Source organism: Armigeres subalbatus, chromosome 2, assembly GCF_024139115.2.
Source record: "Armigeres subalbatus isolate Guangzhou_Male chromosome 2, GZ_Asu_2, whole genome shotgun sequence".
NCBI lineage: Eukaryota > Metazoa > Arthropoda > Insecta > Diptera > Culicidae > Armigeres > Armigeres subalbatus.
In genome coordinates, this window is record NC_085140.1 from 120,272,010 (window position 1) to 120,416,188 (window position 144,179).

At 40.9% G+C, this 144,179-nt stretch overlaps 3 protein-coding genes across 12 annotated transcripts; 2 read left to right on the forward strand and 1 right to left on the reverse strand.

The window, feature by feature from the left end:
- Positions 1-5,742: 5,742 nt before the first annotated feature.
- Positions 5,743-44,473, reverse strand: LOC134210737 (F-actin-capping protein subunit alpha). The gene is made up of 3 exons (XM_062686976.1): positions 44,169-44,473; positions 40,376-41,050; positions 5,743-9,004 (listed from the first exon to the last, which is right to left on the reverse strand). Exons 2-3 carry the CDS (start codon positions 40,620-40,622, stop codon positions 8,382-8,384), a joined length of 870 nt encoding a protein of 289 aa, XP_062542960.1. The 5' UTR covers positions 40,623-41,050; positions 44,169-44,473; the 3' UTR covers positions 5,743-8,381.
- Positions 44,474-55,577: 11,104 nt separating this feature from the next.
- On the forward strand, positions 55,578-56,324 carry LOC134215027 (uncharacterized). Its single transcript, XM_062694290.1, has 2 exons — positions 55,578-55,651; positions 55,715-56,324. Exon 2 carries the CDS (start codon positions 55,799-55,801, stop codon positions 56,276-56,278), a length of 480 nt encoding a protein of 159 aa, XP_062550274.1. The 5' UTR covers positions 55,578-55,651; positions 55,715-55,798; the 3' UTR covers positions 56,279-56,324.
- Positions 56,325-57,507: 1,183 nt separating this feature from the next.
- On the forward strand, positions 57,508-103,500 carry LOC134210738 (DE-cadherin). 10 transcript variants are annotated; one of them, XM_062686981.1, is made up of 5 exons: positions 57,508-58,037; positions 75,425-75,637; positions 75,718-76,349; positions 95,151-95,304; positions 95,548-103,500. In XM_062686981.1, exon 5 carries the CDS (start codon positions 95,870-95,872, stop codon positions 100,370-100,372), a length of 4,503 nt encoding a protein of 1,500 aa, XP_062542965.1. In that variant the 5' UTR covers positions 57,508-58,037; positions 75,425-75,637; positions 75,718-76,349; positions 95,151-95,304; positions 95,548-95,869; the 3' UTR covers positions 100,373-103,500. The 10 variants fall into 10 exon arrangements, with proteins under 10 accessions (XP_062542965.1, XP_062542969.1, XP_062542962.1 ...); XM_062686985.1 differs by having other exon boundaries at positions 76,018-76,349; XM_062686978.1 differs by having other exon boundaries at positions 57,508-57,849; positions 57,940-58,037; positions 75,425-76,349.
- Positions 103,501-144,179: the final 40,679 nt, after the last annotated feature.

Below are 144,179 nucleotides of genomic sequence, written 5' to 3' on the forward strand. Positions count from 1 at the left end.
TGTAAGAGTGTTGTCATTGAGGTTTCTCGTGAAAAACAAAATGTCGCCAGTAGCTACGTTCTACGTTTTCTAGCTATAAAAAGATTTTTGAGCTTTCTTTCAAGTGTCAGGTATTTCACAAAAAGTTCAGTCCTTCCGTGTTTACTGAAAGCTTTGAATGCATCAGATTTCTCGGAATACAACTTAGTACATTCATCATCCCATGCAGGAGTGGCTGGTCTTCTTATAACAGATGTAATTGGAACGCGTCGTTTCTGAGCTCCCTGTGCGCTTTTATGAATCAATTCGGTAAAGGAATCGATACTCATCCAGTGGCGGAAGCATATCAGTTGAGTTAATACCAATTTTTACCGCCGATGCAAATTTCCTCGTGAGATCGAAAGGAACATTAACTGACGGCTCTGATCGTTGATAGCCACTTTTGATTGTGGTGACTATCGACATGTGGTCACTACCTTGGGGATCTTGGATTACATTCCATGTAGAATCTAACGATAGTGAATTTGAGCATAAAGACAGATCTATTCGACTTTCATGACTTTGCGGTCCTATTCGAGTTGCTTCACCTGTGTTCAAAATATTCAAGTTGAAATCGTCGTACAAATCATAGTTTTCTAAAGGCGCTCTGTTATCGTCTCAATTTTCGCCCCATGCAATGCCATGTGCATTCATATCACCCAGTATTAAAACTGGGGATGATAAAAGAGAGACTGCGCTCCAAAGATGCCAATTGGTGGAGTATACAACACTGAAGCTATGTCAAGGTCTTAATTCTTTACATTTACTAGGCAAGCGACGATTTCTAAAATATTAACAGTCGGAATGCGAATTCTGTAGAAAGTGTGACATTTTTTGATTCCAAAAGAACGCCACTGCAGGGTTCTATTATTGTGCTATGACGTCATAGTGCATGACGGACACTATTGCAAGAAAACAGTGAGAGAGGGGAGTCCTGTGAGGAAGAACTTGGGAGACGGACAAACGGAGGAGAGAGAAATATGTACAAGAATCCGGATTATATAATATTATACGAAAACATTGATTGTGTGGGGAGAACACAGTAAAAGTATGCGCTGTCGTCTGCTTGGTCGTGGCTGGTGCTGCGGCTGCCGTGGTTTTGTTTTTTTGACTGCATGGTAGGATGAATGGTACGGTTAAATTAAATGTCAACCATTCTCCACCCTGCCAACAGAAGCTTGCATAATCTTTTCTTTTTTCTGGTTGATTTGATTAATTCGACAAATCGCAATAATTATTTGATTAAACAAATCTGGCAACGATGAAATGATGATTCTTTTCTTGTATATGCATAAAGTTGTTTGCGTGTCGACTAGCATATTCGATGTATTGTTTCGATATTTCTAAGTTGCTTTGACGAGATTTTGAGCGCACTATTTCACCTAATGCGGTAGTGAATTTGGGTGTTCCGAATTTTGCAACATTCACAATACGGCCGTCAAATTTGTCTCTCACTTCAAATTTTTTAAAGCAGTTTTCGTTGGTTTTTCGACATGAAGTGAAGAAATTGGTGTTCAACATCAAAGACAAAAGTGAAAGTTAGGTAGTGAATTATATTTGGTTGTGATAAAATAAAGAAAACGGCGAGAAAAGAACTAGTGAAAAACTGAGTGCATGTTCAAAATAAGTGTATGCGTGTGTTTCAATCGTTTGGAGTTGGTGTGTGTACAATTAGTATACGAAAATTTGTCTAGGAAAAAAGCAGATTTAAGCGCTTTTCAGTCAAATAATTAATAATTAATTAGCTAGGTGAGTGAAAAATTCATATGAAAATACCATGAATATACGTTGACAGAGGTAAGTTGGTGAATAGCAGTGAAATATTGAATTTTGTCTAAAATTGCATTAGTATTGGTGCGAATGAGAACAAAATCATCTTCATCATCAAATTGATTACGGTTTATAGATCCTTAATGAACCTGAACGAGTGAGCCTTCTGACTCGTGAACTGCAGAAGGTTGGAGTGAACGTGGCCGCTATTCAAGAGGTCCGATGATCTACATCCGGAGAACGTGAATTCCGAGCCGTGGACCCCACGACCAACACTGCATTCAAATATAACATCTATCACAGCGGCGGCGGAAAACCAAAGCACGGAGTTGGTTTCGTAGTGATGGGCAAGAAGATGAAGCGAATGATGCGGTGGAAACCCATTACCGAACGAATCTGTGTGTTGAGGATGCGGGGCAAATTCTTCAATTACATCCTAATCAACGTTTACGCACCGACAAACGATAAATCCGACGACGTGAAAGACACGTTTTATGAATGTCTAATAAATAAATAATTTAATGAAGCCTATGGAGAGTGCCCAAAGTATGACGTGAAAATTGTTATCGGAGACGCTAAGGCTCAGGTCGGTAGAGAGGACTTTTTGCGTCCCATAATTGGTAGGGAGAGCCTTCACTCCGCTACTAATGACAACGGCCTACGGCTAGTAAATTTCGCTGCTGCCAGAAGAATGGCCATCAGTAGCACCTACTTTGCACGAAAGAATATCCGAAAGCACACCTGGAGACACCCAAATGGTGAAACTTGCAACCAGATAGACCATGTTCTGGTGGATGGGCGCCATTTCTCGGATGTTATCAATGTGCGGACATTCAGAGGTTTTTGACTCTGATCACTACCTAGTTGTCAGTGAAATTCGATCACGGTTGTATCGAACGAAAGATCACAGCGAACGATGCGTTACAATATCCAGCGATTGTCGGCCGATTTTAGTATCTTTTGAGTAGCTCCACAAGCTCGACGAACGGATAAGTGCAATCAACGTTAGCGACAACATCAACGATCTATTGGGGTCGTTCCATGGAGCGGTGAGCACAACAGCACGAGAAGTGGTAGGCACTGCACAGAGAGGAACCAAGGCGGGTTGGTTCGATATGGAGTGTCGGAGAGTGACAGACAAGAAGAACGTTGCCAGAAGCAGGATGTTGGTGTCGGGTACCCGTTCGAATAGAGATCTGTACAAGGAAGCAAGAGCAGCCGAAAAACGAACCCACCGCAGGAAGAAGAAAGAATATGAAGAACTAGTGATTAGCGAGGCGCTGAAAAAATAGAGCAGAACGATATGCGGAGGCTCTATGAATTCGTCAATGGGGTGCGGAGAAGGGAATTTGCTGACAGATAAAACCGATGTGGCTGCCAGGTGGAAGCAACACTTCGAGACTTTGTTGAATAGTGGAAGTGATGATGCATCAGTGAACAGAATAATACATATTAGCGACGATGGAAAAGCTGTGGAGTCGCCTACACTAGATGAGGTTGAAAAAGCTGTTAAAGAGCTTAAAAATAATAAGACTGCGGGGAAGGACGAGCTCCCGGCTTCTCAAACATGGCAGTGAGCAGCTTTATGAAGTACTGCACCATATTATGTCGAACATTTGGGAAGACGAGGACTCTTTAAGAAAGGGCACAGATCGGAGTGCACCAATCACCGAGGAAAAACCCTCCTTAATTCGGCGTACAGAATTATGTCCCGTATTCTGTTCAACAGATTGATACCGCTTGAAGAGTCCTTCTTCGGCGAATACCAAGCAGGTTTTCGTGAGGGCCAATCAACGACGGATCAAATGTTTACCTTGAGACAAATCCTTGATAAATTCCGGGAGTACAAGTTGGAGACACATCATCTGTTTATTGATTTCAAGGCGCCGTGCGATACAGTGAAACGGAATGAATCATGGCAAATGCTTGAACATGGTTTTCCGGCGAAACTGATACGGCTGATTCGTATAACGTTGGACGGATCAAAATCAAGTGTAAGAGTTGCGGATGGAATATCGATGTTATTTGTTACCGTAGATGGATTAAAGCAGGGTGACGCACTCCCGAATCTACTGTTCAATATAGCACTCGAGGAAGCGATTAGGAGGGCTGGTGTGCAAAGAAGCGGTACCATTATCACAAGATCGCATATGCTCCTGGGATTTGCGGATGATATCGATATTATCGGGATTGCTCGCCGTGCCGTGGAAGAAACTGGTCTTTTTAAGAGCGAGACAGCGAGGATTGGACTCACGATTAATACCAGCAAAACGAAGTACATGGTCGCTGGCAATCAACGTGGGTTCATTAGTGGTGGTGGTAGCGAAATGAAGTGGTAGAAGAATTTGTGTATCTTGGAACATTAGTGACGTGCGATAATAATGTTACCCGCGAGGTGAAAAGGCGTAGCTTGAAATAGGGCTTATTACGGACTTCGTAACCATAACCAGCTTTAGTCCCGTAATCCGCAAACGAAAAAAAAAATTCGCGCTGTATACTACTCTGATTTTTCCGGTGGCTTTATACGGCCTGAAACATTGACGTTAAAGAAGGCTGATCGGAGAGCTTTCGGAGTGTTTGTTTAAGCGTGAGGTGCTGCGGATAATACTCGGCGGTAAACATGAGAATGGTATCTGGCGGCGTCGCATGAACCACGAGTTGCACGAGGTGTATAAAGGGCTGAATATTATTAACCCACGGCAGAATACGGTGGGCTGGACACGTTCTCGTATGAAGGCCGCGTACACGGTTGCTTTTTGCAGTTGAAGAGGACCTGAGGGCGCTCGACGTTCAGGGCGACTGGAAGCGATTGGCCCAGGATCGAGCCCAGTGGAGAAGGATACTCCGGCGTAGGTTCATCGAAAAGCTGTACTGCCGTGAATCGCATAATCATATGGGACTATTCATATGGGACAAATATGCGATTCATGGCAGTGTAGCCCATCAAGTATCAAGCAAGTAAAACAGTTGATTGGTGCGACATATGATCAAGAGCTATTGAGTATTGAGAGCAGTGTTGTCCTACACTCAGTGCGAAAAAATCTGCTCTTTGATTTTACTTCATCTAAACGATTTTATAGTCTTAACTAAGTAAGTGTAACTAATAGAAGGATATTTGAATTTTATAAATGTCATGTCAAACTGTCAAAAAAATGCATGCCAGAGTCACAGGAGCGCGCGCGCTGAAAATACACTCCAGTAAAAACACTCTAGTGTATTTCCAGCGAACGCGCTCCTGAGGCTCTGGAGTTCATTTTTTTTAATAGTTTGACATGACATTTATAAAATGTAAATATCCCTCTATTAGTTACACTTACTTAACTAAGATTATAAAATCGCTAAGATGGAGTAAAATCAAAGAGCAGAATTTTTCGCAATGAGTGTAGGACAACACTGATTGAGAGGTTGAGAAATGTTTGCTGATTTGGGATTTGGTGTATATTTGATTTGTGAATCATTTTAACAAACACATCAAAAGGGGTCGATTCAGGAATCTACTGATTTTTGGTTGATTTGTGAATTACTGGAGGTGGTAAATCAGTAAGGAAGAGTCGAATTGGGAATTGACTGACGCTCACTGATTTGAGGAATCAGCGCAGATGTGAATAGAGTGACCAAAAGTCGAATTGCTAATCAAATATTTGCTGATTTGGGAATCAGTAGAAGTAGTGAGTCGATTTGGGAATCGATTGATGTTTACTGATTTGGGAATAGAGTACCAAATAGAGTGACCAAATGTCGATTTGGAAATCGAATATTTGCTGAGAATCAGTGAAAGTAGAGATTGGGAATAGAGTGATTTTACTGACTTGGGAATCAATGGAAATGTGAATAGAGTGATCAATTTGGGAATCAGTGGAAAGGCTGAGTTAATTGAATAAGAATCGATTTGCAATCGCTAGAAATATAAGTTTAATCGATAGAATTTCGGATAAAACCAACTATTCCCACGGCTTCATGACTATTTTTATATGAATTTTTATTTAATTTTCATATATATGTAATAATAATTAAATATACATTATTTTTCATTATTTTATCAATTTTATAGTTTATTTTTGTTTTTCCTTGTCGTCAGTTTTCGCTTTCATCTATCCGCGCTTTGTTTTTGTTTCGTTTATGTCATAATTACTCAACGGCTTACTGCATGTTTTACTGTTTTTTTTAACCGTTTGAAATTGCTGTCGTTTGTGGCGACAGTAATGGGTAGCTCATTGCTTCTAAGCTACTAATCTTCCCAGTTCTGGTTCATTCCTGTCTGACTGTGACTTCCTGTTGCTGGGTTAACGCACTGATTTCATCTCCTTTATCGAGTGTGGGAGTGATCCGAATAATGAAAAAATGACACATTTGTCATCTCTGCATGTAACATGTCTGTACGTGTGTGAATGTGTGAGTGTAGATGTATATTGCATTAAATTTGTTCACGTTTTGCTTCAAAATGGTACCATTTTAAGTATAACGTTCTCGTTAAGCCAATGCGTTTTCAAATGTTCGGTTTTGAAAGTTTTTTTTAGGGTATATCGCTTAAGAGGCAGGAGCAACTACATTTGCATTGTTGTTTTACGTCTCATAGAAATACTATGTATTTTTCGGGGAGGTTCTACAAAGAAGCAGCATCAAATGATGCGGCCATGTGTCCTCTACTAGAACATGGTTTGCTTCCTGTGCTACTGAGGTGGTGAATCATATTTCTACTGACTTTTAGAATAATTTTGGAGTCCGTGCAAACGAATTACATCCGATTTGTTTTACTATTCGTCAGTGCAATTGTGTTATATTTTGGCAAGAAAAATGCTACAAACACAGTTTCAGGGTTCCATAAATGAAATACATGTTTGATGCTCATAACTCAGAGGAAACGAGAGTTGCTCAGAGCCCATCCGTAGTAAATTTAAAAATGAATTTTGTACAATGAATGGAGGTTAACACTGTGGGATGAGTTCTTACTGTGCTGATTCCTCGAAAAGATGAAAATCGTCGTATTAAAAATAGTTTCCACAACTAGCATTATTGATGCATTTGAATCGAAATTCGGAGTCAAACGACAAATTTCCAAACCAATGATTACAACCAAGCCCGCTTTCGTCGATCGAATAGAAACTACGATATCTTATCAGTTTTATCTGTCCGTTTAAAGCCGTTGCTGCCGTATAAATCCAGACATAGATATCCATTGAAATCGAGTAAAGAATAGTGACATTATTTTACATACAGCGAATGTGTCGAAATACAAATAACCAGTTTTTTATGTTTGTGTTCCTACGACGTATATGTGTGTGGAGGTCTTTATGTTTGTGTGTACGAAGTCGATCATTAGCTAATAGAAGAAAAAAAGTTGTTAATGTTTTACTAGGGTTTCCCTTTTTAGCAGGCCAAACGTTGGTGAATTCGAGTTTTTGATGTATTCTATAATTGATTTTATGTTATGTCTGTTTACTATAATGTTTACTTTGATATCACTATTCCTACAGCGCGCGGCAATGCATTTACAGCATAGATTTTCATTTACAGATAAAATAAAACGACGGTGAAGATGACGGATATCAGCTTCTTATTAATTTGTTCGTTTCTCTGATTGTTATATTTGATAGAAAGAAATTCGAATGTGCACGAATGAATGAGGATCGAAAGTCGTACTGCTTCAACATCCGTAATAGATTTACGCTACACTGTGGCGTACAGGAATAAAAGTAAAACTTGCGAATCAGAAAGAAAAAAACTATCACAAATGGTTCTCAAAATAGAACGTATGGTGTTTACCCTTGATAAGGATAAATGTTAACTGGGTGTTATGAGTTGGGGGCGAATGTGTTGAAAAGTCTATTCCTTGATGAGGATCATGCACTAATTACGTGAGGATTGAAAGGGCGAGTGGGGTGCAACCTTTTTGTTGCTAGTGTATGGCCCCGAACTTCTCTGGCCCGTTACGTTTAACTCTGGTTATGGGCCCGATAGTACTCTCAGTTACCATAGGTGAATTATAATGTCTCATCCATCCTTTCTACCATAAAGTTGTTAAACGGCTCGTTCTACATATAATAAAAAAATAATAGCAGACTTTACTTTACTTAGAGTATGATAAATAGCACTTTTCGACACTTCTGATTCGCAAGAATGTCCTCATGATTGTGTACAATCTATAGTTTAGCCAAAATGTGACGTCGATCCTTGTTAACGCACCAATCGTGCAGCATACAGCTATTTCTCATTTTATCAAATATTGGCTTGATTACGTGCGTGTTTCCGCCAATCGGAAGTAGGTAGGTTATTAGTTAAATTTATTAATAATTGTGTTTAACCTTGCTTCGTAGTTTCGATTTCTTGCACTTAGCCACACGTTCTAGCTACAACAAGCCTGCCTGTGCTTTCCTTTGCGGAAATACGATGACCTCGCCTACACTCAAGCGCCTTCGCCTGTCTCCGAAAGCACAAAATATCCTTTTGCTGCGCCGCAGCCCGTGCTTCATTTTTATGTAATGTGTATGTTTTGCTAGACTTTTTTATCGATCCCTTTACACATCACGACCCCCCGCGTTCTCGTAAAGAAAATAATATTAATAATAAAAATAATAATAAAGACCTTAAACAATCTACTGCGTTTTCAGTTCCTTACCGATACTATACGACACTATTTTACTCCAGTCGATTTTCGTTCTTGTCACGGGCAGCTGCCTCCGCAGAGCCTTGAACGTCGTGTCGGACATCGTCTGGTAGTTCTCCGATATTGCCGTCTGGTAGTCGTGTTCGCTCTCCTCAACCAGTCGCATGATCTCCTTGGCGGTGGCGGCTTCATTTGTGACGATCACCGATTCGCGGAACTCCTTCGACGACACCAGCTGCACGTTGCCGTCCTCGTAGTAGTGCACCTGCAGTTTGAGCATGCCCTTGAGTTCCGCCGTGCCGCCGCCAGACGCGGGAAAGCTTATCGACCACACCGAGCGCCACCGGCCGTTCCAGAAGTTTTTCGGCTGAAACTGGTGGTCCTCGATGCACACGTGCAGGCTGATCTGTCCGTTACTGGTGCGGCCGTACACCGAGCAGGATCCGTTGCGGTAGTGGTTGGCACAGTACGTGAGCGTTTCGATGTCCAGCATGGCGCGCCACGGTTCCGAGATGTGATCGCTCTCGTGGTTTTGCAGGTCGAGGGCCTCTTTGCGCAGGTGGTCGAATTTGAAGCTCTGTTTTGTTCGGGGATCCAAGTATCGACCACCACCTGGAAGAATCGGTAAGAGAATGCAAATATTAGAATTTCTGTTCATATGTATAATAACAAAGGAATTTGGAAATTAAGTACTATTACTAATATGGAATTCCGCTAATACACGACGGCGCGCAATAGAAGTATGTATATAAGAAGTACAGGGGTTAGACAAAAAGGTTAAGATAAGCAAAATTTTGTCGAAGTTCAAATCAGCATAACTTTACGTAGAATGATCCGATTTCGATGAAACCGGGACCTTCGGACGCGGAAGCACTTCTAGTATATTGTCCCCATGCAAAACAGATTGGCCCTTAGCTACCGGAGATGTTCCGGGTTGTCCGAGGATATGTTAAAAATGCATTTTTTCTTCTGCTTGTCGTTTTATCCGATTTTCTGAAAATTCGTTTGTTATACGCAAAGATATGGCCATTTTCGTAAAATCGGTATGGGATTGGCCATACACCCTGAACAAATGTCACTTTCGCAGAGCACCCGGAACCTGTGATATATTGGCCAGAGAGTCTTACAGTCACCATATGTATCTTTAATAAAGATCCTATATTCATCATCTTGGGAAAACATGAATTTTGACACCAATATATGCATACTTCCAGTCGATGCCAAAACCGGCCCCTCCTGGAAGGCCCTTGGAACCTGCTATAAGGGTGGCAGTAAACACTATCATTCTGGATATGTTTCTGTAATCATCGTCTCGCAAAGCCATGACCATAGATACCCATATTTGCATTATTCTGATCTGTTATCATTTCATCATGTTCCCGAAACCGTGTTTACGGAAATGGCCATATCTCTGCGTAGTTTTGATGGATTCTCGATCTACAGCCACCATTGGCCGGCATATTAGTTCTAGTTTTTGGAGAAAGCATAAAACATGATTAAAGTATACGTCACATAAAATGACAAGCAGTGGAAAAATGCATTTTGAACATACCTTCGAAAAACCCGGAACATCTACGGTGGCCAAGGACCAATCTTAGGTTTTGCAGGGAGGCAGTATACTAGAAAAGCGTCCGGTTCTGATGGTCCTGATTTTATCAAAATCGGATTATTGTACGCAAAGTTATGATGATGTGAATTTCGACATAATTTTACCTATTTCAACCTTTTTGTCTAACCCCTGCATGTATGTATAGGACCGTTTATAAGAAATAGGTTACTCCCGTATTTAAAACAAGTTCAAGTGACAACTGGTAGTTATTAGTGGGAATGGGTGACCTCCATTTCTAACGAAAACCACCAAAGTAGATCCCTGCCCTCTACTAAAGCTGATCCTGCAACAGGACGAATGCGAACTATCAGTGCAATAACTTGCTAATGAGAGCAACCACTGGCGCAGTGTCAACATGTCGTTTTGCGACTGAACTCCGCCAGACGTACACGCTTCTGGATTGAAAAAGAACGGGTGTGGACTTGAGACATTGATCAGTGATCGGCGCCTGATTGTTCGACCTTCATAAGTTTTCCCATTGAATGTCATTCACATTTTTGCCTTTCTCGTACAACAAAGTTGTACCGAAAGGCTATCATTTCACTCCAAAACCGAACTTTTTATATAAGTCTCGGAGACCCATAGTGTTATATACCATTCGACTCAGCTCGACGAGCTGAACAAATGTCTGTCTGTCCGTGTGTATGTATGTGTGTATGTGTGTGTGTGTATGTGTGTGCACAAAAGCTAAGAAAAACATTAGACAACTTTTCATATAGTAATCCTTAACCGATTTCCTCGCAACAAGTTTCATTCGACAGGGGGCAAAGGCTAGTTGATCACTATTGAATTTTAAAACGATCGACCGTTGCGTTTAAAAGTTATAAAGAAAATGGTACATCGAACCATATTCACCATATAAGGTTGGTGTCTTGGCTAAATGCGAGAAAGGCAATATCACTACTCGGTGAATTAAGTTGGGTTTTTATTCCGGCATTCGCACAAAGTAATCAGCCCAGTGAAGTCTGTTCTATTTTGGTCGATTACATTTCAAGCATAATTTTTCATAAGGACGTATGTAACAAAAGTAAACAAAACGAGGTTTTGAATACAACATGATAATCACACGCGACTTTATATAATACACATCGATTTTAGATCTTAAAATTATTTTGTTCAATCTTTTTACGAATCGACGTATGTTGAAAATTTTTAATATCTATTTTTGAAGTCTCACTGTTACATACATCGCTTTAACATATGGAAACCTATGTAACATAAAAGCAAAACAAAACAAAAATGCAGTTGCGTCAATCGTGCACTATGGAAAACCGACCAATGTACAGCGACGTATGTACAGCATTCCAGCGTATGTATAATTTTATCGTTTTTCGCAGGGAATTTGAATGAATTTAGCTAATTCTCGCGTAACATTTGAAAAGGGCCTACAGCCAAAACGTAAATACTGAGAAAATGCCGTTCGAAAAAAATGCATCACAATTTCTATTCCTATTTCCCAGGTTTATGATATTTTAAGCAGCATAAACTCCTAAAAGCACATAATCAGCACTATTGCACATGCATGCAAACATGCAAAAATGTGTCGAAATCGTTGAAATAAAAGTTTAAGTCTATTTTAATTTTTTTCTCCGGGATAGGCCCTCTTGATAAGTCATTCTGCATTTGCTTGTCATTCATAGACCCTTTGTTTATGGCATTTTTCGAAAGTAAACACGGGATAAGGCTTTTCGGGAGGGGAAATTTTCTCTCTCCGAGGTCGGGCCGATGACGGTTCGGAAAAAAATCTCGTTATCGGCCCGAAGTTTGGAGGAGGCTTATCCCAGACAGAAAAAAACGAGTGGCTTGGCCGTTTTTTAGGGTGGACCTTCAAATATTTTGAAAATAACACATTGTAGGCCCAATTAAAAATTATTTTTTTCTAAGTAATTTAATTGAAGATGCGGAACATTTTTATACTATTAGTAGCTATTAGAGGATGCTATCGAAGGGTGTTAAAATTGAATTTGTTTACTTTTCATTGTAGGCCCTAATCAATTGTTAAGCGAGAATTATGATATGAAGCACGCTTATTACGTGCCATGTATTGATGCACGCCAGCCAAAAAAATATTGAAAAAAGATTTAGGTTTAAAACAGTTTTTGAAAAAGTTTTGCCAACTTTCTGCAAGGAATCCTCATAATTGTTACATACGTCGTAATGAAAAATTATGCTTGATTTAATATCTTCTTCTTATTTTTCTTCAATGGCTCTACATTTCAACTGGAATTTGGCCTGCTTTGCAACTTAGTATTCTATTACAATTTCCTCAGCTATTAATTGAAAGCTTTTCTATGTCCGCCATTGCATGAGTATGTTTCTTGTGTGGCAAGTACAATGGATACACTATGCCCAGGGTGTCGAGAATGTTTTCCACCCAAAAACACCCTAGACCGGACTAAGAATCGAACTCGCCATCTCTGGATTGGCAATCCTACACCTTTGCTCGCAAGACTACTGGAGACCCCTACATTTAATATGCAGCACGTGATTAATGCTTCTGCGTTATATTTGTGCGCATGTGTGGTGATAATAACAAATCCTTGATAACTTCCGGGAGTACAATTTGCAGACACATCATCTGTTTATTAATTTCTAAGCAGCATACGAATCAGTGAAATGAAACAAATATGGCAAATTGTGCTAGAACATGATTTTCTGACAAAACTGATAGGGCAGAATCGTGTAACATCAAACGAATCGAAACCAAGTGAAGTGACATCATTTGCAACCTTAGAAGGATTGAAGCAGGGCGATGCACTCTCGAACTAAATGTGCAATAAAGCGCTCCAGGTAGCATTTAGGAGAGCTGGTGTGCGAAGCGGTCGCTCCCAGGCTTTGCGGACGATATCGATATTATCGGGTCGGGATTGATCATCGTGCCGTATATTACACAATCCTTCTCAAGAGGATTTGGTGCCTTTCAAGAGGGGGCAGCGAGGATTGGACTCACGATCAATACCAGCAAAACGAAGAACATGATCGCTGGCAATCAACGTGGGTTCATTAGTGGTGGTGCTGGATGGTGAAAAATTTGAAGTTGTAGAAAAATGTGTGTACCTTGAAACTCTAGGGACGTACGATGATGTTACGCGTGAAGTGAAATGGCGTATTGCAGCTGCGTATAGTTAAGCCCTTCATAACCAACAAAGGTTCATAACCAGCTCAAGTACGGAGAACGTCTACGAACGAAGACGAAATTTGTGCTGCATAGTACTCTGATTCTTCAGATGGCGTTAGACGTCCACGGGAGGCTGATCGAAGAGCTTTCGGAGTTATGGAGCGTAAGATGCTGCGGACAATACTCGGCGTTAAATAGGATAACAGGGCTACGAAATGGTGAGTTGACATGTGGGAAGGGGCGACAAACATAGCCCTTGTCCTTACAAGTTGCAATTATCACGCTTCCACGGGTCTGCCGATGACAATCGACCGCCAGTTAAGGGTTGCATACTCGGCAGGTAGGGTAGCCTGTGCGCCTGCCATGGATGTGGTGGGGTTTGATAGTGGGCTCTGTTGAAGTTCTATAAAAAGCTGCACGTATCCGCAAAAGCAGGCCCTATTAAAGCGACCGTGTGCCGCTAAAAGCGCACTAGCCTAGTCCTTGAGTGGAGGCGGTCCAAAACAGCGTCTGACCCGTAGCATGCGGCTGAACAAGAAATGCGGTGTCACGTCAGCTATTCTTGCGATGGCCCATCATTTGGCACTTGGTATCGCAGCCCTGATAAAGCGGCATACCGAAAAACTAACAATCAATTCTCTACCGCTTCTACCTTCTAATCAGGAGGTCGTGGGTTCAATTCCAGGCTCGTCCCTTTCCTACTTTCACGCAGAAAAAACTACGTTAAAACAAACATATTCTAGGTAAATCCAAACAATAATTCAGTTTGTTCTGGCATCAAAAATAAATATGTTTGGATCAAACATATTGTTGCATTTAAAGCGAACGAAAACTTTTTATTAATCAAATGTGCGTTTCAAGTTGTTTCAACCAGCTAAATGTTTGAAGCAAACATGGATATTATTGTTTTGGTTCGGCCATTCATAATATTTTCTTATCAATTCTACCAATTTTCATATTCTGGTAGCATTTGACTACCAGATTTCACAATTCTAATCGTTCATATTTGATTTACTTACCTTTCTGTACCTGAAAAACATCCTTATCATCAATTTGGAAGCAAGAAAACATATTATTCCACGCTTGCTCCTGCTTCTCTGTTGACCTCCGATCGGATCCGATCCGAACTCGAGTTTTTGTTTACTTTTGCAAGAGCGAGCGAGGGGTTGCCCACTAGTGTTCGTATAAAACAAACAGGGATTTAATTTGGTTTTAAAAATAAATATGTTTGATTCAAACATTTTACCATTTTGGAAGTAAACATGTATATTTTTGAAGCAAAGGGGCTGTCCACAAACCACGTAGACCGAAATTTCACTTTTTCAAACCCCCTCCCCCTCAGTAGACTTTCATAGACTTTTCCGAAACCCCTCCCCCCACCTTGAAGTCTACGTAGACTTTTCCAAATTTTACAAAACATCATATGAGATTGGAAAAATATGAAAAACAACGAGGTTTTAAACAATTCAGCTATTCAATTTCCATGTAAACATTACAACAAAATTAGAATTGCAAACATAACAAAAATCAAACTGAACAAAATCCAACAAAACAAAAATCAAATTGAATCCTCTGTCCATAACTCCTGAAATCAAATCTCAAAGCCAATTAATTTAATTACTGTTGAATTCAATTCCTCCTAGAGGTGTGCACTGATAAAATCCTTCACGCATCCGACCTATAATTCTCACCGCCGCACAGTGGCTAAAATCGGGTTTCTAGCGCGTTTATCTAATAGTTCCTTCATTATGCAATTGGCATAATGGTGTCTTTTTATCAGTAAGTTTCTTTGCTTCGCTTCTTTGGACATATTCAGCTTACTGATCAATCCCCTCAAAAGTGAGATTTTTTTTTCTTTTTCACAAGATATAAGGTTTGACTCTTCATAAAAGTTGTATATAACTAAAAAGCAAAAGTTCTCCTGGAAAACTTTGTCGAAGACACCAAGTTCGTAGTTCCTTTATTTTTGGAGATTTTTTACGTTTTATGCTGACAACCTCTTAAAATGGGGGTTTAATCATATCTTTTTCATTTTCATTTTACATTTTCCGCATGTTCTAAAAAGTTTTAGATAATTTTGAAATACGCCGTTGGGTGGCTATTGTGACTTAAAAACTTGAAAAATAAAAGTTATACTTAACAGTTTTATTGGATTTTTTAGTCATATTTGATTTAACTGCTACTTGACACCGGGCAAATCGTGGCAGTCAATCTCATATGCATAACAAAGTACAAGTAATGAACTTAAAGTTAATACCTTAACTGTAGAGTTGTCAGCGAATGTAAGGAATGTTTCATCAAAAACCATTTCCTACTATGTGAGGTAGAAATCAATCACTCCTCACAAGGAGTTGATGAACCAATGCACCATGCGCCTCCATGCTTATACATCGAACATGTTCAAAACTTGTTGGCATAAAAAGCAATAAATCTCCGAAAGTAATGAAATAACGAACTTGGTGTCTTCGACAAAGTTTTTCAGGAGAACTTTTGCTACAACTCTCGCGAAGACATATACTTTCCATGTTGTAAAGTGGAAAAAAAATCAGAAAAAATATTTTAAGCTCTTTTTGGTCGAGTCAAGTACGAGACACTGAAGACGACCACACAGTTGTGGTCGAAATACGTATCTGCAAAGATATCGAAATAATTGGTGGAATTAAATGGAGTGACTTAACTCGTCTTAGACGGAAAAACAAATTTTTTCATCACACTTTTAAAGGGATTGATCATAAGGCTGAATACCTCCAAAGAGGCGCATCGACTTACTGATAAAATGTCTCAAGGACGCCATTACGCTAAATCACATAATAAAGGTACTATTAAATAAACGCGCTAAACACGATTTTAGTCACTGTACGCCTGTTAAAAATTGTGAAAACCAAAGAATTTTCAGAATTTAGAAAAATTTGGAGTTGCACATGATAAAAAAAACGAAAAATCTTTTTAAAAAATCAAACTAGTGACCTCCGCAGAAAGCTGCTGTATAAATCGTTAAAAAAAAATGAAAATAGAAAAGTCTACGTAGACTTTTGGTATACCCCCACGTCCCCCCTCGTAGACTATCTCAGACTTTTTCGAAACCCCTCCCCCCCTCTCAAGAGTCTACGTGGTTTATGGACAGCCCCAAATGGATGAAATTTGTATCCGTGTTGTATTTCTATCTTAGTCCTTTCTGTGTTTCACGTTATACCAAAACGATTCCTACTGTTATAACCATCCACACAATCCCAAAACCTCCCGTGGCACTTATGAGAGGTCGTAGAGTTCCCTGCATCTTTCCTAAGTAGGTGTCCAACAAACCATCCTTTCCCTTCCTCAGCATTTGCAAGGACGTGGCCAGATCTCGACTATTGGAGAGTACATTTCTTCCATCTAAGAGTTAGTGATTAGTCTGAAATCAATATCTGTGGTAACGGATGAAAGTAATGCTACTCTCGTACATTGGTCTTGGCTTGTACCACCTACGAATTTGTGCGAACTGCTAAATGCTAATGCTAATACCGAAAAACTAACAATGAATTCTGAACAATGTAATCAAAAATATAGGATTGAACAATCGGCAAAGGACACGGCAATGATTAACGGAAACTGATTGGAAACTCAGTACTTGGGACGTTAGGATTCTGTTGGAACCTGCATATGTTGTCCTCCAGGTTGCAGCACTTCACTGCCGTAATCTGAAAAAGTGACGTATACGCCATTTTCCAAAAATGGTGTTAGCGAGTAGTTAACTCATCGAGCTCTTTAACAGAAAAATGGAGAACATGCATGTTGTAATTGGCGCTTACTTCACTTTCTCATATTACGGCAGTTCAGGAGATCCGATGATGGGGAACAGTAGAACGGGAATTCCACGCAGTTGTCCAACGTCACCGATTCTAGGCGTGAGAAAACCATGCGGCTGAACATACAGTGACTGCTATTATAGTAATTGCTATAAATTTCATGACCAGTTGTGTGTTCGTCGCTCGCGGCTTAATTTCGTCGGTTTTACCCTGTTAAGTTCACATAGTCTTATTATACGGCATCAATTTAAAAAAAGACCCAATAAAAAGCTTCCCTTATATTTTTGGCGGTTTAACGTTTAACAAATGTGTCGTGTTGATATCTGAATTCTTTCAGTTAGAGTTATGTCTGGTGTTACAAGTTTTAGTTGTCCAGGAAGGAAACCCTTACAAATCCTCAGTCCTAAATGATCAGTCTATTCGTCATTACAGTCTGCTGTTAAGGACTGATTCAAACAGTTTTTATAAAAAGTCTCTTTCAATGTTGTATACAGTGTGGTAGTGTTTCAAAGTAGTTTTCCCATCAGTAGCGTTTAAGTCATGTTCCCATCAAACAAAAGAAGCTCTAAAAGTTTGTTCAAAATCTTAATTTTCAATCGCGAGTCAGTCTCAATCATGTTGAATGATACAGGAATTGCGATACATCTTAATAAATTTGAAATGCTGACTATATTTCAAGTAACCACCCGTAATGAAAACGTATTTTGAAACTAAGATATCGTTTTACATTTTGATGAATCAATAATCGCCCAAAGTTTGAAAATTATTTAGTGAAGTCGAAACTGAATCGAAAGGCCAAAATGGGCCACAGTTCAGAACCGCTCACCAAACAATAAAAAAACTGCAATTTCAACATTTGACAAAACAAATACTCGACGCGTTTCTGCTAAATTGAAATGTTAGCTGGTTTAAATTACTTTCTTCACTACTACCTAATAGTGTAATTGTACTCGGACGCAATCAAACTAATCTAGTTATTATCTAACGTTAATGTGTTCTGTACTAGGGGAAGTGCACCGGTTTTGGCCAACTTAGTGCCTAATTTGGCCAACCATGGAAAATACATATTTTTCCAAAATAATCGATCAGTTGAAAGCAGCATTGAACCGTGAGGAGAGGAATGTATCTTTTGTTGGAACTAATAAAACCCTCGCGAATGGCTTTATTTTTGGAGTTATTTGCAAAATTGGCCAAATTAGGAACATGGCCAAAACCGGTACAGTTCCCCTAATAATACTAGCAATGTGTACACAGGATTTTATTTTTACACGATTTTTTTTCGCTCGTGTTTTTTATCGTGTGACTTCAATTTACCACCAAACTCTTCGCAACATGTTTCAAAAAATCCAGGATAAATCAAAGAAAAATCACATGATAATTGATATGCGTTAAACATTTAGGATGAGTGGAAAATTGAGAAAATATAAATCGTGTAAAAACAGAATCCAGTGTACTATAAAAGAACAAATTATTTCACAATTTTAACAATATGCAGAAACTTGATTGATCAATGTTGACCCCATCATCCGTGGACAGGGGCCTTGTTGCGAGTTGACTTTGTCCCAATATTTACAAAGAGAGGACAAAGTTGTTGTCATTGGCAATGTTGTGGTTATACATTGACTGTTCAGCCATAAGGATGACGATTCTCAAAAAGGTCATGAAGGTCTTATAGGCTATTTAGATTACGCCGTTTATGATAATATATATGATAAAGAGTAACTTGATGCCAATCCCCAAACATTCAATTTTCTTTCTGATATTTGACACGATAATTATCTTAATGGCGTCATCTGAATAGGATATTTCACTAATTACATGAGGACTTAGAGCTTAGATGTTTATATTGTCTCAGGCTTCATACAAAACAAGGAAGGGAAGAAGGGATTAAAAAAACCGACAAGTTCCTTACGTAATTGGAATTATAACTCAACCAATAGCGCTTCAGTTTTTAAACTATAGGAAACCATTATTTTAGAATTCTTCTAGCCACATTGGTTTGTGAATGATAAATTATAAGCAATCGATATACTTACTTTACCACTTTCAGAGTGTCCATTAAAAATCTATTTTCAGATTCCCGGTTTTTTCCCGGTCGGAGGAACTGATACTAAAATATCATATTAGCGAATCTAAACAAAAAATAAGCTAATACTTTTGTTTGTTTTATTAGAGGAAGAACTAGGAAGCTCTTAGGCCCGTTTGTCACATGCGGAATCAAATGAATTGAAATCCACAATAATTTCTTGTGAATTCTAATTCTAGAACAGAGAATTTCCAAAGATGAGCCAGTCTAGGGCTGCAACAGAAAAAAAGGAGAAGAACAAATTCTTCGTGGAGGAACTTTGTCTTAGACTTTGCTCTCAATTCCTCAAGATAGGATCAATCTCAAATAATCTTCTAAAAATAATTCTAGGATCCCTTGCAACTGCTTCAGAATTTTATTGATGATGTTCTTTAACTCTCTAAGACCCAAATTTTTATTTTCACTGCTCAAAAACACTTTCTTAAATCGATCGTATCTTTTAAATATGTATTGTTTTCAAGATTATTTATTCATGCCGATTTCCCACCACATTCAAAGTTTTAAAATTTTCATCCTACATTGCAATATTCAGAATTTTCAAAGTTATGATAGAGGAAGTGTACCGATTTTGGGCAACTTAGTCCCTCCTTAGCCGTGCGGTAAAACGCGCGGTTACAAAGCAAGACCATGCTGAGGGTGGCTGGGTTCAATTCCCGGTGCCGGTCTAGGCAATTTTCGGATTGGAAATTGTCTCGACTTCCCTGGGCATTAGGTATCATCGTGTTAGCCTCATGATATACGAATGCAAAAATGGTAACTTGGCTAAGAAACCTCGCAGTTAATAACTGTGGAAGTGCTTAATGAACACTAAGCTGCGAGGCGGCTCTGTCCCAGTGTGGGGATGTAATGCCAATAAGAAGTCCCTAATTTGGCAAACCCTGAAAAATACATAATTACCAAAAAAAAAAATATCGATCAGTTTCAACAGCTGAGAAAGATAAATGATATAATAGAGCTAATAAAACCCTCGAAAATTGATTTACTTTTGGTGGTATGTGAGAAACTGGCAAAATTAGGAACATGGCCAAAACTGGTACAGTTACCCCACTTATTCTTTATTTTGTATGTAAAAATTTAGATAAATATGTTGCATTAATAAAAACTCTCATTGTTGCATTAATAAAAACTCGCTTCCTGATCAAAAACTATGAAAAAAGAGCCGTCGAATGACTGGTTTTGTGCTAAAACTAAAATGTCCCCTTCCACCAGTTCCCTAGGACCAATCTGTAGGTCGTGGAAGCGGTCAGAGCCGTCAATGGTTCATTTCATATTCATTCTTCGCTTCCTGATTGAAACCCATGAAACGTCGAATGACTGGTTTTGGTGCTAAAACTTAAATGTCCCCATTCACAGGTTCCCCAGGGGCATCCCAGCGACTCCTTGATTCGTTATTCAATTGGTTTTTCATTCTTGACACATTAGAAGCCTTCTGAAATAAAATCATAGTGGACGATCTATCAAAAAGCGAGATTCAAATAAATTTGTGGCCTGACCCCTTTGATAAGTATCGATCGGAACCGATTATAAAGAAATGGCCATATCTTACTAGATTCTGGTCCGATTTCAAATCCCAATATATGGTTCTAATCGGCAAGAGCCCTACTTAATTTGCGATTACTAATATTATTTAATCTTTGACCACAACTTATACTAATATCCACCTCAAACTTACTGCCTACCTCTGAAAAGGAATATCTCCGGAATCCGGTGGCCATAGTCGGTTCCATGGACATACCGGGAAACTGCATTAATTTTCTAGTTCAGGCGTGCCTGAATTGTCAAAATCGGATGATAACTAACATAGTTTCAACACATCTAATTTTACCCAAAATTTGCCTATCCTACTTATTTTGTCCATTCCCTGTAGTTCACCTTAAAAAAAACTGTTTCAACTCGCCCCGGTGTACCTTAGGTAGGTAAACAGGAGAATAGCATCTGTCGGCATCGCGTGAAACACGAGTTATACCAGGTGTTTAAGGGATGGATATTGTAAAGCTAATACAACACGACAGACTGGGGTGGGCTAGACATGTTGTTCGTATTCCGGAAGAGCATCAAGCAAAGATAATATTTAATAGAGAATCCGGAAGAGGCCGTAGAGCGACTAAAAGCAATTGAAACAGGATCGAGTTTCGTGGAGCAGTGTACTCCATTCGGTGTCAGCTCATCGAGGAGGAGCTGTAACCCATCTTAAGAATCAAGTAAGTATGTGGTTACCGACATTATAAAGCGTATTTACCCTGACGCCAATTATTATATTATAATTGGCGGAGTCTGAATAGGCTACTACGTACGCTTAATACTATAACAAACAGAAAGAATGAGATAGAAGAATCAATGTCTAGCTTATCGACCAATGCGTAGAGTCCTTAACACGTACATATTCATTATCGTTCTGGATTTCTGATGACCGACAAAAATAAAATGAGATCACTATCGGCTATTCGGATGTAATACAGTGTTGCAACAACAGGCGATACATTGCTCGCCATCCAATCATTCCAATTCTATTCGGTTCTGTTCTCGCCATCCAATCATTCCAATTATAAAAATAATAAATATGCTACCTTTCAGCAGCCGCAACTTCTCGTCTGGGAAGTAGGCAAGGAAGTAAGATGATGACTCATCCTGGACCTTGATTATAGGCAGGAAACTCATATTATTTGATGCATAATGCTTGCATTATTACCCAAGCTAATGGCTCACAAGTGGTTGATGCATATTAGGTATGGTAAACTAAGGGGGAAAGTGGATACACACGATCCCATTCTGATTTTTCCAAATTAGGATTATTTTTATTTGAGTTAATAATACGTAAGTTCAGTGATAAATGTATCGGATGTAGATAATCTATTCTCACAACACATGTTTGCCTTTTTCGTACACCAAGTAGACATGGCTATATGTTCGCTCCGAAAACGAACTTTTATGCAGAGCAGATTCATGATGTTATATACCAATCGACGAACTGTGATGATGTCTGTCTGTGTATGTATGTTTGTGCGACAAAAACCCACTTGTGCTTAATATAAGTAGAGTTCAAGTGAGTGAGCTTACAAACAAATATGGTAACTGTTCCGGATGTTCATGTTACAGCTCCCATGTTTGGCCTAAAATAAAAAAGCAGTTTGATTTGTTGCTTATTTTAGTGATTTTCCCAACAGTAAGAACACGTTGGCAAAAAGAACCGATGAAATATGAGATGGAAGGAACAGTTCCCTTACTCTTCATACAAATTCTTAGTACAAATCACAAGATTTAAATCCCAGTTAAATGGAAATATTTTTAAGGTACCTCTTGCGGTTATTTGTACCACACCCACTCGCAAGCTACACACAGCTGAAGTCAACAATAAACAATTTACTTTGAGGAATGACTCATAAAGAGGTGTTAATGAAAAATATACAATTTCCAACCACTTATCACGTGACAATCAACCGGCGTAGCCAGCCAGTAAGTGTCGTTACCTCCCGTTAGTCATGTTGCTGTAGTATCAGAGCGAAGACAGCAAACGGACACACACCAAACGGGTGGTGAGACAAGCTTTCACTTTCAAATGTGTGCGCTGGGTCTCTTACGTCACCGGTTCGCGAATAGCAATTCCGAGAAATTATTTAGTTCGAAACCACACGCATGCAGCGCAGAGCAGAGGCGCGAACTCAATCCGGCAACCACCGACCGACGATCGCGCGCCGCGATGACGCCGGCCATCGGCAGCTCGTTTGTTATCCACATATTTCAATGATAGATGTGTGTTTCCGTTGGATTAAACTTGAGAAAATTCATGTGGAATTAAGGCACACAGGCAGCAAGCTTATCTTATCTATTCCGTAGATTTCGGAGCAAATGTTCGTCCTTCTAAACATAAACCCCATAGAAGCGTGTTACCCTTGCAGGATTTTAAACAACAGAATTCTTTTTGGAACATTATAATTCAACTTACTCGCAGTCCCAAAATCATTCAAGGTTACTAGGTTACTAGGTAGGTTAAAAGTGCACACATGTATTTTTAATTCATTTGATAAAATTTTAACTTGAAGAAAGGAACATAATGCGCTGAACCCTACGCATTGCTTATTATCTCTGAAAACTGTTATCGCCGTTGTTTCGTTATTCAGGCGATTACTAATATCTCAGCATCGACTCATAGGGAAACGTGGCAAATTACCCGAACCAAATTGCTACACGCGCTGCGGACTTTACCTTCAGATAGCTCTCCGCAGTCCGCACTAGTTCCGAACAGCCCAGCATCTTTACGCAGTGCTGGTTTCGTCCTCATACCTCAAACGCAAAGCTGCCAAAACAATATCACTGACAAGTGGTAAGCCACACACTTCGGTTGCCTGCCAAAAATGTTTCCGATTCACGCGGGCTCTCTGCTGGAAACAACTCCATAAAAGGCAATAACATACCAACAAGCAACATGCTGTGTAGCGAAGGTAGGCAGCACTAACCTAACGCACATGCATACCATACCATCATCATCGACCGAAACCGGCCACTTATCTACTCGTTCGAAGTGAGAGACCGAGCCATTCTGTTCAATTCAAATCAATGGGCATTGCTTCATTTGTAACTTTGCTGGTCTTTGCTGTAGGGAAATCCACGGCAATTGTAGTCAACTTCGGCGGTAGATAACGGAATAAAACGTACCGGATGATGCGGAGGGAAAAGGGTCTCTCTTATCGCAGCAATGTCTTGAACTTTGTTTCGTTTGGTTGCAGTTGGTTCTGTTGCTTATCAAATTTCCTCGAATGCGCTGATATCGGAGCAAATGTAAACTGGATTGTGGCCATGTGTGTTTACTATGAACGCAAAATATTTGTTTAGGTAGATGAATTCACAAATATTGTATCGATTGCTTCTACTGCGCCGTAACATTGAAAAGGTCCGATGGAGTCATACGAGTACTTGTCTTTAAACCAACGTTTTTGATATTTACGGCCATATATGGATTCATTTACTGATTTTGCATGTAAATCTAGGCCGATGCTGGCTGTAGAAAGTGTCGTTGTTTGCGATGTAACCATCTGTAGCCAACAATAATTGTTGAATATTGCTAGCATGGGGTTCAAATCACAGATTATTTTATTATCAGTAAAAAGGGCGCGTGATGAATCATGAAAAATATTTTATTTGTGAATGGAAAGGAAGGTATGTCGTTATTCATCAATATATGCTCTAGTCAATTGACAGTAATTCCATCCATCGCGAATTCCAATGCAGGAATCACTCATTCACTTCCTCAGCTGACAATCGTAAATGAAAGCTTCCAATCAACCACAGCGAGACAACAACGCAGGAGTAAATAACTCGAAAATAGGCCAACCCCATAAAACGCTAAACAAAGCAGCATTCCTATGTATGTCGCCGTGCCGTGGCTTTTCTCACTTTATCCGAAGACCACTTGATAATGTGGTCTTCGCTTTATCGTAACACGTCTATGTCGCCTTCAGCACACACGGCACACGTCTACAGATAGTGTTGTTGTCTGCTTGCTGGGTGCCGATGATCCTCGTACACTTTCCGTCATCTAATCCGTTCGTGTTTGGTAATTTGATTGCGGTTATGCAGAAACCGTATATGCATATGGACAGATACGTCAATGCACACAAACAAGCATCTGAGCCCGATGACGGGACCCGTTCGTTGCCGTTTGTTCGATTCTGTTTCGGTCGAGTGGTTGGTTCTAACAGCACTCTGCTAAGATATGGATCCGCTGAGACTTGTGAGATGCTCAGTTGATACTTTAGACAAGTGTCACCGTAAAAATAAAAATACACTCCTCCAACACAGATATAGAGACTATTTTGTTCTTTTTGTTCTGCGAAAGTAGTTCCCAACTGTGGATGTGATTTATTTTTAGTACTAATATATTTAAAAATGTCCTACACACCCAGGTTTTTTACACGGTTTGGTTTTAGTCGTTTAAGACCTTCAGCGTTAATAAAACAATGAGTTAACCCCACGAAAAAAATCACAAAAAATCAAGGAAAATTCAGGTGGTATTTAAAAAGCTGTGAAAGTTCGAGAAATTAATGAATTCCAACCGTGTAAAAAAACATGGGTGTATTATGGAAGTTTAGAAAGTAAAAATCTACGCGAAGACAATGATCATAGCAATACGGTTTTCAATCTACCAACATTGCCAACGGACACGAATAGGACATGGAACGTTTTAACCCTAGCCCAGCAGGGTATATTGCTCCGCATGAAGCTCGAGATCCTATAGGACTGGGATGCCTATTCATATGTGTAAACAAAATTCCCTTATTTTTCCAGGTGCTTTATATTGATTTCCAGGTAAAAACAAACGTGACATAAATAGACTTTTACAGCGAAATAACACTGGTCGACAGTAAATTTGTATTCGCGATGCTCATGTGTTGCATTTGTAATTCTCGACCTCTAAAATCGACTGGTTACTGGCGTTTTTCGTTTGTTTGGAAAAATTCCGCTATTATTTAATCACAAAGTAGGAAGGGGATCGTCGCTTTAACGGCGTGAGAAGGTGACCTTGTATCCTAATTGATATGAATTCCAGAACAATTCGAAAATCCTAGAACGTCTGGATTAAACTAATTTGGACTGCACATAACACGCAAGAACTCTAGGAACTTGTTTGAACATACTTGGTTGATTTTGGTTTGAAACTAGGCGTAGTTGATCTTGTAGACTAATTGATCTAAATTCCAGAACAGTTTGGAGAGCCTAGAACATCTATACAAACTAATATGGACTGCATAAAAAACACAACGGCTTTAGGGTTTTGCTGGGGCAAGCTGGGTTGTATTTCGTTGTGACGTTCGTCTTAATCGGTAAAATTTACTCATATTGAATTCGGTAAATCGATATTTTCTCTTCCCTCTTCGAATCATAACAAGCCATGAAAACAAAATTATCGCAAACTGACTCGGATGGGCGGTCCCCACCAAGGGGGTTTGATAATACACGTTTTTCTCGCTCATTTTATGTTGGGAACCACATTTTTTTGCACAGCTGTGTAAAACAAGTGTAAATGCATCATCAGAACCGGTGCCCCCCGCAATTAGGGCTTATTAAAATCAATTTATCATGAGTTGAAGCTCCCCGAATCAGTTCATTATCGTAACAGCTACCGAAAAACCTCTCTCACGGTATGCTACCTATCGATAGTGTACACAGACATGATAAGTGAGAGATTTTCTCATTCTCCTTTGGATTTAAACCCTGAACTAGCAAACTACAGGAAACTAGATGAAGTGGATAAGGCAACGGTGTAAAAAATGTGAAAATTGCTTAGAAGACGCCCGGGCACGCCCCGGGAACCTGCTGTTTGAACTCGTTTATCGACATGTTAAACAAGAACATGTAGGTCCCACCTTGAAATTAGGATCAAGTTTCCCATAATACAAGTTCCATACAAATGTTTGCACACTTGTTCAGTTATTTAATAAAATGGATGAGATGAAATTTACGTAAAAAGTTTAGTTACAAGATGAGTCATCGCACAAATGAACCATGCGTCTCCATATGCTTTTATGCTTATATGCCGTTGAACAATCCCCACCTATCGTTTCCCCTAAGAGGCCCATTTTTGCCTGAAAAAGACTCATTTAGATATCGCAATAACTTAGATTACCGTAATAACTTAGTATTTTAACTTATCTGAACATGCAATCAAGCAAATATGCAAATGACTTAACGTCGTTAAAGCGATGATATCCTTCCTACTTTGTGACCGAATAATATCGGAATGTTTCCAAACAAACGAAAAACGCCAGTCGCGAGGTCGCGAACTAAAATTCAACACAGGAGCATCGCGAATACAAACTTTTTTTTCTGATTTTGTCGTCCAGTGTAATTAATTCAAACAAGTAAATATTGTGAAAAAAGTGTTTCAACTGGTGGCCTCACAACATTTTGTCTCGTGAATTACTTTTAGAAATTCTTTAAGACATGCTTCCAGGAATTCAATCGAGAAATTACTTCAGCTGCTCAATCAAAAATTTCTTTAGGAATTCCAGGTATTCCTTCGAAAAATTTCTACGAAAAATCTTCCGAAAATGAATTCAGAAATTCCTTCAAGTCTTTTGTTACTAACCTTCCTTTTGAAAACGAAAATAAAAATGTTTTTAGCTGTAACTTTTTTGTCTTTCAACATTTTTTCCTAACATTAGCGAAATTTATTCAAGTTCCAGGAGTTCATAGATTTCTAGGATTGACCACTTGGTTCAGGAGTTATTCCGAATTTAAAATGGGTGTTTGCTTTTTGGCCATTTCTCAGAACGCATACTTCTCTTTTTTTTTTTTTTTTTATGAAGGTTTGCTGGCGGGACTCTGAATAGAGTAGAAACCTCTGCACCAGGCCTTTGATGATACCGTTGCATAATTCCTTTCGAAGCAGTTTGCCAGCCGTACACGGAACATGTCGTCCAAGAAGACGCTGTTGCAACTGAATCAGAGGGAATTACGTTCATAAATAGTCAGACAGGTCTCATGCTAACTAACATCGTAATAGTTTTGAGTCATTTTAGTCATTTTCTTGTCAGAGTCAAATTATTTTGTCAGTTTTATGCTATTTAGACGTCTATTGTCATTGTATGCGCTCAAAATCGACTGAAGCAGTTTATTTCGACTCACATGGAACATGTTGCACAATGCTTCATCGTAGAAACTGAGTCGGATTTTTTTTATCAAATATAAGAAAGTGTTCAATCCGCGATTTATAAAAATGGCATGGTTATAACTATTGAAGCAGTTTTCCAGCCGTACAAGGATCATGTCGTCCATTAAGACACTGTTGAACTGGCTCAAAAGACATTACATTTACAACTCTAATAGATACTCTCTCCCATTATCTCATTCCTAATCACATACATTTTTTTTAATCTTTCGTTTATTTTGGAGGCTCAATTGACGAATCATATATATTGATCTGTACGATGTCATTCTTGTCTTTATGGTCAGAAGGTATGAAGTATGCGTTTCTTGAATTACTTTGTTTGCCTAAGTTATTGGTTCATCCTGTGTCAATACTATCAAACGCAATGTAAGTTATGTCTTGTAAAAAAATGGAAACTGTTCGTGCATTTAGTCTTTTTTATTGTTATTCCTTTGTCAATGTATTACTATTATTATGTTCTAATAAGTAGCTTTATAGTTTCCAAACTAACTGTCATTATCTATCATGTACTAATGATCAGTTATGAGTCAGCTATAGGATTCACTTTTCGGTGGCAAAGTAAAGCTTCATCACGCCTATTCCCTACTATTAGTAAAAGTTATCGTGAATGAAGCCGTCATAAGATTGTTCATATACCATCATTATAATGTGTGGTATTTCTACTATTGCTGTTCAAAGTGAGGCATAACAAAATGAAACTGGCGCCACGTTCCTAGTTTTGAAAAAAACTTCTACTCAGTGAATCCAGCAGTCAATTCCCTACGAATGTCTTGAATACTTTGTTTTTTTAATAAATACCTAGCTAGCTAAATGTAAGCGTGGCTACGACTCATCGTCACAGGGAACGCATCAGAAAAGTATTGCCGAAAAGAAGAGAACTCACATCATTGTCACTGATGAAAAAGGCCTCTGCATGACTGCACTACCATTCAAGGCTCCAAGACACGATGTCCGTTGGATTACATGCATATGCCGTAAATTAGTGCGTCAATGCCCGATATGTAACGCGGCACCAAACAAAAATAGTCAACATGTGATACCACCACGACAGGATATGTCTTTGGTTGCCATATCAGTGCTAATGGCGTAAGCCGACCCACCGCGGCAAGGTAACATATCCGAGGGGAAGGTTAAAATGGGTGTTTGCTTTTTGGCCATTTCTCAGAACGCATACTTCTCAAATGTTTATTTTAGATACATGTACATGTTTTAGATACATGTATTTTGATTGGAAACGACGCATAAACTAAGCCAAATTTGATCAGGAATTAGATCGGTTCGAAATATGGCCGAAATATGGTTCGGATTCTGCACGTTCCGCCGGAACCTGTTACGGAAATAGGCGGATACCTTCATACAGCATATCAAACTTCATGATTTCAAAAGTTATGAAATACTGTGGTAGTTTTGTTCTTCTTGAACCGCATTTGAGTTTATTGAAACAGGAAAACCGATTTACCGATTAGAGTAAAGCGGGGTAAGTTTGCGCACGGGGTAAGAGTGCGCACTAGAGTTCTCTGACAACATGACATAGTGTTGGCATCTTTAGACCACCATTGACGTTATTTTACAATGTTATGAAAACTCATATGTGAATATGTACGTTACGTGAAAGATATTGATTTGGAAAATGTATTGGAGGTAACCACTTTCCCTTCGATGGGCTTCGAACCCATGACCCTACAGTACGCTAGACTGGTGCTTTAACCAACTAAGCTACGAAGGACCTCCGTCGGCCTTCGCAACCTAGCAACTACTGAACGAGCTCGAGATTCCCAAATTGGACGCATAGTCAAATCACTCGCAATCCATTTCTCAAGCCATCACTTCCACATGAGTATTTAGACTGCCGCGTGAGTATTTAGAATGTCTGGCGGCTATACTGCCTTTATACGCATAACTGTCCCATGTATAGGGGAACAGGTGGTAAAATGAACACGTTAAGGAAACGCGTTGAATTCAATTATAAAACAAGGATAATTCGCCAGTTTTACCACTTGGCCCAACAATTTAACTCATATTCTTATTGCACTGAACAATGTTTTCGCTAATAAACATTGTTTTATAAAGTTTTTCTTCGAAATAAAAAAAACACCGAAATTTCGCATGTTAAAAAATAGTGCGGGTAAAATGAACACTACCTGGTGGTAAAATGAACATCGCTTCTAAAACCCTTTTGAAACATTTAATTATCTTTTTTTAACTCTAGCACTGTATATACAACTAATTGAGATTACGAGAACCTTTTGAAAAATCTGGTATATCTTTTGAAAAGCTCTTAATTATCAATATAATAAAAAGAAGGAAAAAAGTTTTAAAATATCAGTTATTTTAAAATTAAATCACCATATTCAAAGTTTTATCTTGGTTATTTGATATGGTTTGTTTCTTCAACTTCCGCTTCACAAATGCATAACTTTTATCATACATTTGTGAAAGTTTGATACAAGTGTTCATTTCACCCCCATACATGCAATGTGATGAAAAACTCTTCGTATAACGATGCAAACCTATAATTTGACTATTTACCCCTGCAACATCTTTGTAAAGGTTGTCCTATTTGCCGCTGTAGTTTGCACAGGTTTGGACCAATGTTATGATGAACTTATTAAGAATTAAAGCTTGCGGAAAAATAGTTGAAAATTACATCAGACCCAATGTTTACGGCATCGTTTGATATTTTGGATAGTAATAGGTATTCGTTCGGTCTCAAAACCAAAATATTAGCTTAGGTGCCTTATTTTATTTCAAAGAAAACGTGTGCATGGTTAACATACGCCTAAATAGTGTTTTAATATAAATATAGCCAACTGTTCATTTTACCACCGCTTCCCCTATAGGAAATCCCAGCAAACATGGGACAAATATGCGTATGACGGCAGTATACACATTCTTCATCAGCAACTGTACTGATCAAGTGAGGTTGTGTAAGCTATTTACCAGTCAGTCGTCAAGCTCAGACCCGACCGCATTGCGTAGGCAAGAGCACGCAACTCAGGTTCAGTTCAATCAAAGTTAATTGCCTATTTCCGGGGATTAAACCACCCGACTTGGACGTTAATTTACAATTTACAATTATGAAAACTCATATGTGGCCAGACACGGGGCAAGTGTGCGCATTTGATTTTCTGCATAAAACTCTCTTCCTCTCAAATTCAAATAGAATGTATTAAAAATGTAATAAGAAGTTTCGAAGACAATAACATAGGGTACATACAATGTCAGACAAAACTATAAGACCAGAGGCCGTTTTTTATACAAAATGACCAACTTTGGAGGGCTGTATCTCGGCTTGTAGTTGGCCAAAAAGTAGGACAAAAAATAGGACCAAAGTGGTGATGGTGGTAATTTTTCAGGGTCATGACGTGAGAATTGATTCATGACCACCGGCCCAATGATAATTGATTGATAATTGACATAGTAAATGAGTTTATTGTCTTGTTTCTTAGTTTTGAAGATCCTGGAGGTAATCCTATTTTTTGTCCTTTCAGTCTGTAAGTCCGTGGTCCGAAAAATGTGTATCATCGGCTGAGGCAAATTCCCCCGGGCAACCAAAATTTCAGCTCGATTGGCGAACTACAAACCGAGATACAGTACTCCAACGTTGGTCATTTTGTATAAAAAACGGCCTCTGGTCTTATAGTTTTGTCCGACACTGTATGCAATGCAAACAGTGACGTCACTATTTTCGTTGCATAAGAACAGCAGGGGAATGAATGAGATAACTAGTGGCACGCAGCGCTGATCTACGCCATCTTAGTAAAGTCTTACTCTCTGGTACAAAACTACCATAGAATGCCATAACTTTTGAAATCATGGAGTTTGATGTTTCGTAGATGGGGGAAGGGGTAATACGAAGAGCAGGGATTGACACGAGTGGTACAATTTTCAATAAGCAACTTTGAGAAGATGGAGGAAGCCTACATCAAATTGAAGAGGGAAGCCAAGCGGATCGGACTAGTCATCAACACGTCGAAGACGAAATACATTATAGGAAGAGGTTCAAGAGAAGACAATGTGAGCCACCCACCGCGAGTTTGCATCGGTGGTAACGAAATCGAGGTGGTAGAAGAATTTGTGTACTTGGGTTCACTGGTGACTGCCGAAAATGATACTAGCAGAGAAATTCGGAGACGCATAGTGGCTGAAAACCGTACGTACTTTGGACTCCGCAAGACGCTCCGATCGAATAGAGTTCGCCGCCGTACCAAACTGACAATCTATAAAACGCTCATTAGACCGGTAGTCCTCTACGGACACGAGACCTGGACGATGCTCGTGGAGGACCAACGCGCACTTGGAGTTTTCGAAAGGAAAGTGCTGCGTACCATCTATTGTGGGGTGCAGATGGCGGACGGTACGTGTAGGAGGCGAATGAACCACGAGTTGCATCAGCTGTTGGGAGAACCATCCAGCGTTCACACCGCGAAAATCGGACGACTGCGGTGAGTCGGGCACGTAGCCAGAATGTCGGACAGTAACCCGGTGAAAATGGTTCTCGACAACGATCCGACGGGCACGAGAAGGCGAGGTGCGCAGCGGGCAAGGTGGATCGATCAGGTGGAAGATGACTTGCGGACCCTCCGTAGACTGCGTGGTTGGCGACGTGTAGCCATGGACCGAGCCGAATGGAGAAGACTCTTATATACCGCACAGGCCACTTCGGCCTTAGTCTGAATAAATAAATAATGTTTTGCATTTGTAGTCCTCGACCTCAAAAATCAACTGATTACCGGCGTTTTTCATTTGATTGGGAAAATTCTGAGATTATTTGGTCACAAAGTAGGAAGCGGTCGTCCCTTTAACCCTTTCAGGCCCGCGAGGTCATACAGGGGTTAGACAAAAAGGTTGAGATAGGTAAAAATAAGTCGAAATTCAAATCAGCATAACTTTGTGTATAATAATCCGATTTTGATAAAAACCAAGACCATCAGAAGCGGACACTCTTCTAGTATACTGTCCTTCTGCAAAACCTGAGATTGGTCTTTTGCCACCGGAAATGTTCCGGGTTTTCCGAGGGTATGTTCAAGATTCATTTTTTCCACTGCTTCTGATTTTATGTGACGTTAACTTTCATCATGTTTTATACTTTCTCCGAACACTAGAATCAATATGCCGGCCAATGGTGGCTGTAGATCGAGAATCCATCTAAACTACACAGAGATATGGTCATTTCCGTAAAAACGGTACCGGGAACATGATGAAATGATAACAGATCGGAATAATGCAAATATGAGTATCTGACCTCATGGCTTTGCGAGACGATGATTACAGAAACATTTCCAGAATGATAGTGTCCACTGCCACCCTTATAGCAGGCTTCAATGGTCTTCCAGGAGGGGCCGATTTTGGCACCATCTGGGTGTCAAAACTCATGTTTTCCCAAGACGATGAATATAGGATCTTTCTTAGAGATATATTTTGAATACTGTAAGACTCTTTGGCCAATTTGTAACAGGTTCCGGAAGTTCTGCGAAAGTGATATTTGTTCAGGGAGTATGGCCAATCCTGTACCGTTTTCACGAAATTGGCCATATCTCTGCGTATATTTAACGGATTTTTGATCTGCAGCCAGCATTGGTCAGCATATTAGTTCTAGTTTCTGGAAAAAGCATAAAACATGATGGCAGTAAACGTCATATAAAATGACAAGCAGCAGAAAAAATGCATTTTTAACATACCCTCGAAAAACCCGGAACAGCACCGGTGGCCAAAGGTCAATCAGAGGTCAGGTCAGCGCCAGTATACTAGAAGAGTTTCCGCGTCCGATGGTCCCAGTTTAATCAAAATCGGATCATTCTACGCAAAGTTATGCTGATTTAAACTTCGACAAATGTTTGCCTATCTCAACCTTTTTATCTAACCCCTGTATATGACCCCAACTGAAAAATGGATGTATAAAATCGCACGATGGATAAAAGTGAAACTATCTTCATCAAAATTGCTTGAAATTAACTCCCCTATCAGGGAAAATAATCAGACATGGGCGGTCAAGGCCCTACGACAACCTAGAACGTCTTGAACACGGTGAAGTTTGGAAAGAGAAAATATTAGGTATATGTATTTACAGCGCATTGTACTGTTTCAAAATAAGATTTTTATTGAAACGTATCCGTAGAGTTACTGTGATGTATAAAAATCTATTTTTCATCTTCCTTAGACGTCCTAGGCCATCCAAACTATTGTTGATTTCGGGACTTGAGATCTACAGCTGCTAAGAAGCTTTTTTCAGTACGCAAAGCTTCGATATGAATTCAGTTATACCCAATACATCACCCGGGAAGGTAATAGATATCGTTGGATCGTTTTGGGATATTCTGCGTCATCCAAACTGTTATTGAGATCGAAACTTGAGATCTACACTGCCGCTAACCACAAGTCGAGCACATCTGTATATGGACGCCCATATACAGATGCGCTCGACTTGCGGTTAGCGGCAGTACAGCTGCAAAGAAAATCATTTTTCAGTACTCAAAGCTTCAGTATGTATTCAATTATATCCATTACATCTCCAGGGAGGTCAACGGATATCATGCGTTCTTCTTCTTCTTATTGGCATTACGTCCCCACACTGGGACAGAGCCGCCTCGCAGCTTAGTGTTCATTAAGCACTTCCACAGTTATTAACTGCGAGGTTTCTAAGCCAGGTTACCATTTTTGCATTCGTATATCATGAGGCTAACACGATGATACTTTTATGCCCAGGGAAGTCGAGACAATTTCCAATCCGAAAATTGCCTAGACCGGCACCGGGAATCGAACCCAGCCACCCTCAGCATGGTCTTGCTTTGTAGCCGCGCGTCTTACCACACGGCTAAGGAGGGCCCCGTTAGTTTTGAGATATTCTAGGTAATCCAAACTGTCCTTGAGTTCGGGATTTGAGATTGAGATTGACAGCTGCTTAGAAGCTCTTTTCGGTACTCAAAGCTTTAATATGCATTCAATTATATCCATTACACTTTCTGGGAGGTTTACGAATATCGTAAGATATTTTTGAAATATTCTAAGTCATCCAAACTGTCCTTGATTTTGATACTTGAAACCTACAGCTGCGAAAGTAGCTCTTTCGTCACACAAAGTTTCTTAATGTATGTAACCATGAGCAGTACAGCTCCTGGATGGTCAATATGCATCGTAAGATAATATTTATCTATTCTGCATCATCTAAACTTTTCAGGACCAGCGACGTGAGAAGCTCTTGTTTAGAATACAGGGTGGCCACTGAAATTCGATTTTCAAATTCCCGGTTTTTTCCCGCTTTTCCCGGTAATTTTTGTCAAATTTTCCCGGTTTCAATTTAACTTGAAAAAAATCATGTTAAGAGTTTTTATACTTTAACTAGATATTTTCTGACCAAACTGGAGGTTAGTTTTATATCGAAGCAACTGATAATTGGTAACGAACCTTTAAGGTTTAAATTACCGTCATCCAGTCATTGACGAGAAAGACAGCCACGTGCTCGTACCACCGCCCAGTAATAAATCCCCCACCGAGGAGAAAAAGCAGTCTCCAGCTGGATGGGGGAGGTATTTTTGTTTCAAAACTACATCATCCAATAGCGACGACATAATTATAACCGGTGGATGCTTCATTTGGTTGTATTTCGCATTAGTTTTAATATTCAATATTCACTATGATTGAATAAGGAATATTAAAGTGAAAATCTTTCCCGTTTATATCAACTGCATTAAAAACTTAGAAGAATTTTAAATGTAAGTTGTCAAGAATTAATTTTTTCCCGGTTAATGTTCGGAATTCCCTGTTTTCCCGCTTTTTTTCCCGGTGACTTCAATTTTCCGTCTTTTTCCCGCTTTTCCCGTTTTTCCCGGTTTGGTGGCCACCCTGAGAATAGGAATTTCACCCTTTTGAAATGTTGATGCCGATATATTGGAGCTTTGAGTGAGTGAGCATCTAACCATGTCTCCTTGTCTTCTGGAATATGTTATGGACATGCTTGAATACATATTTAAGCTTCTAGTGTCGAGAAAAGCTAGTGTCGTGGCTGTAGATCACAAGTTCTGAGCTCAAGGACGGTTTCGATGACCATCTGACCATGTCTCCTGATCTTCATGAATTTGTTATGGATATGGTTGAATACATATCCAAGCTTGGAGCGAAGAAAATAGCTGGAGTGGTGGTTGTAGATCGCAAGTTCTGAACTCAAGGATGGTTTGGATGACCCGGGATATCCCAAAACCATCTTACCATCCACCAAGTCGAGTCAAGTACGAGACACTGAAGACGACCACACAGTTGTGGTCGAAATACGTATTTGCAAAGATAACGAAAATTAACTGGTGGAATTAAATGGACAGTACTTAATTCGTCTTAGACGGTCATCTTACCATATTTCCTGGGTTTCGGGAGTATGTTTTGGACATGGTTTAATACATATCCAAGCTTATAGTGGCGAAACAATTAGTACCGTGGCTGTAGATCGCAAGTACTGGACTCAAGGACAGTTTGGATGATCTAGTACACCCCAAAAAATATTTTTCAACTTGTTTAGTCATTTCTCCATTATTAATCACGAAAACAAATGAAATATATCAAATTTACTGGATAACATCGCTTAGAAAAATTCGGGCCTTAAATCGTAGCAATGCAATTGGTGCAATGCGGAATCACAAGCGCGCGTCGGAGGTAGACGAGGCAACAATCGCGTGGCTGGTGTTGGCATCAGTAGCAGCCGAATGAAGTTTTCTCTAAAGAGGCTGTCCATATACCACGTGGACAGTTTAGGGGGGAGGGGATGTATGGCGAATGTCCACGATTCATACAAATTTTTGAGAATTGATATGAGCAGTTGTCCACGCTGGGGGAGGGGGGTATATTAAGCTGACCAAAACCTGTCCACGTGGTATATGGACAGCCCCCAAGATTCTAATTTTGGTTTTGTAGCTCTTGGTGTTTGGAAATGCGCATTATTGAAGGTAATTATTTTTTTTTTCACAAGCACAAAGGGATATTGAACCGAAACGAATTTTCTTTGAAGTTTTTTTACCACAATCGCTTGACAATAGCAGACAGTTCAATGGTAAAGATTCGATCGCCGATCAGAAACAAATTTTCTTTAAAGTGCAAAACATAATCGCTGAAACAATTATCAAATCAAGCCACAGAAACTGTCGCCAAATTATTCGATGCTTTCGAAAAACCGATACAAGAGAGACGATCAGAATACGCCGATCAACAACGCGACAAACGAGCGCAGCCGAAAAAACGATGGCCTTATTGTAAAACCAAAAATTACGAACAACATAAGAGATAATACGACACGATATAATCGGCCAAGACCGAGGCAACAAATGAAGGATCACGATTGGAAGCTTGGAACATGGAACTGTAAGTCCCAAGGTTTTGCAGATTTCAACAGGATAATCTACGAACGATGAATTACATTCCCTCAACTTTGACGTCGTAGAGCTGCAGGAAACCTACTGGACAGGACAGAAAGTGTGGAAAAGCGGCCATCGAATGGCTACCTTCTACCAATGCTGTGGCACCACCAATGGTCTGGGTACCGGCTTCATAGTGCATAGTAAGATGCGCCAACGCATTGGGTGGCAGCCAATCAATGCAATCATGTGCAAGCTGAGGATCAAAGACCGTTTCTTCAACTATAGCATCATCAACGCGTACTGCCAAAAAAGAACAACGACGAGGAAGAAGCGTTCTATGCATAGCTGGAGCAAGCATTCGATAGATGCTTAAAGCGGAATGTCAAAATCGTCATCGGCGACATAAATGCACATGTAGGAAGGGGGGGGATCGTACCAGATAGTCTGCATTCTACATGCCGCATCGAATAACAACGAACGATGCATAAACTTTGCAGCCTTCTGCAAAATGGTATTTACCACAGTGCGAATAATGAATTCGACCACTACCTCATTGCAGGAATGGCCGGAGGCGGAGGAAGTCCTATACGAGCAACTCGAAGTTTGCTTCAAGTGCCTGGAAAAGGAGCACAAGCAATGGGACTGCAAAGGCCCTGACAGAAGCAAGCTCTGCCGACGCTGCGGACATAAGGCACAATGCTGCACGAACCCTCCCAATTGTTTGATTTGTTCCAGCAAAGCTGTGAACGGCAAGCACCCCATGGGGGGTTCGAAGTGCCCGGCGTTTAAGCGTGCTGCAAAATCACAGTGCAGGTAACGCAGATAAACCTGAACCACTGTGATGCAGCCCAGCAACTGCTGTGTCAGACAGTTGCTGAATGGGGGACGGATATCGCCAACATAGCGGATCCTTACCGGGTACCCCCCAGGAACGGTAATTAGGTCACCGAGTCGCCTAAAATGGCGGCGATATGGACAACGGGGAAATACCCAGTCCAAGAGTTGGTGTCTCCGACACACGAGGGCTTCGTCATTGCCAAAGTCAACGGGTTCTTCTTCTGCAGCTGCTATGCGCCTCCTCGATCGAGCAGTTCGGTCGTATGCTGGATTGTTTGACGGCTAACTTGATGGGGCGTAGGTTGATGGTGATAGGACTTCAAAGCTTGGTCCGTGGAATGGAGAAGCCGTTCCACGAATCAACGGGGGCAGATCTTGCTGGAATCACTGGCCATGTTTGCCTACAGCTGGAACCTGACCAGCATTCAGCGGACGGAAGAAGGGACGAGGCCTAGCCCTCGTATGTGGAAGACATCGTATTTCGACGACGAGGTGTTTAAGGAAGCGCTCAACCGCGAGCACAATACGCTCGGTCTGAGCGGCGAGCAGCTGGTAAGAGTACTCTCGCGTGCATGCGATGCCACCATGCCTAGGGAAGTCCACCCTAGAAATGGGAGGCCACCGGCTTACTGGTGGACTCAAGCAATTGCGAACCTGCGCCGCCTGCCTGCACAGAAGAGGAGCGTGTTGAACGACGGGTGGCGTTCGTAGCTGCTAGAGCCGCTCTGAAGACTGAGATTAGATCAAGCAAAAAAAAACATGCTTCGACGACCTGTGTCAAAGTGCCAACGCGAATCCAAGGGGTGACGCCTATAGGGTCGTAATGGTAGCCACGTCAATTACACCTGCAAGCGTGCCTCCACAGCTAAAGTTGCATTGTCCCGGATGATGTCCAATAGCTCTGCGGTTTATGCCAACAAGCGCAAGCTTCTGGCTAGTGTCGCTCTGTCCATACTAAGGTATAGGGGGGGGGGGGGGTCTCAGCTTGGGGCGCGACCCTGCGTATTAACTGCTACAGAACGAAGTTAGAAAGTAAGTATAGGCTCATGTGCCTAAGAGTTGCGAGCGCGTACCGTACTGTGTCGTACGATGCACTTTGCGTCATCACCGGTATGATACCTATTGACATCGTTATCGGTGAAGACATAGAGTGTTTCGAAATGCGCGGCACGAGAGGCATCCGTAGGACTGTCAAGTTGACCTCAATGGTCAAATGGCAGCGTGCGTGGACAGTTCCACTAAGGGTAGATGGACACATAGGTTGATACCGGAGATAGGTACGTGGGTCAGGAGGCGCTATGGGGAAATCACTTTCTACCTGACCCAGGTTGTTACAGGCCATGGTTGCTTCAGACAGTATCTACACCGGTGGGCGCAGGTTTAGAGGAAACGGCGGAACACGTGTTGTTCGTGTGCCCACGTTTTCGCACAATGCGTGTCCACATGCTTGCCACATGTGGTCTGGAAACTACCGTGGACAACCTAGTCTGGAGGATGTGTAAAGATAAAGTTGGCTGGAACGCCGTTTTAAAGGCTATCGTCCATATCGTCTCGGAGCTACACATAAGATGCCGCGTGGAGTCGAGGAATGGCTAGTTCTGGCGCAAATAAGAGGTGGTGCACGAAAGTTCTATGAGATTAATCGTTTAGGTGAGGGACACGTGCCACAGCTTCACATGTACAAGGACATAAAAGGGAACCGTCTTACGAAGGAGCGGTGAGGTGATCCAGAGGTGGCGACAGCACTACGAAAAGCACCTGAATGGCGATGTGGCAGACCAGGGCGGTATGGTGACGAACCTGTGAGCTCTAGCTAAGCTAAGTAAAAGTTCATTTAATTATCGTACAATGTTCGGTGAAATTGTTTTGTAACATACCAACTGCCCTTTTTGCAATTCTGAGCTCAATCTAGCAATCAGAACCAATTTCCAGATCGAATGTTCTAAACTAGTATTATGATAGGTGGAGACCCTCCACCAAAAAAAATAAATATATTTTTCCATGATTCTTATACAACAATGTTAGTTTTGAATAACCGGACGGCTTAAGTTTGATCGAGGTAATAGCAATCAAATGCTTCCAATCATTTGAAGATATACGAACACGTTGGATGTTCTATTAGATTTAACCACACATTTTATAGGAGCTTCGTATTCTACGTCTGCAATTTGTACAGCCAATCATATGGCTGTCCCTTGTAATTGTTCTATTTATAAATACGTGTAGAAGTAACATAAATGGATTTAGTTTTTTTTTACCATATTGTGTAGCGTTTCAAAAACTAGTTCTACTTAATCTTGATTAGGACAACGGTTGGACCACAATTATTGATAATTCTGATCGTGACTCACCAATTCTTCGCAACTCATAGATTGAGAAACACTATGCGGAGTAACCCGCGATAGATAGCAGAATATTCTAAAAATAACATCCTGTCGCACTGAAATGGTGTTTTATGACCTTTCCGAAGAAACACCCCGAGACTATTATACAATGTTGTCGATCGGAAAACCGATGCATCATCTCACTTCGCACTTACCGAGATCGTTGAACTCCGTAACAAGCACGGCCAGCCCGGAGCCCTCGAGGATGACCGGCGTTAGCTGATCCTTGTTATACTGGGCACAGGCCGCACTGGCACCCTCCTTGAGCAATCGGTCATCGTTCAGCAGCTCTCGGACGTCGTTGAACACCTCGTTAAATTCGCCCGGAGGGGCGTGTAGGATAAAATCGTTAACGATCCGAATCTTCTCCTGGTCACTTATCACATCATCCACATCTGCCATTTTCTTGGGATGTTTTTTCTTTGCTACTTAGCTGTTGTTGCTACTGCGCTCGCTATTTTTTTTTATTTACGAAGTTCACTTGGACGGCTTCAACTGCAAACGGAATTCTTTGAATTCACACTTCACTACACCAAATGATTACTAATCTCTAGATCTGTAGTAATTTCTATTTTTTTTTTCTTGATATCGGAGCAGTTGCCACACAAGACACGTTATTTTTATCAAATCGAACACCACACACTGATGGTTCTCCTGACTGCAGCAGCACAGGTCTGAACTTCACTTTGTGCTGTTCTTCCTGTTTTGACACTTTGTGGTGCAAGTCTGCTTTGTGCTAGTACTGCAACTGCCTGGTCACTCAGGCTATCGCTCGTACCTGAAACCGTGAGAGATGCTCACTCACGATCCGATGACAGTGCTGCTTGTTTCTGAAACGTGAAGAAAATTAAATTTGAACTATTTATATATTTGAAATGAAAATCATCTTTCTGAATCGAAATAACATACAGTATCCCCCGCCTATCCGGACCTCGCTAATCCGACGACTAGTTAGTCCGGATCTCGCTAATTCGGAATTTTCCGGATTAAAAAGTATTAACACCCATTTAAACACATTATGCTGTCAGTTTTCAAATTTGTGCTGTAATTTTGTTTTGGTTCATTTCTCGAGCAACATATGATTAGGGCCGAAAAACCAACACAGCTGAACCGAGAAAAATGAGGTTCGAATTTTCTATGACTATTTTTATTAATTTATTAAAGTAGAAACTCATTTCATTGCTAAAACCATGTCAATACTATACGTTAATGGTTATATTATAACAGCAGATCAAGATTAATTGAAAAACCATTCGAAATCTACAAAATTTCAGCTAAAACAAAAATCGCGCCGTTTACTCGCATCACCGGCAACACGTCTGGTTTTTAAGCCGTTTGCTCAAAGCTACAAACACCATCGGATTTGTTTAGATTTGTTAACCAGAGCAGTTCTGCTATGCGATATATAGAAAACCTAATAAGAATATACATTTTAAAATAACTTGAAGCTAGTTTTTCTAAATAAACAATATAAAGTGAACGGCCTAAAAACCAAAGCAAACATTCCGCATGGTAGTTAAGGGCGCCAACAAAGGACTTAAAAACCACTATGGTGTAAATGGTTCATGAGACGTTCACTCAAAATAGCAATTAATGTGTTTCTTAAGAGATATCAAGTACGGAGTTTTAACTAGCATGAAGAATAATTTACAAAGCAATCGTTCATGCCAGAAAATCAAAAATCATGATTTTGGTTTATAAGCCGTCATCATATGTTACGCGAGATTTGTATGGATTTGACAGTCGGATTAACGAGAGAAACCCCGATAGTCCGGCCATACATTTGTCGGATCAGCGGGGGTATCCAGCTTTTTAAGCAGGCCATGCTATAAAATTTGAATCACCCCTTTTGACATTTGTGTTGTACATTTGTGTCACACTATATTTTTTTATAATTGGATCAAAGTAAGCTGAAGTATAAATAGGAAAAATACTTTTTGCATGGCAACGCATTGTAAACGACAACAAGTATTTTGTTTGAGAAGTTTTTATCATCGCTTATTAAAATTCTTTATCTTCCATTTTATTTAACTTATCTACACATTTTTCAACTTGTTTTAGGTGTTTTAAAAGCTGCTGCCTAATTCTCTGGAGGGAATAATGCAGGCTCCCAGGTCCTTGTCCCAAAAGTTGAAGTCATCAGAAGAATGAGACGTATGATAAAATTCTTCCTGTGCTCTGTCCATTTTCAAAATAAACTTGGTTTTTGCAGCTCAAAAATTATGCATAGGATTCAAATTCCGAGGGATTCAATCAATGTATCATAATAGATAATCCACCCCAAACGCGATTTACTTTTGAGGGGCTGCACAAATACCAGATTGCATGTAAATGCCGCACAGTGTATGTCCCAGTAGTATGTATCTATTCCTACTGTGTTGGGAAACGATAGGTTATTGGGTGCTTCCATGGGACTTCCAAATCTGTTGAAGTTGACTTGACTTAATTCAGATAGAAGTTCAATCGCACGGTATAGAAAATTGGTTGACTGGATCCGTAGATCTGTACTATGACATTTTTTTTTGATTCTCTGACAGTTATCGTAGTTCATATTTCCTAATGGATACTTGTATAACATTTCACGAGACGCTTGGATAAATGCTTCAACGGATTACACATAATTCTGAGGCATAGGATACGTGAAGACATGGCACAGGTTACCAGCAGCTTTTTTTTGACTTTTTATTTATTTCATTTACGAACATTTATTAAAACACTGCATATACCTACACCAAAAATTGTAGCTATAATAACGCTGTGGTGGTAGTCCTTTTATTTCCGTTTGGGAGGATTCCGGAATGGGGGGATTCTTCACGTCATCGATTATCTAACCTGAACGAAATCATTATATTCATAGTTTATGGGGTAAATAACCATGAGAAACAGACATATATACACTAACCAGTTACTCCAGCGGCTCTAAAAAAGAATCGTTTTTTGTATATTATTGAAATAAATTACCGAGATACTAAATCGTATTAAGCATGTATGTCTGACAGATGGCAAAACAAACTTCAGAAGGTGGGGCTACTGGGCTACTATGATTCTGGCATAAAATTGTACACAGCATCTGTCATAGTCGAATCACCCCTCACCAGATTTATGGCTAGCGTAAAAGCTGGATACTGTAGTTATCTTATCAAAACAGCCGAACAGGGTACTAAAGAGCTTATTTGCAATTCCTGATCATAATACCTGGTTTACAGTTGGCGTTTGACTAATGACTCCGTTTCATACCAATGAAATGGATGCTTTAATAAATATTATGTAACTCAAATGGGTTGCATAAAATCCATTACAGCACTCATGACATCAAATTATCAAAGGCAAGTTTATCTATCGCTTCATAGTCTGACGAGCATACAATGTGGCACGACAACATGGATTATGTTTGTTCTCTACAGCAGCATGATATTTTGGCAAGATTGACCATGTGAATTCAGTAAATAAAATTGTACCATTTTGGTACAAATTTATTATATTAAAGCCCACTCTTCGTCATTGCAAAAATAGCTTGTGCAACGCGTTGCAAAACTCGATTTGTTCAGCACTCATAGTATTTATCCAACTCAGCAAGCCTCGTTGGAAAAATGTACAACTTGTGCTGAAAAAGTTAAATATCTTTTATTTTCTCTGCGTGTCTCTTTTATAACGTCTCTGTTGTGTTCGCGATGCCCTAGCCCTCAGATAAATAGCACTCACTCTCTTCTAAAAAGTACACTGAAACTGATCCATGGATTGACAACAACGTCTAGTACTGCAGTAAATGTAAATTTTAGCTTTATTTGCTGCAGCAGCGATGAGTAATTTTGGCCTCCTTCTTCTTCTTCCCAAAATTTCAGCTTCTTCAAGATTCCAACAAGAAAAACGCCTCGACTTTGGCTGACGTCCCGTTATAAAGATAAAATTTTAAATCAACATCAGTTCCTCGTGAAACTAGCTACTTACCTGGTGATTCCGTGCTGGAACCGGAAAAGAAAGGCTGCTGACGTCTATCACTGCTCGAAACACACCCGAGAAGTTTATCCTGCTTAATCTACAGCAGACCACCTTAGAAACTTACACCAAGCTTGAACTATTCGTTTCGTGTACAACTGATCACGTGTAAATTAATTAAGGATTTCCTCCTGAACTAAAAACGCGATTCAATACGCAATTTTCAAGACTTCTCAACTAGACTGACGACTTTATTTCCACCAATGAAAACTCTACGACTTCATCACCAAACCACGTCTGCCTTCTTCACGGACTAATCTGGTACGATAAAAACTAGAAAATGATCACGGTTCTCGCGGTGCTCACACGAAGAGCAAATCAGAGTGAATCATCCTGGATGAACTTTTTGCTCAAATTGACATTAATGTCAAATTTTGTTCAAAATAAAAATTTTAATGGCACACAATCCCAGCCAGCGATGCCAGATTTGAAGACATGGCTTCAATTTGAAGATATTTGAATCTCTGTGAGGGAATTTTGAAGACTTTTCAAAATATTTGAAGTCTTAGGCTGTGAACCATTCCACTGATTCGTTTAACTTTTAGTTAAAGTTTGACAATTCGGTGGTTATTTTCCCATCGTGGTTAAAATTTTACTCCAAAGCCGACCCATTTGAGTTTTGACAGATTGATATATTTGGAGCGAAATCGTTTGGCGCTAATTTTCTCACAAAGTTTAACTATCGAACTGTCAAATCTAACCATGTTCCGGAGCAGGGTTATTTTTAATCACGGCGAAACAACCATCGAACTGTCAAATTTTAACTCAAACTTAAACGAATCGGTGGAATGGTTCACAGCCTTAAATATCTACTTTTAGTTCAATACCAAATTTTAAAAAAGAGGATCAAAAGGTAATTTTCTCAAAATACCGTGGACCCCCGGTAATATGACCGTTTTTAATTTGAACAAGAGTAAAATCAGTAGTGATTCAGTTTCATTCAAAATTTTCGACCACTATTCTAATTTGCATCTGGAGCAAAATAGAACCAACATGTTGGTTTCTCCAGCAGTGTTCCATTTATCGAAGACCACATTATCAAGAAGACTGGCAACACAGCCTGAAATCGGGCGACACTGTTAGCAGCGCTGTCGGTGAGCCGAGGTGGTACTATGTTTGTTTGTGTGAGTGAATTGACACTGTATCCTCAGTTACACGATCAATCAAAATATATCAAAACCACATTTAAATTATGCTAAAAAAACTCTCGAGAAGTACACTGAGATTAAACGTATTTCAATTTCATGAGATCAACATAACTTTAAGCCGAATAATATTTCCGTACGGACCTGCTAATTTCCTTCACATTTCGACTGAAGACTGTTTTCATGATTTGATTTGAAACAATTTACTCTCTAGAAAACCCAAAAGTTCGAAAAGGTTATGCTATCCTAGACATAGTAGAAAATGAACTCTTCACTCAGAGACTGAGTGAAATTGTATTGCCGTATCTTTTTATCTCACGAAAATCTTACTAATTTTTCGTAAAAAGTGGAACTACTCAAATTTTGATTAGTTCCACTTTTTACGAAAAAATGAGAAAGATTTCCGTCTTAGTCTTTGAGTAATTTGAAACGGGCGTGTACAGAAATAGTACCAAATAGTTTTTCTTGAAAATCCCTAACTTTGAGAAAACCCGCGTTAGATGTTTTTCGCCATACAAATTTCCGGCGGTTAACTCATGCTGGCTGTTTGCACATATACATTAGCGCCTGAGTAGGAAACCAGTCTTTGCTAATAATTCATTGAGAAAATTCAGATGATAGATAACAAAAATAGATGGTAATATATAGAAAAAACGGCAAATATTGAGAATGTTAATTCACTAGCCGTGATTATGCTACCTTGGAGCAAGCCAGAATTTTGACAGATTAATAATTTTCCGATGCAAATAAAACTCATTTTATCGCTTTTCAGTTTTTGATGTTTCAACCGTTCCAATAGGTTCAAATTCGTTTTTAAAACAACAACAACGCTTTAAAAACAACACTTTATTTTGTAGACAAACGGATAAGAACACAAAAAAGACCCCAAAGAAATAAGTTTAAAGCATACAAAACTAAGTAAACAGCCTCAACTTTAAACTTACACTCTGACTCTCTCTCTCTTGATTGGTGTTAAGTACTAAGGAACTGCCCATGCGAGATTTTCATACAAATAATAATTCCGAATTAGTCCCTTGTATTTTTTTCTGAATTGCCACGAAAAACTCTTTTTGTTTTATGCGAGGTGAACCGGCCCAGGGCCGAAAACTTCATTAAATAATAATAATAATAATAATCTTTTTGTTTCAAACTCATTGTCACGAGGAATTCTCGCTTAACTTTTCAAAAAGACCTAAGTAACATTTTTTTCATGAATTAATTTGAATAGCGCAATCAACAGAACAACATGAAAGCTTTTGATTGCAGTAGTCAAATTAATTATTGAAAAACCCAGATTAATCCACCTAGCGTTGGTGGTGCCTTTCTCGCATTTAGTTAAGACACAAACCTTGTATGGTGCTTATATGGTCCGATGTACCATTTTCTTCATAACTTTTAAACGCAATGACCGATCGTTATAAAATTCAATAGTGATCAACAAGGCCTTGTCCCCTGTCGAATGAAACTTGTTGCGAGAAAATCGGTTGAAGATTACTATACGAAAAGTTGTCTAATGTTTTTTATAGTATTTGTGCACACACATACACACACACATACACACACACATACACACGGACAGACAGACATGTGCTCAGCTCGTCGAGCTGAGTCGATTGGTATATAATACTATGGGTCTCAGAGGCTTCTATAAAAAGTTCGTTTTCGGAGTGAAATGATAGCCTTTCGGTACAACTTAGTTGTACGAGAAAGGCAAAAAATGTTACTTAGGTCCTTTTGAAAAGTTAAGCGAAAATTTTTCTGCCTGTACAAAACTGAGCTGATTTGTGATTCCGTGTGGTTTGTTTTGTGAATTGACAGCTATATTCCATTGCAAATAATAAAGGTGCGGGGTTCATCGACGTTTGCTTGTGTTGGTAGATCTTCAGCAAAATAAACATAAAAGATAAATTTTGTAACCCGGCGAATCAAGCGGCGAGGCTTCGTGGTGCCGGTTGACTAATAGCCAGAAGCTAGGCAATTAACTGAAGGGCATAATCGTGGATGGCCAATGTTAATTGATTGGTACTGGCGATTTGCGAAAATAGTTAGTTAGTATACACGCTTCATGACAATTTTTTTTGGCATATTGCGATCGCAAGTATTGTATCTGTATTCGCGATGTCGACACAATTTAGAGTAGAATTCTACTTTTACCTACTGTGGAAAATATTCCTTCTAAAAGTTATTTGTTGACAGTTAACTAACACGAACAGACATCGACTTTCTCCGCACCTTTATTAGATCCCATTTACTTTTGTCAGCTAAGATCACTACCACACAGATAACAAGCTACCACTTCAACTCAGAAGAGGCTCTGTCGGCAATGAAGTTGACCGCTTGTATGGAAAAATGCCGGAGCTGCCAGTCTTCTTGATAAAGTGGTCTTCGCATTTATGTTTTTCAAATTTTTAATTAAATGAAATCATTATGTTGCTGCCAGGAAAGGCGCCGTAATTGCAAAGTGGATTGATCCCTTGATTGATCCGTAGATAAAATGATGCATTCATACACCAAAACAATTGAAAAATATTTGAATCTCGTGATTCAATCGTGGTTCAAATCTGTAGAAAATAGAACTGAGCGTTATACCAGTTTTATTTTTTTTTACATTTGACTGGTATACAAAATGAATCTAGAAGAGCTGCTGGCAGAATAAGGGTAAAATCAGCAGTGATTCAAATCGTTCGGGGCTGTCAGTTTGAATATGAATCTGAAACATTCATTTTCCCAGCAGCTGTTCTAGATTCATTTTTTATACCAGTCAAATGTCAAAAAAATAAAACTAGTATAACGCTCCGTTCTATTTTCTGCAGATTTGAACCACGATTGAATCACGAGATTAAAATATTTTCCAATTGTTTTGGTGCATGAATGCGTCATTTTATCTACAGATCAATCCACTTTGCAATTACGGCGCCTTTCTTGGCGTCAACATGATTATTTCATTTAGTTGAAAATTTGAAAAACATGAATAGAACACTGCTGGGCAAACCAGCGAGTTTGTTCTATTTAACTCCAGATTCAAACTAGAATAGTGGTCGAAAATTTGGAATGAAACTGAATCACTCCTGATTTCACTCTAAGGGCATCTTTAGTAATGTTACAAAAGTCGAGTCAAGTACGAGACACTGAAGACGACCACACAGTTGTGGTCGAAATACGTATCTGCAAAGATAACGAAAATTAACTGGTGGAATTAAATGGAGAGTACTAATTCGTCTTAGACGGTTGAATACATTCCACTAAAAGAGCTAATATATTTTTCTTACAATTATAGTTATATTTATTTCTCGAGTTTTACATATTATAACTGTCAAAGATATAGAACAAGAAATGCATCTTCAGTGGCAGTTATAAGCTGCACATGTTTTATACTGGAAAACGAAAAAAATAAATCATCCGAGGCCAATTCAAATGTCAAACTGTTATGATGTCGATGAAATAGTATTTTTTGTAGTTGATGACGTCATCTTCTACTGTTTTGAACGAAATAAAACTCGAATAAATTCTGTTGCAAATTCGTACAAAAATACAACTGAGCAGTATTCCAGTTATAAATTTCCCGACGAAACTGTTCGAATTTTTAAAACTATAACGTCTGTTGAAGATGGCATTTTTACAGTTTCAATTTCATTTCCTAACTCCCATACGATTTATAACTCTACTAAAGATGCCCTAAATGTTCCAGATTCATATTCAAACTGACAGTCCCGAACGATTTGAATCACTGCTGATTTTACACTAATATGGGGCACACACTTGTGGATGGTACAAGGCGACCAGAAAGTAATTTCAAGGCTATCTTTAATATGGGGGACACCAGGGGGAACACTTGTGGTATTCATACCATGGTACAAAAGTCTTGAAGTGAGTGTCATACCAATTATTGTCTTCATTAAAGATAGCCTTGAAATTATTTTCTTGTCGCCTTGTACCATGGTACGAATACCACAAGTGTGTGCCCCATATAATGAAGACTATAATTGGTATGGCTCTCAATTCAGGATTTTTGTACCATGATATGAATTCAATTTTAATTCAGGAAGTATGAATGCACTTCAGATACTCTGTGGGTACAATCATGCGCCGGCTATAGCTTCGGAACGCATACTTTCTTGAAACGGGCTATAGGTTACAATAGAGCTATTAACTTCTACCTCCCGGATCTTAGATTCTTGCAATTATATGAATAATATGGTTGCACGAATATGTTATCCATAATGCCACTGCCATGACTCATATTTTGAACACTGGCGTTTTAGCGCCCTAAAACTAAAACTGTCATTGGTTTTCCGCACTGAGGATCAAGATAACAAGCGAATTCAAGCTCCTGTGAAAAAAATACACGAATAAAGTTAAAATGGGCATTTTAAGGCTAGTGTTCGAAATATGAGTCATGTTCGGAATTTGAGTCAAAACGGTACATGACTAATATTTGTTGATTTCTAGTTGTCGCAACCGGGTTTAATCGACTCGCGCTTCTTTGTCGGACTCGACAATATGACTATCCCTTCTCCGCCAGCGACGCTTCGTCACTCCAACTAACAGAAGGCGGAGATTCTGCCAAAGGTCCAGGCTCGTATTCCTCCACCAGTGATGGCTGGATGCTCTGACTACCATTGGACAGAGGCACCTGCTTGTCCGTAGCCAGAGCAGAAATTCTTTGCAAGGTCCAGGGCCGATGCGCATCGTCTCGCATCTGTCGTAAAATCGCTAAATCGTGGTACACGCACTCACCAGTATAACCCCCAGCAACAAACATATTGCACATCTATCACAGTTACTTATATATGGCCGGATTCTGTCACAATACGGTTACTGCAACATGATTGGCTCAACTTGTGCTGCTTCGGATATCATAACCATGTAACGCTAGTGATGCATAGATGATTCATCGTTCGAAACGACATCATATGCATAATTTTTTCTTGATCATCTGACATTTCGTCATTAGACTTTCTATGTCACACATCAATGGACTATTGGAAAATTCAAGCTCTATCTGGAATAAGGGCGAATGTCGCAAGAGAGAATTCTCTTCGCCAACAAATTAAAGTGACAAGCAGATGATTTCGTTGCGGTTTTTCCCCTCCGAATGAAAGAAAACAACGAAAACTTCGCGATGAAATCCTCTGCTTGTCACTTTTATTTAAAAGAGGGGAAGTCGACGAAGAGAATCCTCTCTTGCGACATTCGCCCTTTACCAGATAGAGCTTGAATTATTCGAATTTCTTTTAACAACATCAACTATAGAGTTATTTTTATTTCAAAATAGTATTTCTGCATATTTAATAATCATACTCCACTATTTCCACCTATATATTACTACACTCAGGGTGTCGACTACCTGGAAAAACCTGGAAAGTCAGGGAAAGTCAGGGAATTTCAATTTGGACCTGGAATGTCAGGGAAAGTCAGGGAATTTCGATTGAGGTCAGGGAAAAAATCACAAAATCCAATATTGAAAATTTATGGTGATTTTTTTTATTTCAAGCAATATGCTAAACACTTATGACAATGAAACGCTGAACCATTCAATTATTAAAGTACCGAAACTTCGGATCAGAATTATTATAGCGTTTTAGCTGGTAATCAGACTGCATAGCCAATAAACAAAACAATACTCCGAGCCAGTTACAGTCGACAACCATTTCCATCAAGCTATAGGGGCAGTAGGGGCAATATGAACATACGGGGCAATATGAGCCACCCTCATTTTGAGCTTATTGACAAGTTTTATTATGTTTTATGATCTTTAAAAGAATGATCCACATATGCCTCAACGTAAAAACCGCATTAAAATTCAATTCGAACATGAAAATACACTTGAAAATGTAAATTTCCTCTGCATAGGCAAAATTATTATAAGATTTGAAGTTTATAAATAAGGTTCTTACACAAAACTGATTAAAATACAGGTCAAAAATGCATCACAATCAAAAGATCTATTATAATTGAATATTGTGCACACATGTTTGTACTGATACAAATCTGAATTTATCACAAAACTTTTTTTTCCAAAACCATGTCTCTATGGGGCAATATGGGCATACCTGCACGGAGCAAGATATCAGGCCTTAATATGCAAACAAGTTCAAATTTCATTTGCCAAATACAAGAATATTATCATCTATGTTAGATACATGACGGAAAAGTGAGAACACCGCATTACTGCGATCGGAACAGAAAAAATGACCATCGATCAATTGAAATGTGACTGTTCAAACGGCGAAGAGTGGCAAACCGGTTCAGTCTGCTGTTGTGCGGTTTAATAATTTTATTTGGAATGGAATTCTTTAAACTGTTGTAGGAATATCATATTCCTCCATATTACCCCACTTTTATTTTCCAAAAAATGTTTTGGATGGGTGACCCATACTGCCCCAAATGGTGGCTCATATTGCCCCATATAGTCGGGAACACACATCAAAATCAATACATTTTTAAAAGTGCATTCCAACAATTACCTAACGCATTTTTCATCATTCATCGACATAATATGAAAGGTAACACTCCCTAGTATAAGTCAACTACATTTGAATGATGATTTTTCGAGCTTTTTAGCGCTTTTCGAAACGATTTCCTTAGGTGGCCCATATTGCCCCGATCACCCCTAAAGTTTTTTTTTGTGTGACCGTTGGCAGTCTCTAGTCTAAAAGTTTGCTCCGGGCCCATTCCCTGTACCCCATAGTAATCGAGTTTGTTTCTATTGACTCATTTTTTGAGATTTGTGCTAACGTAAGAACTGTATCACACACACAAAACGCGACGCGAGACTGGACACAACACTTATGGTTCTTACAAACGAAAAAGGATTTTTAAATTAACAACCATAAGTGTTGTGTCCAGTCTCGCATCGCATTTTGTGTGTGTTTCTATTGATATCTATGCAATAACACAGGTTCCAAAGCCATGTTGTTCAAATGGTCACTGTTGAGGTCTGATACAAATATTTTTAAAAGTCCCCTTTAATATTCTAGATTATTTAGTTTGAGTGATTTTGTGCAGTTTCCTCATCAGTAGCGTTAGAGTCATGTTCCCTTTAAACAAAAGAAGTTTTGAAAGTTCGTTCAAATACTTGATCATCAAAATTTAAATTTATCAAGATAGATCGCATTTCTTCCAATATCCCAATATCAGACTCTATATTGGGATATTGGAAGAAATGCGATCTATCTTGATAAATTTAAATTGCTGATTAGTAACCCGGGTAGAAGAAAACAGCAAAATAATATTAAATTTTACTATTAATATATGAATAACTAAATACCAAAATATGATATTAGTTTCTTTGATATAATTGCTAAAATATATAAAATAGTAACCCGGGTAGAGGTGAATAACAAACAAATAACATAATAATAACAAATTTTGCTATGATATCAGATTTAGTTATTCCTATGTTATTTATAAATAACATAAAATAGCATCCCAACAACAAATTTTGTTATAATAGTAAAATTAGTTATTTATATGTCATTTTAAAAAGGAGCAGAACAACAAATAAAGGACAAATTTTGCAATCATAGGAAAGTTTCATATTCATTTATCATTTGCATTTTCAACATATCAATAATAACTGATTTTGATATTTTCTTTTCTTCAAACATTTTGCTATTGGTTTGTTATTATAATAGCAAAATGAGTTATTTATGAGTTATTTGCCCAAGCAATGTCTGTTATTATTTTTGCTATTTTAGCAACTATATCAAACAAACAAATATCATATTTTGCTATTCAGTTATTCATATATTAATAGTAAAATATGATATTATTTCGCTGTTTTCTTCTACCCGGGAAAAATAATAAAAAAGAGACTAACTATAACTTAGAGACTAGTTATGCCACTTTTTTACAAACATGACCATTTTTTTAAATATTTTTCCATGGGGCCATTGGCAAAGGCCACAATCGACAAATATTAAACGACCTGAGTGTATTCAGACCAAAATATTTAAAGTATTGCATGGTTAGAATGTTTTTCTGGGCTGTAAGTGCTGCATGGATTTATGTGAGCTTGTAGGGTTTGAATTGTTGATTATCTGGAAGATTGCAGCGTCCGTGACTAATTTTAGAAGTCCTTTAACTCCACAGAGAGTGAATAAGAATTCTTAAGAGCCAATGGAGGTTTCTCGATGTCCACAAAAATACCTAACCCGTAAATTTTTTTAACGGAATTAGAAGGATTTCTAGAAGCTCCCACGATTGTTCAAAAAGTTGTTCAAAAGTCGTGTCAGTAGTCTTGGAGGTCTATTGCGACTCTCTCTAGAGTCGTGTGACTTCCCAATGGTGGATGATTGCACCAGAAAGTTTATAACATTGGAGCAAATTTTGGAAAGATGCGAATTATGAAAACCTTTCAGGAGTTCTGCGCATTTACTTGATTCTTTGTGAACGACCAGAATTACCTATTAAATTCTACATATCTTAAATGTTCTGCTTCAGAAGTGATTAGGCTTCCAGTAACTCAGGAACTCATGCTTCTAGGAATTGAAAAAAAAAACACATTTTTCATACCTGGAATTTTTCGAGAAGTGGTCTGGAAAGTCAGGGAAAGTCAGGGAATTTCATTCTCCAATTTGAGTCGACACCCTGTACACTAGTGATGTACAAAAAATCAAGATATATAGTTAGAACGCTTTCGATAAATAAACGTTGCGGATGGGAAAAGAGGATGCTACTCTAAGGCTTCATCTTTGAAAATGTTTAGAAAATGTAAGCAATTTATTAACCTTTAGCTGCATTAACCACACTAAGAACAAAATCAGCAATCATTCAAATTGTTCGGGCTGTCGTTATGAATATGATTCTGAAACATTCCTTTTCCCAGCAGCTGTTCTAGATTAATTTTTTATACCAGTCAACTGTAAAAAACTCAAAACCGGTATAACGCTCAGTTCTATTTCCTGCATGTTTAAAACACGAATGAATCACGAGATATATTTGCCAATTGGGTCCTAAAGCCCTACCTCGTTTATGGTTGCAAACGATAGTGCATCGGTCAAGAATACTTGTACCGTTGTTATAAAAATTCTGGTAAAATTCTAAATCAGTAAAAATAATATTTTTGTGTTTAAGACATTTTAAGGCAAATTTTGCGCTGTGCAACATTTCAGAACGAATGAACCATCAGCCCAAAACGTCAGCCCCATATATTAACTGTCAAAGGTTAAGACAAGTGCCCTGTGGTGTTATGCTAGTGCGTTTGAATCCGTACGTCAAACAAGACCGAAAATGTCGAGGAAGCATTTTTCATCTATTTTTCAATTTCAAATTAAACAATGTTCTTTTCGATTTTTGAGTCTAAAGAAAAACTGACACGTTTAGAATGATTACCTTCATTGTTCTCTGAAAGTAAATTGAATATCGATTCTTCATTTTAGGACCCAATTATGTTGGTGTATGAATGATTATTTTAACTACGGATCGATCCTCTTTGAAATTACGGCGCCTTTCCTGGCAGCAACATAATTATTTTATTTATTTCTTAATTTTAAAACATGAATGGAACAATGTTGGGGAAACAAGCGAGTTTGTTCTATTTTGCTCCAGATTCAATCTAGAATAGTGGTCGAAAATTTAGAATGAAACTGAATCCCTACTGATTTTACTCTAAGTCGAATGCAACAGTTGGAATCGCAAAAAGCATTGTTACCACTTGCACGGTTAGATGACTTTACCCATTAATGGGTACTATGTTATTGTTGATATTATTCCCACCGTGAAAAATTCACCTGTTTTCTTTAAAAAGTGCCACTACCCATTAAAATGGGTAGTGGCACTTTTTCAAGAAAATGGGTGAATTTTTCACGGTGGGAATAATATCAACAATAACATAGTACCTATTAATGGGTAAAGTCATCTAACCGTGTGGGGTTTTATATGTAGTTAAAATTTTAAGTTATCGTACCGTCGTCGGGCAGACAACGGGTCAAATTGGTGTGAGAATGTGTCACTGTTTCAACCAAGGTTTCAACTACATAGAATGCTTGTAGAATAGATGATTTAATGTACACTCAGAAATAAAATAAATCCATAAAGGGTTTTATATTAATCTTTGTATTCATTTTTGACAGTTATACATTACATAGTATAAAAAGTATACTATCTGAATTTAAAATTTATACTTAAACGGAATAACGCGAAAATATAATTGATTGCATACTGTCTCCCGAAAAAAATTATATTGAATTGAATATTTCAGTTAAGTTGCCGCGTTTTTCAAGCGTACCGAGAACGACCGAGAAAACCTGTAAAATAAAATGAAAAAACATCCACATCGATATAAACGTGAGCAACTTGAAAGAATAATGTGTAACTCCGATTATTAAATCCATTTTATTCTTTTCTTAGAGCCATTCAGCGAGAAGCAGGTTAACCGAAGCAAATCTTGTCCTTGCGGGTTTGATTCCACCAAAGCACCGCGCCATTTCAATTATGACACCGCCAGTGCTGGAACAAGCAGGAGCGACCGCATCCCAGGTAGACAAATCGGACAACAGCATGGCCTATCTGCTCATTGACACGGCCCACATGCTATCACAAATGACACGTGAAACTTTGGCCAGCAGTGAAAATTTCTACCACCGGAACTTATTGGCAATTATCATCGATGTTCCGATAACGGGTCATTCCATTGCATCGATCACTACCCTGGAGAGCGAGCGATTGAATCAGGTTCTTCAGTACCGGCGGTGCACGCGCGGAACGTTGACACGCACAAGGAAATGCACCGGTGTCCCGAAGAATCTGGATTGTTCGATCATGCCTGAAAAGCAACAAGTACTGGACAACCACCGCGGTAAAAACGACATCGGCGGAAGACAGTCTTGCTCCGGATCAAGAAGAAGAAAAGCCGTATGCATCCACTTTCAGCTCAGCCAGTCAATTAGCCATTGGCTTCGTATCTCCTGGTGATTCCCGCCTGTTTCCAGGGTTAACCAACAGAATAAACACCGCTACAGAAAACGAAGGATTGCCGAAAATGTACCACTTCTATATTTTCGTTGGGACTCACGAAGGAACAAAATTATGTACTTCTAAAATTTTCGTCTCCATTAATCTACGGCTTAGTCAATTTATTAAATCTTTAGTGGTCATACAGCATTTTAATAAAGTTTAATAAAAATAAACATTCTTATTTTATTTTTAAGAAGAAAAAAACAATAACAAACTAACATAACCTAGAAAACATACACAAATCCAAAATAAGCTAAACAAAGTATAAAGCCTACCTATACTATCGAACGATTTTGTCAAAGTTATACTAACCCAGTATTTTTGGAACAAATACGAATTTGGGGTCAACCAGGCGAATAGCCATTTAGAATGACTTTTAATCTATTTAGTATACATTATTTTCAGAGTGTATCTGAGAACACCAGTGATATAAGAGCAAGATTACCGGTGGTGAGTTTGAGCCGTTTGGCAGCGCAGTATCATTACTTGACACTTTACCGGTCGCTACTAAACGCGCTGCTATAACAGTAGCGCGATCGACAGGTGACCAAATTTGGTAGCGCGATAAGAGCGCTGCTATTTGATGAACTGTCAACTGTCAAACGTCACCGGTACGGAATACAGCAACCAAATTGAGAGCCGAAAATAGTGACCGATACGGAAACGAGTGACGAAACTAAAATGAAAGCGCTGCGCGGGTGATTAAAATGCTCGCGACCGATAATGATGCTCTAAGTAATCGAAAAAATTATCTTAAAATCTGACTACATTCCTCAATGCACCAAACTGTTTTACGTAGTTTACGTTGGGCGGTCGTGTCTTGTACATAACCCTTCAGATTTTTTGTCTTTGCTCTGCCCGTACTCGCGAACAAAGCAAGTGCCAGAAAAATGCAGGCAGTAGGTTCGCGTGTGTGTGGCATTTTTGGTAGCCCAATTACACTCTTTTCTTATATGCTCGTGAAGCGAGTATTTCCACCACTGGCCATATTACTGCTCGCGGAAAACCCGGAAAACTATAGATAGAAAAGACAGACGTAGTTCTACGTCAAAAAACCTACCTGACTGATGAGGAAAATCTTTTGTTACAGTGCACCACAGTGAAACAAAATCACCCGATCCAGTGAGATTTTATTCACAACTTTGAGCTCCACTCCATCCCATCTCCATCGAGTGAGAACGTTGAATCACCGTCAGAAAACCGTTCTCTTTTCGACGTGTTGGATGTTAGGCGGCCGCTTGGCTCAAGTTTTGCCTAGTTTACCAGTGAAAAGTGCTTCGAAACCGACGGAAAAGTGTTGTAAAATGGAATTCAAGGTGCAGTCTACAAGAATGTAACATTTTACGGCGCACTTGACCGCGAAAAAGGTGGAAAATTTGAAAAACAAGGTGTGGAATTCGTTTTCTTCTACTTTTTGTTATTGTTTCTCTTCGACGTCGTCGCGAGTCGCGGAACAGAACGGATGCGCTCTTTGGATTCATCGTAATGTGGAAATGAGACGATGCACGGGTGTCATCATGAGTAAAAGAGTAGGATTTACATCGTTCATCGATATGTGCATAGTGTGGGTGTGAGTGAGACGCAAATTGTGGGAGAGTTTCAGTGATTTTTATTCTCAGGTGCATTGCAAAATTTTCTGAACTTGAACAAGAAGGTGTGAGTGAGAAGGTGATATGTTTGGATTTCAACTTGGAGAGTAGCGGATGGAGATATTCACGTGAGTATTTTCGGGCTCTTTTGTTTTCAAACAGTTTGACTGTGTTGCTAGTTTATCAGTTTGTTGCTAGTTTGCAGTTTAAACTTACGTTTTGAAATTTGTAATCTAATCCAAGACTGTCATCCACGAACAAATCAAACCATCTTAACATGTAGAGGCCTTTTAAGTGATGAACTTTGTAAAAAACTTAAAAATCACTCTAATAAAGTATTAAAATAAAATGTAAAGGCCTTTTCACGAGACGTTTAAAATCAGCTGATTTTATCGTCAAATTGGGTCCTAAAATGAAGAATCGATATTCGATTTTCTTTCAGGGAACGATGAAGGTAATCATTGTAAACGTGTCAGTTTTTCTTAAGACTCAAAAATCGAAAAGAACATTGTTTAATTTGAAATTGAAAAATAAATGAAAAATGCTTCCTCGACATTTTCGGTCTTGTTTGACGTACGGATTCAAACGCACTAGCAAAACACCGCAGGGCACTTGACTCAACCTTTGACAGTTAATATATGGGGCTGACGTTTTGGGCTGATTGAGATTCTCACGTCCGAATGTGTGAGTGGCGATAAAAGGAAAACAAACACTCCTAGATGGTGCAACTCAGCAAAGATTGGGTAAAAATGAGTATATTTCCATATATTTTTTGACTCTTTTGAAATCATTGTGATGACCCGATCATTTTTGAGGTTATGAGCAGAAGGAAAACAAACATGTTTTTACACATGACGAATTGCACATTAGTGTGCGAGCGCTAAACGTCACTCATCTCTACACGGAAGAAATAAACTACCCAATAGTGAGTTTAATTCACCCAACCTCGAACATCCGTACGGGAAGCCAAAATTGAGTAAGTAGGGTCGAAGTAGTTTGCCTTTACTCCCATGTAAAAAAGTACCCAACGGAAAATTTATTGACCCAAATTTAAGTTTAATTCACTCAATTTCGACCTCAGGTAATAAAACTCAAAATTGGCTTCCCGTATTGAACTGGCGTCGTTGGATTGTTTGGCTCTTTTGTTTTTGACAACAAAAGAAAGAGTGGATGAAAGCGAAGAGAAAAAATAACTCAAAAGTAAGTTTAAAAGTACTCAATTTTGGGTACCTTTTTTCTTCCGTGTATGGTTCATTCGTTATGAAATGTTGCACAGCCCAAAATTTGCCTTAAAATGTCTTAAACACAAAAATATCATTTTTACTGATTTAGAATTTTACCAGAATTTTTATAACAACGGTAAAAGTATTCTTGACCGATGCACTATCGTTTGCAACCATAAACGAGGTAGGGCTTTAGGACCCAATTGACAGTAAGTTCTTCTAGGGGTAATGACGGCATTGGCAGGTTTTGTTCTATTATTGGCAGGGGTTTTTTTAGGAATGATTATGCTCAAATTTGGCCCAAAACATTCTTTGCATATCAAAGAATATTGTGGCCAAATTTCATAAAATTCGGTCGACAAAAACCCCCTTGCCAATAATAGAACAAAACCTGCCGAAGCCGTCTGTTCCCCTATATTGTCGAATTCGTTTTTAAACCTGGGTCAGTGCCAACCCGAACCCTGAATAAAAAAAACATGTTCAGGTCCATCTGTCATTGGATATGTTGGTGTGCGTAGCATCGTGATTGTTGTGATTTGAAACATATGATCCAGGACATCCAGTGCACTAGCAGTGCGCCTTGCAGTGGCCTTGACTAATCAGATAATGATAAATAAAAATGTTCAAGTGTGTGAACAGTTTTTGCGGATAATGGAATTTACTTTTGGGCGGCGGATATATGTATTTAATTATTCATATTCTATAATGCCGTGCACATTTTTATACAAAGAATTCCGTATAGAATTCATGTAAAGGAGGTTTTCTATTTTTACAAAAAATTATCTAATAAATCATATTGAAATTCCAATCACTATTTCTGCAAAAGTTTTTTTTTTTTAAGACACTCAGAAACATGTAATAAAAATTCTCCAGGATACGCTAATTTTTTCCTCGCCTCCTCCTTTTCCTTTCCTCCTGATAAAAGTAGCCTCACACCTGGGGAATATTTTCCGCCGGATTTTCAATGGGGCCGGGATTTTGATTTTCCGTGCCCAAATCCTGAAAACATATGTAAAAATACAGGGGGAAAAATCCGTGGACCAAATTCCCGAGTTGTGAAGCTACCTTAATGCTAGGATTTCCTTCCGAAAATCCTCATCTCTTAATAGTCCAACATAGAAAACATAACAACGTTTTGCTCCGGAAGTTCCTTCAGGAATTCCCCCGCAGGTTTCATCTCTACATGTTCCTTGAGGAAATCTTACGAAAGTTCCTTGTGGATTTTTTCCGGAAGTTCCATGAAGGATTCCTCAGAAAGTTCCTTCAGGATTGTCTCCAGAAGTTCCTTCAGGATTTCCTCCGGAAGTTCCTCCAGGAATTCCTCATAAGTACTTCCGGAAGCTCCACCAGGAACTCCTCCGGAAGTTCCTTTAGGAATTCATCCGAAAGTTCATTAGGAGTTCCTCCACTAATTCATCCAGGAATTTCTTCGTAAAACTTCCTGCTTCCTGGAGGAGTTTCCGTAAGAATTTCTGTTTTAGCTTCCGGTGAAACTCGTGAAGGACTTCCGGGGGAATTCCTGGAGGATTTTTCGGAAGATTTCTTGGAAGAACTTCCGGCAGAACTCCTCCAAGAACTTCCAGAAGAGCTCCTTCCCTTCCAGAGGAATTCCTCAAGGATCTTCCGGAAGAATTCCTTAAGGAACTTCCGGAGGAATTCCTCAAGGAACTTCCGGAGAAATTCTTCAAGGAACTTCCGGAGAAATTCCATAAAGACCTTCCAGAGGAATTCCTCAATAAACTTCCAGAGGAATTCCTCAATAAACTCCCAGAGGAGTTCTTAAAGGATCTTCCGGAGGAATCCCTCAAGGAACTACCGGGGGAATTCCTTAAAGACTTTCCGGAAGAATTCCTCAATAAACTTCCAGAGGAGTTCCTAAAGGATCTTCCAGAGGAATCCCTCAAGGAACTTCCGGAGGAATTCCTCAAAGAACTTTCAGAGGAATTCCTCCAAATTAATTCCTGGAGCAACTTTCAAAAAAAATCCTGGAACAGTATTCAAAGATATTCCTAGAAGATTTTCAAAGGAATTCATCTGGAAGGGATTTCTTGGAAAAAAATATGGAGGAATGCCTGAAAGATATCGCCAATGAATGCATACAAGAATTCAAGAAATAATTACTGGAATTAAATTCTGAAACGCACGAAAGAGTTTTTGAAATAATTTCAAAAGAAATTCTGCATATTATTTTAAGAAAGAATTCTATTCGGTATTCCTCAGATATATTTGTCTGACAATTCTTAGCGGATTTTGTGAACGGGTTTCAAGGGGAATTTCCAAACTAATTCCATCCACCGACCTAATTTAGGACACAATCTGTGAGGAAAACTCTGAATGAACGTATGAATATCTTCCCTAACAATTATTTTTGAAACTGAATCTAGACAACGGTGAAAGTGACAGTTTCGGGTTTGCTGGCCTGTTCAGCGGTTGTAAACAAGTGCAGTCTCGGCAGTGTCACATGAAAAGGCCCATCATCCGGGCCTCGCCGCACAGTGGTTAAAATCCCGAAAAACGTGATCGTCAGCTTTTTCGGTATGAAATCGTGTTTTAAATGGCATAGTATGTTCAGCAAGTATGTGGCATTAGAGTGGGGCGCAGTATGGAAAAACGCAAACTTCGTCCGATCAAGTGAGATCAAGGTTTTTCTGAATCGTTTTGGAACCCAACTGTGCAAAATATGGGCTCGATTGGTTGCAACCACGCATGCCGCATCGATTTTTAAATTTGCATGGAGATTAGTATGGAAAAAGTACTTTTTTACATTTTTGCTTTTAGCGGATTCAATTTATCATCAATCACGTAACTCAATACGTTAGCATATAGTCTGGAAGATGCCGAAAGACTTTGCCGAAGAAGGTACGTAGCTGGAAGGTCTACAAAAAATGTTATTACGTTTCGAAAATTGATTGTTCAAACCATATGCAAGAAATCAATGTTTCTGCCAGCACTACCGGACAACCTATGTTTATCGAAGGGCAAAACTCATCTTCCTTCTTGTCGGATTTTTTTCTTTGTGATATAATTCCGGATAGCTCCCATTAGCTCTAAAGCCCTATAAGATCAATTATTTTGGAATAACACTCAGTTAAATTAATGCTCTACGTAGTACGGCAGTGCTGGCAGAATAAACGATTTTTTGCTTATGGTTTGAACAATTAATCTTCGAAGCTTTTAAACTTTTTTCGTGAACGTTCCAGCAACGTACCTTCTTCAGCAAAGTTTTTCGGCATCCTTCAGGTTATATTTTAACCCAATGTGTCACTTGGTTTACGATGAACTGAAACCTATAGAAGTAAAAATGCTAAAATATACGTTTTCCCATACTAATTTTCATACAAATTTCAAACGCGATGCGGAAAGCGAGGAAGCAACCAATCGGGCCCAAATTCTGCACAGTTGTTTAGGACCCAGAATGTTTTCGAAAAACCGTTGATTTGAAAAAATGACCATGACGCCCCACTCTAATGTTGCATACATCAAGGGGTATCATTTGAGAATTTCCTTCTAAGAATTAAAAATATTGTTATGATTTAGTGGTTGAATACTGTATTTTTGTGTGCTGAACAAGTTTCTAGAATACGAGGTGAACCGGCCCAGGGCCGAAAACCTCACTAATAAAGATAAATATAATAAGTTTCTAGAATATTGCTTACCTCAAAAATTCGACCACGCAAAGTTATTCATTGTATACCAGTTTTTATAGGGTTGAATGGCCTGTTATCTAAAAATAAGTCATTCACAGCACCTACTTCCAACACAGCCTTCCGTATCGGTACACCTGGAGATCACCACTGCAGACAGAATCACAAATCGACCACGTTCTGATTGATGGACGGCACTTCTCCGACATTATCGACGTCAGGACATATCATGGCGCTAACATCGGCTCTGACTACTATCTGGTGATGGTTAAACTGCGCCCAAAACTATCCGTCATCAACAATGTTCGGTACCGACGACCGCCGCGGTACGACCTAGAGCGACTGAAGCAACCTGATGTCGCCACTGCATACGCGCAGCATCTCGAGGCAGCGTTGCCGGAAGAGGGTGAGCTCGATGGGGCCCCTCTTGAGGACTGCTGGAATACAGTTAAAGCCGCCATTAACGACGCAGCGGAGAACAGCGTCGGGTATATGGGACGAAGTCGACGGAACGATTGGTTCGATGAAGAGTGCAGACAGATTCTGGAGGAGAAGGACGCAGCGCGGGCGGTCGCGCTGCAGCAAGGTACCCGGCAGAACGTGGAACGTTATAGACGGAAGCGGAGACAGCAGACCCGCCTTTTTCAGGAGAAGAAACGCCGCCTGGAAGAAGCGGAGTGCGAGGAGATGGAACAGCTGTGCCGTTCTCAAGAAACACGCAAGTTCTACCAGAAGCTCAACGCATCCCGCAAAGGCCGCGAGCCGAAATGTGCCGGGATAAGGATGGGAGCATCTTGACGGACGAACGTGTGGTGATCGAAAGGTGGAAGCAGCACTACGAGGAACATTTGAACGGCGCTGCCGCTAACCGCAAGTTGAGCACATCTGTATATGGGCCTCCATATACAGATGTGCTCGACATACGATTAGCGGCAGTGAAAGTCATGGCAGCGGTGCAGAGTACTACGTCAGTTCAGCGGACGATGGAAGCCAACCAGCCTCCACCTTGAGGGAAGTTAAGGATGCCATCCAACAGCTAAAGACCAATAAAGCAGCTGGTAAGGATGGTATCGGAGCTGAGCTCATCAAGATGGGCCCGGAAAAGCTAGCCACTTGTCTGCACAGATTGATAGTCAGAATCTGGGAAACCGAACAGCTACCGGAGGAGTGGAAGGAAGGGGTTATATGCCCCATCTACAAGAAAGGCGACAAGCTGGAGTGTGAGAACTTTCGAGCGATCACCATCCTTAATGCCGCCTACAAAGTGATATCCCAGATCTTCTTCCGTCGTCTGTCACCATTAGTGAATGTCGTCGTGGGAAGTTATCAAGCCGGCTTCGTTGACGGCCGCTCGACAACGGGCCAGATTTTTACTGTACGCCAAATCCTTCGAAAATGCCGTGAATACCAGGTCGCAACGCATCATCTGTTTGTTGATTCCAAGGCGGCATACGACAGTATAGACCGCGTAGAGCTATGGAAAATTATGGACGAGAACAGCTTCCCTGAGAAGCTTACCAGACTGATCAAAGCAACGGTGGATGGTGTGCAAAACTGTGTGAAGATTTCGGGCGAATCGTTCGAATCGCGCCGGGGACTAAGACAAGGTGATGGACTTTCGTGCCTGTTGTTCAACATTGCGCTAGAAGGTGTCATGCGGAGAGCCGGGTGTAACAGCCGGGGTACGATTTTCAACAGATCCAGTCAATTTATTTGTTTCGCGGATGACATGGACATTGTCGGCCGAATATTTGCAAAGGTGGCAGAACTGTACACCCGCCTGAAACGTGAAGCAACAAAAGTTGGACTGGTGGTGAATGCCTCAAAGACAAAGTACATGCTTGTGGGCGGAACCGAGCGCGACAGAGGCCGCCTGGGAAGCAGTGTTACGATAGACGGGGATACCTTCGAGGTGGTCGAGGAATTCGTCTACCTCGGATCCTTGCTAACGGCTGATAACAATGTCAGTCGTGAAATACGAAGGCGCATCATCTGTGCAAGTCGGGCCTACTACGGGCTCCAGAAGAAACTGCGGTCAAAGAAGATTCGCCACCGCACCAAATGTGTCATGTACAAGACGTTAATAAGACCGGTTGTCCTCTACGGACATGAAACATGGACAATGCTCGAGGAGGACTTGCAAGCACTCGGAGTATTCGAGAGACGGGTGCTTAGGACCATCTTTGGCGGTGTGCAAGAAGACGGTGTGTGGCGGCGAAGAATGAACCATGAGCTCGCCCAGCTCTACGGCGAACCCAGTATCCAGAAGGTGGCTAAAGCCGGAAGGGTACGATAGGCAGGGCATGTTGCAAGAATGCCGGACAGCAACCCTGCAAAGATGGTGTTCGCTTCCGATACGGCAGTACGAGACGACGTGGAGCGCAGCGAGCGAGATGGGCAGACCAGGTGCTGAACGACTTGGCGAGCGTGGGGCGTATTCGAGGATGGAGAGATGCGGCCTCGAACCGTGTATTGTGGCGTCAAATTGTTGATTCAGTGTTATCTGTTTAGATGTAGACTAAATAAATGAATGGTACTTCGCGTACCTGAAGGAATAAAATAGACCCCATCTCGCGGTCCTTTTTTTTTTTTTTTTTACAAGGGAGAATGCATTTTCACACTAACCCAGTACACGTGCATTGTAGTTGCCAAACTACCACACGGAAGTGTACTGGAGTGTCGGACTCGATCATACCGGTAATACCGACTAAACTCCCTTGGGCTCCACCATCGTTTCCCCCAGGAACTACCTCCCAGTACTACTTCTGGGGGATGGCAGTACTAAACGTACACGATCATTATCGCTCACACAGGCACCCGTCCCATGCGAGACTGACATTCACACCATTTGAGTCTTACTTGGATGCTCTCTTAGGCGCTCCGCTGCCATGCCTCGAGGTGTCAATAGCGGTAACTGCCTGGGCCTACAGATATTACGCTACGACACTCCTGCCTCAGCACGAGCAGATCAATCACACCACTGCCGAAGCAGACCACACGCTACCCTGCCGAAGGGACACTCCCCATGCACCACATGTGCACAACTGTAGGTGTGTGGGTACAACCCACTGCTACCCTGCCGCTGAAGCAGCTTCTCCAAAGACCATTCGCTCCATGTGACCCTTTTTCGGGTGCTCACTCTAACGCTCCACTGCCATGCCTCGAGGTGTCGATAGCTACCTCGACTCCTATCTCAGCATGTGCAGTCCATACTCAGACTTCTGCTGCGCTTCGAGGTGACAATAGCGGCGACGCGCTATGACACTCCTGCCTCAGCACAAACAGATCACTCACTCTCTGCCGAAGCAGCTCACGCGCTACCCTACCGAAGTAGGGACACTCCCCATGCCAATTGGCACTCCCTGGGCTTGTGCTTTTGAAGCGGCACACAGTCGCTTTGATAGAGTCTGATTACGGGCACTTGTGGTTTTTTGGGAGGGATTTTAGCAGAGCCCACTGCTAAATCCCACCACGCGCTAGGCAGTTCTCCCTGACTCACAGACAGCTGGGGAGGGGTCGTCAAGCCCTTGGACATGGTCCATGCTGCCCCCTCGCGGTCCTTAGGCTCTTACCCAGCAACTCCTGTCCCTACCTCCCCGTGGTGCTGGCCGGGATACGAGCAACCTTAGGGAAGATCGGGTAACCAACCCTGGTGGTTCAAAGGCCAGTTCTTCAACCTTAGCATAATCCACGTCTATAGCCCACACTCCGGAAGCACGGATGATGATAAGGATGTATTCTACGCGCAGCTGAAACGTTAGTACGACAGCTGTCCGAGCCACGAAGTCAAAATTATCATAGGAACGCTCAGGTTGACCAAGACGAGGAGTTCAGATTGACTATTGGGAACTGGGAAGTTCACCGCTCACCGGCTGACGAATGAAAACGGCCTACGACTTATTGATTTCGCCGCCTCCAAGAATATGGCCATTCGCAGCACCTACTTCCAACACAGCCTTCCGTATCGGTAAACCTGGAGATCACCACTGCAGACAGAATCGCAAATCGACCACGTTCTGATTGATGGATGGCACTTTTCCGACATTATCGACGTCAGAACATATCGACTCTGACCACTATCTGGTGATGGTTAAACTGCGCCCAAAACTATTCGTCATCAGCAATGTTCGGTACCGTATGTGTATACTAATGGATTGTGATCAACTTGTGATTCATTTGTTTGACTAATAAAAATCGTGTTGCGCTAATGAAATGTATGTGCAGCTGCTGATGATATATATTACACTAATTGGTTTTAAGTGCGTCCTGGGATAGTGGATAGTTATGTACGCACATATAAATCTTAAAATTAAAATTTATGGATTTTCGCCAATAAATATGTGCGGTAGGGTGGCTCAAATTAGTATGGGAAAAACTTTTTTCAATTTTTTTTATGGGCCGCCCTCTTATTCGGTTCTATTTGATGCCCTGATGCTCTGGACAAAATTTCAGCCAAATCGGTCAACATTTGGGCAGTGCTAAACTCGTTGGAAGTTTATATGCAAAAATGTATGCAGAAACATCCCAAAACAGTGAATTGCAGTTGGACGGCACAACTTACGATGAAGAACTATGATACTCACTCAGATCTTGAAGAATTTAATACAGAATGCTATGCAGAAAACCGCGAGAAGATTAGAGTTTGCCCGGCTAAGTTATTAGCATTTCTATTAAGTGGGGTTTGAGCAAATTTCGTTTCTTTTACCTTTGAAAAGAAATAAATTCACCCCTACAACACTCCAGTAAAATGCTAATATCTTTGCCTAAAAAACTCTAATCTTCTCGCGGTTTTTAGCATAACATTCTGTATTTAATTCTACAAGAACTGAATGAGTATCACGGTTCTTCATCGTAAATTGTACCGTCTAACTGCAAATTACTGTTTTTGGATATTTCTGCATACATTTTTCCATATAAACTTCCAACGAGTTTAGCACCGCCCAAACGTTGACCGATAAGGCTGAAATTTTGTCCAGAGCATCAGGGCATCAAATAGAATCGAATAAGAGGGCGGCCCATCAAAAAATTTGAAAAAGTGTTTTTTGAGCCACCCTAATGACGATTTATAGAAGTTTCTGAGGATTCTTACAAAAAGTGTAAGATAAGGGGGAGAGGTGATGAAATGATCAAATTTTCCGTTACGTAATTAGTGATCTGTCTTTAAAGAAAATTCCTTTAAATTCTTACCCCACCCGATGCGCACTCTTACCCCACCGGTCGGTGGGGTAAGAGTGCGTTTTTCACATGTCTTGCAATAAGGGTTCTACAAAAACGAATTAAAATAATTTCAATATTTTTTCCACTGGGTAACATATAGGAAGAGTATACGAATCATCGACATTGATATGATATGCAGAAGCTTGCTTCATAAGGGCTACATGATCGATTGAAAACTAAATGCGTACTCTTGCCCCACTCTACTCTACATTATTTTATTTCTTAAAATGTTGTACATAAACATAAAGTATGAAAAAGTATAATAACAAATTATTGATATTCGAAACTCGTTAGCTTTAGACACTGCTTTTATAATAAAAGTTTTAAAATTTTAGGCTTTCAATAGTTTTTAATGGTTTTTTTAGAGTTTGGGATTTTAATGTGTTAGGATTTTTAGTCAGATCACTATACTTTTGGATACTAATAGACCTGTACGCTGATTTAATTATTATCGGTGAAAGCATGATAGATTAATTTTATTCGGTGCGGCGGCGTCATGTGATTTGCATTTATATTCATAGAACTTTTTCAGACAGCGGCGAGGCGGCGTGGGTCGACGTGGGCTGATTTTACTCATAAAAAATCAGCCGAAATCTTCGGAAACTTTCAAAGGAGTTCCCCCGTAAGCTCAGTCAGGAATTCCCCCGTAAGTTCCTCCAGGAATTCCTCCAGAAGTTCCTCCAGGAATTCCTCCAGAAATTCCTCCAAGAATTCCTCCAAGTTCCTCTAGGAATTCCATCGGAAGTTTCTCTAGGAATTCTTCCGAAAGTTCCTCCAAGAATTCCTTTTTGCCTTTCTCGTATATTAAGTATACGTAAAGGCTATATGTTCGCTCCAAAAATTTACTTTTTCTAGGAGGCCCGGAGACCCATAGTATTTTATACCAATCGACTCAGTTCGACGAATTGAGGTGATGTCTGTGTGTGTCTGTGAGCACCCACGTATCAAAATGAAGCAAAGATGTCACCCATTTTTCGGGCATTTATCCTCGACCGATTTGCTCGCAAGAAGTTGCATTCGGCGCAGACTTCTATCCCATTGTTTTCTATTGAAAATTGGCCAGCTCGTATTATGGGATCGGAAGTTATGGCCGAAATATTTTTTGCCTTTCTCGTACACTAAGTGTACCGAAAGGCTATATGTTCGCTCCAAAAACAATCTTTTTAAGAAGGCCCGTAGACCCATAGTGTTGTACAGCAATCGAATCAGCTCGACGAACCAAGGTGATGTCTGTCTGTGTGTGTATGTGTGTTTTTTGCCTTTCTCGTACACAAAGTATACGTAAAGGCTAAATGTTCGTTCCAAAAACGAACTTTTTATATGAGGCCCGGAGACCCATAGTGTTATGTACCGATCGACTCAGCTCGACGAATTGAGGTGATGTCTGTGTGTGTATGTATGTGTATGTGTGTGCGCAAAATATATCACTCATTTTTCAGGCACTTATCCTTTATTGATTTGCTCGCAACAAGTTGCATTCGACGCAGAATTCTATCCCATTGTTTCGTATTGAAAATTTCCCATATCGGACTATGGGCCCAGAAGTTTTTGTCAAAATACAATTTTTTTATACCAAAAACGGTGGCGTGAAAATTTCTCACTCATTTTTTAGGCACTTATCCTTAACTGATTTGCTCGCAACAAAATGAATTTGACGTGGAATCCTGTCCCAATACTTCCTATTGAAAATTGGCCATATCGGACTATGGCCTCAAAAGTCATGGCCAAAATACTATTTCTATAACTCACCCGAAAGGCTCCATCACCGCTAGGTGGATTAATCTGGGTTTTTTAAGCTTTATTTATGTGTTTTTTCAGGAATTCCTCCGAAAGTTCCTCCAGGAATTCCTCCGGAAATTCCTCTAGGAATTCCTCCGGAAGTTGCTCTAGAAATTTCTCCAGAAGTTCCTCCAGGAACTCCTTCGGAAATTCCTCTAGGAATCCCTCCAAAAGTTCCTCTAGGATTTCCTTTGGAAGTTTCTCTAGGAATTCCTCCGAAAATTACATCAGGAATTCCTCCAGAAGTTTCTCCAGGAATTCCTCCGAAAGTTGATCAAGGAATTTCTCCAAAAGTTCCTTCAGGAACTCCTCCGGAAGTTCCTCCAGGAATTCCTCCAAAAGTTCCTCTAGGATTTCCTTGGGAAGTTCCTCTAGGAATTCCTCCGCAAGTTCTTCTAGGAATTCCTTTGAAAGTTTCTCTGGAAATTCCTCCGGAAGTTCCTCTAGAAATTCCTTCGGGATTTTCTTCTAGACATTTCTCCGGAAGTTGCTCCAGTAGTTCCTCCTGGAATTCCTCCAGAAGTTCCTCCAGCAATTCCTCCAAAAATTCCACCAGGAATTCCTCCGGAAGTTCCTCCAGGAATCCCTCCGGAAGTTTCTCTAGGAATTCCTCCGAAAATTCCACCAGTAATTCCTCCGAAAGTTCCTCCAGGAATCCCTCCGGAAGCTCCACTAAGAATTCTTCCGGGAGTTCCTCTAGGAATTTCTCCAGAAGTTCCTCCAGGAACTCCTTCGTTAGTTCCTCCAGAAGCACATCCAGCCATTCCTCCAGGAAACCCTCCAGAAGTTCCTCCAAGTATTCCACCTGAAGTTCCTCCAGAAGTTCCTCTAGCAATTTCTCCAGAAGTTCCTCCAGGAACTCCTTCGTTAGTTCCTCCAGAAGCACATCCAGCCATTCCTCCAGGAATTCCTACGGAAGTTCCTCCACGAATTCCTCTGGAAGTTTCTCTAGGAATTGATGCGAAAATTCCACCAAGAGCTCCTCCGAAAGTGATTAACTCAAATAAGACAGCATTCGATGCAGAATCCTATCCCATTGTTTCTTATTGAAAATTGGCCATATCGGACTATGGGCTCAGAAGTTATGGTCAAAATACAATTTTTTTATTCCAAAAACGAGGGCGTGAAAATTTCTCACTCATTTTTTAGGCACTTATCCTTAACTGATTTGCTCGCAACAAAATGCATTCGACGTGGAATCCTGTCCCAATACTTCCTATTGAAAATTGGCCATGTCGGACTATGGCCTCAAAAGTCATGGCCAAAATACTATTTTTATAACTCACGAGAAAGGCTCCATCACCGCTAGGTGGATTAATCTGGGCTTTTTAAGCTTTATTTATATGTTTTTTTTTCAGGAATTCCTCCGAAAGTTCCTCCAGGAATTCCTCCGGAAATTTCTCTAGGAATTCCTCCGGAAGTTGCTCTAGAAATTTCTCCAGAAGTTCCTCCAGGAACTCCTTCGGAAATTCCTCCAGGAATCCCTCCAAAAGTTCCTCTAGGATTTCCTTTGGAAGTTCCTCCAGGAATTCCTCCAGAAGTTTCTCCAGGAATTCCTCCGAAAGTTCCTCCAGGAATTCCTCCGAAAGTTGCTCAAGGAATTTCTCCAAAAGTTCCTTCATGAACTCCTCCGGAAGTTCCTCCAGGAATTCCTCCAAAAGTTCCTCTAGGATTTCCTTGGGAAGTTCCTCTAGGAATTACTGCGCAAGTTCTTCTAGGAATTTCTTTGAAAGTTTCTCTGGAAATTCCTCCGGAAGTTCCTCTAGAAATTCCTTCGGGATTTTCTTCTAGACATTTCTCCGGAAGTTGCTCCAGTAATTCCTCCAGCAGTTCCTCCTGGAATTCCTCCACAAGTTCCTCCTTGAATTCCTCCGGAAGTTCCTCCAGGAATTCCTCCGGAAGTTCCTCCAGGAATTCCTCCGGAAGCTCCACTAAGAATTTTTCCGGGAGTTCTAGGAATTTCTCCAGAAGTTCCTCCAGGAACTCCTCTGGAAGTTCCTCCAGGAAACCCTCCAGAAGTTCCTCCAAGTATTCCACCTGAAGTTCCTCCAGAAGTTACTCCATCAATTCCTCCAGGAATTCCTTCGGAAGTTCCTCCAGCAATTCCTCCGAAAGTTCCTCCAGAAATTCCTCCGGAAGTTCCTCTGGCAATTTCTCCAGAAGTTCCTCCAGGAACTCCTTCGTTAGTTTCCCCAGAAGCACATCCAGCCATCCATCTTCAGGAATTCCTACGGAAGTTCCTTCACGAATTCCTCCGGAAGCTTCTCTAGGAATTGCTGCGAAAATTCCACCAAGAGCTCCTCCGAAAGTGATTAACTCGAATAAGACTGTATTCATACAAAATGTTAATAAAGGCTGTGGTTGATCAATGAAAATAGATACTAGGGTAACGGTACCAATAGTGGAGGTATTAGTAGATCCACAAAAGAGAATATTTTTTAAAATTTGATAATTATGGGAAATTTACAGCTTTAATATCTTAGTCAATAGATAAACTAATAAATTTGCTAACAAAAATGAGATAGAAGTCATTTAACATCAACAATAACCAATATTGCTTGCACCATTATGGGTACACTGTTCCTTTGATGGTGGTAAAAATTATTTTTGGTTCCTATAGTGGTGCTATCCATTGGTTTCTTATGAGACTCGCCACTATTGGTACAGTTGCACCACTATAGGTGCAAGGGAGTCAATTTTGTTAAGGAAAATCATTGTTTTCAATAGTTTTTCAAGCAAAATCTTAAGATAAGTTGCATTTAGCATGATATTTAAAGCACGACACACCAACTGAAACCATTGTAAAGTGTATAAATATGATAAATCTCATTAAAACATCACTACCTCCACTATTGGTGCTACCTCCACTAAGGGTACGGTTACCCTAATCTATTCTATTCTCATTGGTGGTTGATGCAAAGCTTTAGAAGTGATAGCACACATCAGACCAGAAGGCGAGAATATTGAATCAAAATTTGCTAAATAAAATTGCGCCTGAATACATGAGTAGCTCGATCTTAATTCCTATCAGAGTCTGTAGTTTTCGAAAATGATTATTTATAGTTATTTGTTGTAGATAAAGTTAAAGGCATAAAGCAGGTATTTTTCAACCAATTAAACTAGTTACCAATATCGGAGACGAGCCAGCCTCGGGCTGAAAGTCTCCCTGATAAAGACAATAAAAAAATTAAAAAAATAGTTACCAATATGACCAGATCGTTTTCGAATTCGGCATCACTGTCTACCAATACCATCTTTGTTGTTTTTCCTCCCTTTCGGAACCATCGGAGCAGATTACTTTGGTGAACCAGAGAGAATGGAAACTTCTCATTCATCATGCCTCACACAATCAGAAACAGCGTCCTGTCCACCAGCAGTGTACAGTTCCACTCGGAACAAACGGTTCAATCTGTTGCTTCACCGCATCGTATATGTGACATGAAACGGTGAAGCGTTGTAGGGCAGGCACCAACTCTCTCGCCTCGCATCGGTTCTTTCCGTCTTCAGTTGAGTCGGTGTTGCGCGAGCGAACGGTGGTGTGTTGAACGTAAGCGAACGAAACCACGGAACATAAACGGTTTGAAGTACATACCCTCCTGCTTTATGCAAAAGAACGGTGTCTGTCGACGCGGAGGGCAACCAGAGGAGATCCGCCCCCTCCACTCATCATCGTTAGATTGCGTGAATATAAATTGGTGGTCACTTTAGGCTGGCTTTCTTCTATTTAGGTCCTAGAATCTAGGGCACAAGCTTGGTTGTCCAGTGTTTGGTACACGACTGGTGGAATGTGCGTTGGGAATAGTATTCAATTGAAATCAGTCGATGATTGAACGTGATTCAGAACGTCGTTGATTGACCGGTGGTCAGTGGATTGAATGAGCGAATGAAGACGTGGATGGGCCTAAACGTATAAAAGGTAGTTCAATCTACGAGCGAAAGCAACGTTCAAATCAAGGTGTTTTGAAATATGGCATGGATGAAGTGGCCGTGCCAGTAACGTAGAAGTGCTAGTGGAATGGAAAATGGGAACGAAGAATGATAATAAAAATCCATTGTGTCAATACGTTTGAGCCGAAGCAAGCAAGAAGAAGACGAAGAAATGCCTCTGGAAGGTGAGATAAAAAGCGAATGCATAAGAATTTGTGGAAAGGAAGTTTTCTTTGTGTGATTCGATCGTTGACCGGAGTGCGCTGGAGGAAGATAGTCTGTTGTTGAAGTAAACGGTCTACGACTACAGTTCTACAGCATTGGAGCCTCAGTCTCAGTGGTGGTGCCTGCGGGAGGCTAGTGTCGGTATTAGTGGCAGCGGTGGTTGTTGTTGCTGCTGCTGCTGCTGCTGCTGCTGCAGAAGGTGTGTGTAGACGAAGAGAAAAGACCAGAAAAGCAAAGCCGTCTACGTGGATCGGTGATTTTAACGACTACATTCCGGGCGGCTGCTGAAAGCTGGGTCGCTACTTCAGGACAGACCTGGCTCAGGTCTCTGCTTTGTTGCTGCTGTTGTTGTCATTGGTTGACTATATGAAAAAATAACGCTCACGCGGAGTGGAAGGTTGCAGTTTCAGCGGTTTGTTGGCGGTGACTCAGAGGTACGCTTGGAGAATGAAGCTTTATGTTTGGCTGCAGAGTCATCCACCCATGGCTCCTCGCTGAATCAAATAGAGGGAACTCGTATGTGATGTTTGAGCTGACTTTGTGCCATTTACTAGGAATTTGCGATGAATGTTTCTTTCTGTTGTAGCGCAGTTGCGATCGCTCAGAAGTATTTTTTTAAGCTGGATTTATAGAATAATAATAATAATATTATTATTCTATGAATCCAGTTGTTGGGGACCGGCCACGGTTGCGGGCATTCTTATTTAGTCCAGTGGCACGCGCCCATTTTCCGATGACTCAGCCGTCCATCGGTCATCATTTCTTCGTTTCTGGGGGCGAACCTTGAGAGCAGACGAATGCAGTTAATTGAGAACGCATATTTGAAGTCGATTGGATCGTTATGAATAATTCATTGCGTTATTGCGTAACGATTCTGTAGCAAATTATGTCATTGATTATGAATGCAATGAATGTAGGTACGATCACAAACTCATCTCTACTAGAATGAAGAGTATTGAACAAATTTTCTTATATTTATTTTCTTTACATATAATTCTCTATCTCATCTATTCTACGAGATCCTCTTTACAATCATAAACAACTCGTATGGTTCTAATTTGATCAGATAAGCAAATTACTCAAACTATATTTTTACGCGTTTGAGGGTTTTTTCATATCAAACGTGAAAGATTCTCCAGTTTCATAATTTATTTTTAATACCAGTTCTGTATCGCCAACTTATGTTAACTGCAGTTAGTATTGTAAAGAATTGATAGAAAATTTAAGCAATACTAAAATAATAGCTCGTTATGTTATGGCAGATTGCTGTAAGACAGCAAAATGTCACGTCATGCAGTCACCCTTAGCTTTACAGTAATTAAACTCCATCATGTCAACTACGCCACCCGTTCCAACGTGTTTGTTCGCCTAGACCTAAGCAGATCCTAATCTTTAATGCCCAACCTTTATGCGGCACACAATTTTCACTCTATCACATTATAACGGATCGACTCCCAAAACAACAATGCACTGATGAATGTTTAATTTGTTTAATTTCAGGTCTCGTGCGACACCCACTTTTTGCTGTCGGTCAAAGTCCCACATTCAACAATCGGAACATCAAACCGGAATCACCATCATCATAATCATCATTTGCAGTAGCGTTATGGTTTCTTAGCCATCTCAGTTTCACGGTGGCAACACATTCAAGGTGTGAACCCATTTTCAGAGGCAACAGACCGCGATCGTTACCCGACTCCAGCTGTATCGTTCGTAAGTTACAGTTAAAGTGCCTTCGACACAAATTGGTGCCACCAAGCGATTCAGAGTGCGTCTTTTTTTTTTTACTCGAGAAAACAAAACAGTGCCCGGGAGAAGAAAGCAAACGCGAATTAAGCCATTTTCTAGTGCGTGTGACTACAAAAGTGGCGGTTCGATGCCCGCCGGCGATTATTTTGAAAAAGCAAAAAAAAGTGCATTAATCTCAGGAAGAGCGAATAGTTATAAAACCAAGTTGAAGATTTCTTCGTCGCTTAATGTACACAGGCAGCTAATCAAAACCTCTAGGTGAAGCAACGATGTGATAACGACCCGCAAAAGGGGAATTTGTCATAAAAATATAAAGTGATTTAAGTGCCTTTTCCCTTTAAAAGCAAACAACAGATTACTAAGCAGGTAGCAGACCGGGTAGTAAGTGGGTGTGTGGCGAATTGCGAAAAAGAAGCAGCAAACATAGTTCCTGAAGCTAATCCGTTCCGGAAGTGATTTGAGACAAGCGGAGAGAGCCGTTTTTCGTTGTTTTACATGAACCATCGATCATCTTAGTCGGCAGCTAAAGGTGGAAATAAGGCGGAGACGATTTAGTGGCAATATTTACGATTTTGTCTAGACACAGGGGATATCCGCTTCGTGCCGTCATCAAGCTAATTTGGATATTGCTTCTGAAAGCTGTGCTTTTGGTGTGGAACAGAAACGTTGAATAAAGGTGAGTACTAATCATTGGCGTAAATAAGGGAGGGGCTAGGGGGGCTTAGCTCTTCCTAGAAAAAAATTAGCCCCCCTAGGATTTGAAAAGTGGAGTCAGCAGTGATAACAATTTTCAAGTTTGATGACAAAAGTGTTATTTCCCATATTCACCCTATCATAATGAAAAGAGTGGAAGACAAATGAGCTTGTTTCTCATTTCCGAGGAAGATTCTTGTGTGGCAATGAACTTGCACTTGATTTAATTATGAAAAGGCAATTTCTAATTGATTTGAAAGCATCGAAGTAAGCTTCATGCGAACAACAACGGAGAGCCACCAAAATATCAATCAAAGCAATCGTGGTACTTCGCCAGCAGACATGCGTTCATCCATAACGGACTGGAGTTTTCCAGCTGACTTCCGCTTGACTCGGAGCATGATAATCTCCTCAACTTCCATCAGCATCCGAGAAGGATTTTCATCAGAATAAGAGAGGAATTCCTATCAGAATCCGAGAAGAATTTTCATTGGAATCACTGAAGAATTTCTTTCATAATCATCAAAGTCTTCCAACCGGAATCCAGAAGAATTCACACCGGGTTCCTTTTGGTATCGTTGAGGGATACCCTTGGAAATCTGTGGGGGATACGCTTCATAATCCATGGAGGGTTTGCTTCATTCTCTCGTTGATTTGCTTCGGAATCGTTCGAATATTTGTTTCGGAATCGTTCGGAGAATCGCTTTAGAATTCATTGATAATTTGTTTCAGAATACTTCGACGATTTTCTTCGGAATCCCTCGACGATCGGCATCCCTCTGACGATTTGCTACGGAATCCCTCGACGAATTGCTTTGGAATTCCTCGAAGATTTGCTTCAAAATCACTGGAAGGTTCTCTGCGGAATCGCGGAAGGATTCTTTTTGGGATCCCTGTAGAATTAATTCGAAGTCCCGCGTCGATTTGCTTCGGGATTCCTCGGCAGATTACTTTGGAGTCCTTCTGCGATTTGCTTCTACATCCCTGGAACATTGCCTACAAAATACCTGGAACATGCACGTTAGAGTTCCTGGAGGATATCCGACAGAATCTCTGGAACATTCCCTTTGGAATTCCTGGCACATTCCCATCGGAATTGCTGCAGAATTCTCTAGAACATTCTCGTCCGAATCCCTGGAACATTTCCGTCGGAATCTCTGCAATATTCCCCTTGGGTCTTCTGAAATATCCCGTCGGAATCCCTGGAGGATTTCAGTTGACATCTTGGGAGGATTTGTAATGGAGGTTCCCTGGAGGTTCCCTTGCTTAGGTATGCTTGGAGGATGCCTGTCGAAATCTCTAGCAATTCTCGTTGGAATCCTTGAAACATTCCCGTCGGAACCATTAAAGATTCTCATCCGTCGGAATCCATGAAGGAATGTAGCCATCAGAGGCGTCGCGTCCGCATGTGCAACCTGTGCACTGCACAGGTAGCAATTTTGTCCCTAACGTTTAACGATTAGGTATAAATACATAATCGTAAAATATGCACGGATTTTTTTACAGGCGACATGTGATATGAGGCAACTGAAATGCTGCGATGGGGACGCGTTATATTTTACTCCACGATACCCGAAACGACGCACCGCCACATGTTGTCCATCACGTGCACTTTCAGCAGAGAACGGTTTGCAATGCATCATACACGCATTATTTTGTATGTGTAGGTCACCCGCTTTAACCGCAATCGGCGCTGTATAGGTAGCCAAGGCGTTCATCGTTAGCAGTGCACGGTTTGGTGCCGATGGTGCCGATGGAGAAAAGCACATCGGTTTGGTGCCTACCGAGTAGGTACCTATGCCGCTTCAAACAGCGCATGCGCGTTTGGTTGAAGAGCGCGCAATCGGAACAAAATAGAAAAAGAAAAGAGGTGGGGATTAAATGATAATAAATTTCTGCTCTCCAAAGCGTTCCATGGTGAAAGTCCGGCTTTGAATAAGCTCATCGGATCAAAAGCGTTTTGATTGGGATTTTGGTATACGATGAATAATTCATTATTTTTTTTTTAATAATTATTTTTCGTGAAATCCAATATCCAAAATATTTAGGACCCTTTCGTATACCATGTGGACAACTTAGGGGGTATAGGAGTAGGAAGAATGTCCATGGTTCACACAAATTAATGAAAAATTGCATGATCAGATCAACGCTGATGGAGGGAAGAACACATCTAAATCTTTTCAACATCTGTCCACGTGGTATGAAAACAGCCCTTCGAAAAAAAAAAGATTTATCAAAGGAATAAACTAAAATAGAATAATTAATAGTTGAGGGACGTTTAGATTATAAACCTCAGACCCCATTTTTCTGATATGTATGACAAGCTAATTACAAATGTGTATTAGCCGTCTAATCATTTTTAGCATAATTCAATTTTCTGAACACATAACTATTAAGACTTGTCTCATTCTACGAAATAACTTGAATTAAAATTGAAAGATATTGTTTCATTGAATAGATGTCTTATATGTCATATTGAAAAGCATTATGATTCCCCGGATTAGTTTGTTTTTTAATTTAACGCACTGTCACTTCAAGTTTAGTTTGAATTTAATTCGATAAATAAGAAGAAATAAGAAGCAGATAGACGAAACATATGGGATCGTTTATATTGGATGTGTCATTTCAGGTCCCTTTTTCAGGTCAGGTTTTTCTCAAAATATTTAACTTTGATGCGAGAAGCACGAACAATCATCAACTCGTCATAATTTTCGTCATTGAATTCTTAACTTTTTTCTACAAACAAATATAATTTTGAAAAAGTAGCTTACTCGTAATTTTAATGCTGATACATTGACAGCTACATCAAACAACTGAAACCGAAATACGCCGCTCGGTGCACAGGTTGAAGAATTGACCACGCGACGCCTCTGGTAGCCATATTTTTTTTTTCAAATTTATGAAATATGCAAAAATATCCACTGCCGACCGGTGGGAACTTAACGTCAGATCCGTCACATATTGTCCTTTGAGTGTGCGGAGCAAAGCCGAGCGCTACAACACTTGGACGCAATAGCCATACGCTATCAATTTGAGTCGTTGTAGCAATCATCGGCTGGTAAACAAACACACTTCGATACTGTGGGCTACAACAAATAGCATGTGCTTGAGAAAAGAGAATATGGATAAGTGTGATTGATCCACAATTGCCTTAGGTGGTTGAACCGTATTTATCGGATTACCTCTAATGATAACTTACTGAGGTAAAATGTACGAGAATTTAAAAAGAAGCTTAAAACAGAGAACATAGATAAAGGGCCTATAGGCCTCCCCTCTGCATCGGGCCTAGTTACGCCATTGGTTCTAACTATAAACTATTATACAATATTGGAACACGCCCAGATGCTACCATGAAAGGTATTTAATCCGATGACTCCATACACTACTGCCTTTCATGTGTATAACTTCGTGATAGATAATTCGATGATTCATTCGACAATGTGAAGTGTCTTCAACTCCACAACTCAGCGTAGTTTTTGGTTTCGTGGGCCGACAATTGATTATAAATGCCAAATTATGACTATCAAATTGAATTTAACTTAGTAAAAAGCTACAACAAAAACAAATGACCAACATTTGAAAAGGGCGTAACAGCCAAAATTTCATCTTTACAGTTCTTTGTCTATGTACATATGTAGCTACAGTGGTGTTCGGAATAATAGCAGAAAATGCCGATTTTCATACAAAATAGCCAACTTTGGCATGTTGTAACTTTGTTCCTCGATGACCGATTGAGCCATTGAGCTGAAATTTTAGCAGTGAAATACATTGCCCCCACTCGCATATCAGTCCCATCCCGACCCGAGCAGGACAAATTGGCTCAATAATACCGTGTTCTGTTATTGATACCATACTCTGTTATGAACTAGCCTGCATAAGAGGTAAAATACCAAAGGAATAATATCAAAAATTAATATGCACAATACTTGAGCCATAACATACTCTGTCATTAAATTTTATTTCAATACCAAATGCATAACCAATTATTATTCGTTTGGTATTGAAATACCTAAGCATGTTATGCCTCAAGTATTCTGCATATAAGTTTCTGGTATTATTTTTTGGTATTTTACCTCTTATGCAAGGCTAGTTCATACCAATTTCTGTTATCCAGGTCATCGCTCCTGCCCATCTAAATAACATAAAAATTGACCACAAGATTTCACTCTGACAACAAAATGACAAACCCCACTTCAGAGAAATGCTAATAACTTCGCCGGGCTGAAACTAATCTTTTTTTATGGAGAGATAAAGGCAAATGTGCAAACAGACACTTGAAATTATCACTCAGGGAGTGGGGTTCACAGAAGGCAGACCCACTAAACCCACCCAAGTAGCGGAAGGTTACTTAAGTTACCCTCTCTGCTAATACTCTGGTTCCCCCAGGAACTGTCTCCCAGCATTACTTCTGGGGGTAGGCAGTACTTAATGTACTCGCTCATTCACGCTCACACAGGCTATCATCCCGTCGTATGAGGCTTACTTGGGTGCTCTCTCTAACATACCCTAACTAATCAATCATAAGTTAGTCATGATTGTCGACTGCTGCTCGGCGCGCCACATTCTCTGCAAGCTGCAAGCAATCCGAGTGGTTTCAGTCGAAACTGCGTTGGTGAGAGTCAGCTTGTCGTCTATTACGATCCAAAGGAGCTTCAAACTCCGCTTTGATGCGATCGCGACATCACCCACGTGAATCACTGCATGTTGAACCGACTTGCGGTTGTTGACGAGAATCACCTTCGTCTTATGTTAAGCGAGCTCCAGGCCTCTAGATCGCGTGTGCTGCCGGCAGTTCTACCTCGGGAATTGACTGTCCGTAGACTTGCAAGATTACGTCATCGGTGAAGCCGACGATCTTAACACCAGGAGGGAACTTTAGCTTCAGAACCCTGTCATACATAAGGTTCCATAATACCGGGCCCAGTATTGAACCTTGCAGAACTCCTGCGGTAATATTTCCTTGGCATGGTGGCGTCGCACGCGCGTAGTAGGACAGCTGCCAACGCATCCCCGCTTAGACCTTCAGTGTTGACTTCCAGTCACAGGGTCGCAGTGAAAACTTCGATGTCGAAGTGATTGGTCCTCCACCCACGGACCTGACAGGGATCCCCGGACCTCAGATGTTGCACGCCATAGTTGATCCTAAAGCGAATTGCTAGATGATCACTACGGGTGTAACCCTCGTCCACCCTCCAGTCCAAGTCTGGTGCCAAACCAGGACTGACAAACGTTACGTCAATCCATGACTCGACCCCGTTCCTTCTGAACGTGCTAGCGGAACCATCACCTCGCCTCTAGTAACGCTTGACCCCTTCGATTGGTGCAGCGGCTGCCCCACTCCACTGTCCAAGCGTTAAATCTCCTGCTATGACGACCGGCTTACTACCCACTAGGTCAGACGATAGCCTATCGATCATCTGGTTGAACTGTTCTAATAGCCACCTTGGTGGGGCATAGCAGCTACAATATTGATCTTGGCTATCGCGACACCCTCAGCAGAGGAGTGTATCACCTCTTGGATCGGGTACCGTTCCGTCGTGCAAATAGCCACCATCCTAGACCCGTCCGCCACCTAATTGCCGTTATCGACAGGGACGTTGTACGGGTCGCACAGGAAAGGCGATATCGGTCATCGACTCAGAGACCAATTGCCACAGCAGCTGCTGGGCAGTTGGACAGTGGTTAAGATTCAGCTGTGTTACTTGCACGTCTTCTTCTTGCTTGTCTCTCCGATGGGATACGAAGATACACACATAACATGGTTACAGGCTTGCTTTTTGCTGGCGCAGATGAGGCACTTTGGTGCCTTATCGTATTCCTGCGCCTTGTGCCCTTTCTCACCACAACGACGACACAGGTTGTTTCGTTCTGGGCCCTTAAGCCCCAAACGCAATACAACGGAACGGCGCCGGAAACAACAAATTTGACAGAAAATATATGGGCTAACTGTCAAATTTTCCGTTTCCGTCGCCGTTCCGTCGTATTGCGTTTGGGGCTTTACAGTTGTAGGATTTCTGCCTCAACTTTAAGCATCTTGTCCACTGAAGGTGGTTGAAGTTTGCTCACTGGGCATACTGACCAGCCGATCTTCAACTTCCCTCGCTCCATTACCTTTTTGGCTTTCGCAACCGGTAACCTAAGATAGGCAACCTGTGTGCAAAAGGGACCCCCTCTTAGGCGTACAGATGTCTTCTCGAATTCTGTAACGCACTGGTTTCTGATGGCAGAGACGACGTCGTCCGCGTTCGTGACCTTGTCCAGTTGCTTGCGTCGCCGCCCAAGGCCTCTTGGACCAGCTCCCTGTAGTCAGCCCCACTAGCCTGCGCTCCGCGTTTCAGAACCAAGATCAAGCTGACCCAGCGCCGAAAGCTTCGATTTAAAGACTTCAGCGTACTTTTCATTATCAGTTTTCACCAGCAAGGCCTCGCCTCTGTCCTTAGCTTTCTTGTCGGGTCGAGATGTGTTCGACTTCCGCTTTGCTCTATTAATCAGCTGTCAGGAATTTTCGGTCCCTTGTGCCGATAGTACCCTCTTGCGGCCCGGCGACTTGCGCCTCGTTGGTGCCTTTCGCCTTTTTGGGCCTAGAAGTCACCTTCTCGGGACGACGCCCTTCGGTCTCCTCTGGACCCTGATCTGCTCCGTCCAGACGACCTTGAGCGCCTTCGCCGGATTGCTGCCTGAGCCGGGTTAGGCGCAGTCTTTTCTTCATTGGCCGTCAGGGCGATATCAATCGCTTTCTGGGCAATAGTCGCTCCTCCAAGGAAGGAGAAGGCATCGGTTTGGGGAGCTTTGTCGGCCTTCTTCCCACAATCCGCCTGATAAACGCTTCCTGTTCTTGTCTTGCGACTTGAACAGCCTGGCGGAGCATCCGAAGGTTCTGTTTCAGTTCCTTACTGATGTTCTGCCTTGCGTTCGCGAACTCGATGATATCATCGAGTTGCTCGGCGACCACCCGCATCTCGGGTAGTGGCCCGCCGAGCGTGCTGATAGGACTATACCCCGTCACTGCATCCCAAGTAACAATTTCCATCCTTGTTGGATTTATTTAATTCTTATAGTCGTTTTATGACAGCAACCGCCATGACTAGCTTCCAAGTTTTATTGGCGCTCTTATTACTATCAAAAAACCACTCATGAATCTGCTGGAAAAGCTTCAAACGTCAAATTCCGAATTCCGATTGATCTTATGACCATCTCTACGGTTGTGCTGAAGAGCTTAATAAGCAATATTTTCAAAGCTCGATCGAAGGCACAATTTTTAGTTGTAATGTGGTCAAACGAATAACCCCAATAGGAATATTTGCATTGCAGAGAGTTTCCAACGGTGGAAAATAAGGGCAACATTTTTCTGCTCGGAATGCATGATGGCCATGCTGGAAAAGGAGAAGTATTTTCGGAAAAAATTATCGCTGAAATCCATAAATAAGTGATATTTTCATCGCGTAGAACACTTTACCTGCTAAATGATTGGAATTGGGTGAAACATCAACAGATTAGGTGGATATTTACGATGTTGATGTTTTAGTTATTTTCAATTTAAAGCGCTGAACTACATTATTTTGCCGGCGCGTGGTATACAGTCTTATTTTTTACCTAGCTTTCACCAAGGGCAATGGAGCGTGGAGCGTCTAGACGCATGGGCAATGGAGCGACTTTTCGTCATCGAAAAATTCTCCACCGGTCCACTGGGTGTTCTGTGTCCTGTCCGTTGTCTAGGTGTTAAGTGTTCAGTCTGTACAACCTCTGGTCGAAGACGGTGTTCCTGTCTTTTTCAATAAAATCGAAAGCGCAGCTTCTTTCCAAGAAAGTATATTGAAAAACAAACCTGTTAAATATTATTTTGTTGACATCCTCATCTTGAATTTCATCATCAGTCCATTCTAATATTTTTTTCCCTTTTTGAAGCAAAATTTTTGACAGCTGCCGCAGCCATATTCCCTTTTTTTGCGGATTGCTCAAAAAGGGGTTTTCAAATACTCTTATAAGAAGTTTATAGTGGTTATCTCGAAAGGGACACTTGGCCATATTTTACTCTTAAAGTGCTCATCAAAAGGTTGTCGTGTAGTTATGAGTTTTATTGTTAGTTCTTATGATTTGATCTTAAAAACCATTCCAAGAGTAGAATAAAACTTAAAATGTTACTTGGGCGGTACTGCCAGTTGCAGCCTCCGTCACTCCGCTCTACGCCTTCCTGGAAGGAGACCTCACCAAACCCCCCTTGGCAAAGGGTCCTACCATCTCCATGCATAACACGTCGTCTAAAGAATTATTTTTTGCTTCACTCATTGTAACTGGGACCCCCTTGTGACTGCCGTCGAATCCTACTGGAGTAGTCGCCTTCAATGATCACATGGCTATCTGTGTTGACACTTACGTGTTCAGAGCCAGATCAGCGCAAGTCAGGAAAGGGCATCTGAGCCTACTCCCACCCAGCAGGCAAAGCTTGGTGGCAGGATTGGACTACTAGGCCCGCCACGGTTTTAGGGGACGGAAGACAACCTAGCCATTAACTCCGCAGCCACATGTAGCTTTTTGTAGAGGTTTAACAGAGCCCACTGCCAAGCCCCACCACGTCCCAGGGGGTCCCCTAACTCGCAGAAGCTGTGAGGAGGGGTCGTAAAGCCCTTGGACATAGTCCCTGCTGCCCCATATCCAACGTATATAGCACCATCCAAACGTTGACGATTTAACTAAAATTTTGTCCAGAGCATCAGGGCATCAAATAGAACTGAATAAGAGGGCGCCCCTTAAAAAAAATATTAAAAATGTTTTTTTCCATACTAATTTGATTCTAATGTAGACTACGTGAAGCCCAAGACAACAACAAGGACTACTTGACATGTAAATACAGAAAGATGGAGTTGCAGAATTCGTTATTTATTCAGAAACTGTCTCTATTATTGATCTGTCAACCTTGAGTTTATGAAGTTCGTAGACTAACTAGAACATCCGAAGTAGGTGAACTGCCCCTGGAATTCATCTCATGACTCCGTTATTCATCCCATCAAAAACAAAGCAATGGAAAGCAATTTGATTTGTTTCTTATTTTTGTGACTTTTTTCAGCAGTGAGCAGCAAAAATAGCGACGAAATTAGTGCTGTATTTCTTTGTTTTGCGATGAGATGAATATATGTTCAGTGAGATGGAGATCGAAACAGTTGCCCTACTTAGTTCATCTACAAAATAACTTCTGAAGCTAAATCAAATTTGCACCATACAAATGGTTGAATTTTTTTACGCCCCTAGGACATGAAAAGAGTAAGCGTTATTTCGAATTTTCAATTTTGAGAGTTAAGAAGGGGAGTAAAAAGACGTTTTACATTATGATATACACAGGTTGTTTTCACGCGCTTGGAATGCTTTAATTTCTTGGTCAACCTAAACTTTTCAAATGCCACCTGAATTTTCTTCGATTTTTAGTGGATGTTTTCGTGGGGTCAACTTTTTGTTTCATTGAAGCTGAGGGCCTTAGTCGACTAGAACCAAACTGCGTAAAAAAAACAGGATATAGAATATATTTTTTTTTTTGGGGAAAACAATGATTTTTCAATAATTTCGAAATGAAATGTCCAAGAATTGTCGCTGAAATATGCAAAAAACAAACAACATAATAGAATAGCGATAACTCTTTGTCCTCATCTGCAGAGGATAAATACAATGTTGCGCTCCATTTTATTTACAACAAACATGAAAAGTTATTTGTTGTCAACTTTTCAAACTGCGATAAAACTTGTATATTTCTGAAGTAAAACACAAATCTTGTCAACAGATGGTTAAGTTTATGTCTAAACATTGATAACTGATACTTATTTAACCAAAAATATCATTGAAAACCGACTACCTCACTAAATGAGCGTTTGTTGATGCGCACGGAGAGTGCGGACGGTCTATCGAGTAACCAGTTTGGCTTCCGAAAGGGTAAGTCGACCGTAGACGCTATCTTGTCGGTTACCAAATCCGCTGAGATAGCTATCCAGCATAAGAGGAGGGGAGTTCGCTATCGTGCAGTAGTGACTCTCGACGTGAGGAATTCAATAGTGCCAGTTGGGCAGCTATTGCAGATGCGCTCCTGTGTCTTGGAATTCCCGAGCACCTGTACAAGATTCTCGGAAGCTACTTCCAGAATCGAGTACTGGTATACGACACGGAGGCGCGGCGGAAGTGCGTTGACATAACCTCAGGGGTTCCGCAAGGTTCCATACTGGGTCCGGTGTTATGGAACGTCATGTACGACGATGTCTTGGGGTTGTAGGGGAACTGTTCCGTTTTCCATCTCACTGTACATATATTCATCTCAACGCGAAACAAAGAAATTCCGCACCAATTTCGTCGCTTTTTTTTGTTAACATGCATGCTCACTGCTGAAAAAAATCACAAAAATAATAAACAAACAAAATACCTTTTCATTGCTTTGTTTTTCGTGAGACCAAAATCGGAGCTGTGAGATGAAGTCCAGGAGCAGTAACCCTAGTTCCCGGTGGGCGTGGTAATCGTCGGCTTCGCTGACGATATTACGCTGGAGATCTACGGCGAATCGATCGAACAGGTGGCGTTGACTGCAGCCCACTCGATCGCAATTGTGGAGGAGTGGATGAGTTCCAGAAAGTTAGAACTGGCTCACCACAAGACTGAGGTGGTTGTTGTTAACAACCGAAAGTCGGAGCAACTGCGCGGTCACCTCTAAACGCTCCATCACACTCTTGGGGGTAATGATCGACGATAAGCTCACCTTTGGTAGCCACGTCAATTACGCCTGCAAGCGTGCCTCCATAGCTATAGTGGCATTGTCCCGGATGATGTCCAATAGCTCTGCGGTTTATGCCAGCAAGCGTAAGCTTCGGGCTAGTGTCGCTCTGTCCATACTGAGGTATGGGGGGCCAGCTTGGGGCACGACCCTGCGTATTAACTGCTACAGAACGAAGTTAAAAAGTACGTAGGTATAGGCTCATGTGCCTAATAGTGGCGAGCGCGTACCGTACCGTGTCGCACGATCAAGGATGTTATCGATCATTTAGTAATCTGCCTTCGATTATTTAGTAGTTTGTCAATAACTCATTCCAGATGCTAAATTTCAAAATGTATTGTATGGTGGAATTTCAGTGCGAAGGTTTTTCTACAACTCTCCTTAACAGGTCGATGTTCGAATTCCACTATTAAAGGAGTTACGGTGCTAGTTGCTGTACTTATACTAAATGATAACAAAATATGCAATTATTTAGTCTAAGTTACTGCTACTAGCGCTATAGCTCCGTTATTAGAGAAATTCAAACAACGAACTGTTAGGTAGAGTTGTAGATAAACCTTTGCACTAGCAGTCCACCATACAACACATTTTGAAATTTAGCCTCTAGAATGAGTTATAGACAAACTACTAAATGATCGAAGGCAGATTACTAAATGATCGATAACATCCTTGCGCACGATGAACTTTTCATCATCATCGGTATGATGCCTATTGACAACGTTATCGGTGAAGACATAGAATGTTTCGAAATGCGCGGCACGAGAGGCATCCGTAGGACTGTCAGGTTGGCCTCAATGGTCAAACGGCAGCGTGCGTGGGACAGTTCCACTAAGAATAGATGGACACATAGATTGATACCGGAGATAGGTACGTGGGTCAAGAGGCGCCATGGGGAAATCACTTTCCACTTGATCCAGGTCCTTACAGGCCATTGTTGCTTCAGACAGTATCTACACCGGTTCGGACACTCGGCCTCGCCCGAGTGTCGGGTGTGCGCAGATTTAGAGGAAACGGCGGAACACGTGTTGTTCGTGTGCCCACGTTTTCGCACAATGCGTGACCACATGCTTGCCACATGTGGTCTGGATACTATCCCGGACAACCTAGTCCGGAGTATGTGTGAAGAAGAAGTTGGCTGAAACGCCGTTTTATCGGCTATCATCCAAATCGTCTCGGAGCTACACAGAAGGTGGCGCATGGACTCGAGGAATGGCTAGTTCAGGCGCAAATGAAAGAAGTGGTCCAAGGGTAGGGTAGGCACCGCGCACAGTGGTGCGTTTGGCTAAAATCGTGAACTTTTTATTTTACTACTTCAGGGTGTTATTTTTTGGCATCGGTGTCTTTGGGAATAAATTTTAGAAAAATATTGCGCATCGAATGACGAAAAGTTGTAGTTCTAATGTTTGCCACAGGTAGCGCTGCAAAATGTAACTTCTTTAATAAACGATTTTTAAATATGGTGTCTTTGGCAAAGTTGTAGTGTAATTTATTATGAATTTTATTGCTGAAGACACCGAGTGTCCATCTATCATCGTTTTTGAAATACGGGCGTTTTTTATGGACAGACCCTAAAAAACAGTATTTAAAGATATTTTCGAAACTAACAGTTTCAGGTCATTACAATATTCTACAAAAATGTATATATAATCAAAATAGACCACTTTCTGGAAGAAACCAGGGATGTTTTTTTGCAAACATGACTTGTTATCGGCGATTTAGGGTCGAAAATAGTGATATTTGAAGACTTCATATACAACAGAGGGGCAAATTGGGGCAAGGAAATCCCCACAGGATTTAAAATATCTGGTCTGTAGTTTCATATGCATATAATTATGTCTGTCTCCACGTGTATCCAAACAAGTATTTCTAAATGTCATAAATCGACATTTTCAAATGATATTTGTACTGGCCGGCATAATAAAGTGCCCACTTGCCGTTTTTCATACAAAATGGTCAACTTTGGAGCTCTAGATCTCGGGTTCCCGTGAACCGATTTGGCTGAAAATTTTACCAGAGCTCAGATATAACTTGAATTTGAACATATCTAAGTTTCGACCATATTGATTCACAGGTTAAAAAATTATTGCGGTATTACCAAAGTGAATTTTTGGCAAAAATTTATTTTTAAATATCTTGAATTCTATAGGTTGTAGACTGATGACATATTCAGCAAAAACGCGTATTTTGCCAATACAAAAAGTTTGCTATATATACCTGTACACTTAGAGATGTAGTTTTCGAGGTATTTGAAAAACAATTTTTGCCAAAAATTCACGTTGGTATTACCGCAATAATTTTTAACCCTGTGAGTCAATATGCTCGAAACATAGATATGTTAAAATTCAAGTTATATCTGAGCTCTGGTAAAATTTTCAGCCAAATCGGTTCACGGGAACCCAAGATCTAGAGCTCCAAAGTTGACCATTTTGTATGAAAAACGGCAAGTGGGCACTTTATTATGCCGGCCAGTGTATATAATAATTGAGATTTCACCACACTGCATGCCACGCTGTTGAATGTTAATGTCAAAAAAAGTGCAGCGTCAAGCTATTTTTTTGTTCTCTTCATCCAATCATTTCACACAATGCAATTCTGACGTCATACGCTACTAGGGATGTCGTAAAATCCCGAATAATCGATTAGTAACTAATCGATTACTCTTTATTCTTATTGAATCGATTCATCGCTGGGTAATAATCGATTTGAAATTAATCGATTATCATAACGATGAATCGATTAATCGTAGTAATCGAATAATTTGCGACATCTCTATAACGCTAAGCGAGAGAATGAATGAGTTGACACCTTAACATTATACACTTAACAATGAATCCCAAGCAGTAGCTGGTTTTCTACCCACCAACTGCCAGCATTCAGGTGCTATCATATACATACATTTCAATTAATCGATTAATCGTTGAGATAATCGATTTTTTTGAATCGATTACTTACCAACGGTTATTCGATTCAATAATCGACAAGAATCGAGAATAATTGATGAGTTACTAATAGATTAATCGGGAATTAAAGACATCTCTAAGAAGTCGCAAATTAATCGATTAATCGATTCATCGTTGTGATAATCGATTAATTTTAAATCGATTACTACCCAACGATGGATCGATTCAATAATCGACAAGAATGAAGAGTAATCGATTAGTTACTAATCGATTATTCGGGATTTTACGACATCTGTAGGAGCGTATGACGTCAGATTTGCATTTTGTGAAATGATTGGATGAAGAGAACAGAAAACCAGCTTCACGCTGCACTTCTTTTTACTTTAACATTCAACAGCGTGGTATGCAGTGTGGTGAAATCTCAATTATTATATAAATATCAGTTGAAAATGTCGATTTATGAAATTTAGAAATACTTGTTTGGATACACGTGGAGACAGACATAATTATATGCATATGAAACTACAGACCAGATATTTTAAATCCTGTGGGGATTTCCTTGCCCCAATTTGCCCCTCTGTTGCATATGAAGTCATCAAATATCACTATTTTCGACCCTAAATCGCCGATAACAAGTCATGTTTGCAAAAAACATCCCTGGTTTCTTCCAGAAAGTGGTCTATTTTGATTATATATAAATTTTTGTAGAACATTGTATTGACCTGAAACTGTTAGTTTTGAAAATATCTTTAAAAACTGTTTTTTTAGGGTCTGTCCATAAAAAACGCCCGTATTTCAAAAACGATGATAGATGGACACTCGGTGTCTTCAGCAATAAAATTCATAATAAATTACACTACAACTTTGCCAAAGACACCATATTTAAAAATCGTTTATTAAAGAAGTTACATTTTGCAGCGCCACCTGTGGCAAAAATTGGAACTACAACTTTTTGTCATTCGATGCGCAATATTTTTCTAAAATTTATTCCCAAAGACACCAATGTCGAAAAATAACACCTTGAAGTGGTAAAATAAAAAGTTCACGATTTTAGTCAAACGCACCACTGTGCCGCGTCGGCAAGTCCCTCTGTGTGTTGGCGAATTGTCCCTATCGCAGAGAGGTCAATTTGGGGTGCACGCGGCATCATCATTCTTGATACCAGCCGTGCAGAGGGAAGCAGGCGCGAAGTCGACCCTCCCTATTACCCTATTTCCTTCCGAGAACATAGGGCGTGGTAAGGCCACCTGGAAAGCCGGCAATGTGCTGGCACGATACCATGGTGCTCTTCTAAAAAAGCGAGTCACGTTGTTCGGTGCTGCAAGGACACGCAGCTAACCTAGAGGGTGCGTTGTGCACTGGCCCCCCTTTGAAGCATTACTTTCTGGTTGTACCGAAGAGACTATGGGCTTGGCGGCAATGGAAACGGTTTAGCGGTTTAACGGGAATGTCCTGCCTCCCTCGTGGTCTCTAACCCCGCACTTCCTGGACGTCCAACCCAGGATGTCTGTTGAGCAGATTCCCCCTCAATTGCTTAGGAAGAAAAACTCAAAGGTTCAGCCCAATTGGGTTGTACGCAAAGGTGACGTTGAACTACGTAGCTGTATGTAATCTACAGGTTTTCGACTATTCTGTGCGATGAGACCAAAGCAAGCGTTTTTCAAGCCCAGCATGAATCTGCTTTCGATGTGATGTATATAATTTTTGGACCAACATTTGAAAATGAAGATAAAAATAAAATTTTCAAATAATCGAGGATGAACACCACTCTCAAGCTCTCACATATCCAAATTACCAATTGATAAAAACTCGCTAGAGAGTAAGAATCGTTCGATAATTGTATCTCGATTCGAAGCATTGGTAACAATGCCAAACATCCGATTGAACTTCATTGTTGACATTAAATTTGTATTAATTAGGTTTATATTATTTTAAATTATAATCGATTACACAATATGAAAAGCACAAGTCTGGGTGATAGTGTACAGCTGCAACCATCACCGACGCAAACTGCTACAGAGACTTACCACCCATCGCTAAGTTAGTCTAAGCCCCTGGTGGCTCATTACAGAAAAACCTATTGCGAAAGATTGGCTGTCAACGGCGTTATTGCTAACTAGTTTATTTGTGGACGCGATTGCGCTCGTGGCAAGTGTTTTTTTTTTTAATTTTTAAGAGTGATAGATTCTTTTCTGCATTTAAAAAAATCAAAATTTTTAACGTCTATTGTCTGTGATTTTTTTTTCATCAAATGCTGTGTCTGGTTGTCTAAGGTTGTCACTGGTTTTGTTTTCTGCATCTGATAGTAAAAAAGAATTGAAGTGTCAAATATTTTATTTTTTTTGTGAGAATTTCCCCGCGTGCTGCGTCTGGTTGGCTAGTCACCGGACAGACAAACAGGGCTATTATATATTGCTGTTCCAGAGAAAACTTTCCTTTTTCCAGTTCAATTTTCAAACTACCGCAGCTGTCACTTCATACTTTTTCTCTGCTATTTGGCATGGCATTCTACGATGAAAACACCAATTATCATGTTTTTGTTTCAGTGTATTGATTTGCAGACTGGCGGTAGAACTTTGACAGCTGCGGAAGAACTTTGCGGAATCCGCAAAATGGAAAATTTTGAAAAGATCCGCAATATATGATAATAATTATTCCTTCACGTGAATTGCGTCGGACTTAGCGTTTACTCCGGCAGACACATACGGATCAGCAAAAACGAGCCAAAGAAAGTTTACCAGAACGCATTCACTGCAGCAGCGAAGAAGATTCCGAGCCCCTCTACTGCATCAACAGACGTAAGCAAGAAGCTATCGTCAAATGCACCCAAGCTTTCCAAGGGAAACGCACGTTTAAGTTAGCATAAACGAACTGCTGCGCCAGCTTAAAGCCCTGCAATGGCGGACATAAAAAATAACTTTTAATGAATAACTAAAGAAATGCTGATAAATTACTAAGTTGAAAAGCAGGTCAAGTTCTAGTTGGAATATAGTGCTAAGGAAGAAGACGCTTGCGATGCACTTACGAGATTTACTGGTTCACCGAAACCGAGTGCTAAACTGTTAGCAAGTTTTTAATAGTAAATATTATCATACATAGATATTGTAACACACTGGAGTCGGTTTTTACGCGGAAGGTATGGGCCGCGTAAATTAAAACAACGTAAAAAACCGCGTAAATCCCGAAGTATGTCTGAAGGAACCGCGGAAATCCAAAAACTCGTGTGAATAAAAAATCGCATAAAAAACGATTCCTGTAAAAATAACCGCGTAACAAACGACTTCAGTGTACATCGGGTACGAAGCGTTGACTCTTCCTTGATCGAATGGTCCAAGAAAATTTAAAATCCATCGAGAAACGGCTGAGATATTAACGATCAAAGTCTATCATATTTTCGTGACGATTTTCAATTTTTTGCAATTGTAAAGTGTACCCCAATATAGGAAACACAGACGTAGTCCTACGTCAAAAAACACACATACATTACAGAGCGTCAATGAATAAAGCTCCCAATGAATTATTAAATTTGTTATGATTAAATCATTCAACTCCATGATTAAAGATTATGATTAATGATATGGAAATGCTAATATCATCTTCCAAACTTGGACGTACATGTTCATGATAGAATTAAAGGCGAAAGTCAAGCTCTATCTGGAATAAGGGCGAATGTCGCAAGAGAGGATTCTCTTCGTCGACTTCCCCTCTTTTAAATAAAAGTGACAAGCAGCTGATTTCTTTGTGGTTTATCACATCAGAACGATAGAAAACAATGCGAACTTGCATCCTGAGGTGATACACTGCAAAGAAATCCTCTGATTGTCACTTTTATTCAAATGAGGGGAAGTCGATGAAGAGAATTCTCTCTTGCGACATTCGCCCTTTTACCAGATAGAGCTTGAAGTATAGAATTGATAGTTCCGTTAGGATACGGCAGGCATGAAGAATGTTTTTATAGAAGTCGATTTGAAAGCGAGCGGAGGGCAATATTTGTGATGGCACATATCACACGACCTTCCTTCTGCCAAGCTCCCGTATGAAGGTGGAGGGAAGAATATCAGGGTGGAAGCTGATATATCTCCACTGGCAAAAGGAAGGTGGTTTGACTTGCTCATATGCCATCGTGTGCGGAAGGATTTGCTATCGACGAGTACAACTTTGTAGAGTGCTTTTTTTTCAATACATTTTATGATACACGAGAAAGCCATCATCGCTAGGTGGATTAATCTGGGCTTTTGTGTTTGGAGTATTTGAAACCTCGCCGGAACCAATTTCATGTTGGCAACCTGCAAGTTGCTTCATTCCCAACTGATAGTCAGATAGATCGATGTGTTTAACTCCCACTGTTGCATAATTCTTATTCAAGTATTTTCTTATTTACAGAAAAAAAATTACTTCAAAGACATTTTAGACGAGTCTTTTGAAAAGAACTCTAATTTACTGTTTTTAACAAGGAAAAATAAATACAAATCATAAAATTATTCAAAAGACCGAGTGCGATTTCCTTTATCAATTGCTCTCGGTTTTCCCAATTGATATCATATTATCCATTTCAAAAGAATGTCGAACAGTTTTACACAAAGTATCTGATAAAGAATAAGAACTTTGAATGAGTCATTTATATGTGATGTAAAACCTGACAGAATGTTTGTATATTTTGCAGAGAAGTTTCAACAAGCGATGACCACATGTATTAGTTCAATTAGCTCTGAAGTATGTAGAAGTAGAAATGAATTGCCCCACCACGCCCTAGAATGTGGTCGAAGCAAGAGTGTTATCTTTCAAAATTGAATTGATATCACGTAGCCAACAGTATCAATCAAACTATTTACAATGACTCGTTTGCTTTTCGCTTACGGTTAGGTTTTCTTGGTAAAGGTAGTAATTCCATTTCATAATAGGGAAAATGTCGGCTTTGACAGATTGTGTTCTATTATCAGGTTTTTCTGTTCATCAAACTTGGATTCAAGATGCTTTAATTAAAAAAAGTCAAATTAAGCCACCACTTTTCATACTTCTCAGTAATTGAAACAAATAGTAATTGATTTTTCTTCAGGCACTATTCCTTGTTGAGCAAAATTATGAATTGTGTTTGCTAGAAGTAAAATAATTACTCAATTTTTTCTGCGTTATTTTTCAGATGTTGATTCATTAGTATGATTCGTTAGCCGCGACAATCGAAAGCCGTCCAATACCTAGTATTCGATCGAAAACCCCTTCGAGAAAGTTCATCGGAACACTTATCCATCCATCGACAGATAACACGACGCTGCCATTTCGAAAGCAAAAGCGAGGTAAGTACACCATAAGTGTTCAGCTCAGTGACTACAACACCTGCACCTTAACTTTGTGGAAAACTAAGCAAAACAATCAATCTTGATTGCAGAACGGACATTATTATAGCTGACAGTTGATTTCATCAGTAATTATAAATATAAATAGACGCATGTTTCCACTCAGAAGAACGTACTCTTCTCTAAGCGATAAGGTTGATGCATTGTTTCTATGTTTATTCTCTTCCTATTGGGGTTCATTAGGTCAACGCGGAAAACCCTCTGCTAGTGTGGAACTGTGTGCCGTTATCTGTCCTGGTTGTTGCGTAACGGCGCCCAAGACGAACTTATTGCCTCTACCATGGTAGATGTCGATCGTTATCGCCTTTCTATAACAGCAGCAGCTACTAGTGTCATCTGCGCGATTAACCTTAGGACAAGTGCAGCGAACGAAACCGGATCAGCGACCGAGTAATCTCGGGAGCAGCACCAGAAGGCGACGGAGAGTTAGTTTTATTTCCATTGCGGAAGATTCACATTTTAGTTATAATACGTAAGGGTTTAGTACGTAGAGTCAAACACAAAAATGAGTAGGTTAGTGATAGTAAGTTTAGTATATTTAGCGGTGTCGATAATTACGACCCATTCAGATGATAATTTCTACAGTAGAGGCAACGGCCGAAGTAGCAATCGAATCGATTACCGTGAGGTGTTTAGCTTAAATCGACATCGACGAACTTTGTACGACGATTCATATGACATTGACAACAGACTGAGTAATTTGGCATCGGTGGCGAACAGTCCACGGTCGCTTCGGGCCGTAGACAATCGGAAGCCGGTTTTTGTGAACTGTGAAGGATATGCACCCTCGGTGCAGGAAGAACGCGATCCGGGAACGTACGTAATACAGGTTAATGCTACAGATCCGGATGACCATCAGACGATAGCGTACAGCTTTGTAACAGCTCCAGGCGAGCGACCAAAGTTTCGAATTGATAAAAATACCGGGTTGATCACGACTATTCATCGATTCGACCGAGATGAACCGATTCGAGAAAAAGAAGTTTACATTACGGTTCGGGCTACGGATGATGGGCTGCCGAACTTGGACGATGTCTGTACGTTCAAGGTGACGATCGAAGACATCAATGACAATCCGCCGGTATTCGACAAGACTCGATACGATGAACCCATCACGAAGGACGCCAAAGTGGGATCCAGGGTGGCTTCAATATCTGCCACTGATCTGGATGATGGGGAAAACAGCGTAATCAAGTACGAGATCTTGAAGAAGCAGAGTGATTACAGCCATTTCAGGATAAATGAAAATAATGGTATCATCACGTTGGCGAAGTCAATCGACAAAAGTCCCGGCCAATATTTCCTGGTTTTTGTGAGGGCTTACAACAACGTTCCGGATATGCCGCAGGACGCGGAAGTGGAGGTCAAAATTCCCGTGATTGAATCGAACAAACTGCCGCCGTACTTCACCGAGACGCAACAGCAACCCATTTCCTTGGATGAGAACTTCAGTAACTACAGCGCTCCTTTGGCGACTCTACGAGCGAACTCCCACGTGCCTGGCAAACCAGAGCTGATTTTCGAATTGGTCACCGGTCGTACCGAACAAACTAATAGCCGCAACACCTTCCTTCTGGAACAAAAAGGAGACACTGCCGTAATTTTACTCGGTAAGGCCCTCGACTACGAAACCATTACCGAGTACACATTGACCGTAAGCGTTAAAAACACGCACGATCTCATCGCCCAAAGCATAGTCAAGATTAAAGTGCTGGATGTGAACGACAACATTCCGTACTTCACCGAGGTAACTTCCGGCTGGATTCCGGAAAATGAACCCGCGGGAACTCCCGTCATGCAGGTCCGTGCCTTCGATATGGACGGAACGGCCGCCAATAACATCGTCTCATTCCGATTGGCTGACAATGAAGAATACTTTTCCATCGACTACAAAACGGGCAACATTACTGCGTTGACTATGTTCGATCGTGAAGCCACCGATACGTACCATCTCAAAATCATCGCGGAGGACAACTCTCCGTCGGCACTGTACAACAACGGCAAACCGAACTCCATTTCGCAGACCTTCATCATCAAGATTTCCGACAAGAACGATCATCCGCCCAAGTTCACCAAGGACTACTACATCGCGGAAAAGATCCCCGAGGATGCCAACACCAATACGGTCGTCATCCAAGTGCTGGCACTGGATATAGACACGGCCTCGCAAATCACCTACTCGATCGTATCAGGGAACATCGGCAATGCGTTCAAGATCGACGAAACGACGGGAGCCATTTCGGTGAACAACGAACTAGATTACGAAAACATCACCGAGTATACGCTACAGGTGCGGGCGTTCGACGGCACGTACGACGACAATGCGACGGTTAGCATCAAAGTCGAGAACGTGAACGACAATCTGCCCAAGTTTGCGCAGAACGAGTACAGTTTTGAGATCGACGAGGAGAAGATTATGGACGGTTGTATTGTGACGATTGAGGCGTGGGACCCCGATATTCGGGAACGAACGGATCCGCAGCACATCAAGTTTGCTATTGTCAAGATCGAGCAGAGACCTTTATTGGAGATCGATGATGCGGGATGTTTGAGGCAGAAAGCTCCGCTGGACCGGGATCCTCCGAATGGACACAAGTCTTGGCAGGTGATCATTTCCGCTACGGATGAGGACGGAAGTGGTCGACAATCGACGACAACGGTTAACATTATTCTGAACGACACGAACGATAATCCGCCGTTCCTGACGAACAAGATGCCGGTGGTGTGGTATGAGAATCAAGATCCGGGACGAATTGTGACGTTGACGGCGGATGATTACGACGAGCCGCAGAACGGGCCTCCGTTCCAGTATGGGATTTCGGAGGGTGCTAGCGAAGACATCAAGGTGAAGTTCCGTATCGATAAGGATGTGTTGTATGCGCAGGTGCGGTTCGATAGAGAGCAGCAGAAGGAGTACTTCATTCCGGTGTTGATCACGGATAGCGGAAAGCCGCACCCGTTGAGCAAGGTCAGCATTCTGCACCTGGTGATTGGAGATGTGAACGACAATGAGATGCAGGATGGTGAGAGTAAGATTTTTGTGTACAACTATAAGGGAGAATCGCCGAATGCGGATATTGGGCGGGTGTATGTGGATGATTTGGACGATTGGGATCTGCCGGATAAGACGTTCAACTGGCGCGATGGGTACAGTCCGGACAATTTCGCACTGAATACGGACACGGGAATGATCACAATGCTGCAGGGAACCCGTGGCGGAGATTATGAGTTGTTCTTCACGGTGACGGAGCAGTCTAGTTTCTTCCCAAGGCATTCGGTGTCGGCGAAGGTGCTGGTCACTGTGAAGGAAATTCCTGAGGAGGCGGTGGATAAGAGTGGCTCGATTCGGTTCTACGGAATTACGGCGGAGGAGTTCGTTTCGAGGAGTCCGTCGCTGTCGGTGACACCAAAGGATCGACTGCAGAACAGTATTGCGGAGTTGTTCAACATCAGCCGGGATAATGTTGACGTGTTTACGGTGCTACAGCGGGATAACAATGCTTCGTTGTTGGATGTGCGCTTCTCGGCCCACGGAAGTCCGTACTATGAGCCTGAGCGGTTGAACGGTATCATCGGGTATCATCAGCGTGCGCTGGAGGAGGAGTTCGGATTGAAGATGGTGATGGTCAGCATCGACGAGTGTATTGAGGAGAAGGTTCGGTGTGAATCGTCCTGTAAGAATGTGCTCCATAAGTCGAATGTTCCCATTGCGGTGTATACGAATACGAGCTCGTTCGTTGGGGTTAATGCGTTCGTTCAGGCGGAGTGCGTTTGCGATGCTCCACCGGTGATGGCGGAATGTTTGAACGGTGGAACTCCGTTCAACGACAAGTGCGAGTGCATGGAAGAGTTTGAGGGTCCACACTGCGAGTTAATCTCAATCGGGTTCTACGGACACGGATATGCGATGTATCCTCCGGTGAGTCCCTGCAACATGACCAGGATCAGTATGGAATTGACTCCGCAGCGGGAGGACGGATTGGTAATGTATATAGGACCGTTGAGCTATAATCCTTTGTTACCGGTGCAGGACTTCTTGGCGCTGGAGCTGGTGAAGGGATTGCCAGTGCTACTGTTGGACTACGGAACCGGGACGATTCGTATCGAGCACAAGCATAGGTACCCGCAGGGGCGTCCGTTTACGGTGGAGATTGTGCTGCAACCGCAGACTGTGGAGATGATTGTCGATAACTGCAAGCTGTCGACTTGTATGAGTTTGGATGCTCCCAAGGGTCCGAATGAATCGTTGAACGTGAATGCTCCGCTGCAGTTGGGAGGAGCGGCAGTCAATCTGGAGTCGCTGGGATCGATGTTCAACTGGACGTATGTCCCACAAGGTAAGGGTTTCTCGGGATGCTTACGGAACTTGACAATCAACGATCGGACGTATAATCTGGGAGCTCCGAGTCACGCGAAGAACCACGATCCGGGATGTCATCGGTCGGTGGCAGTTGCTGTATCGTTCGGAATTGATTCAAATTTCTTGATTGCGATCATTGTGTGCATAGCAGTACTGTTGATCTTGCTGTTGGCGGTTGTGGTGCACAAGAAACATCAGGACGGATGGCACGAGAAGGATATGGATGACATTCGGGAGACGATCATCAATTACGAGGAAGAAGGTGGAGGTGAACGGGATGCGGAGTATGATTTGGCGGTGCTACGAGCGCCTCCGATCTACATGGACAAGCCGTACGGAAACGATCTACGACAGAAGGAGGCAAATGAAGTGCCAGACATTGGAGCCTTCTTGACGGACAAGAAGGACGCCTGCGATAGGGACGCCGACGCGTATCCAATCGATGACGTGCGGCATTACGCATACGAAGGAGACGGCAACAGTTCCGGCTCGTTGTCCAGCTTGGCGTCCTGTACGGACGAAGGTGATCTCAAATTCAACTATTTGTCCAACTTTGGACCAAGGTTCCGGAAGTTGGCGGACATGTACGGAGAGGAGCCCTCGGATACGGACTCAAATGTAGACGATGATGAAGGATGGAGGATATGAGGCGACGAAGAGAATAATTATTATATTTGGTTTTGATGGAACTGTTTCATCCGAAGGCGGACCCGAGGTGTGGGATTGTCCAGCTGCCGTGGAAGCCAAAGACTAGTTTTGGGTCGGTTTGAAGTAGGATACGTATACAAAAGGTTATTTTTTGTACAGTTTAGTATTCGCAGAGCGCATAAAGAGAGAAAGCAAAGTGTTAATAAATGAGTGAAATTTTTGAATCCAATCGACGGAACCGAGCAGCGTTGGTAGAATCCCGGGGTATGCTTTTTTTGGATGACTCATAACTTGGTTGTTAGATTGTGTAGGAAGGGGAGGAGTAGGATAGAAGACGAAGACAGCGAACAGAGCGTGAAGCCTAAATACACGTGACCAATCGGTGAGATATTGGTGCGTGTGGGTCGAAGGGAAGTTTCGTTTCGGAAAGCATTTTGGGCTGGTATTCCCAATAAAGTAACATATAGGAAGATAGAGAGAGAAACATTCCTTTGTGTTTTAGCTATGTTTATGCATGCATTTCTCGATGAGTCATTTTTCATTTTAGAAACATGACTCGTCACTTTATTATCTATAAACGGTGTAGGGTTAGTAGCTCGAATTACGCTTTAGTCGTCCATGTCGTCGTGGGGAACAGCAGTGCTCGGAATCGTGGAGTCACGTGTCTATATTTGATTATGAATGACAGCTAAGTCTTCCACCTATAAGCATAAGAAGTTGTGATTGTTGTGACTCTTCACTCGAAGACTGGCGTTTCCCCATTGTAGTTCAAAATTTTAATTGGGTTGTCTGTCAAATATTCATCATAGATTTGCTATCAGCATTAAAGTTGTCTACTGCCACGAAATCGACTAAAGCGCCATTTGACCAAACAAACAACAAGTTTTGAATCGTTCGAGCGTTAAAATAAAATTTGTACATACTTTATCAAAAGACACAGAGATAACCACTGCCTTTGTTTGTCCGCTTATTTGCCCGAAGCGGCAGCAAACAACTCAAACAACACGTATACCACAAAGTATTTAGATGCATTTTCGAACACCTCTGTCTAGCCTGAACTGGACTCGCCCTGGTACAGGAACAATTTATCTACAAAAAGCAACGCTCGTAATGGAAACGAAGAGAGTGGCGACGGAGGAGTAACATAAGAAACAAGCGGAAAGCGATATTCAAAGATCAGACAGCAGAACCGGTCGCACCAATATCTCACGGTCATCATCGCGTTGTATGTAGTCAGGATGTTTGTTTTTATTGCTGTTGTGTGGGTCATTCTCCTTTGTTTCCAAATGCAGACACAGCAAAGTACATTATTGGACGATGGTTAAGCAGCAGGAACGAATCAAACGTGGAATCGAGCAATTTTGAGGAATTTATGTGAAATCTGAATACCCTTGCAAGCTTTATGACTACGTAAAGAGCACCTATGTTTTCGATCCAAACGAATATAACTCGGCAACATTTCAATCTTTTTTGAACATAAATTGAAATTATTATAATAGAAGCATTCTTTTGAAAACTTTCTTTATAAATTTGATAATCAAATAAAGTCACATAAAATTAGTTAATTTGGAGTCATCCACTTTCAGTATGGTTTTGCATCTTTTCGGCAGGCTAAAGAAGGGCCCACCGCCTCTGCTCAACATCAAAAGGTTTCAGTAGAAAAACGTCAAAAACAATACACAGAATACACTATTTTAAACATATATTAGGGATCGTTGGTATCGTTTGTTCATTAAACGTTTTGTAAAAAATCACGAATTTTCATAAATCATGCCGAAGTGATCAATTATTTATAAACATGAAGAAAATATTCACAAAGTTTGCAAATCAGGTGGCATAAAGAAACATTTCCGTTTAATTTTAGTTTATGGTTTACAAATTAGAACCTTTTGTTTGGCCATCGTCACCTCTCAAATTAGAATCATTTGTGTCTACTAAGTCGTAAGTATGGGAAGAGTCAGGGTAAAACTAAAATTCATTAGAGTCATTGGATTTGAACCGAGCATTCAAAACATTTTCATGACCACGGACTGTAAGACTTACTAAGCTTAGATAATGTAAAACAAATCTAAACGCCTATCGTAGTGCTGAGTGAATGGAACCGCGATGCCTTATTCCTAGAAGAAGGATAACACACTGGAAACGATTTAGTCCTTTTTAAAATAATTTAAACAGAATACTATTTTAAACGTAGCAACTTTGTAAGGAAACGGAAATCAAATACCTATTTTTAATTTGATAGTTTATACACAAGAATCGCGCCAAGAACGGGCTTCTTTGAAGCAGCTAACGAATCGATTATTTATAGTCGCGGAACATGTTTTAAAATAAATGGCAAGAAAAGCGCAAAAAATAACTAATAAAACTATTATTGTATGTATTAAGATGTATTTTAGTGCGGCAATTATTAGCAAACGTGACAAAAACAATCAATTTCTCCTCTCGGTTTGTTAGAGAAAGGGAGATGAAATAATGTGATGTGTAAGCGAGTGAGCGAGCGAATGAAACGATTTTATTGCAACCAAGGCAAGGTACGAGAATTTTTGAACTGTTATACATATTTTTACCATAAAAGAACAACTTTACACACGTACATGCAGCATACATATTGGAGTAACCGAGAAGCAACAAACATGTGAACATAATAGGTTTTAGCCAACCACCACCCTACATTATACCGCGCAGGCGGAAATTCGCGCACGAGAGAGGGACAGCAAAACAAAAAAGTGATCTTTAGACGCAAGCAAATCGATTAGACTTAATTTTAATTTATTTAATTCGCGGGGCAGAACGGAAGAAAGAAGACTAAAAGGCCCATTGTACAGTTTGACACGAACCGTTTCGGTAGACACGCATGCCCCGTCACGCGAAAAACTACAAAGCAATGAACGGGTTGATTGGGCCCGCCTGTAGGGATGTTGCGAAGAAGTACGGCATCTGGCCGGATTCAAATCGGGGAGAGGTTTCCTTCCGGTGTTGTGCACAGCATCGTCTTCGTTGTTTCACACAGTAGGCAGCCTAATGTGTTTGTCTCCATATATATCTCTCTCTCACGCAAGTGTAATTCCATTTTTTAAATTAGACTTTTAAAAAGAGATGAAAATAAATGATAAGCGATTAATTAAGCAGTGGTGTCCTGCAAGTTTATGCAGCAATGCAATTGAAGATGACAGCCCTTGAATTAGGTGGCTAGTTGAACGCTTTGGTTTCTGTTGACTGGTGTTGGGTGGTGACCGTTCGAACGAAAAGGTAGGTTTCTACTGTATATGTATTATGGTCTATGATGACTGTTTCCATTCCGTTCTACAGAAAATTTCGGTTTTATGCTATCGTAGTTTCGGCTCTCCGGGCCCTCCTTAGCCTAGCGGTAATATGCGCGGCTATAAAGCAAGACCATGTTGAGGGTGGCTGGGTTCGATTCCTGTCTCGACTTCCCTGGGCATAAAAGTATCATCGTGTTAGTCTCATGAAATACGAATGTAAAAATGGTATTACGCATTGCAAGAAAAATTTGGAATACAGGATAATTCAAAGCGCCTCCAACGAATATTTCCCTGGCAAATGATCAAAGACAGCTATTGTGAAATTTGCAATGTTTTGTTTATATTTATACTTATGACATTTCGTCCTGAATCGTTCGACGCGTAATGAAAAATCCCAAAATAAAAATAATAATATTTTACTGTACAAAAAGCGATGCCTTGCAGAATAGAAAGGAGAAATTCAGTTATATTGAAAGTTTGTGAGTTTTCGGGGCAGCAGGAACTATGTTCAAGTGCATGACAAACCGTCCTTTGGTCACTGCAAGTTGTGGGGATTGTTTAGGATGGGATTGGGTTTGAAAATGAGCTCTGTTCAATTCCTACTAACGAGACCAGTGTTGTAAAATGTCATTTGCATTCGTTTGTATAATTTTCCCAGAACTTTTTCCAGACGGTAGCTATCAATTCATCATGTATGACGAACTTATAGCGCTTGAATGTGCCTACAACTTTGTCTAACAAGGTATTGCTGTAAATATGTAATCTGGGGCGTGGGAGGCAAAATGTCATTCAAATGACATTATGTCAAATGACACGTGACATTTTTGGAGTTTTCACTCTCCAGCCTCAGATGTTATATTTAGAGCAATGTGCCTTTAGACAAAAATGTAGCCCTACTCAAGAGTTATGAGTACATCTAAAATTATGGAATAAATTTGCCTTCTAAAGAAAGTTATGAACAAATTGATCAAATGACATGCAGATGACATTTTACAAGCCTGAACGAGACCATGTGCCACTTAAAATACGATAGCCCAAGTCTTGGTGTTGAGTGGAACTTGACTTGATAGCCCGAACCTGATTCGGCGAGAGGTTGCAGGCCAAATAAGCCGCCTGTAAAACCAACCGATGCGACCTATGGTATACCGCGTGTAAAAACCGACTCCAGCGTTACTCAGCACCTCAACAAAAAAGTATAATCCGTGCTGGTTAGTTTACTCCTCGGCCACTTACTGATTATTATTAATTTTTTTCAAATCTGTGTACGTCAAATCATTGGACTTCATGGCAGCAGATTTGTTGTATGTTCATTCAACGCTCACTATGTATGATTTGTTCTATGCGGGGATTTCCCTCTGCGCGTTATTTCCGCGAAGCCATACAAATTTTTCTTTTTCTCCGTAATAACTTGGCTTAGGAACCTCGCGGTTAATAACTGTGGAAGAGCTAAATGAACACTAAGCAGCGAGGCAGCAATGTCATAGTGGGGGATGTAATGCCAATAAGAAGAAGAAGTTTCGGCTTTAATAGAAATATTCGAGAATGTAACTCTGATTACCAAAACAGCATCGTCATTTGTTTGGCTTACATCTAAACTGATAACACTGAATCAACCATTTGACGCCAGAATACATGGTTCAAAGCCGTATCTCTTTATTCTCGAATGGGCTTCACGCTCGCCAAGTCCTTCTGTATCTGGTCAGTCCACCACGCTTGCTGTGATCCACGCCGCGCCGTCTCGTACCTGCCGGATCGGAAGTGAACACCATCTTTACAGGGTTGCTGTCCGGTATTCTTGCAACATGCCCTGCCCATCGTACCCTTCCTACTTTAGCTACTCTCTGGATGCTGGGTTCGCCATAGAGCTGGGCGAGCTCGTGGTTCATCCTTCGACGCCACACACCGTCTTCTTGCACACTGCCAAAGATGGTCCTAAGCACCCGTCTCTCAAATACTCTGAAAGCTTGCAAGTCCTCTCTGAGTATGGTCAAATTTTCATGTCGGTAGAGAACTACCGGTCGTATGAGCGTTTTGTACGTAACATATTGGTGCGGGTGTGAATCTTTTTTGACCGCAGTTTCTTCTGGAGCTCGTAGTAGGCCCGACTTCCACAGAAGATGCGCCTTCGTATTTCACGACTAACATTAACATCAACCGTTAGCAAGGATCCAAGGTAGACGAATTCCTCGACCACCTCGAAGGTGTCCCCGTCTATAGTAACACTGCTTCCCAGGCGGGTCCAGTCGCGCTCGGTTCCGCCCACTAGCATGTATTTTGTCTTCGATGCATTCACCACCAGTCCAACTTTAGTTGCTTCGCGTTTCAGGCGGATTAGTCTGGTTAGCTTCTTAGTTCTCGTCCATAATTTTCCATGACTCTATACGGTCTATACTGTCGTATACCGCCTTAAAATCGATAAACAGATGATGCGTTATGACCTGATATTCACGGCATTTTTGAAGGATTTGCCGTACAGTAAAGATCTGGTCCGTTGTCGAACGGCCGTCAACGAAGCCGGCTTGGTAACTTCCCACGAACTCATTCACTATTTGTGACGATAGAAGATGATCTGAGATATCACTTTGAAGGTGGCAGTAAAGATGATGATCGCCTCAAAGTTCTCACACTCCAGCTTATAGCCTCACTTGTAGATGGAGCCTATGGCCCCTTCCTTCCACTCTTCCGGTAGCTGCTCAGTTTCCCAGCTTCTGATTACCAGTTTGTGCAGGCAAGTGGCCATCTTTTCCGGGCCCATCTTGATGAGCTCAGCTCCGATACCATCCTTACCAGTTGCTGCTATATTGGTCTTTAGCTGTTGGATGGCATCCTTAACTTCCCTCAAGGTTGGGGCTGGTTAGCTTCCATCGTCCGCTGAACTGACGTAGTCATCTCCTCCGATGCCTTGACTTCCATTGCCCGTACTCTTAGTGCCATTTAATTGTTCCTAGTAGTGCTGCTTCTACCTTTCGATCACCACACATTCGTCTTTCAAGATGATCCCATTCTGATCCTTGCACATCTCGGCTCGCGGCACGAAGCTTTTTTGAGTACGGTACAGCTGTTCCATCTCTTCGCACTCTGCTTCTTCCAAGCGGCGTTTCTTCTCCTGAAAAATTCTGCTGTCTCCGCTTACGTCTATTCATTCTGCCGGGTATCTTCCTTAATGCAGCGTGACCGCCCGCGCTGCGTTCTACTCCTCCAGAGTCTGCACTCTTCGTAGAACCAATTGTTCGGTCGACTTCGTTCCACATATCCGACGTTGTTCGTTAATTGCGTCGTTGCGTCGTTAATGACTGTTTTAAATGTATTCCAGCAGTCCTCAAGATGAGCCCCACCTTACCTTCTTTCGGCAACACTGCCTCGAGATGCTGCGCGTATGCAGTGGCGACATCAGGTTACTTCAGCAGCTCTAGGTCGTACCGCGGCGGCCGTCGGTACCGAACATTGTTGATGACGGATAGTTTTGGGCGTACTATCACCAGATAGTTGTCAAAGTCAATATTGGCGCTTCGATATGACGTCCTGACGTTGATCGGAGAAGTGCCGTCCCTCAGTCAGAACGTGGTCGATTTGTGATTCTGTCTGCAGTGGTGATCTCCAGATGAGTGGGAAGTAGGTGCTGTGAATGGCCACATTCTTGGAGGCGACAAAATCAATTAGTCGTAGACCGTTTTCGTTCGTCAGCCGGTGAGCGCTGAATTTTCCAAAAGTCGGTCTCCTCCTCTTGGCCAATCTGAGCGTTTAAATCTCCTATTATGATTTTGACGTCAAGGCTTGGGCAGCTGTCGTACTCACGTTCCTTATCATCATGCGTCCTTATCATCATCAGTGCTTCCGGAGAGGCTATGGACGTTGTTGAAGTTGAAGAACCGGCCTTTGATCCTCAACCTGCATATTCTCTCACTGATCGGCCACCACCCGATCACGCGCCTTTGCATATCGCCCATGACTATGAAAGCTGTTCCCAACTCGTGTGTGTTGCCACAGCTCTAGTAGATGGTATGATTACCTCTAAACGTGCGCACCATTGATCCCTTTCAACAAACCTCCTGGAGCACTACGATGCCAAATCCACGGTCCTTGAGCACATCGGCGAGTGTGCGTGTGCTCCCGATGAAGTAGAGAAATGTGCAGTTCCGCGAACCGAGTTTCCAATCGCTTGTACCTTTTCGTCGCAGAGGTCTTCGCCGATGGTTCCGGCTCTCTTGTTGATTATTCGTTGCGTATATTTTTTTAAAGGCTGGCTTGCAGCTTGCACCAAACCCACTAAATTTCCGGAGAACCATTCCTCCTTATTCCCCTTATTGGACCATGGTGCACAGTTTCACTTAGAGTCCCTCGCTGGCACTCGGACGATGATCAGCCGCACCTAAGATGGAGAACAGGCGCTGTTGTGAGCCGATCCTGAAATGGAGAACAGACGCTCAGTATGATTTGCACCTCCGGAGAGGAGCAAACCCCCCTTTTCATGTTAGCATACGACCACCAGGGTTGGTTATCCGATTTTTCCTAAGGTTGCTCGTATCCCGGCCAGCACCACGAGGAGGTAGGGATAGGAGTTGCTGGGTAAGAGGCCAAGGACCGCGAGATGGGGTCTATTTTAATCCTTAAGGTACGCGAAGTACCCATGGTACGCTTTACCCAGCATTTTAATATATACTTCAAATTTCCCAATATGGCCTTGGGGGCACCCCCAGGATTGTGTCTTTTGGTGAGAAAATCAATCTGATTCGATTCGATCAATAAATCCAAAAATACACAATCCAGCTCATAATACGCCTGGGGAACGCCTGCGACGATGTTGTGCGCTTGCAGGCCTGGTAGCGAGTCACTTTTTAGTGACTTGGTCACTATTGTGAGGCTAGTCACTAAAAAGTCACTATTTGCATCAAAAAGTCACTAAAGTCACTATTTTTCAGAAAATGGTCACTAAAGTCACTATTTTTGAAATTGGCTATTGAAATAAAGTTCAAAATAAAAATCATTTGTACCTACTATTATTACCATCCAAATCTAATGTGATTATGGTAGCAATATATTGAATTTGGAAGATGTGCACCAAAGAAGTGTGTTGTGAAAATCGTGAGGTTATTTCCGATTCTTGTCAACTATGATCTTTTCCTTCAAGATTGAACTTTGTGAAAATGCGGAAGGTCCCCGTAGTGCTGGATAGACACCTTTGCGTGGTGTATTACGGTGTAAGATCTACCACGGTCACATTGTCAGCTACAGGCAAATCCTGACCCAACGAACACCTTCCCCAATATCCAAACTATGTGGTACTTATGAGAGTTTCGCAAAGTCGGGTGCCTCTCGTTAAGTAAGTACTACATCAATACTTCCTTCCTCTCAAAAGTTACAGTGAAGATAAGCGTGGTCAGGAGTTGTAATCCTCATGCTTATGTGATTTTTATCCTAGATTGAAATCAAGGACCACACCTACCTTGATTTCTGATAACAATCTGAATAAGGATTTCAAAAGAAAAACATAAGTATCACTAGTGTCCAATCTACGAAGTACAGCGTAACTATGCTATACTAAATTTGTTAAAATGCGAAAGGCTGACCTCGAGTATTGAGTACAGAATTGAGGAGAATTGGAACCAAATCCACGTCTGTTTGTGAGCGTTAATACCCTTCGGTAACAAAGATAGTGAACAGCCTCAGCCACTGCATTCAAAACTTTTGATTTGAATAATTCAGAAATATTATTCTGTTTTTGTTTATGTATGTTAATTGGATTCTTTTTATTAACCCAAAAAACTAGTGTGGAGGTGAATGAATTGGTCGGATTTTTTAAATCTAAATAAAACAAAACTAATAAGATTTTAAATTTTTCTTGACGTAAACTACGTCTAAGGGGAAGACTCGGATACAGGGTGACAAATGAAAATTTCCAAATTCGAGACCGTCACGAAATCATGTAAGATTTCAAACGTTAATAGCTCCTTTATCTTTCAATGGATTTTCGAGATTTTATTATCAATCGAATCGGAAACTCCCCAGCAATTTTTAAATCCAATGGAACTATTGATTATCAAGGTAAAAACATTTAAAATTCCAATTCTTCACCAACCCAGTAAACATTCAGAGTTTCGTTTCGACCGCCGTCTGGTGCCGTTGATTCTTGCGCTCTACTTTTGTGCGGTGATTCGCACAAAAAGTACATCAATAGAACCAGAGCAATGGCCGCGGTCGGAGCAAAAAAGTAGTGTTTATGAAAAACTGCTACAGATGCTGGATATGTTGATGTATGCAAGAGGTGATCATTAAAATTGATTATCAACTATAAACAAGATTATCTTACTATTTAGGCAGGACACCTTTAAAATAACACTTCAAAAGTCACACAACAGTCGGAGAAAGGAAAGGCATCATCACCACAGCGGAATAATAAATTTGGGGTTTTTAAATGAAAATTTTAAATTGTCATATCCAACCATTTTCATATATTGAGTTACGCTAATTTTGTTCGAAACGCAAATGAATTGGTGTACGATCGAACATGATTTGCGGAAAAACTACACATTACACGCGGCAAAACGTTTACCAAAACGAACCTCGCGACCCCATATATCCAACATCCCAATGGTTACTCGTGGAAGTGCAGATGACTCGTCGGCCTCTATTAATACGAATATCACGTCAACATATTCCTACCCATTCATTAATTGGCCGGCGCCGGTATTACTTAAATTTGGGTCACCCGTTTGTACACATTGAACGTTAATATCATCTGTTGATAATCTTTGTAATTACATCTGGCCTGGCAGAAACTCATAAGAGTGGCTCAAATTTTGACTTTTTCGTTCCCCTATGCTTAAACGGTGGTATCAGTTGTCTTTGTAGAACTTCCCTAATTTTTAGCAGATTGGGTTGTAATTTGACTTAGCACGCGCGATTTGAAGTTTGAGAATTACTATGAAAACAATAACTTTTTGGAAAACCGTTTTGCAATGTTGCTCATTAAAATCTAAAAATATATGAGTACGTTGGCAACTTAGGAAATTTAGCGAGTGAAAAAATCGTTTTTATTTCGAAACAATACTAAATCGTGGGAAATTCAATTGAGCACATAAAAGAATAACATATCAATATCAATAATGAGCATTTTTGTTTTCTTTATAACTTTGCTTATGAAAGTTCGATCGGTTTGCAACAACAACCGTCTTACAGATTAGGAAACATTCTTTGAAGTCTTCGGGTTGATTATATTTAGAGGGAGATCCTCCAGTGCCGGACACATAAGCCATTTGACAAAAAAACTCTAACTATCAGGATTATGTTTCCTTTTTATACCTTATACATAAAATATGGCCATTGATGATTCATACAAGCTGTATTTGATAATTTGAATACGTTTTACGACGATGAATTTTGGAGAAAAATTTCACGGTTCAGAAAAATGTCTTCTAGTACCGGACACTATTGCATCAAATGTTCAAATATTGTTCAAATGTGACTAAGTTCCTGTTACATGAGTAAAGACATCATTCAGAATAATCATATATTTCACGTGCTTCAAGCTGTAAATATTAAAAATTGTTAGTAGAGCTTATTTGACTCTTCAGCTAAATTTTTGTATCTTTTTGAATATCCTCTTCAATTTTTATTTCTACTTATTTCTGTGGCTTTCTCAGCTAGAAGAAACAATTGAATTGAAGTAAGTTTAAAAAAACAGGTGTAAAAAATGGCTATGAAAAATCTCAATGTCCGAACACCACAATTACATGGTAACATCTAACAAATAATAATCATTATTTAAAATATGGTTAAAATGGACCACACAATCAGAATGCATTAGATGGATTTTAATACCTATTGTTGGTTCAAACCTTCTAAAATAACGCGAAACATCACAATTTTAAGCATTTTTATTTTATTTCAAATTTTGCACAAAGCTTACCACATGAAGATCTGATATCCCATGCCGTTAAAAGCCTTTTCAAAAGCTTCCTTTTGTACTTATAAGGCTGAAAGAGGGAGCTCTGCAAGTATCGTTTTAAGAAGTGTCCGGTATTGGGAGGTGTCCTGCGCTGGGGGATCTCCCCCTAAATAGTTAATGAGAAGCCTCACGAAACGATCTTTCACATACGGGGGGATTTCCATACAAACTTCAAACTGCTCGTACGCAGTTAAATTACGACCAATTCAGTTTAAAATTTAGGAGATTCATCAAAACAGTAAATGTTATCGTTCAAGCATAGGGAAGCGAAATAGTCAAAATTTCAATCACTCTAAGCTCTAAGCAAATTAATTATTATCTAATGATCTGCTTTACGTAGTTTACGTCGGGCGGTTGTATCTTGTATATAACCCTTCTGATTTTTTAACTCGAGATTATTTGGCCACCCATTTTTTAATAACTCTAATTCTAAAGTCTGAGATTTAGAAATTATAGTTTATTGAAATTTCTGGATTTCTAGTAAGATACCATGGTTTTATTGGATTTTCACAATTTCCCTCAGAATGCCACGTCGAGTTCAAAATTTCAAAAACTTCGTTTAAATTTGTTTAACAGTTTAATAACGAATCAAATTGTATTTTTAAATTCTCGTTATTATTTTAATTACGTTATATTTTTCAGACAAATAGTCCTACCAAAGATTCATAAGCTTTGTGAGTGCAAATAGTTCATTGTCTAGGAATCAATTAATTAGATGATTTAATATCATTCTTTGGCTGTTATACAGAAAACTTTGTGCCCAGATTAAACAATAAATGTTGTTGTTATTGAGAACATAATTTTGTGGCACAATTTGTAACACACTACCTGTTCCCATGACGACGGTTGGATACTTTCTCGTGGTGTTACTCAATATGGTACCATGGTCACATTGCTAGCTTCTGGCTGATCCAACGAATACCATCTTCAATATGCAACTTCGTGGTACTTATGAGCGTGTCGCAGTCACTGGCCTCTTGCTTCTATCCGTTCCCTCCTTACGGCAAAGATGGACGTGGCCAGTAGTAGCAATCCTCATGCTTTTGTTGTTTTTGCCTTTGCTTGATTTCTGATAGCATTCTAGATAAAGATTTCAAAAATAATATGTACACTAGTTTGCAATCTACGAAGTATACCGTAACAAACTTGTTTCACCTGAGGACGTTGGTAACTCGGGTCAGTTGGTGAACGGTTGATCGTCCGCGTCGGAAACCAAACTGTTCCTCGAGATTTGTTGAGATTTTCGGTAGACTCAAGTAACCGATGATGAATCGCTTTTTCGAAGCATGGATAACCCTGAGAGAAGGCTGATGAGACGATAACTTTTGGGCGAGCAAGGATCCTTCCCAGACTTACGGATGGGGATGACTTTCGCTGACTTTCAGGACGATAGAAAAGAGCTTAGCCGGAGACACTGATTAAATATCAACGAAAGGTGCTCAAAGAACGGAGCTCTCATGTGTTTGAGTTCGAGATTCAGAATGTTATCGAGATTCAGAATGTGATTTGATACAGGCCGTCAATTCGCCAGCTGAGATCTCCAACTCCTCCGAGAAGTCGTTGGGAGTCAGTCAGATGAATGTTGTGTGCATACTCGTTAACGGCTGCTTCGTGTGGATTGACGATGTTCGGTCCAAGATTGTGTGAGTTGACAAAGTGACGACCTATTTCAGCAACCTTTTCTGCAGGAGTTATCAAGCGATCCTTAGAGCCATTATTGTCTGGGATCAAAGGTGGAATTGGCCGAGACTTGGATTTTAGTATTTTGGTCATTTTCCAAAACGGCTTTGCACAGTCTAGAAGAACGCGGATCTTATTAGAGAAATCACTATTCCTGAGGTCCACCATTTGGGCCTTGATATTTTTTGTGATTCGATTGTAGCGAGCCTTAAACTCAGGCAGTCCAGTACGCTGAAACTGCCTGCGAGTGATATTCCGAAATCGAATCAAATCTTTGGTGAGTGTATCGATGGTAAGGGTGTTGCTTACCTGCCGAGCCGTCTGTACATGTTGTTCACGGGACACCGAGATCGCCTCCTCGGTGGAACGCAGCTCTCGATTAATTGCTTCAGGTGTTACCGACTGCGCCTCGTAGTCGAAGTTGGCGTCCACGCACCTTTGGAACCGACCCCAGTCGACTCGATGATAGTTTCGCTGGGAGAGTTGATTCCGATTAACCGAGGAGCCCACTTTCACCACCACTGAATAGTGATCCGAACTGAGCTCCTGGTACACGACCGGCTGCGAGATGTGGTCGTTCATGTTGGTGATGTACAAGTCGATTGTCGAATGGACGCCGGATCGACTTAGCCGTGTTGGGGCATCTGGGCTCAGGATCGTGTAGTGGCCTTCCTCCATGCCGTTGCCCCAGGCTTGATGATTAGCATTCTGGACGCCGGCAATGATGTGGTGACCTTGTCTTCGCGTTAGCTTGACGATGTCCCTCCGAAGGGCGGCCGATTAACCATCGCCGGCTTTAGCTTGAGTTGGGCAGTACACCGCGATGAGCGCGATTGTGCCGACAGAGGTAGTAACTTTGACGCCGATGGCTTCGATGATGCTTATCTGGAAGCTCGTCAGTAGGTGACAGTTGATGTTAAATCGAAGTGCGATGGCCACACCACCTTCCCTGGACGGCCGGTCTAGTCGCACGATGCGGAAGTCTGGGATGTGGACGCTTACCTCCGGTTTTAGGTGCGGTTCAGTTATGTACGCCACGTCGATCTCCTTCTCCTAGAGGAAATCAGCCAGTTCGATGCTTTTGCTCTTGAACGAGCAAGCATTCCAGGTGACCAATCCCACTCTAGCAGCCATTTTCAATAATGAACATGCCAAGAGTGAAGACCTGGTCGAAACGGGTTTTCCAGCCGCGCAACCAAGTGGCGAGCTGCGCGAAGTTCGGCATCAGTTGCTCCGGAGTGTAGAGCGAAGCAGAATCTTCCGGTGGGACGGCTTCGATCTCCGACTGCCAACGGAACCCAGGAGGAGGAAGCGGGGGCCATTTGCTGGTGGATGGTGCTGATGGTGCTGGAGCTTGAACCGACGCAGCTGCCGCTGGCAATCACTTGTACGATTGTAACGGTGGGAGGAGTGGAATCGCACTACTGGCTGGAAAGTTCAGCTCGTTGATAGCAGGGATACGGTTCTTCTTCGGCAGGGTCCTGGTGGAGGCCTTTTTCCGGATATCCAAAAACGTCGCCCGCTTTGGACAGTCCTTGGTTGTAGCCCGATGTTTGTCGCCGCAGTTGGCGCATTTGGGATCAGCCACCTCCATCTTGTCGCACTCTTCGGTCGGATGGGGTTCGCCACACTTGTTGCAACGCGGCTTCATGCGGCAGTTTCTGGTGCCATGCCCGAAGTTGAAGCAGTTGGTGCACTGCGTGACGTAGCGGTGCACTGGCCGATATCGCTCCCAATCAACGACGGTGTAATTTAAAACGCCAACCAGCTTCAGGTCCTTCCACGTGGTGGAGCCATGTTCCAGGTGAACCTGATAAAACTGGTCGCGATATCTCATCGTCTTGTGCTCGTCCATTGCCTTCAGGCTGCAGCTTAGATCATCTTCCTTCATGTTGTGGAGCCCTCGCAGCAAAGCCTTGAGCGCTTAAGCACCTTTCCCGCGACCGAATCGGTCATTGAGTCTCCCATGACTGGTCGGGGAGAAAATAACGCCAACGCGACGAAGTCAAAAACGTAAACAGCGAACGAACGGAAAGAAACACTGGGAAAAAATGCACGAGCTAAAATCTCGTCCGTACGCGCTGCTCTCACGCACTGGAATGAAAAGACGGGCCCGCGCGCGCGGGAAAGCTGATTTCTTGTATCTAATGAAGTAAGCTCAGAAGCTCCGCCCCTTCGTTATTCGTAATTTGGCCGGAACAATTAAAAATTCGTTCTTTTGTCATGTTGGTCTTTGGATAATGAAGTGGTGGTGAATAAAAAATATATGGATAAAGTGATAAATTGTAAAACTCATTAGTTTTCTTGAAGAATTTTCTGGGAATCCTCAACATTTTATTGATTTTTCTAATCAAATTTTGCATTCGCCCCTCAAATAATAAAATAAAGCCATAAAAAGTCAAAGGGGGGTAGTGACAGAAGAAAAAATAATGTTTGTTTCGGTCTTAGTGCACAAAAAATTTGTACCCATAAGGATTGTCAAAGGCGCGAGGGTAATGGGTTCACTATATTGAATACGAGAAAGCAGCTTTTCCGTGCGCGTGAGACATTTTGTTAGGGATTCCACGGAGAGCAGTCCCTGTATCGGTATTATTGGCAGTCGTCGGAATCTGTTGCGTCCAATGGATTGCGGTCCCAGCATCGGCATCGGTAATGCTCGTCGGGGTGTTGCTGCAGAATCACCTGCTGTAAATCGTAGTGATTATAGATAGTGGAATATATAGATGAGCGAAGATAAATCCTCTGTTTTTTAACGAACTGTCAAACGTGTCTCCAAACGAGCATGACGTCACGATTTCAATGAAAATATTAAGGGGTGTGATGTCATATGCGCTTGGTACACGGTCAAAAAAACGAACCCAACCATGCTTTCGCTCATCTATAGATTCTACTATCTATAGTAGTGAAGCGTCGAGTGGCCATCCTCGCCAGCGGATGTGTATCGAGGCGCATAAATCGGTCATTTTCAGGACCAACAGTTTAAATTAAATTCAACGAATGTGAAACGAATATTCTTTACAGGGACATAAAATTTGATGATGATTAGGGCAGCATCTGTGAAGGCCGTCGCGTCGGCGGTGGCTGCTGCAGTGAATTGAATCACCACGGTTACGTTTGTAATTGTTTTGCATTGAAATGTAAAATTTTATTGCTAGATTGTGTTTAATATTTGGAAAGGCGCATTCTTGTGTATAATTTTCTGTCGCATCTACCTGCCGACGGCCGCCACACAGGTCAAGAACGACGACATCCAATTTTCCATAAGATTGTGCTTAGTAATGTGGTGAAAATTCCCCGCAATTTAACATTTCATTTCATTTATTTAGTTTACATCTAAACAGATAACACTGAATCAACAATTTGACGCCACAATACACGGTTCGAGGCCGCATCTCTCCATCCTCGGATACGCCCACGCTCGCCAAGTCGTTTTGCACCTGGTCTGCCCATCTCGCTCGCTGCGCTCCACGCCGTCTCGTACCTCCCGGATCGGAAGCGAACACCATCTTTGCAGGGTTGCTGTCCGGCATTCTTGCAGCATGTCCTGCCCATCGTACCCTTCCGGCTTTAGCTACCTTCTTGATACTCGATTCGCCGTAGAGTTGGGCGAGCTCATGGTTCATTCTTCGCCGCCACACACCGTCTTCTTGCACACCGCCAAAGATGGTCCTAAGCACCCTTCTCTCGAATACTCCGAGTGCTTGCAAGTCCTCCTCGAGCATTGTCCATGTTTCATGTCCGTAGAGGACAACCGGTCTTATTAGCGTCTTGTACATGACACATTTGGTGCGGTGGCGAATCTTTTTTGACCGCAGTTTCTTCTGAAGCCCGCAGTAGGCCCGACTTCCACAGATGATACGCCTTCGTATTTCACGACTAACGTTGTTGTCAGCCGTTAGCGAGGATCCGAGGTAGACGAATTCCTTGACCACCTCGAAGGTATCCCCGTCTATCGTAACACTGCTTCCCAGGCGGGCCCTGTCGCGCTCGGTTCCGCCTACAAGCATGTACTTTGTCTTTGACGCATTCACCACCAGTCCAACTTTTGTTGCTTCACGTTTCAGTTCTGCCACCTTTGCAAATGTTCGGCCGACAATGTCCATGTCATCCGCGAAACAAATAAATTGACTGGATCTGTTGAAAATCGTACCCCGGCTGTTACACCCGACTCTCCGCATGACACCTTCTAGCGCAATGTTGAACAGGCACGAAAGTCCATCACCTTGTCTTAGTCCCCGGCGCGATTCGAACGAACTGTAATGTTCGCCCGAAATCTTCACACAGTTTTGCACACCATCCACCGTTGCTTTGATCAGTCTGGTAAGCTTCCCAGGGAAGCTGTTCTCGTCCATAATTTTCCATAGCTCTACGCGGTCTATACTGTCGTATGTCGCCTTGAAATCAACGAACAGATGGTGCGTTTTGACCTGGTATTCAAGGCATTTTTGAAGAATTTGCCGTACAGTAAAGATCTGGTCCGTTGTCGAGCGGCCGTCAACGAAGCCGGCTTGATAACTTCCCACGAACTCATTCACTAATGGTGACAGACGACGGAAGATGATCTGGGATATCACTTTGTAGGCGGCATTAAGGATGGTGGATGGTGAGAAAGTTCTCACACTCCAGCTTGTCGCCTTTCTTGTAGATGGGGCATATAACCCCTTCCTTCCACTCCTCCGGTAGCTGTTCGGTTTCCCAGATTCTGAGTATCAGTTTGTGCAGGCAAGTGACCAGCTTTTCCGGGGCCATCTTGATGAGCTCAGCTCCGATACCATCCTTACCAGCTGCAATTTAACATGCTTTTGCATATAATAGTGCACTAAGAAAAATTTGATATGAAAAGTGAAATATTCTTGCTAGATTCGGACAATTGGTTGGTTGCTGTTAGTAGTTGTAAATGCTCAACAAGCTCTCCATAAATCCGTTTTTTCAGAACCCCCATATGAAACGGAAGTGATGGCCGTAGGCGGGGGTTGCTGCAGCAGACAATTTATTCACCGCAGTATCGTCTATAGCCATCCAACGGTAGAAAGTTGAATTTTCTTGCTAGATTTGGATAATCGTTTGGTTGCTGATATTAATTATGAAGACGCATAATTGAAAATAAAATAAACATTTTCTGATTAATCTACTTTATTTGATATAAGAAAGCTGCTTTCCCGAGCGAGATTAACTCAGTTAATGATAGTGAAAGTTTCTCGCAAGTATCAGACATTTGGTTTTCACTCAAGTGAAAATTTCTAGTCAGTTGTAAATTCTCAACAAGGCTTCAAGAAGCGTAAATCGGTTCTTCTCAAAACCCCCAGAGTGTAGCATAATTTGGTCCGATTTCATTCTGTGTTGTCTAAAATTTTAGTTTTAGTCTTAAGATCTCAAATTTCATGCGGCGCATGCCATTGCCAATTTGTTCCAGACTTCCCTGCTGGAATAGAGTTCAATCGTGCCATGTTTCAATTAGTTTCGTGCTAAATGTCGTTGCCGTAATCTTTCTCTGTCGGTTTTTCAAACAATATTGTTGTCGCGTCTGTATTGAAAAGAATTTGTAAAAATCATTTTCTCTAGTCGAATCAAACGAAGCCTTGTTCTCAGGGAGTTGCTGGTAGGACCTATAAACATGATTTAAAAATATATCTAAATTTATACGCAGGGTTTTCTTCTTATTATTGGCATTACATCCCCCACTGCACAATGGTCGGATTCGTCAAATTTCACGACATAAATCGTTAACTCGAAAACTATCGGTGCTAGAGTTTTGACGTCTTCAGAAGAAATAATCAACAAGAAAAGATCTATTTTTGGTGTAAGTTGCCATTAGGGTGGTCCTTTTGTGATTTTTTTTGAAAATAATTTTTTAACCTTCTGAGATCATATCATTCTACAAAGTTATAGAGAATTTAATTCTAAGCATTTTTGCTAAATAAACATTTATTTTATCTCATATAGGTAATGTTTTATGACAAAATTACTAAATTTAGATAGGGTGGCTCCGAAAAAAATAGTTTTTAGCTTCCACTTTCACCAATTCAAAATATTTTCAAAAACTGTCCAAGCATCGCTTCACGGTCTTTGGAAAGCGGATCTTTTGGTTACATAAGATGGTTGATAGCTTCATTTTCAAGCATATTATAAGCGTTTTTTCATGAAAAAGTGATATTTTTCTGAGCATTCTACTGCAGCTAGTAGCAAATATTAGCAAACATTTCAATCATATTATGAAAGTATACATGCAAGCCATTCAAATCCATAGTATTTCATTTGTCCATCTTTGTCCACTTTTGTTTGAAAATTATATTGATTTTTGTATGAAAAATCAGCTATTCCATGGAAAACACATATACCATATCTCTGTTTCACGCAATATTTAGAAGAAACATTTTTTTCGAAAATGAATAAACTCACTTTTTTTGTTTTGGCCGATACACTAATCTCGATCCAGGGTGGTCGAAAAAATCAACATTTTTGGAAAAATATTTTTTTAAAGCATAATTTTTGAACTACTAGACCGATTATCAATGTTCATGGAATCACCTGTAGTCATTGAAGACCCTCACTTAGATACTGCGAAAATGGAATTGTTCTCCGAATCAACTTGAATTTTATGGTTTCGGTTTTTGCCACAAAAGTAGCCCTCTTAAGCATTTATTTTATGTACCTTATATACCTTGAAAATCGGTCCAGTGGTTAAAATGTCAAAATGTTTTTTTTTCGACTACTTTTCCACACGAGTCGATTTAAATATTTTAGATAAAGAACGATTCTTTGTGGGCTTTGTGGCCGTGCGATTAGCGACGTCAATCGTCTAGACGCATGTGATATGGAGCGTGGGTTCGATTCCCGCCCCAGTAAGAAGGGAGCTATTCGTGATCGAAAAATTCTTCACTGGTCCACTGAGTATTATGTGTCCTGTCCGTTGTCTAGGTGTTTAGTCTATACGACCTCTGGTCGAAGACGGTGTTTCTGTCTTTTATTCTACCGAATATTGGGAAAATCCTACAGATGGTATAAGTGTTCACATGAAATTCCTTATTTTTCATACAAAACTAATATTATCATCAAACAAAAGTGGACAAAGATGGACAAATGAAATATCATGGATTCGATGGGCTTAAATGTATACTTTCAGAATACAATTGAAATTTTTGCTAATATTTGCTACTAGCTGCAGTAGAATGCTCAGAAAAATATCACTTTTTCATGAAAAAACGCTTATAATATGCTTGAAAATTAAGCTATCAACCATCTTATGTAACCAAAAGATCCGCTTTCCAAAGACCGTGAAGCGATGCTTAGACAGTTTTTGAAATTATTTTGAATTGGTGAAAGTGGAAGCTAAAAACTATTTTTTTCGGGTCCACCCTATCTAAATTTAGTAATTTTGTCATAAAACATTACCTACAGGGGTTAGGCAAAATGATTGAGTTAGGCAAAATTTGGCCCAAATTCAAATCCTTATAACTTTTTGAAAAATTGACGAAATTGGACAAAACCGGAAGCATTCGACGGCAAATTTAGTCAAGATTTAGGAACATGTGCGATCACGAATACTGGCCACCAGACACCGGAAATGTTCCGGATTTTCGGAGGCCATGTCAAAAACACATTTTTTCTGCCGCTCGTTTTTTTGTGTGGTTTGAAGTTACATCGATAAACATTATTTTCCTAGAAACTAGATCTTATTGAAAATTGAATGCGGGCTGTTGCGCTAAGATCCGTTGAAAAACATCCGAGATATGGCCATTTCAGTAAAACTGGTTCCGGATACTATGGTCAATTATGTATATCCTTCCAATCACGTATATATTATCCGGTACCATATCAATATTGGTATCAAACTTCAAGATTTTTCATGGAGATGCTTCAGGAAGCATATGCAGGACGATCAGTTGCCCTGACCACTCTGTAGTAGGTTCCAGGTGCCCCGGGGGAAGTGGCCAATTTGAAAAACGTTCAGAACCCTATCAATATGGGTATCAAACTTCAAGATTTTTCATGAAGATGCTTCAGGAAGCATATTCAGGACGATCAGTTGCCCTGACCACTTTGTAGTAGGTTCCAGGTGCCCCGGGGGAAGTGGCCAATTTGAAAAACGTTCAGAACCCTATCAATATGGGTATCATACTTCAAGATTTTTCATGAAGATGCTTCAGGAAGCATATTCAGGACGATCAGTTGCCCTGACCACTCTGTGGTAGGTTCCAGGTGCCCCGGGGGAAGTGGCCAATTTGAAAAACGTTCAGAACCCAATCAATATGGGTATCAAACTTCAAGATTTTTCGAAGTGATACTTTTAAATGCATTTTAGAACCAGCAGCTGTCATGACCACTCTGTAGTGCGTTCAAGGTGCCCCGGGGGAAGTGGCCAATTTGAAAAACGTTCAGAACCCTATCAATATGGGTATCAAACTTCAAGATTTTTCATGGAGATGCTTCAGGAAGCATATTCAGGACGATCAGTTGCTCTGACCACTTTGTAGTAGGTTCCAGGTGCCCCGGGGGAAGTGGCCAATTTGAAAAACGTTCAGAATCCTATCAATATGGGTATCAAACTTCAAGATTTTTCATGAAGATGCTTCAGGAAGCATATTCAGGACGATCAGTTGCCCTGACCACTCTGTGGTAGGTTCCAGGTGCCCCGGGGGAAGTGGCCAATTTGAAAAACGTTCAGAACCCAATCAATATGGGTATCAAACTTCAAGATTTTTCGAGGTGATACTTTTAAATGCATTTTAGAACCAGCAGCTGTCATGACCACTCTGTAGTGCGTTCAAGGTGCCCCGGGGGAAGTGGCCAATTTGAAAAACGTTCAGAACCCTATCAATATGGGTATCAAACTTCAAGATTTTTCATGGAGATGCTTCAGGAAGCATATTCAGGACGATCAGTTGCCCTGACCACTTTGTAGTAGGTTCCAGGTGCCCCGGGGGAAGTGGCCAATTTGAAAAACGTTCAGAACCCTATCAATATGGGTATCAAACTTCAAGATTTTTCATGAAGATGCTTCAGGAAGCATATTCAGGACGATCAGTTGCCCTGACCACTCTGTGGTAGGTTCCAGGTGCCCCGGGGGAAGTGGCCAATTTGAAAAACGTTCAGAACCCAATCAATATGGGTATCAAACTTCAAGATTTTTCGAGGTGATACTTTTAAATGCATTTTAGAACCAGCAGCTGTCATGACCACTCTGTAGTGCGTTCAAGGTGCCCCGGGGGAAGTGGCCAATTTGAAAAACGTTCAGAACCCTATCAATATGGGTATCAAACTTCAAGATTTTTCATGGAGATGCTTCAGGAAGCATATTCAGGACGATCAGTTGCCCTGACCACTCTGTAGTAGGTTCCAGGTGCCCCGGGGGAAGTGGCCAATTTGAAAAATGTTCAGAACCATATCAATATGGGTATCAGACCGCAAGATTTTTCGTGGTGATACTTTTAAATGCATTTTAAAACCAGCAGCTGTCATGACCACTCTGTAGTAGGTTCCAGGTGTCCTGGGGAAGTGGCCAATTTGCAAAATGTTTGAAACCATATCAAAATGAGCATCAAAGTTCAAGGTTTTTCATGGAGATGCTTTTGGACTCTCATGTCGAATAGAGTTCGCCGCAGCACGAAGTTGACCATCTACAAAACGCTCATTAGACTGGTCGGCCTCTATGGCCACGAAAGTTGGATGTTGCTGGCGAAGGACCAACGCGCCCTTCTTCTTCTTCTTCTTCTTCTTATTGGCATTACGTCCCCACACTGGGACAGAGCCACCTCGCAGCTTAGTGTTCATTAAGCACTTCCACAGTTATTAACTGCGAGATTTCTAAGCCAGGTTACCATTTTTGCATTCGTATATCATGAGGCTAACACGATGATACTTTTATGCCCAAGGAAGTCGAGACAAGGCACCGGGAATCGAACCCAGCCACCCTCAGTATGGTCTTGCTTTGTAGCCACGCGTCTTACCGCACGGCTAAGGAGGGCCCCAACGCGCCCTTGGAGTTTCCGAATGGAAGGTGTTGCGGACCATCTATGGTGGGGTGCAGATGGAAGCCAATGGAGGTGGTGGTGGAGGTCAATGAACCACGAGTTGTAACTGTTAGGAGAACTACCCACACGGTACAATTTTGGCGGTTACGATGGGCCGGGCATGTAGCCAGAATGTCAGACGATAACCCGATTGAGATGATGCTTCGATAATAATCCGACCGGTACAAGAAGAAGAGGCGTGCAGCGGTCACGGTGGATCGACCAAGTGGAACGCGACCTGCGGATCTTTCGCAAAAATGAAAAACAGACGTCATACTCAGGATTTGTCATCATATCAACAAATACCTTGTCTTCCAAAATAATTTGATAATCGGCAGGCTTCACTTTGCCCTTAAGTGCCATAATAGGACCATGGCCATGTCAAGATATAGCCCCCCCGCAATTGCTAAGTCATGCTTGCGACCTGGCAGGCCATCTTACACTTGGTCGATCCCCGTGACCGCATCGCGCCTCTTCTTCTTGTACCGGTCGGATCATTATCGAGAACCATCTCAATCGGGTTGTCGTCTAACATTCTGGCTACATGCCCGGCCCACCGTAACCGCCAAAATTGTACCATGTGGTAGTTCTCCTAACAGTTACAACTCGTGGTTCATTGACCTCCACCACCACCTCCATTGGCTTCCATCTGCACCCCACCATAAATAGTCCGCAACACCTTCCATTCGGAAACTCCAAGGGCGCGTTGGTCCTTCGCCAGCAACATCCAACTTTCGTGGCCATAGAGGCCGACCAGTCTAATGAGCATTTTGTAGATGGACAACTTCGTGTGGCGGCGAACTCTATTCGACAGGAGAGTCCAAAAGCATCTCCATGAAAAACCTTGAACTTTGATAATGAGTATTGAGTACTTGATATGGTTTCGAACATTTTGCAAATTGGTCACTTCCCCAAGACACCTGGAACCTACTACAGAGTGGTCATGACAGCTGCTGGTTCTAAAATCCATTAAGAAGTATCACCTCGAAAAATATTGAAGTTTGATACCCATATTGATATGGTTCTGAACGTTTTTCAAATTGGCCACTTCCTCCGGGGCACCTGGAACCTACTACAGAGTGGTCAGAGCAACTGATCGTCCTGAATATGCTTCCTGAAGCATCTCCATGCAAAATCTTGAAGTTTGATACCCATATTGATAGGGTTCTGAACGTTTTTCAAATTGGCCACTTCCCCCGGGGCACCTGGAACCTACTACAGAGTGGTCAGAGCAACTGATCATCCTGAATATGCTTCCTGAAGCATCTTTATGAAAAATCTTGAAGTTTGATACCCATATTGATAGGGTTCTGAACGTTTTTCAAATTGGCCACTTCCCCCGGGGCACTTGATCATCAGGCAGAGTGGTCAGGGCAATTGATCATCCTGAATATGCTTCCTGAAGCATCTTCATACAAAATCTTGAAGTTTGATACCCATATTGATAGGGTTCTGAACGTTTTTCAAATTGGCCACTTCCCACGGGGCACCTGGAACCTACTACAGAGTGGTCAGAGCATTTGATCATCCTGAATATGCTTCCTGAAGCATCTTCATGAAAAATCTTGAAGTTTGATACCCATATTGATAGGGTTCTGAATGTTTTTCAAATTGGCCACTTCCCCCGGGGCACCTTGAACCTACTACAGAGTGGTCAGGGCAACTGATCGTCCTGAATATGCTTCTTGAAGCATCTCCATGAAAAATCTTGAAGTTTGATACCCATATTGATAGGGCTCTGAACGTTTTTCAAATTGGCCACTTCCCCCGGGGCACCTGGAACCTACTACAGAGTGGTCAGAGCAACTGATCATCCTGAATATGCTTCCTGAGGCATTTTCATGAAAAATCTTGAAGTTTGATACCCATATTGATAGGGTGCTGAACGTTTTTCAAATTGGCCACTTCTCCCAGGTCACCTGGAACCCACTACAGAGTGGTCAGGGCAACTGATCATCCTGAATATACTTCCTGAATCATCTTCATAAAAAATCTTGAAGTTTGATACCCATATTGATTGGGTTCTGAACGTTTTTCAAATTGGCCACTTCCCCCGGGGCACCTGGAACCTACTACAGAGTGGTCAGAGCAACTGATCATCCTGAATATACTTCCTGAAGCATCTTCATACAAAGTCTTGAAGTTTGATACCCATATTGATAGGGTTCTGAACGTTTTTCAAATTGGCCACTTCCCCCGGGGCACCTTGAACCTACTACAGAGTGGTCAGGGCAACTGATCGTCCTGAATATGCTTCCTGAAAAGCATCTCCATGAAAAATCTTGAAGTTTGATACCCATATTGATAGGGCTCTGAACGTTTTTCAAATTGGCCACTTCCCCCGGGGCACTTGATCATCAGGCAGAGTGGTCAGGGCAATTGATCATCCTGAATATGCTTCCTGAAGCATCTTCATAAAAAATCTTGAAGTTTGATACCCATATTGATAGGGTTCTGAACGTTTTTCAAATTGGCCAATTCCCCAGGGGCACCTGGAACCTACTACAGAGTGGTCAGAGCAACTGATCATCCTGAATATGCTTCCTGAGGCATTTTCATGAAAAATCTTGAAGTTTGATACCCATATTGATAGGGTGCTGAACGTTTTTCAAATTGGCCACTTCCCCCGGGGCACCTGGAACCTACTACAGAGTGGTCAGAGCAACTTATCACCCTGAATATGCTTCCTGAATCATCTTCATGAAAAATCTTGAAGTTTGATACCTATATTGTAAGGGTTATGAACGTTTTTCAAATTGGCCACTTCCTCCGGGGCACCTGGAACCTACCACAGAGTGGTCAGAGCAACTGATCATCCTGAATATACTTCCTGAAGCATCTTCATGAAAAATCTTGAAGTTTGATACCCATATTGATAGGGTTCTGAACGCTTTTCAAATTGGCCACTTCCCCCGGGGCACCTGGAAGCTACTACAGAGTGGTCAGAGCAACTTATCACCCTGAATATGCTTCCTGAAGCATCCTCGTGAAAAATCTTGAAGTTTGATACCTATATTGTAAGGGGTATGAACATTTTTCAAATTGGCCACTTCCCCCGGGGCACCTGGAACCTACTACAGAGTGGTCAGAGCAACTGATCATCCTGAATATACTTCCTGAAGCATCTTCATGAAAAATCTTGAAGTTTGATACCCATATTGATAGGGTTCTGAACGTTTTTCAAATTGGCCACTTCCCCCGGAGCACCTGGAACCTACTACAGAGTGGTCAGAGCAACTGATCATCTTGAATATGCTTCCTGAAGCATCTTCATGAAAAATCTTGAAGTTTGATACCCATATTGATAGGGTTCTGAACGTTTTTCAAATTGGCCACTTCCCCCGGGGCACCTGGAACCTACTACAGAGTGGTCAGGGCAACTGATCGTCCTGCATATGCTTCCTGAAGCATCTCCATGAAAAATCTTGAAGTTTGATACCAATATTGATATGGTACCGGATAATATATTTGTGATTGGAAGGATATACATAATTGACCATAGTATCCGGAACCAGTTTTACTGAAATGGCCATATCTCGGATGTTTTTCAACGGATCTTAGCGCAACAGCCCGCATTCAATTTTCAATAAGATCTAGTTTCTAGGAAAATAGTGTTTATCGATGTAACTTCAAACCACACAAAAATACGAGCGGCAGAAAAAATGTGTTTTTGACATGGCCTCCGAAAATCCGGAACATCTCCGGTGTCCGGTGGCTAGTATTCGTGACCATGCATGTTCCTAAATCTTGACTAAATTTGCCGTCGAATGCTTCCGGTTTTGTCCAATTTCATCAATTTTTCAAAAAGTAATAAGGATTTGAATTTGGGACAAAATTTGCCTATCTCAATCATTTTGCCTAACCCCTGTATCTGAGATAAAATAAATGTTCATTAAGCAAAAATGCTTAGAATTAAGTTCTCTATAACTTTGTAGAATGATATTTTTTTTTTGTCTTTATTAAGAAGACTTTCAGCCCGAGGCTGGCTCGTCTCCGGAATTGTAGAATGATATGATCTCCTAACTCAAAAGGTTAAAAAAATAGATCTACAAAAAAAAAAAATTACAAAATGGCCACCCTAATGGCAACTAACACCAAAAATAAATCTTTTCTTGTAGATCATTTCTTCTGAAGACGTCAAAACTCTAGCACTGATAGTTTTTGAGTTATCGATTTATGTCGTGAAATTTGACGAATCCGACCATTGTGCACTGGGACATGCCGCCTCGCTTCTTAGTGTTCATTCAGCAATTCTACAGTTATTAACCGCGAGATTTCTAACCCAAGTTACTATTTTTGCATTCGTATATCATGAGGCTAACATGATGAATACTTTTATGCTCAGGGAAGTCGAGACAATTTTCAAACCGAAAGTTGCCTCGACCGGCAATTGAACCTAGCCACCCTCATCATGGTCTTGCTTTATCGCCGCGCATCTTACCGCTAGGCTAAGGAGGGCCCCTTATACGCCCCATCCGCAACGTTCATTACTCGGGTGCATTACAACCGAATTATTTGGTTTTCAGTATAGGGATAGAATCTGCAAATTTGAATTGTTGTACAAAAAAATCAAATCATCGCTACATTGAAGATTATAAATAATTTGCAAAGTCAAGAATATCTACTTGTTTTGTAAAAACTGAACATTTTGTAACCATCATATTTAAAATCCTGCTTGTTCGCTTTTTATCCATTAACCATCAAAAACGATAACTGTCAACCGTTACTTTATCACGTTGACCGTCGATAAATTTGAAACTTGATCGCAATGTGAGCTACGAAAAAGAGCAAACAAACGGGTAAAAATCGTGAGAACTCCATATCAACACTGTTTATACATTCTGGTGCAAGCTTATTTCTGCACGTTCCATTACCCCAACAACCCAGCTTATGTTACGCCAGTCGTGCTCTCTGGTTTGCTGGATCACAAGCGCGCTTCTTTTCCCTACTGTTACCAAACATACTCACATATATCACAAACACAACATTCTGTTTACGTTTGGAACAGATATGCTGCCATGAGCGCGGTTGTCGATCGTCTCGTAACATGAGTCCTAGGCTTGAGCATAGAATTTCAAGAATAGAACCCCAGCGTCTAAAAAACGAAACGAAGCGACACGACAACTCCATCAACGGATTTATCCGATACCGCCAGTCAAGCGCATTATCATACTTTAAACAACCGTAGCGTATGCAAACAAAAGGGATTGAAAATTGGCGGAGTGTCGAAATTCGACCCTGATGGTACACACGGTGGCATCCAGCGTTGAGAGCTGACCGAGGCGATAGCACATTATTTAGCGAGAATTGTTTAGATATGTAGCCACCCGCATAGATCCCTACCGGTACCCTAGTTGAGAGTTACTTTGAATACCTCAATGTGGGAAGCTAAAATCATTACTATCTTTGTCCAGATTACTCCACAAGGGCACTACAATTCTCATGGAGCGGTAGTTTACAACGAGTCGAAGTGAACAGTATTGCGGAATGTGGTTTCCTAAGGAAAACCACTCAGTTCAATTGACTACCGCGCGAAAAAAAACTACCTCTTATAACAGCTCCATTCAATTTCACGTATCGCACCGCGAGCGGATAGACGGCTTTTCAAAATGGTCTAACCACATTGACGCTAGAGCGCTAGGCGTTTTGCATACATCTGGCACAGTACTTCCCAATTTTTACGTTTTCATGTTAAATTTTGAATTTTATTGTAAGTTTTTTTTGTAGATGATTGACATGGGACGGTTGACAGTGGCAAAGCGAACAAATGTGGTTTTACAAACAATAAACTAAAAGCCAGTTATTGTAATACAATTCTTGATAACAATTGAAAACTGATTAAAGGTCATTTTGCAAAGGTCTATTTCTCATATCAGTAAAATACGTTTTATTATTTTTTTCTAAAAGTGAAGTTTGAGAACCACTTGGCCAGGGTACTTATTGTGAACTAGATAATTAACCGCAAACAGTTTCTTAGTCAATGTACAATGCAAACCAAGGAAAAAATGGGATATTACTGTTTCCAATATTTACAATAAACAACCACCAGTTAGTTTACGCTGAGCATATAACATACAAGCGCGCGATTGAGGCTATGAAAGTTTCCAATGGCAAAAAATATTGCAGCCAGACGACGGTGACGACGGCAGAAAAAAAAATATGCATATGCCAGCAGCAGAAGTGTTTATTTTTACTCCAGAGCCTGCGACCGTTGCCGGTTCCGAATGACATGGCGGGAATATTAGTCGTTGCTTGGACTAACAGTGGAAATGTCCAGCGCGCTGTGCCGTATTGATGGTGGGTGACGGGCGGGTGGGAGTGCGGAGTACCCTCTGGAACTGGAAAAAGCGGTTTCGCATTACAGCAACCAACCAACGACCAACGGCTGGAAATGGCTCTGCTATGGTGGCCGCTGTAGGCACACGGCGACATATTTATCTTGCACGACGGGGCTTGTGTCCCCGTTATGGCGACTTATTTCATGTTGAAGGAAGCTGTGATTGTACGACTCTAAGTAGTTTCATAAAAATCGAATCGTATTACCAATCATACGTCAATAGTGTGCCAAGGGTAATGCAGTATAAGACTTAAGAGGGAATAATTTATTTATTTTATTTAAAGCTTTCATTATTTATTTGCGACTTAAAGTTGAGTAATCCCGCATGATTTTTCAAAACTTCTTCTCTTTCTCTTTTTAATGTGGACGTTCAGTGACTTCTTAATTCTACGTAGTTGATATCGTCCTTATGATCAACGGGGAAGGACGAAATCGAAATAAACACAATACTCTTGTTTCCACTTAGCCTTGTGATCGAAGACATGGAATTGCCATTCCTGAGATAGCGAGTTCGATTCTCACCACGGTCTATGATGTTTTCGGGTGGAATATTCGTTTTCTAAATATACACCCGACAAGAAAGGTGAAAAGAATATGTGATAAAAGAACTTAACTAAACATTCATATTTGAAGTAGCATAAGTATTACATTATAACTGTAATACAAAAATACTTCCACATTCACATAGTATGATGGGTTTACAAAAACTTATGGGTACCAACTGATTTTGATCCTTAATTAGTTATAGTTTTCTAGAAATCAAAGGGGGGTGTTTTGGCCAGGTGGGGCGCATTATACCGTCTTACCCTACCTGAAGAAATTTCTGAGTTTAAAAACTCAAAGGTGAACCCCAATCGGGCTGTACGCAAAAGTGACGTAGGACTACGTAGCTATGCGAAATGGATGGTATTTGTCATCATAGTTTGTGTCTATTTATCAACATTGATATTTCACTCTTCCGAAAATTTTATCAAAGATTGGTGGCCCTGATAAGAGCCGTTTGTTTAAGTTTTCAATGGGAATCTGTGAATTCCGGTCAGTTGTGGTGGTCGGTGGATGCTGAAGTCCATTTCCCCTGTTTTGGTAAACATTTGATAGATGAGCTTCTGTAAAGGAATTAAGCAACAAGGTAAAATTATTCTCTATTAATTTCCATTTCTGAGATTAACGCACGAATGCCACTAAAATTGGGTAATAAGAAGTTTTCTGCCTCCGATGAATACTCTGTAAACGAAAATAAGAAAATTAGATAAGTTAACCATTTTGGGACTTGTGCTACATTTTTGGATCTGTCAACGAGTGTCATTAATATGAGGTATCCGGTTCAATAAATGATGACAAAATTATACAAGTGGGATAATGCTTATTGGTGTGTTTTGTAATGCGAAAAGTTTAAATGAAACAATTATAGATTTAGTGAGTTTTCACATTTAGCCATAATCACCTTCCACCAGGGATGTCAATCTCCCCGGAGAATTCACCGCGGTGCACATGTGCGCCTGCACCGCGGTGAATTTTCCGAATATCACCGCGGTGTTTCATGCTACACTCACCGAGCCGCACCGACAGTAGAATAGCAGCAAATTACAGTATTACAACAGCACTTCACAGAAAACAGTATGGGAAATTCAACGTAACATGTCGTTAAAACACAGCTATCCCCAACATACGAATGAACATTCGATATGGGTCATTCCATATGAAGTGACCGAGAAAAAATGCAAACGTGCAATCGACTTTCTTAGAATTGAACGAAATTTTGACCAATTGTTTATTTATGGGTTATACCCCAAAATCCAAAATTTCGTAGTGATTGGACCTCCCCACGATTAATACGACCATCCCCCTTTTCGAACAAATGTATGAAACTCTTAATTTTGTTTTGTTAATATCTCTGGAACTGTGAGGTCTATAATGAATCTAAGGTAACCATTCAAAAGAAGATTTTTCAAGGAATTTATAAAAAAAAATTTCTTGATGTGCAGTGTTGCCAAATGTACAATTTTTAAGTTTTTGCTCAAAAAATGCTTTTTTTACCCAATGAGTATATTTTTATTTAAAAAACAACCTCACCAACGTGTTCTTTGGTCATTTGTTCCCTGGAAACGCTTGAAACCCCGAGGTACTATGTTTTGATCTTGAGATACAGGATTTTGAAAATGAAAAGTCCTTTTTTCACTGTGAAAATTGAATATTTCTATTAATTTCCGAACATACACACATTCGCATTGACACATACACACATACGCAGCTCGATTGGTTGCTTCCCCACTTTCCGCATCGCGTTTGAAATTTATATGAAGATTAGTATGGATTTTTTTTTTTGCATTCTTTTCTTCAGTTCTTCTGCATTCATTCTTCAGTTCTACTCATCAAGCCCGATCGATAGAGACCCATATGGCATGGTTTCAGGTCAAATAATTGGCCCATATGGCCGCCATTTTGAATTTATATCCGCTATGTTGGATTTCAAAATAGCGTCAGTTATCAGTTTTTAAGTTCTATTCATCATGCATGATCGATAGACACCCAAAATTGCATGGTTTCAGGTCAGATAATTTGCCCATATTGCCGCCATTTTGAATTTCTATCCGTCATCTTGGATTTCAAAATGGCGGCAGTTATCGGTTTTTGAGTTCTACTTATAAAGCCTGATCGATAGACACCCAAATTTAATGGTTTCATGTGAAATAACTGGTCCTTATGGTCGCCATTTTGATTTTTAATCCACCGTCTTGGATCTCAAAATGGCGTCAGACATCGATTTTCGAGTTCTACTCATCATGCCTGATCGATAGACACCCATATTGCATGGTTTCACGTCAAATAATTGGTCCATATTACCGCCATCTTGGATTTTGATCCACCATCTTGGATTTCAGAATGGCATCGGACATCGATTTACGAGTTCTTCTCATCAAACCCGATCGATAGACACCCATATTGCATGGTTTCACGTCAAATAATTGGTCTCTATGGCCGCCATCTTGGATTTCAAAATGGCATCGGACATCGATTTACGAGTTCTACTCATCAAACCCGATCGATAGACACTCATATTGGATGGTTTCAGGACAAATAGTTGGTTCAAATGGCCACCATCTTGAATTTTGGTCCGCCATCTTGGATTTCAATATGGCGTCGGATATCGATTTTCGACTTCTGCTCATCAAACCCGGTCGATAGACACCCATATTGCATGGTTTCACGTCAAATAATTGGTCCATATGGCCGCCATCTTGAATTTTAGTCCGCCATCTTGAATTTCAAAATGGAATCGGACATCGATTTTTGAGTTCTACTCATCAAACCCGATCGATGGACACCCATATTGCATGGTTTCACGTCAAATAATTGGTCCATATGGCCGCCTTCTTGAATTTTGGTGCACCATCTTGGGTTTCAAAATGGCATTGGACATCGATTTTCGAGTTCTTCTCATCAAACCCGATCGATAGACACCCATATTGGATGGTTTCAGGTCAAATAGTTGGTTCAAATGGCCACCATCTTGAATTTTGGTCCGCCATCTTGGATTTCAATATGGCGTCGGTCTCGATTTTCGACTTCTGCTCAGAGTTGGCATAGCGCACGCACGATCCACGCAGAGCACACATCTTCCAACAATTTGTGTGTAGAGCGCTCTTTCACACTACTGCGAACAAAACCAGCCACTCAGCCCCAAGCTCGATGACGCTGCGCGAGAAAAGGTTTGTGTGAGCAACTAAACATTTCATGTGAGAGATACTGCGTTGCGAGTGGCTGCTTTCGGTTCTGCGTCGTATCCGAGCGGGAGCAAATGATGGCTCAGTGCCGCAGCGCTGCGCGTACACTGCTGCGTGCACTTTTCTGTGCTCTCGCAGTGTTAAACAAAATGCTAATGAATCATCGGCGTGCTAGTGCAGTATATGAGCGTCGTTGGTTTGCTTGTTTGGTGTTTTCGACAATGGATTATTTTCGTGAAGATTTTTTTTATTTTTCATATGCACAACATATTGAAAGTTTGGGTGGTTTAAGAAATGTCTTTATATTTTAATGCAGGTAAATGACATTTGAATTTTTTGTTTTTTCTTGAATTAGAAATGAAATGAGAATTATTCTAAACGTTAAAGAAATTAACAAAATTTGCGCTTTAACAGTTTTTCCGTAAATAATAATTTTGACTTTTGGTTAAAACTAATTTAATTTCAAACGTGACAAAAAGGTTGAATGCCGTCAAATTTCCTGGAAGCATAATGTGGACACACAATAATTATCTTCTTCTTTTTCTTCTCTATAGAAATGAGTTGTTCTGCGTTTGTATCCGCAAAATGGCAAGATGGATTTTCTTCATTCCTTCTGTTCTGTTAGTTATAACCTCCGATAGATATCTAGGTTCATAGGTTATTTTATCATGTGAAAATCACGGCTAAAACAGACAATATTGCCCAAGACTAAAATTCTGATGAGTATGGAAATTTTGCATGTGCTGTTCACAACGCGCATTCATTCTCTTTGGCACTATATTTCGTTCAACAACTTTCGCTTAACTTTTTAAAAAAAGCCTCACACTATTTTTTATTGCTGAAATCCAGCAAAATCTTGCTGATTTTGTTTGTGCAATCTAGCAATTATTGCAGCAAAAAAATCAACCAACAAAGCTGAATCTAAATAAATGACAGTTTCGCACATTTTCATTTTTTTTAACAAAGAAAATAAATAGATGTTTGCGTGACTTTTTTCAGTTGCTCAGTTGTAGTTGTTCTTCCCTTGACGAATAAAATTCTAGATCGAATTCACTTTTCAAAAGGATTACTTATTTCGGTTGTCGGCACCCCGGTGATTATCAAGGGAAATGATCAGTTTATTGCCTAATTTCAAGCTATAAGCCAAGTTCTTAGCAATACTATCAATTTTTAAAATCTGTATAATGTACTTAAATGCAATAAATTTCATTGCTATTGACACAATAAATCTTGATCTTTCCAGCCACAACGCCCTCACTTCATAGTTTTTCATTGTGAGTGTTTTTTAGGGTACCAACAACCGACCACCTTTTTCGAAATGGCATAAAATTAACGCTTAATAAAATTGTTAATAAAAATTTTCCAATATATGAAACAATCTCTTCACCAGTTTTTAGCTGATGCCTATTGGCTTCCATTGGCATGCAAATAACACCACATTGTGCAATTGGGCGAAAATTATGGACCAAAAACTCCACAAGTAGGTAAATTTAAAAAAGGCTGTGAAAAAAGTGTGTACCAAGTAAACCGAAAGAAATAATGACAGTTCCAGATTCAAGATCGATTTTTTTTCTTCAGGAATGGTGGCAATGCATAGTAATTAATGCAAAAACATGCAAAATGATAGAAGAAGTGCGTTCTATTCCCCTTGTGTGCTTTTTTGACCTTTGATTTTTTCAATACATTTTACGATGCACGAGAAAGACATCATTTTATCAGGGTTTTTCATAAATAAATTTGAGTGTTGCAATCAACAGATCATTATGAAAGCTGTTGATTCATTTATTGCAAGAAAATCAGATAAGGCTAAGTACAAAAAGTTTGGTTTTTGAATGGTCCCATAGCAATTCCGTATACCTAATATACGAAAAAGGCATAAAGGTTTTGATTTTCATTTTTTTTTGTAGCGAAAGCAATGTTTATGGGTAAACAAAAAACTCGTTGTGAAACTTTTTAGACTGAGTAACCGTTCAAAACAATATAAAAATAACTAACGAATCTGGCGTTAAACAAATGAAAAAAACGATGAAAATCTATTTTTTTTTTCAATTTAAAATTGGCCAGATCGGACTATGGGATCAGAAGATATTGACGAATTACTTGTTATAATACATGAGAGAGACACCATCGCCGCTCAGTGGATGTTTAGGGCCGATGCCCACGTAGCGGTTTTTCAACGCCACGTCCACGCAGCGTTAAAATAACGCTGGTGTGCATCGGCGTGGTGACGCTGCGTTACCGCTTTTTCCCGGTGCACACCTGCGTCTTTTTGACGCCACGTGCACTCTGCGTTGAAATGACGCTACGTGGGCATCGGCCCTTAGGGTTTTTTCATTTAGTCCCCTTGTGACACGTTTCAGAAGGAGTATTTTAACTATTTAAATGATCAAAATCGTTTAGGCTGCTTGAGACCTGGGAGGGAGAAACAGCTACGAAAAATGTGTGTGTCAAGCCGAGCCGAAATCTAGCTGTCAGCAAATTTTTGAAGGCAATATAACAACAAGAACACGCAAAACAGAACTTAGTCATTTCATGTGGCGCCTACGTTGATTGTTTTTTCTTGTTGAAAATTTACTTGTTGCATGACGACAGTATATACACGGTTAGATGACTTTACCCATTAATGGGTACTCTGTTATTGTTGATATTATTCCCACCGTGAAAAATTCACCCATTTTCTTTAAAAAGTGCCTCTACCCATTAAAATGGGGAGAGGCACTTTTATGAGAAAATGGGTGAATTTTTCACGGTGGGAATAATATCAACAATAACAGAGTACCCATTAATGGGTAAATTCATCTAACCGTGTACTTTATTTGATGTGTAGTATCGAGAGCTCCCTCCCAGCTTGAGACCAGGCAGCTAATTGAATTTTTTTTTTTGCAATTCCAGTTCATAATACTTGATTTCAATCATGCATGATTTATAAAACGGTCTACATTTCCATACCATTGAAATGGGTCCTTTAATGAATATTATGGAACTCAAATGGGTTGCATAAAATCCATTTAAGCACTCGTAGTATGCATATAGAAACGTGGGTATCCAATCATGATTTGAACCAAATGGCAGGCATGAGATGAGCTTATTTATTTCATTATAAAGATATGTCACAACTGCGAACTCTAGTTTATATGGAAGCACAGTTCATTATCTTTCTAAAAACATCCTGGATGTTTTAGAAAGGATGCCCCCATCAGGGGTAGTACACTAATTAATGATTTGAGTGATTCCGCTCGCTTTCAAATCGACTTCTATAAAAACATTCTTCATGCCTGCCGTATCCTAACGGAACTATCAATTCTATACTTTCGCCTCTAATTCTATCATGAACATGTACGTCTAAGTTTGGAAGATGATATTAGCATTTCCATATCATCATAATTGGATACCCTACAACTCGTGCTGAAAAAATCATCCTTTTGTAACTAGTTGCACAACCTATAGTATACTATTTTACGATAACATGCTCGCATTAGAGCGAGAATTAAAAAAAACGATAAAACAATTAAACTTGTCATCATATTCCAAAATCTGTTAAAGAATTAATACTTATCCTTTATCGATATTTGTACATTTAATGTCTCGCACATGTAGGTGTTTGTTAATTTTTCTATGTGAACTGTTACACTTCTCACAACCTTCCTATTCACCACAGGCCCGACAATTATATTACTGAAGGCCACTATGCATTCGTAAGTACAATCGTCGTGGCCATCCTTAATTACACGTACGTCTCAATTCTGCCGATTTTTGAAAAATTTGATTGAATAATAATGAATAATAACAATAATGTTATTCACTTACTCATGCATGGGGGTTATTTGAAATAATTTCCCTTTATACGGCTTTGAGCTTAATCTAGAATTAAAAAACACATTAATAAAGTATTAAAAAAATCGAAATATCACGCAACGCTTTCTGTACCCTATTTACTTGATTCTTTTGGGAATTATTATTCCCTAACGGAGCCGCAAATCAACTCAATTTTGAGTTCCTTTAATTTGAATCTGCCTTTATCGTGGAAAAAACCAAATTTAAGTAAAATGGACAAAATCGGAGAGTACCAACTATTCCATTTATAAGTTTTAACTACAACCATAACCACAAGGTTTCATCAATTCAAATTTAACTTATTTTACTTTCGACGTGAGCTTTAACCTCTAATGGTTCGTTCACAAATTACGTAGGGCTAAATTTGGCAATTTATGACCAGACCCTCCACTTCGTAGCACTTTTTATGCGGGTGGTTTCATTTCTTTTGTATGAATCGTAATGCTCGGTGTGATCTCACCCCTTATCTCCACTCCCCGTTACGTAATTTGTGAACAGCTCCTAATATGTAAAGTCGTCTAACCGTGTAACACCAAATCCACCGTTTTGTAGCTTATTTAACTTCCATTCATATAACATTTCATTATCGCAGTGACTTCATAAGACATCTTCCGTCTTCTGCAATGAACGAACTCCAGTCATCTCAAACATAGCTAAGCGCAGTGTGATCTGCGTACGTAGCTCTGCGCAATAATAGCGCTGCGCGCTTAAATGTGCTCTTTTGGCTACTTCTCACTTTTGCTTTCGCACACATTCGATGCGAGCTGTGTGGAATAGCCGGGATCGTGCGTATCGTTTGAGTGGAGAAACATAACAGCGCGCATTCTCTCTCTCACTGAAAGTAAATGTGTGCTGTGCGCGAAATCTCTTGCTCTTGATACGCACTGGGGAGTATGCCATCTCTGCTTCTGCTCATCAAACCCGGTCGATACACACCCATATTGCATAGTTTCACGTCAAATAATTGGTCCATATGGCCGCCATCTTGAATTTTAGTCCGCCATCTTGGATTTCAAAATGACATCGGACATCGATTTTCGAGTTCCACTCATCAAACCCGTTCGATGGACACCCATATTGCATGGTTTCACGTCAAATAGTTGGTCTATATGGCCGCCATATTGAATTTCGGTCCGCCATCTTGGATGCCAAAATGGCATCGGACATCGATTTTCGAGTTCTACTCATCAAACCCGATCGATGGATACCCATATTGCATGGTTTCACGTCAAATAATTGGTCCATATGGCCGCCATCTTGAATTTTGGTGCGCCATCTTGGGTTACAAAATGGCATCGAACATCGATTTTCGAGTTCTACTCATCAAACCCGATCGATAGACACCCATATTGCATGGTTTCACGTCTAATAATTGGTCCACATCTTGAATTTTGGTCGGCCATATTGGATTTCAAAATGGCGTCTGACATCGATTTTTACGGTCTATATAATAATATATGTAATTATATTTGGGTGGCTTTATTTTTATATGAACTTTTCATTCCGGGGAACTTATTATAGACTTAAAGCACGTTTGATAGGAGACTCAACTGTACTTACGAACTTACTGGCGCACCGCGGTGCACGGTGCGGCTCACCGCGGTGTATTCTACACCGAAACACCGCGGTGTTCAGCTCGATCTCCCCGGTGATTTTTTGACACCGCACGGTGCACGGTGCTGCATGCACCGTACACCGAAAATCACCGGGGAGAATGACATCCCTGCCTTCCACTAAATCTCGACGAGTGAAACCGGAAGAAAACCAGAGCCGTTAAATTCGATCGGTGATGTCAGAACGAGACAAAGCTGAATCGGAGGAGAGCTGAAGCGCTCAACGGGTAAAGATGACCCGACTGCGGAAAGAAGATTTTGTGTAGTGATGCGTTGGTTGCTGCTATCGGAACGAGAACCAACCAGAGAAATGCTGAATCCTCTAAGTAACAAGAAAGCATGTACGAAGATCATCATCATTGGTGTTTTCTGTAATCAATAATCAATGTAAATAACTATTCGGCTTAAGTTTTCGAATTGTCTACGTTTAAACGACAGTGACGATTTCTTATTTTCATTATATGCACCTTTTCGAACACTAGCAGCAGATATAGATATGTTCCACTAAGGTGGCACCTTCATCGGTTTGGCTGTTTCTGGCAAGCGCGCGTTGAAGGAAGATGATGCAATAAGTTTGTTCGAATGGCATCAGTAGTAGTAAAATAAAATTTCCTCACAATATTTTGTTTTTTTTGTTGTTGTTAGGGATTGAAAAGTCGTATTATTGAAAATATATCGGTTGTTTGCCGCACCATTATTTCACACAAGGGAAGGTATATCCGAAAATTTTTGTCTAAGGGCAAAATTTAACATTTGGCGACGACAGAAAGTTGCTCTTCGGTAGCAGAATCACAAGCGCGTGTCGGAGGGAGATAACAATCTTCCAATCATCCAAACTTTGCGTTGAAATTGTCCGACCGCCACTCGATAATTTTTCGCTAAGCCTTCACCATTTGGAATGAATTTTCAGCATTGTCACTGCTACCCACACCTAAATGGTGCTGTGTCCGCTCCGCTGCATCAAATTTTGTCGAATCGCTCTTTGCGGAATCCCGATCGAAATAACTCGCGCGCCGGAAAGCAGCTTTCTTGTATTCAATAAATTAATCTCGTTAGCCCCGCCCTTTGTTATCTGATATGGGTTTAAATATAATGGCACTCATAACGATACATGAAGGGGCGGGGCTAATGAAATTACTTCATTAGATATAAGAAAGCTGCTTTCTGGCGCGCGCGAGCCATTTTGTTCGGGATTCGGCAGACAACGGACCGTTCGGAGAATGTTATTTGCCACTTTTACAAGCGGGAGAAAAAGCAACAACAAAAATAAATAGAAGATTTAAAAAAACATAGGTTTCACGTAAAACAAATCAAAACAAGGCACGTTACATTTTTTAGCGAAGAGTCCTAGTTGGAAAACGCGTTATAAGTGAAGGTTTTTTTGATTTGCACTTTTTTCCTCAAGCAATCTCGTGAAAAATCTAAAAACTATTTTTCACGCTAATCACGCCATTATCTAACATATGATATTCAAAATAATTATTTCCAATGGAAAAAAGTATATCAGTCAAAAAAGTATATATATTGTCGTCTTTTTCCAACGAATTATAACTGAAAATCCTTCTTCCACTCTAAACTTACGATCTGTTCGTAAAAAAAACCGTTCTCAAATTGAAAATGCAATTTTTATTGCTCAAATTCATCTGGGTGGTTACTAGGTAGCAAATATAGGCACTATTTCGGAAATAATAAGTTGAGGTTGAGCTCTTGTTAATAAACAGAAAAACATATAATTTGTTGGTGGCAATATACTTGCCACTGCCTTATAAATGGTTACACCGCGGAATCTCGATCAAAATGGCTCGCACGCAGGAAAGCAGCTTTCTTGTATTCAATAAATTAAGTCAGTAAATTTGAATAGATGGAATCACTAACAGAATCAAGCTTTCACGCCAAACGCCGATGCCACCGAAACAGTCCATTTTTGCAATTAAACCTTTCTTTTCAGAAAATGCTGGTCATGAGAAGAACCAATTTCTCTCAGAACTCAGAACTCAGTCCCAGGATCTCAAGCTTCATGCGGCGTGCCTCATTGGCAAGTTGTGCCAATTTACCCTGCTGGGCTAGGGTTAAAACGTTCCATGTCCATTGTTTCGCGCTAAGAGTCGTTGCCGTAAAATCAGTCCGTATTCTTTCATTATCGGATTCTCGAACACATTGATGTTTCAGGAACAGTAGGGGTTGTTGGTCCAAGGTTCCCTATCCACCGGGATGGAGCTGCCATCTTAGGTATAGCTTCCGGGGAATAGCATTTCATGCCAGAACAGACGCTGTTGGTGACGCTTGGTGAACAGACGCTTGATTAGTCGGGTCAAATTAGTTTAAAGTCCCACCCATCATCAGGACTAGACTAGTGGACTTTGAGCGCAACACGGTCGCTTTGATAGGGCCTGCTTGCGGATACATGCAGCTTTTTATAGAAGTTCAACAGAGTCCATTGTCGAACCCAATCTTATTCTAGGCAGACCATACAGGACGCACCCTCTCACTCTAGCTGATGTCAGAAACAGTGCCCAGGCTTCACTACCAGCTAAGTACGCAACCCGTACCTGGTGGTCAATTGTCATCGAAAGACCCGTGGAAGCGTGAGTGTTTGAACTGAGGACCAGAGCTAAGTTAGGCACTTCTTCCCGGATGGCAACTCACCATTTCGTTGCCAATTACCGAGGAATAAACCTTAATTCGGCGTACACAATTATGTCTCGTACTTTGTTCAACAGATTGAGACCGCTTGGAAAGTCCTTCGTTGGCGAATATCAGGCAGGTTTTCGTGAGGGCCGATCAACTTGAAGACACATCATCTGTTTATTGATTTGAAAGCAGCATACGATTCAGTAAAAATGAAATGAATTATGGCAAATTATGCTAGAATATGGTTTATATTTCCGGCGAGATACATACGGTGGATTCATGTTACGTTGGATAGATCGAAATCAAGTGCAGTGTTGGTGGAATCATACTCAAATCTAAATCATCGAGGCTTCAAACTCAAGCAAATTCGCATGTGGTTCTGTGGTCAGGGAGAGCATTGCGCTTGAGTTTCTTAGACAGACTCGCATCGCTCACACGCAGAAAAATGATTTGGCTCTGAAATGCGTCAAAACGGAATCGAGGCGTATGTTTTGTTTACATATTGATTTATTAGTCACTAGCAGACACGACGAACTTTGTTTCGCCTTAACTTATTCAACCACGTCGACTTGGTCGAATATTCATGCTACGAGGGTTATGCTGAGTATTCGGTTGCACCAATTCGATGTTTTCTACTATGAGCTGTTGAAACCGAGTGTAATCAACACTGGGGTATAGTATCAGACTACGATTAAGCGTTGCCAGCAAAGGCGTAGGATTGCCAATCCGGAGATGGCGAGTTCGATTCTCTGTCCTATGATGTTTTCGGGTTGGAAACATTCTCGACTCTCTGGGCATAGTGTATCCATTGTACTTACAGTAGGCTGCGCTCGTAGCCAGAATGTCGGACAATAACCCGATAAAAATTGTTCTCGATAGTTATCCGACAGGCACACTATGTGAAGAGCACAGCGTGAATCGATCAGGTGGAAGAAGATTTGATCTTTCTTCGTAGACTGCGTGGCTGTCGACGTGCTGCCTTCTTCTTCTTCTTCTTCTTCTTCTTCTTCTTCTTCTTCTTATTGGCATTACATCCCCCACTGGGACAGAGCCGCCTCGCAGCTTAGTGTTCATTAAGCACTTCCACAGTTATTAACTACGAGGTTTCTAAGCCAGGTTACCATTTTTGCATTCGTATATCATGAGGCTAGCACGATGATACTTTTATGCTCAGGGAAGTCGAGACAATTTCCAATCCGAAAATTGCCTAGACCGGCACCGGGAATCAAACCCAGCCACCCTCAGCATGGTCTTGCTTTGTAGCCGCGCGTCTTACCGCATGGCTAAGGAGGGCCCACGTGCTGCCGACTGGGACGGAAAAATCTGTAGTGTCGATCAGCAATGCATAACAAAATTATAACAAGGGGAGTTATTTATTTCCGAAAAATACTGTAACAGTATACGTTATACATTTGGCTAATTAGTTGTTAAAAAAAAACAAAAAAAAGTTAATTGCCTATTTCCGGGGATTAAACCACCCGACTTGGACGTTAATTTACAATGTTATGGAAACTCATATGTGAATATGTACGTTATGTGGAAGATATTGATTTGAAAAATGTATTGGAGGTAACCACTTTCCCTTCGATGGGACTCGAACCCATGACCCTACAGTACGCTAGACTGGTGCTTTAACCAACTAAGCTACGAAGGACCTCCGTCGGACTTCGCAACCTAGAGGCTACTGAACGAGCTCGAGATTCCCAAATTGGACGCATAGTCAAATCACTCGCAATCCATTTCTCAAGCCAATACTTCCACATGTTTATAGTGCACGTCCACATTAGAGGAGCGTGAGTATTTAGAATGTCTGGCGGCTATACACATTCTCCATCAGCAACTGTACTGATCAAGTGAGGTTGTGTAAGCATGCAAATGCAAGCAAATGCTTACACAACCTCACTTGATCAGTACAGTTCCTGATGAAGAATGTGTATAGCCGCTAGAGGTGGGCGCTCCGCTCAGGAGCTGTTCCAAAGATTCGCTTCCTTACATTGAGCTGATGAGCCATGGATCTTTTTTAAAGAAGCCCAGCTCAGCAGCTCACTTTAAATTGATGAAATCATTGTCAAACACGCGCCTAGAGAAACTCCCTCGAGCGTACGCACTCGAGTACGCGCGCTGTTGTATTTTGTACAGCACAAACGAAAATACCACGCTCGCGGTACACAACACAAGCGAGCTTGTATGAGCATTCCAGTCCAGTACCGCGCACGTGCTGATCGTTTATTATTTGCACCTCAAGCACCATCAAGCCAAGCGACAGAACCATCTAGCCAAGCAACAGAAATCATTTCTGCTGCAGAGAGGAATAAGAAACACACAAGCAAAAATAATCTAGCATGCCGCCTATTTCTTAACCCATACCCACTAGAGTGGGGCGTCATGGTCATTTTTTCAAATCAATGGTTTTTCGAAGCCATTCTGGGTCCTGAACAACTGTGCAGAATTTGGGACTGATTGGTTGCATCCTCGCTTTCCGCATCGCGTTTGAAGTTTGTATGGAAATTAGTATGGGAGAACGTATATTTTTGCATTTCTACTGCTAGAGGTTTCAGTTCATCGTAAACCAAGTGGCACATAGCGTTAAAGTATAACGCAAAGGATGCCGAAAAACTTTGCTGAAGAAGGCACGTTGCTGAAACGTCCACGAAAAAAGTTATAACGCTTTGAAGATTGAATGTTCAAACCATATGCAAAAAAATCGTTTATTCTGCCAGCACTGCCGAACTACGTAGACCAATAATTTAACTGAGTGTTATTTCAAAA

Excerpts from the sequence above, each read along its gene's own strand:
- LOC134210737 (XM_062686976.1), bottom strand. The coding sequence starts at position 40,622 with ATGGCAGATGTGGATGATGTGATAAGTGACCAGGAGAAGATTCGGATC. Across the intron at positions 9,005-40,375 it reads TACGGAGTTCAACGATCTCG|GTGGTGGTCGATACTTGGAT; the intron begins GTAAGTGCGAAG and ends CGATTCTTCCAG.
- LOC134215027 (XM_062694290.1), top strand. The coding sequence starts at position 55,799 with ATGACACCGCCAGTGCTGGAACAAGCAGGAGCGACCGCATCCCAGGTA.
- LOC134210738 (XM_062686977.1), top strand. The coding sequence starts at position 95,870 with ATGAGTAGGTTAGTGATAGTAAGTTTAGTATATTTAGCGGTGTCGATA.